Source organism: Ptychodera flava, chromosome 12 (genome assembly GCF_041260155.1).
Source record: "Ptychodera flava strain L36383 chromosome 12, AS_Pfla_20210202, whole genome shotgun sequence".
Taxonomy (NCBI): domain Eukaryota; kingdom Metazoa; phylum Hemichordata; class Enteropneusta; family Ptychoderidae; genus Ptychodera; species Ptychodera flava.
In genome coordinates, this window is record NC_091939.1 from 40,558,521 (window position 1) to 40,676,778 (window position 118,258).

At 37.2% G+C, this 118,258-nt stretch overlaps 3 protein-coding genes and 1 long non-coding RNA gene across 5 annotated transcripts; 2 read left to right on the forward strand and 2 right to left on the reverse strand.

Annotated features, from left to right (window-relative positions):
• Positions 1-13,097: 13,097 nt before the first annotated feature.
• LOC139146368 (uncharacterized) lies at positions 13,098-22,329 on the reverse strand. Its single transcript, XR_011555129.1, has 3 exons — positions 22,235-22,329; positions 21,888-22,066; positions 13,098-14,180 (listed from the first exon to the last, which is right to left on the reverse strand). It is a non-coding gene; the product is annotated as an uncharacterized lncRNA (long non-coding RNA).
• Positions 22,330-45,796: 23,467 nt separating this feature from the next.
• Positions 45,797-85,833, forward strand: LOC139145897 (ankyrin repeat domain-containing protein 13D-like). Its single transcript, XM_070717343.1, is given in 13 exon segments — positions 45,797-45,969; positions 51,725-51,866; positions 65,938-66,062; positions 68,366-68,411; positions 73,510-73,653; positions 74,183-74,369; positions 76,395-76,543; positions 78,065-78,135; positions 78,798-79,086; positions 79,637-79,813; positions 79,816-79,940; positions 81,358-81,431; positions 81,875-85,833. Coding segments are annotated over 13 exon segments (1,902 nt in total). The 5' UTR covers positions 45,797-45,873; the 3' UTR covers positions 82,152-85,833.
• A 3,961-nt stretch (positions 85,834-89,794) lies between these two features.
• LOC139145895 (uncharacterized) lies at positions 89,795-99,121 on the reverse strand. 2 transcript variants are annotated; one of them, XM_070717339.1, is made up of 7 exons: positions 98,791-99,121; positions 95,682-97,196; positions 94,502-95,261; positions 93,920-94,119; positions 92,719-93,699; positions 91,892-92,143; positions 89,795-91,228 (listed from the first exon to the last, which is right to left on the reverse strand). In XM_070717339.1, exons 2-7 carry the CDS (start codon positions 97,168-97,170, stop codon positions 90,993-90,995), a joined length of 3,918 nt encoding a protein of 1,305 aa, XP_070573440.1. In that variant the 5' UTR covers positions 97,171-97,196; positions 98,791-99,121; the 3' UTR covers positions 89,795-90,992. The 2 variants fall into 2 exon arrangements, with proteins under 2 accessions (XP_070573440.1, XP_070573441.1); XM_070717340.1 differs by having other exon boundaries at positions 98,776-98,937.
• Positions 99,122-99,219: 98 nt separating this feature from the next.
• Positions 99,220-117,660, forward strand: LOC139145906 (protein spinster homolog 1-like). Its single transcript, XM_070717355.1, has 10 exons — positions 99,220-99,589; positions 100,848-101,050; positions 101,935-102,086; positions 102,997-103,203; positions 103,902-104,024; positions 104,592-104,787; positions 109,332-109,397; positions 109,982-110,080; positions 111,299-111,567; positions 115,423-117,660. The coding sequence occupies exons 1-10, from the start codon at positions 99,304-99,306 to the stop codon at positions 115,451-115,453; spliced, it is 1,632 nt and encodes a 543-aa protein (XP_070573456.1). The 5' UTR covers positions 99,220-99,303; the 3' UTR covers positions 115,454-117,660.
• Positions 117,661-118,258: the final 598 nt, after the last annotated feature.

Below are 118,258 nucleotides of genomic sequence, written 5' to 3' on the forward strand. Positions count from 1 at the left end.
CTAAGCTTCAAACATCACGGAATCTGATACGCTGATCAAATCACATTCACAACGGTCATTTCACAACTTTTCAAAGAAAGTAGCCAAACCCAGTGTATCCCAGTACGCTGCTATGCAATCTCCCACATACCTATATAACGTCTGGAATGTAACCTAAACACCGGTCAATCCTCAGTGGTAGTCAGCTTACATATCAAAACGGTCTCATCTTACGTTACCTTTCCTCTACTTCATGTGTTGCATACACATAGAGTCACATTTTTCTCACGGTAGTGATTTAACTCATGTGTGGCCGTCTACCATCATTCAGCGTAGTTTGATGAAGACAGCCTTTTGCAGTGCAAATGAAGTAAACTCTACGTATGTGGCCAGTACTACAACTGTTCTATTTCCAGTATGATGTGTTGTAAATCAGATTACGAACCCACGCCCTGTCAGAGATGTCAAAATGCACATGTCCATTTCCTCACTGATTGTACATGGCGGTGTCACATTACGGTTCAAATCGCCAAACATACACCCAGTTCAACTACATCACACCCGCTCTACACTAGTTAATCGTAAGTGTTTTCTACAGCCATGTTTCAAAGTCAAATGACGATAACATGACTTTACAAATGATTTACGCTTACAATAGATTTCGGTTGATAAAGTCATCTACTGGTCGATACATACAGCTTGAGGCACCTAACTTAGAAGTGACGTCAGACATTACATCATGGATGCTTAAAAGGTTGGTTGAGTCGAGTCGGGCGGTCAACCAATGTTTGCGTCTGTATAACAGTCTATACGGCGTGAGTTGTAGACGACATCGGACATGACCGAAACGTCAACATGTGAATGTAAAATCTAGTATGACTGATAATTGCCATGACATTGAAAATATTCAGCATCGTACGTTGACGAAAAGTAAAGAGTATAAGTGTTGGCTGTGTAACGTTCCTCTGATGATACCAATACTAAACTGGCATCATTCGTACTTCACAAGCAAAACTAAGGAAATCTTACCTTACTTCATTGATGGTCCTACAGGGAACGTAGAGGAACATAGGAACGATACGTCTTGCTCCGAAAGGTGGGACTTTACTGTGACCCGGTAATTTACATTGACATCACAAAATGCACTGCCATCTAACAGGCTGTTGCCTACGGTCAATGACCGAAGAGTATTAACTATCGGGAGTGCGTCACCAGGCGACGTTATCGTTATCCCAGGCTGCGTTCTTTTTTTTACCTTGATGCAACTAGGCTGTGTTCAGACAAAATGGGAGGGGGGCCGGAGGAGGGTAAAGTTCCTTGTAAAATGTCATGTACCCACTTCCACATCAAGATGACTGTGGATGTTTCGAATGGTCACATATTCACACATATTGTCATGAAACAATTCTCATGAAATTAAAAGTTCCTTAGTAAATTTACTTTCTAACATATAAGCTTATGTCAAATTAATTACACGACAAAGAAAAAGGTGTATTTACATAACATAATGCGTAGATTGGTAGTTTTAAGGATCTACGATTATTCCATAACATACTTTCTTACTTTAATTTCAGCAGACCATCAAAATTAATTTGATTAAAGTTTCTAGGAAAATTAATGATGGCCCCTTCGAACCAAAGTCCATGAAAATAAAGTGAACAAAAATGACTTAAAGCCTGTAAAATTGGTGATCATGTTTTCAAAGTTAAAAAGAGGGAAATTGTATCGAGAGGTGTCAAGTGTACTTTCCAGAAGGTGTGGGTTTTTATGCTTTGAAGCTTGACATATATATAGAGGGAGAGACGCAAGCTTGTCTGGCACTGTAGTCGGAGAAACAGACGGGGACTAGTGAAGTCTAAACCACTTTTACTCGATCGCGAGAAAGATATGAACATCACACAACAAATATGGAACACGAGTGTCTTAGATGATTTGCATTGAAATAAACGATAGGAAATCTGATCATGACATTGGAAACAGGAAAGCTGAATTGGTCGGTAGGGAATTTGATTTCAAACGAATATTCAGCGACGATGTTTAATAAGTTGAAAGACCGCTTGCAACAAATCAAGATCCTTACCCCCTACAAGTACGATGTCGTTTCGATTTACAATGGACGAGATCATCCGCACGTCACTAGGGCTTGAGTGTGACTAGAAACTGACCGAGCTATTATTTACAAGAATGGTTGAACCAGACTGATTTATGCAACCTCATTTGATTAATATGTACAATATAGGTTATGAAGAGTCGGCAGGGTGCTTCATTGAGTGTGTATTAGAGAGACTCTCTTGAAGCGAATCATCAGAAATAAATATTATAAATAATAATTTGATTATATTAAAGGGAATATTTCGGGTATGTTCGATATCAGCATGAGAGAATTTGCATGTACTTTTTGGGTTTCGTAAAAAACAAAAATATGCAAATTTCTGTGGTAGATGTCAAAGATAATTTAGCTACAATTGATCGATCCTCTACATTAGAAATTCACAGAAAGTTCACAATGACCACAGGAGCTGGTCACGTGACTGCGGTTATCACTAGAAAGACTTTACTGTGAAAGTATCGAAGATATTCATTTTAATATTTAATAGCACAATCTGGAACTTTTACAATGCATAATTTCATCATAATACCCAGACATGTGCCGAGCGCCGTTCAGGTCGACAGCATTTTAGTGTTTAATTTACATTCATTCTCGCCTATACCGACTGTAGTATCGGAGTCGCCGAGAGTGAAGTTTGCTGACGTTGACATTCCAAGCACGACTATGTTGTGTGAAAAACGCTTTCCAAAGCCTGTGAAATAGCTTACCATGGTGCCTATTGGTACCATAGGCGATCAGTTAATGGATTGATTTCACACTTGACCGAACGCCTTCTCTGAACCATTGAATAGGTTAATTCATGAAGTGTAGCATCTATCAGATTTGCTGACTATTCATCTTGCAGAGTAAGCACTTCCAATGAATAAGAAATGTTATAGACATGTAGGAGGTAATTTATATACACTGTGGATACACTCCTTTACTAGAATTAACAGAACACGTGACATCATAGCCGGAATACTGAGACAACTCTGACAACGACCGTCAACAAAGTAAAGAGCCGAGATCACAAACAGTAGATCACAGTGTGCTGTCATGTTTATATCAATGAAACAACTCCAAATTGGATTCGATATAAATCAACAGGGGTTACAGTAAGGGAGTCAACATTTCGTCGGAAACATGAGATTTGTGAAAATAACACTGTCAACACTGCGTACCAAATGAAATAAATCCATCTCATATACGCCAGAAAAAACTCTGTGCAATCCACTACGAACGCACTTAATCTAGAATTCTCACTGATTCTACCTACCACTCACCGAGTTACTATTTTCCCTCCCATCGGGAAACTTTGCATGAGTAGGTTGCCAACCATGTGAAATAAGTCAATTTTTGTATGACTGTGTTACTTGGTCTGACCAAACACTGAAGATACACAACAATGTATTTTTCAAAAGCATTTAGAAAAATTGTAGAGTCAACTTTCTTTCAAATATTTTTTTTAAGAAAGAAATAATTTTGCCATTTCATATTAGGCTAAATCTAACACGTTGCCATCCCGTTTTAAATAGAAAACTACCAAGTTTTTAGCTCCCATAGCCATATGTATATATGGCAATGGAAGCTATTCTTATAGGCTAGGAAAATGTCTGTATGTCTGTATGTCTGTATGTCTGTATGTCTGTATGTCTGTCCGTCAACATCAAAAACTCCAAAACCGCTGCACATTTCATCTTGATATTTGGTGTGTACATGGATGATGGGCTGTAGATGAGATTTTGTTCAAATGAAGTTGTCATTGCCAAAAATATGCAAATTAGTGCCAAAAAAGGCGTTTTTGGTAAAAAATCTCCTTCTTCATAACCGCTGGTCAGACAGCTTTGATATTTGGTATACAGGTCCCTAGCGATAACCCAACTTGGATTTGTTCAAATTGTGATGAAATATGCAAATCTGTATTTTTAAGGAATTTTTTTGTCATTTTTGGTCAAAAATCTATTTCATCAAAACCGCTTGTCTGACAGCTTTGATATTTGGTATACAGGTCCCTAGGGATAGCCCAACTTTGATTTGTTCAAATTGTGATGAAATAAGCAAATCTGTATTTTTAAGGAATTTTTTTGTCATTTTTGGTCAAAAATCTATTTCATCAGAACCGCTCGTCTGACAGCTTTGATATTTGGTATACAGGTTCCTAGGGATAGCCCAACTTGGATTTGTTCAAATTATGATGAAATAAGCAAATCTGCATTTTTAAAGGAATTTTTTTGTCATTTTTGGTCAAAAATTTATTTCATCAAAACCGCTGGTCTGACAGCTTTGATATTTGGTATACAGGTTCCTACAGATAAACTAAATATGATATACAGAATATATGATGAAATCTGCAATTTTGTATTTTTGGTGCAATTTTTGCCATTTTTGGTCAAAAAATGTGTTTCTCAAAAACTACTTGTCTGATGCCTTTGATATTTGGTATACAGGTTCCTGGGGGTTCTCTTAGTGTGATATAGTGAAATTGATGAAATCTTCAATTTTGTATTTTTGGGTCAGTTTTTGCCGTTTTTGGTCAAAATATTTGTTTCTCAAAAGTTACTCATGTGATAGCTTTGATATTTGGTATACATTTTTATACATAATTATGATGAAATCATCAATTTTGTATTTTTGCAGCTAATTTTGCCATTTTAGGTCAGGCCGTCCTGAAATGAGCTATCAAAGATCTCAACCTTCTTCATCAATACATATGTCACAAAACGTTGCTCTCTTCATAACACAGCAGAGCTCTGTCGACCATTGGGTCGTTTGTTAGCTCCCATATAGCCATATGTATATATGTTTACAAGTTTACATTTTATTGAAAATCTCAATAGCCACTGAGCAGATTAGATGAAAAATTAGCATGTAAGTACTTTGGGCTGACCTGAAATGATTGTGCACATCTTGGGTCAGTATCTTGGACTTGCTATTTTTCATGAATTTTTTTAATTTTCTCCATTTTGGTCAAAAATCTTCTTCTCTGAAACCACAAGTCTGATTGATTTGAAACTTGGTATGGAAGTGCATAGGAGTGACCTTTCTCAAATCTGGGCAAATCGTGGTGAAATTTGCATATTTGCATTTTTTGGCTATTTTTTTTCATTTTTGATCAAAATTTTTTTTAACTCTGAAACCACACGTCCGATTGAGTTGAAACTTAGTGTAGAGGTTTTTACGGGTGACGTCAGCAAGATTTGATCAAATTCTGGTGAAATTTGTATAATTTTATTTTATTGGGGGAATTGTTTCTATTTGTGATAAAAAAATCTTTTAGCTTGATTTTAGCTTGTTTTGATAACTATATGGGAGCGACCAGTGACATTGTCACTATTTTTTTTGTGATGGTTTCGAGACACTCGTAAATATATTAAAGCCTATTACACGTTGCTTTCCTGCATTGGTATACCATTGTGTGATTTTTCGTCGGATGCTGCAACATGATTTCAAAATTGGTTAAATAATCAAAAGACCTGACTAAGTTCTCACCAAAGTCGCTTTATATTACACGCGCAAAAACCAACTTCGCAATCCAAGGGTATTTATTCGTGCATGGCCCCTCCTTTAAATACAACCATACTCCGAGCTTACAAAGCCTTAAGGACCGAGAAATGACAAAAACCGACAGACAGATAGACAGGAAGAGAGACATGCAGACATGCAGACAGACAGACAGACAGACAGACAGACAGACAGACAGACAGACAAGGAGAAACACGGGTACAACGTTAAATCCCATGTTTGAAAATGGGAGCACAAATGTGAAAGAAATACTGAATGTCACAATCTATCCAACAATTTATTTAGCGCCTAATATTCAAAAGTCAAAAAAATTCTCAGTCACACTTTGAGTGATGAGAGAAATACTCTCTGAGAGATTTGTGGACAACGCTCACGGCACTGCAAATCGTCGGAAGAGAAATCAACACTGCTAGCCGGCGGCGCTGTTCATTTTCAGTTATACCGCATGCCACTTTGCCTATACCTTGATAAGCGAGCATAGACGAGCATAGACGGCACCTCTACTAGACGTATCCTGTATGGAATAGACCATCTTTGAATACAATTCTGCTTATACATGCTTGCGTTCATAGGATAACTCGGCAATACTATGGAACTCCAAGGTAAATGGTAACCTGTGTCAGTGTTTGTTAAGACGGCCATGTGAACCATTGGATATTCCATGAGATTTTTAAAAATATTTCCTAGGTCCTCAACAAAATATTCTGGTTCAAATCGGAAAAAGAAACCACTCCTGAAGTCAACAAGGAAATATTTCGACGGCAGCAAGTCACAGTACAGGATTTTTGCAATCCCAAAAACGTGTAAAAGTTAAAGTTACATGTTTACCTATATAATTCTAATATACTTGTTGCATTTGTCTAATTTGACGTCTGACATGCTTTGTCGTTTAGGTTGGCTATCTACTTAAGAATCACATTAACCGTGCCTAGTCATTTTACGAAACCTGTCAGTGAATTATCGTTAGTTTCGATGTGACATGGATTTAATATGGTTATACCATGACCACTATCAAATTAATTAAAGTTGAAAAGATCACTCGTACTTGGACACTTTGCCGAGCACAGACATTCTGGTATCAAACATCTACGTCTATAGAGACATAGTTTTTCTTCAAAGGAACAAATTCACGACGTTTCCTAAGTTCTTTTTGGTTCAAGATGTTAGCATAAATATCGATAAACATCGTTTTAATCCGTGAATTTCATTCTATCGGCACAAAGTTTGTATTTGTTTACAAACACGACCTTGAAGAACACGCTATGTTTTTATGAATTCCCCATGTGGTTAGAACCATAGCAACAACTTGTTCAGATTTTCAGGGAAATACAAGTGGATCTTAGTTGTATCATAGTACATTCTTGCCTTCATGGTCGTTTTTGAATTATGAACAATATTTGATCCTGAAAGATACATGATTTTGTAATAAAATGCATAAACAAAAAATTACATGGCAGCGAGATATAAGTATAAGTGTCATGGTATTTAAAAACTAGTCTAACATTTACAGATTAAAACGTTTCAAAAATAAACTTACCCTAGAGTTGAACTGAGCAACGAATAATAATGTCCATAGCTGAGAGTTTAATGAGTCAATGCTTGAAGTGGTAGACTATAAATTAATTATTGTGACTCATACCTTGTTCTGTATTTCATTTATGACGTTCAGTTTCATGACAGAAATCCATTACTGAGTCGTCATCCTTGAATCCTCATATTACAGACCATCAAGACTCGCCTGTACAAATGCTTCAAATCATGTGTCAACACATCTTCTTGATCGATGTTTCATAATCTATTGATTGATTCGAAATATGTCCACGTTTCTATTTGATTTTCATTTTTGTTGTTTGATAACTTCAATGTTTGGAAATTAAATGTCTGTCTGGATTGAAGAGTACTGACCTCGGCTGAAGGTTTTTCCCAGTTTCCTGTGCTGATAACAGACCCATCTACTTCAATCAACACTTATTGCATTAGTTTAATGAGTCTAATGGCAATACGAGACAATTTTATATTATCGTGATACAATCGTGTTCGTGTTCTTATCTCCTTGAATTGTTACAACGATTCCAAATCTGTAGTATACACTATTGAGACGGGGTTCCACAATATGAAATCGAATTTCAACCGACGAGGAAATTAAGAAGATAGGTCAACGACCATGGAGTACATTTGCTCTGTCGTTATTCCATTTGAAGGATCAGATTTCTTCTTATGATGACTATGTACAACAAAATGTCACTTAAGACATGATGGTCCTTACCTTACGAATGTTTTCCACTTCCTCTATGGTGCACGAATGAAATCGCAATAATCCCTCACAACTAATCGCAAATTGGCAGCAACTTCGTCAAGTTTACAAATTAATACTCATGGCGTTTGTTTGCCACAGAAAAAGGGTTCACATACCTCAACTGATAATTACGACCAAAATATTCGACATCATTACCTCCAGCGATGTCACATCTCGGAACATAAGCAAATGCCGTCTGTATTGAGTGTCCGGCGGGGACTGTAGCGCATGCGTACATCCCGTGTAAAGCAGAACATCTCCCTTTGGCGGTTAGGAAATACTGACGAGTACATTGGAGACAACAAAATACTGCCAAGCATACCGATGACTTTTGAAGAGAACGGAAAAATAAGATCTTTAAATGTGACAAGGCAGAGGATGAAATGATTGAAAAAAGCATATTGCCATTTCGTAAGATTGATGACGTAATATGAGATGTACTACTTTCGACGGAACCGTGAAGGACATAATTTATGACCAAAGACAATCTATAGCACGTCGAACCAGTCAAAGTACGCAATACTATATCGAGACTTTGCTTGCGATCCATTAGCCAGCTAAACAAATAGTAATCGCGCATAAATTCATTCCAAGCAGCATATTTTAACATTAGTGTGTTTATTTGGGAATACCCGTCTCAGCTGTACATTTTATCATTTTTTCAATGCTATCAGCCAAATTTAACAATTAATTTATTAAATGACAGAGTCTTTCAAAGGCACGATTTAAAAATATGTGAAAAGATATTACAGAAAAGTGTTAATCAAAAAAGACGTGTTTATGACCGAGTGGCCAGATAGAAATTACGTCTTTGCTAAAACCAGGTACTGAGAAATCAAAGTGACGAAGATGAAATACAAAGTTCGGGATCGTAACACCCGGAATAGGTGGAAATCTGAAGACTAACGATACAAAGTTGCCTGTGATTGTAAAAGTCTTGGCGGGAACATTCAAGAAATACAAGTAGTACGCGGTAAACAAACTGACGACGCCAATCGTTGGTATGTGGCTATGGGTGCAGTAATTGCCCTGTGTTCTGTCTTTTGCGGTGGTGACGTCATCAGTTTGTGGCCATACATTGCACTTTTTGCCATTGACAGCTATTACTGATAGGCATGTAGAAGTGTAACATGTTAAGGCAAATATAAGACTTGCACATTTTTCATAGTTTTTGAAAATTCAACCGTGTATTGCTTTTCAGAGAAGGTAATATTTTTGTAACAGTAGCCTGTCGTTCAACACCTTTGATCACATCTATCAGACCATGATCTAGTGTCAATCACTGCTCTATCACTGTGACAGTAATCAAATCATTAAATCAATGCTGAAAAATATTTTTATTGGCGGCAAACTTCATCGAGAGAGAAACATGCACAAAACAGGTGTCGATTTTAAAACCGTGGCATCGTGGATCAACCGATCGAATTTGGTCTCGTTGGTATCATGCGATTTTGTAAATATCTCTCTATTGAAGGGCCAGGTGATGTATCTTGAGATGATTTTTTTTTCTCTATTTTTTTATGTATCAATTTGAACTTCTTGTCCAAAAAAGGCACGTTGAAACACCAACTATTTAGTCAGTCAATACAGTGTCTATATGTGTAAAATGTACTGTTTGTTATTGTCTAAGTACAGTAATTGTCTACTGTTATAGTCTAAGCCAGAATTCACATGACAACAATAACGATGCAGTGTATACATGTAGAGGTTGAGTTGATGTTTTAAACACTCTACTTCAACATGCTTTCGGGAGTAGAAAAAGAAACTGCAGTTGACATTAAAAACAAAAATAGTGAAAAATCATCAAAAGTTGCAGCTACTGGTCCGTAGAAGGTCATTAACTAAACAAACCGCTCTTCACCTCGCAAGCCAAAAACAAAGAAATTACCGCAGAATTTTTCTCTGAACACGTTCTGATCTCTTGCTGTGTCAAGTTTTCTGCCGTAGCTGATAATAATTCGCTTTCTGTCTGAAACAACATAGCGATAAGACAGCCAAAAGAGGTGATACAAATATAGGACCGACATTACGAGCTGAAGTGGGATTAACCACGCTCGGCCACCGTACTTTTCAATGATATTGAAAACTATTATTTTTCGCAATCATAAGTTGAATAACATTCCGGTATTTTGGGGAACTGTTGTGCAGGTATCAACAGTACTGACAGGACCACCACCAGGTATGATATATTTCAATTGGTGAAATCAACGAAAGAGTGGAACGTGGTTTCTTTACATAAGCATTATTGGGATGAAACTCGTTTTTATAGCCTACAAAAAAGGTGCAAAATCTGTGGTAAGTCAACGGACAAGATATTAAAACTATTGATAAAACTATACATATTATTTACAAGATTAGTTGACTATTGGTATTACTCGAATAAATCAACAATACGCGGTACAGGTCATAAAGTGTCTATCATATGTCAGTATCATGCAGAGTGTCTATCATATGTCAGTATCATTCATCAGTCCGGGTTATGTCCATAGAGAGGATATTACGATTGACCACAGGGGCTCACAAGTGGCTATATAAGTCAATATTACAGCGGTTTTCTTTCTTTTTCAATGTTAAAAATAAACTAGCTGAGCCTGAAGAGCACAACACTTGTGTAGCTGTCTTTTGTGTAGCTTGTATTGGCATGTATAGTGCGCCCTCAATAGGGAGTGTGATCATATGTAAATGCGACCTTTAGTTCCGTGACCTCTAGCCATGCCTACTTCCTGTCCTCGCTATGCTTACTGTACTAATTAACACACCGACGTCAGTAAACACAGCGACGTCTGTACGCATGGCCGGCCATATGGAGAGGGAAGTAGGCATGGCTAGAGGTCACGGAACTAAAGGTCGTATTTACATATGATCACACTCCCTATTGAGGGCGCACTATACATGCCAATACAAGCTACACAAAAGACAGCTACACAAGTGTTGTGCTCTTCAGGCTCAGCTAGTTTATTTGTAACATTGAAAAAGAAAGAAAAACGCTGTAATATTGACTTATATAGCCATTTGTGAGCCCCTGTGGATTGACCAATCAGCGAACCTGCCGCCGCCAACGTGATGAATAATTAACCATGCAATCCGTGGCTCGCAGATTGTAATGAGTTCGGAACTTTCGGCCAGATTTCACCCTTTATTTTTAGCACTAGGTAGTTTTTAGATGTAGACGTTATGCGCAATGTTCAGTATGGTCGAGATGGCGACTGACACTGGTGGTTATTATATCGAATATTACTTCTTTGGATGGTTTTCCTGGCTAGGTACCGCTCCTAGAAATCAGGATTTGACCCTTGTAAATTTACAGCAAGTTATTTGTCGCCAAATATCGCCTATTGTTGGTCAAATTTAATTTAACCTTTCCATCTGTAGCATGGAGAATGTTTCAAGCTTTGCAACGATGGGTCAACTGTTCTTGTCAATGATCGGAGCACGATGGAGCACGATTTTTTCGATCACCAAGCATTTCCCGGTACGATTGACCCTTCGCTCAGAAAAACGCGCGCAGAATCAATCGCTGAGAAGTTAACCAGAAGCTGGTAAAGAGTACGAAAAAACGTCCAATAACTCTTTGTCGAACATGGTCTAGGGTAAAGAAACTCAGAAAACTATTCCTGAAGAAATCCTTACAATTTTTAACACGGTAGAACGTCGCAAATTGACTCGACACCTCCGGGTAGCCAACATTCTCACTCGATCGGTCACCGTGGATCAGTCAGGTCATGTCGCGATCTCAGCATAACATTTCAAAGTGAACCCACTTAACCTTTAACGTCATTACATATACAGTATGTGATTGGTTCTTGCTTTAACCTCATTACATATACGGTACGCCATTGGCTTTTCCCTACTATCCTCTATATGGACATAACCAGGACTGTTCATAGAATAGGCATCCGCAGTGATTATCGATATATCAAAGTTTACATAAACATTTTCATCAAAAAGTATGATCTTTGAAACTACTTAATCTTGATCCGTGCACATAACATGAAAAACAACATGGCACATCTGTGTGACACAGTCGATATGCTTGAAGAATCCAAAGAAATGCATTTTACACGTCGGCGCCTTGGGGTGATGGAGAGCCGTGCGTATGGTCACGATCTGCAGATGTGTTACTCATTGGTCGAAACCTACAGAATATCTTTCTGAAAGCTCTTCTGAAATCCTGGTTGACGAAAACGTAGAGACAAGGGTTCAAGGCGGAATTGATGTAAGCCAGCCAATAGGAGGCGTTGTACAGGTCGATGGGCACACAGTCGCAGTAGGCGTTGACTGGGAATAAGATTACGAATAGTAGCCAGCAGGCGAGAAACACCACAATCAACATACCTAGAGTGTTTGCAGTCCGTTTATGCATTGTTAATCTACGTGAAATGTTCACATGCCGACGATGTCGCTCTAATTCTTCTCCGTATTCCAGATTTATGGTGTACACTTCGGCGGTGTTTTTGAAATTGCTTCTTTGCGCTACATCATTCTTTTCGATGGTTTCGTTAGTCTCACCATTTTCCCTTGTTTCCATGCAAACGTTCTGAAAGGAATATTCGTTGGTGATCTAACAGATTGTAAGGTTTTAGACAATCGTTGACTACCCTTACTGAAGGCGTTTTCTGCGAGGGACCTTGTGTCCAGTTTTGTGACGATGACATCTGGGTCCATCATCTCAGCGTCGATGTCAGTTGCCGAAGTGCCGCTGGTGGCGTTATTTCTGGTCGTCTTACGTGATGACAGAGTTCTTTGGAAGAGAGCAGTGTTTTTCATCAGTTTTTGCCTGACTTTAACGTAAATCATGATGATCAGTACCACCATAACAAGGATTGGAACATCGTATATTAATAAAGACGAAACCAGAACGTAAATGGGATGGGGCAGATAGAGACACTCGTAGTTTCCTGAGTCACCCGATATCATTCGCCAGACAACGATGGCGGGAATCCAACAAATCGCCGATGTTATCCACACCATAGCAATCCATTGCAGAGCTTTTCTCTTCGAACGACTTTTTAGATGTCTGAGTGGTTTACTTACCGCTATATATCTGTCATATGCAATCGCGCAAAGATTGAGCATTGATGCTGTACAACACATGAAATCCAACGATATCCACACGTCACACATCAGTCCCCCTAGTGGCCATATCCGAGAACAACATAGACGGAAAAAAAACAGGGCATGACTACAAGGCCAACAATCAGGTCGGCCAGAGCTAGACTTATTATCAGTAAATTGTTCGGTTTTCTAAGTCTCAAATCTATGCGCACTGCGACAATGATTAACACGTTACCAATTATTGTCAACAGACAAATTGTAACACAAAGTGTTAGCAATACAAGTGAAACTTCAGTCTTATCGTACTTGCTCACAATCGTTTGATTTGCCAATGACCCGTTAATAGAGATATTTCTTGCCATTGGATTCGCGTCAGTCGTTGTCGAGTCTAAAATATTTGCCAATGAAGGCATCCATTCTCCAGTAGATTTCCACAGCGTTTGTTGTGATGTTTGTTCGACAACGGAATCGTTCATATTTGGAATTATGGAGGTTGCTGACCCATTACCTTGATAGATTTTTGTCCCATACTGTATCGTAGTAACGTCTTTAACAGTAACATATTCTTCACTTGTTGCATTGATTCCGGAGTCTTGCGACACTGTTTTGTTGAAAATGTCATCGTTCATATCTGTGGGCCCTTCCATAGTGAAGGAAATCTTCTATTCACTAATGGCGGTAACGATGGTATTGTTCAATGACTGGTAATGATGATATTGTTCAAAAACCAGCACAGGTATCCAAGAAATAATATTTTCCTAACTACGTCATGTCAGAGAGCTCGTTGCGAAATAATAAAACATGACGATTTATATGCCCAATCCGCTGTTTCTCTCTTCAGCAACGTGCAAATTTCTGTTGTAAAGACTGGAAATAGTTTAATTATGGCGAAATCTACTCCGTCTACAATGCTACTCTTCTCTGTAGTCATTAACTTCTCTGCTGAAAACGTCAGAATTCAAATCAGCGATTGTTTGAAGTGACCAATGATAATGCCCCATACATCGTCGATTTTTATACGTTAGGAATCAGACGTTAAAGAAAATATAGAGAAACGTCAAAGCAAGATGCCTTCCCAAAACAGACAAAATTGCTTCAAATCCAGTCTCGACTGTGTTTGTCTCACCCGAGCTTTCAGCTGCTATCACCAATCAAGAAGACAAAACCGTCCACTTCTGCCTTCCTCAATGTACCGGTCAATCCTCTGTCTTGGTTCGTCCTAGCAAACGTCTGGTTCTTCTGTGTAGACAAGAAAATTTAAAGCAATGTAGAATGAAATTGATTATTCGAACGACTCCAGAATATAACTTGTTTTGCTGCAAATCAACCCGTTTTGAATGATATGCTAAACAATAACAATATTCAGCAAACAATGATGGTGATATATCTACAATACAAATGAGCAGCTATTCAGATAGATTCTTCAGTGATAGGTTGTCCATTGATCAAACAGAGCTAAATCATGCTTTCATTTACTGCAATATTCACTCTCAATCTAACATGCTATCATCAGTTTTCAGCTTCCTCCGTCGTTTGTAGTTTGTCAATGTCCAACCGCAAATGTAGCTAATAGTCAGGTGGCTTAACAAAAATATCGTTACACTGATGACAAAAGTGCCAAATTTGCTACAGATGTTCGCATATATGTGTAGATCAATATTAGCTATTGCTCCAAAAATTTTGGCCACCGAAAAGGCTCGATGACGTCATAAATTCAAAATGGCCACCATTATAACGCTTAAAAATGGTAAAATACGTCTAATTCAGGCAGTTTTCAATATTTTTTGAATAAACCGACACAAACATCCCAAATTACAAATACAACATAAAATTGATGCAAATCAATTATTATGATGACGTCATAAAGCCAAAATGGCTGACCAAATTCAAAATATCCCCCATATTATCGTCTGATAATGTTCAAATACTGTTAATTAAGCCTGTTTCCAGCATTCGATCACCTGTATTGAAATTAACACTCCAAACTATAGACAAAACATATAACTGATACAAATTCATTATTGTGATGACGTCATAAAAGCAAAATGGTGACCGAAAATTACAAAATGACCTATTATGAAGTTCACTGTGCTTAGTAAAATAGCCAATTTACGTGACAAAATAATACTTTAAAGGTAATCTACAAATTGTCTTGATAATCCATAAGCTCAAAATAAATGATAAATGTACTAAAACTTAGCCAATAAGCCCAACACAAATTACAAACTACTATGAAATTATTTATTTTGAACAATGACCTCTGTCTGAAAAACTGAACCAATATAAAGGAAATAAAGGTATCTTTACCCATAGGTTCTACCTTTGAAAGTGTTACGTTATAATGAGTAGATCAATAGTGATGTGATGTCATGATAACGAAAATATGGCGAGAAACCGGTGAATAAATCATGCCTTGACCCTGGTCATGTGACCTTGGTCCCTGAAAAAAGGTTTTATGTTTGTGATATTGGTCTTTTGCTTCCTTTGTTTCAGAAGCCTTTTTCGTTTGAATTTTCTTGGATTTTTATGTCTCGATGTGTGGTGACATAGTTTTGTGCTACAGTTACTGTATTTCTCTTTTTGGAGGATGTGCCGGCCTGAAAAAGATCGTTTGGTCAGGGTTTTATGAACAAAAAGAAGACTATTTTTTGCTCTTTGAATCTAGCTTAGCTTACTTTTTTGCAGCTTTCGTGAATTTTATGAAAAGCGTATTTGCCTTTCGTTGTTCACTTACTAGACTGGTTAGCAATTCAAAGATGAAGGAAACTGCAAAAAACGTGACCAGACGAGTTTTGCTGTTTGGAAACCCAAAACATAAATACATTAAAAACACCAGGAAGAAGATAAGCAGAAATGGAAGGTTAAACAAAGATAAAAACTCAGAAAGATTCTCAGATTCATCAACAATCTTGCAAATCAAACCTTAATCAAAGCATTAAGTAAAGGCTTGAAATTTATTCCCACTCCGGAGTGTCTAGAAAAATTGTTGTATGAGTTATCAACAAATTTATTCGCATCATAGGATTGTGCGATATCATGAGAAACAATCAATCAATCAATCAGGCATCTGTTCTAAGATAAGTACATGTTCAACAATAGTAACCGCGGAAAACCCAAAAATTGTAAAACTGTCTCGAAGCAACTTAGATCGATAGAGGAAATTCCATTCGCAACCCACTTCAGAAAGAATATGACTCTGGCAGAAAAGACTGCCCTGAACAATCTGTCTAAAAACAAACACATCTTAATGAAACGCATCAATAAAGGATGAGGCATAGCAATTGTGAATAAGATAAATGACATTAAAGAAAGTTATAGACAGCTGCGAATTGAAAAATGTTCACTAATACACTTGGCGACATTGACTATACAGTGGATATTGTATACGAAATCATTTATCTGCGATAAGAAAATCATTGACGAGGTGATTTACAGTTTCCCCATTTCCATAAGTAGAATAATTTGTACGCCACGATGGTATCTCATGCCAAAAATACACAAAACCAAAGCAGAAGAAACAATCATCACCCAACGTCTCAATATAGAAATGGCTGCTCGAGCCCAATAAAACAAATGTCGGAATTTCTAGACCTTGTCATAAAACCAATTGTCCTAAACGACTTATAAATGCCAGGGACACAAAAAACTTTATTCTCTAGCTAGAACCAATTGAAAAAAACAAGCAAACTCTATTCTGGTAACATTAGACGTGGTATCAATGTAGAAAAACATGCCAAAAATGAAGCCATATATGCAGCGATCGTAGCGTTGGACTCTGAAACAGTACTGCCAACTGGTATGATACAAAAACCCACCATCAATGTATATGAAAGCCTTAACTGTCGATTATTCTGAAACGCAACATATTTTAATTCAACTGAGAAAAATACAAACGAATCTATGGATGCAGTATGGGCTCACCAGAAATAGCTGATATCATATACCATGAAACGGAGAAAGTTATATTAAATCCCAAATCCGGTCAAATATTCGTATGGAAATTTAAAAGGTGACATGTCCATGGTTTACACAGGAATCGAACATCAACTTTTAAGATTCAGAACATTTGTCGAGGAGTGCAACACCCTGTACTCTACGTTCAACTTAGGAATTCATAATTGAACATTCTATCCACAAAATCCCATACCTTGACGCAATTGAGAGAGATGGCTCGATTTTAAAACCCATACAAAACCATCTGACGATATTTACCTGCCACCGACTTTCAAATGCTTCATTGAAGATGAATTACTCAGATATGTTCATGCAACAACAATATGGACTTTATAAAAAGGTCAATTTCTCAACGCAAAATCTTCAACAAAGAGATTACAAAAAGAAAGACATAGCTTGTTGTATCAAAAGAATGTAACAAAACGTCAGCCATCCTTCATCAACAAAAGTAAAAATAATGATGTAACAAAATACTAGTCAGCACAGCCTCATCAAAACCAGCCTAATCAAACAATGTGATAAGAATCTGGAAAATTATGAAGGGCGATTAAACGCTGGCCATGGTTTTCCAGAAAACCTATAATAACGTATAAAAGGAAGAAAAACATACGATATATCCTTCTTCAAGCAAAATTTAATCACAAGGAGAGTACAAATGAACGGTCTGAGCATCAATTCACGCAATTCTGACCAAAACATAATGATTTTAGCATCTCTCTTTGATGAACAATGGCTATCATTAAAATGAGCATGTGGGAATACAAAACCATTCAAGTGACTGAAGAAGGGACCCCACTTTGGCCCGAAACGCCGCTAGGAGAAATAACCAACATAAAACCTTATTTCCGGGACCAATGTCACATTACGAGGGTCAAAGCACTATCGATTCACTGGTTTCTCACCATTTTCCCTTATCACCAAACCACATTGATCTACTCACTATACGTATCACAAGCAAAGGTAGAACCAGTGTGTGAAGTTGCCTTCATTTCCTTTATATCCATTCGATTTTTCAAACACAAACCATTTTTAGTAATCAATAATCTCATAAAAGTTTTTTACTTGTGTTGAACTTATTGGCTAAGTTTTGATACATTTATCTTTTATTTTAAGTTTATGGAATATTAATACAAATTGTACATTACTTTTATGCTATCATTTTGTCAACGTCTACGTAAATGGGCTATTGTACCTAGCATAGTAAACTTCTTAATCGTCCATTTTGTAACTTTCGGTCGCCACTTTGGTTTTATGACGTCATCTCAATAATAAATTTGCATCAATTATCTGTTTTGTCTGTAATTTGGGGTGTTCATTTCAGTTTAGGTGATAAAATGCTGAAAACAGGCTTCATTAACAGTGTTTTGACATTAATTTTTTAGACAATGTTATGGCGGACATTTTGAATTAGGTCGGCCATTTTGGCTTTATGACGTCATCATAATAATTAATTTGCATCAATTCAATGTTTTATTTATAATTGAGAATGTTTGAGTCAGTTTATTTACAAGAATAGTGAAAACTGGCTGAATAAACTCTATTTTACCATTTTAAGCGTTATAATGGCGGCCATTTGAATTTATGACGTCATCGAGCCTTTCCGGTGGCCAAAATTTTTGGAGCAATAGCTAATTTTGATATACACACATATGTGAACCTCTGTAGCAAATTTGGCACTTTTGTCATCCGTGTAACGATCTCGCTGTTTTTTGTTGCTAAGCCACCTGACTATAAGAAACCATTTGTTTCCTGATGGGAAATATTGCGGCACCTTACTGAATCACTACAAGTTCGTTATATCATTATAGACAACTTGACGTGGTGTCAGCTCTTTATGGCAAGCCGGTCACAGCCTCGTTCAACAACAATGTTCAATTGGCTGATAACTGTTTCACTGCTTTCAATACTGGCACTCTTTTATCGGATCATAATTACATTGATGTCCATATTACGGGGTTTATTGTTTACGTCATTTCTTCATGTGTAACACAATAAGGCAGATATCAATATAATATACCGGTAACTCCATTTAATCGTATTTTGATTACAAATATCGAAGCGATGCTGTTTGACGGTTAAGGTTCTGTAATGTATGCATTCTCGATTGTCCCTGGCTCGATAAAGGTTATATCATCTTTTGATATGTATGCACTTTGGAAATCATTTAATTAAAACTACAGCTAATGCTTTTCTCTAACAGGTGTTGCCCTGGGAAGTTATGTAAAACCCCTGTGGATCGTTGAATGTACAAATCTTGGGATTTGATGAACAGACAAAGATACTGATATTTTGTATTCAATAACAATCGCAAATCTATTATCTTTAATATTGTGAGAGAAAACACAGAAAATTAAATTTCCTTTCAGATGTCCACACAAACCAGTTAGACAAGCCAGGAATCGACGGATTTCAGAACCTATATTGACATTTTTGAGTTTATGGATCATTAGATTTATGAACTACTTAACATCCTGGGGCGAAGATCCAAATACTGTATGCAAGGATGGTAGCTAGCATGGTTTTTGAGATGGAAGCCTTTGCTAGCCATTGTAACGATTACAACAAAGAAAAGACGTAGATACAAGCATTGTTATGAGTGTCACGCTGTTTCCATAGAAGCAGAACATATCTCTGACAAGTTGATTTTCTCGGTGAAAAAATCAAAGGAGAACATTGTAGGTATGTTCCCGCGCTAGTGTAACCTCCAAATAGATTGAAAACCTCGTTTCGTTTCCTTTGACGGTATTGATTTGTACCGATGCGCTTATTCCTCTAATCATGTATTTCTTTACTTCACTCTATCTTTGCTTCTGATCTCTCTCTATCCCTTTACCTTTTCCTGTCTCTTATTACAGCTACATTCACTATTTGCGCTTTCAGTGACATGTACAGAGAGTTTTGCTTGACGTCACAAATAAATCACTAAGCTTATAGTAACATACTTTTTTCATCTCTAGCAAAGTCGCCCCGAGTGCTGTTCTAAAAACCCCAATTCATCACCTTACTCGTCACACGGATCTGTAATGTCAGGTGTTTGCCTTCCTACTTCAAAGATATCGTTGCGATGTACCAGTTACTTTACATATTACGGCACGCTTTTCCGTCGAACAACATTTCAACATGGCGGTTCTGACACTGGTCGTCACCATGGTCAAAGTGTTCAGCATCGTGCATTTACATCCTTGTTCACGTATAGAATTCGGTGTTTTCGTCATGTCATGAAAAAGTTGACACCTGAATCAATCGCATGTAAAGCACTGCACTTCCATAGAAAAATTGAAAAAATGAGAAAAAGTTGAATATGTCTAATTTACAAGCCCGATGATACCGGTAAACTGTTGGGAACGAGACTGGTGAATGTTGAATTATGCATCACTTAAAGCACGTTATTTGTTTAATGACGTCACAGGTGCTGTGCCTCTGAGGCTTCGTTGAACGGACTTATGAACGATCATGTAAATTACTGAAATACCATCTAGTCCATTAGATGTAGTCACTTTGACTTTCCATCTTATCTCGTAGTTGATTGATCGATGGAATAATGAGTTGATTGAAACCATGTTTCCTAATACCGTGAAATCAAAAGTCGTGATACTAAGATGTTATCAGTTAGCTTGTGTAAGAAGCCATTCTTTGAAACCAAGTCCTTTGAATAGCGAGAACAGAAGCAAAAACGATGAATGTGTTGTAGCAGCTTTTGATTACTATTAAGGTGTCAAGCTCAGATTTTCGCGTATCATGCTAATAACATTTACAAAGTACAATTCCTTAAAGGAGGATTTACATTTTGTTTGAAGTTATTCTGATGCCTTGATCACCGCAAAAATAAACTGATGAATCGTCCCGTAGACGTCGCCTGTAGATGTTCAAAAATAATTTATCTCCTCCAACTTTCAGCATCGGCTATTTTCATACATCACCAGTGTCATTCAATGGTCTGTAGGCCTAAAGCTATCCATATTAATTAATTCTGAAGTGATTGTCAAGGTCACTGATTTTCGGTTCAAATTCAGGGACATATTGATATTTTGAATACCTGGACTAAAATACCAAAAGATCGTGTAATAGTAATGATTATAGCCTTACTCAGCTCATCGACAATTATATTTTGCGTCGTTAGAACTACATGACATGGTTCGCTCCAGTGTCTGTGATGCATTTTTATTAAATTTGTCAACAAGTAAATTAATGTATTAGCAACTCTAATGAAACACCAATTCAGGGTTATCGGGGGAATTACATGAATGGAACATGGTAGAAAGATGAAGAAGGTCTCAAATAAACATTTTCGCTTTTAAGTGATAAAACGTTTATGAAAAACTACAATTTTAAAGTAGATTTCGATACTTGAAATCAGATTAATGCCAGACTTTGATAATATCAATTTTGAAGATTGCAGATTTTGTTTTTTAACCCTGTATAAATATCGGTGATAAAGATTGCTATAGCTTGAACGCACGGCAATTGGTTACAGAATTGTCCCAAGCAGTCATAAGTCACACAAACACCATTGTATTTTTATGATTGACAGCGCGTTCCGTTTACAATCTCCTGCACTTGCAATGCGCTAACGAAATTCTGTATTTGTCAATTTTCTGCAGTATGACAAATAACAAAAGTTTATGTGTTATACTTTGGTAGAGTTCTGTCTCTGCAAAAAAATTAAAGATTAGTAAGTGAACAAGACGTGGAATCATTTTGCAAATAGGGTGCGTGCTTACTGTTGGGGGGGGAGGGCTGGGGGAATGCTCAATGCATTATTGCAAAGCAGTACATTATTCAAAAAAATACATGTCAAGTTCACATTTTCATGTACATTTCTTTGAGTTATCACGTTTACATACATGCATTCAATTGTTCGTGCATGCACGCATTTACGTATACATGTATGTGCAGACAGTATTGGTTTTGGTTGCAAACTTGTAGTACGTTTTAACTATACGAGGTAAAATGTAGATTTAAAAGGTAAATTTACATTTCATAATACTGTACCTTCATAAAAAATCTGCATTCGACCTCTTTATCATTCTCTTTGGTGACTTGACGGACATTTCTGGGAGGACTGGTCAGGGACTTCTAGAATTAACGCATGGAAGATGCTCACCTGCCCTTCATTCCTCCATGGAAAACAAAATAACCCTCTGCGATCCAAATCACCCAGCCACTCCGATCTAAAGACAAGTAATTTAACACGAAATAGGGCCGACAATAGTAAAACGACTTATTAGTGGTCTAACAACTAGTGTTCTTGTGAATTGCATTGACCTGTACCGCTCATTTTCAATGTTTTCTGAGAAATAAATAAATTGAAATAACAATTGCCGTTATCCGCTACATACCTCAAACGTCCAGAGTAGAGTCGTGTTATGGCAATACCTTTGAGTGACTATTGATCTCGATGACAGAGGGTATCTGCATCCCAGCCTAGCGTGTCTCTGCTTCACTAAATACCGATTAACATGATGTTGACAGGTTTCATTGAACCATCATCGTGCATAAATTATCTCTGGGTCAAACAGCATACAGCTATTCTGAATGGATGTCAGAGATTTGAATCTTGAAAGTATTAATCGACACTATAATATTTCCGCATAAGCTATTAGCACTGAGGAATTCAGCCGTATCTGGCAACACATGCTGTTTTGGAAACAACCTTGCAAAGAAAACCATCTCATGAGATTGACTCAAATTGTTAAAAGTATTGTCCATCAGTCGACATCCAATTTCTCGCCAAATTTTGAATTATTTCGAAGGCCAAGATGTATAATGTGTAGAAAGGTGTAAATGCAATCTCTTAGGACTCAAGTTCCCTAGCGATGGCCCTGTCATTAACCAAGGTGTGATTAGCTTTCCAGTGATGTACGGCCTTGGTCGCTTACAATATGAAAACACCTCATATGTACAGAATTAAAGTTCATACTCTGTACGCTATACTAGCTATACGGTTTCATGACAAGGGTACATATGTTTTCACCGACACGATAAATGCAATGATGATCACGTGATGTATTCTGGCTGACCCTTGCTTGATAGACCCTATTATACACGATGTCATCGGCCAAAATACAGCCATGGATTAGATAGTTCACTACGTAACAGCCAAGTTATTTGATCATCTTCCCACCTTTTAGCGTCAAATAATTGTTAAACAATTATTTGATGACTATAGTCGTAGAGAACACTTATTCATATAAGCTCCGTTCTCTTCTAAGGAAAATTTAGAAATACTCTACCACGTGACATTCTGTATCATACAGAGTGATTATGCCGTTTACATACCCATGATGATTTTGTTTCGGTAATTGCATTGAAAGATACCAAATATCACGTTGACAGGAGTCAATCCAAACAGAATGGTCTTTAATTGGCAAAATTGGAAATTACTTTGCAACTTAAGTGATTTGACGCGTCTGTCTAAATTCAACATTATATCACTTTAGGCCTACTTGTCATAACATCATTAGTATCAGCAATCAGCCAGCCAGGCTACAGCCTGGACATACCGTCATCATATCTGTACACAGCTATTATCTCCGTCTTAGTTACGCTTTCTAAAACTCCTTGCAAAAAAAGCCAGGGTACCTGTCACTTGGTTTTAGCGGTACAATACGTACTGAGTGGTAAGAACTGTTCAAGACACATCTAGCTAAGGGGAAAAAGAGGTTTACTTTTCATTGTCGTGCGCATTCAGATAGACAAGTCGCGTCAGCCTTTTTATCACATTCACTTTGAAAATAATAAATGTGAAAACTCATTTTCTACGGACGACAGATAGTAAACCTATCGTCGCATCTTGTTGGGTATCAGAATTTTATTACATGTAAACATTCCAAGTCCTGTGTTTCGTTATTTTCGTGTTCATGGTTGAATTTTGAACCCCAAAAATAAAAATTAAACTAAAAAAAGCGCCATCATGTCATTTTAGACCGTTGGGATGTTTCTATTTTGTGTTTATCGTACACAAATATGACATCCCCAAAACAACTGTGACCTTGTGTAATTTCTTCCCTGTCCCTGAACTCTATAAAATTAATGATCGTCTCTTCAATGATTACAAACCATCAACACATTCAAAAGTAGAAAATTGGAATTCTATATTGTCCCGTTTCTTCAAAATGATATGTACTCGTGCAATTATTACTGTACATTTTTAGAAATAGTGGGCAGGTCTGTTTTTAATTGGCTGCATATACATTTCTATGAAGCAATTCTTTATAATATAAGAAATCACTCACAGTCAGCATGTAGCGAAGGCTCAACTTTACTTAGCGTTGCTAATCGGCTTTCATTGGCTCAGTTACTGTAAATACTGATGAATTCGCTCTGCGGTGTTGAGACAGACGTTAATAACGAGAAAGAAACATCGAATGAAATGTGGAGGCCGTCTTGAAAGTGAGAAATTACTCACCTGTTGCTTTGAAAATGATGTGAGCAAGACCAAGGTTGAAACAGTAAATCTTCTGACGAAGGTGTCCCCTGATGACGTCAGAATCAAGAGGATGTTGGTAGTTGTATCGTTTTTCAGTTTTCGCCGACTCTACTCGGAGTCTATTCACTCTGGTTGATATTCTATCAGACCGCGTCACAAAGCTTTGAGAAACATCCAACAGTTTGAATGTATTAGTACTCGCTGTTAAGCCTTTAGTTGTATGTATGTATGTATGTATGTATGTATGTATGTATGTATGTATGTATGTATGTATGTATGTACGTACGTACGTACGTACGTATTTATGTATGTATGTATGTATGTATGTACGTATGTATGAATGTACGTACGTACGTTCGTACGCGTATGTGGCCGTGCAGGCGTGCGTGTGTGTATGTTTGTTTATGTATATGTCGGTCTATCTATCTATCTATCTATCTCACAGGTCTATTTGTGATGATTTTCCTATTATTATCATAAAAATGATTATTAATATTAATAAATTATTAATATGAATGTTACAGAATATTAAAACTTTTTTACAAACAATGTCATCTACTTTGTGTAAATACCGTCTGGAAACCCCATTAATAAATTACGATTATGATTAATAAAATTATATTTTACACATTGTAATCTGGTTATGTGAACAACCCTCTGGAAACCCTTATATAGTTTCACAATCTATGCCAAAATATACAAGTGACACCATTGCCCAGGTTCAGTCTACGGCGAGAGTTACTACACAGTGTATTTACAGTGTATTTACACAAAGTAGACGACATTGTTTGTAAAAAAGTTTTAATATTCTGTAACATTCATATTAATAATTTATTAATATTCATAATTATTTTTTATGATAATAATAGGAAAAATCATCACAAATAATGCCTAATCGACCTGTGTCTATCTATCTATCTATCGCTATCTCTCTATCTCTCTATCTATCTATCTATCCATCTATCTATCTATCTATCTATCTCTCTATCTATATATCTATCTATCTATCTATCTATCTATCTATCTATCTATCTATCTATCGGTATGTATGTATGCATATATTCTGACAGTATGGGTCTGTATTATGTTTCACTCTTTGGTTTGCATTTAAGTGTGCGTTGTTGTTGTTCACATTAAAGGTATATTGTCACCTGTTCCAATTTTGCCACAGTTACCATGGAAACAGAAAATCTAACCAATCACAGATTTTAAGCGGGTTGCCGCTTTTTTAAAACAGCGCCCTCACATGGGCATTTTGAATACCAAGGAACGCCCCTTTGACCATATATGGGCATATATAGATTGCAGGTGACTGTATACCTTTAATGATTGTTTGTTTCTAAGAATTCCGCGACATCGCGGTTCAAATCTCAACTTTTGAAGAAAGGCCAATAAGTTAAACGTTCTCAAAAATGCCATGCTTGTGCATGTTGAGACGTTAATTAACATTCTATTAGTGTGCACAACGTTTCATTTAATCAGCATCGTCTGTTACATTATTTAAGCTCAATTCAAAAAATTGATAACGTTTTTATGACAATATTAACTTTTCGTCAAAGTCAATAACTTTGTGTTCACACGAATCAGTCTGTGATAAATTGTTTTTTTCCACCTACTCTCTGTCAGATGACATTTTGATTCCAACATTGATAATTTTAGCTGTATGAAAGTCCCTCCATAAAAGTGCTAGCATGCTACATGTTCATGGCAATTATCTCTATTCCATTGATGCAGATATAATTGACGGCTTCCTTCAAGTCGCCATGGCACTGACAAACAACTGTGTTAATCTGCTCACCCTAGGTCTCAGGTGCAGAATCTTCGCTCTCTTCTGTCGATAGTCAAAACACCATACAGAGATCGTGTCATTATAAATACCCCATGGCTTTCACCACATATACACTCATCAAAAGAAAGATGTTGCGGACGGGTCGAGGCGACGATCTATGTCGTATGGCTGTCGACACCGCATTTACAGAAATTGCGTCTTAATCAAAGAAGTCTTGGACTGCAATATTAGTAATTCTAAAATATTGACACTACCAACGGTTTCTTTTAATCAGCTGGGCGTTTTGACAAATCATTTGTTTGTGTAACGTGTACTTGTAAAAGTCCGATCGATTTCAAGGCTTACAATTTTGTTGGCCAGAATAATGGTTTGTTGACCTGACCCAAAATCCACGTGACGGATCGATAATTAGTTGTTAATTTCCCCCTTCATCATCTCACGTACACGGGGTGTCATCATCTCACGTACACGGAGTGTCATCATCTCACGTACACGGGGTGTCATCATCTCACGTACACGGGGTGTCATCATCTCACGTACAAGGGGTGTCATCATCTCACGTACACGGGTGTCATCATCTCACGTACAAGGGGTGTCATCATCTCCCGTACACGGGGTGTCATCATCTCACGTACACGGGGTGTCATCATCTCACGTACACGGGGTGTCATCATCTCACGTACACGGCCCGGGGTGTCATCATCTCACGTACACGGGGTGTCATCAACTTCATCAAAGTACTTAACATAACTGAAACACGGTGAAGCGCGAAGCAATCTAAAAGTCAGTGACTTGCATTCAGGCGTGAAGGTTGATGCCTTAAATCTATCCATTTCCAAAGTCAAATACAATTTACTTTCCTGGAGCCGCGATTGAAAAAAAGTGATGACAATGCAATTCGTTTTGCACGTGCTATTTTTTTCCTTATAAGGTACTTTTGAATCATGTTTGAAACTGCGATTAGGGAATTATTACGACTTCATATTAATGAGACTTTTTTATTACTGTAGTTCACACATTGAATACTACTAGCCCAAGCTTTTCAATCACAGTTGTCATTACTCTTCATTGCTGAAATTTCTCCGTATTCTATAGAAAGATCATTTCCCATTAAATCCCTTTGAAATGTACAAACTGTGAGTATTGTTAGTTTTCTGAAGTCACACCTTTATATGTATGAATTGATCACGTCAGCTCACACTCCGATATGTATATAACATAACGTTTGAATTAATTACCTTTAGGGCCGTGGATAATTAAAACATGCGCACGGTAAACAAAACTAAGTGCGTTTGTCCCCAACCCCCTCCCCCTCCCCTGAATGACAACTGGAAATCAAACCAGCCTCATTCTGTATCTGCACCAACAATCGGTGATTACGTCGCTATGAATCACGCACACGCTACCGACACCCCCCCCCCCCCCCGCCGCATACCCTCTCTAAAATCAATCTCTGTTCAGTGCCAACTCAACAATCGCGCAACCAATAGAATGAAATGAAACAGTGAATCCAAAATGATTGTTACGTTATTTTACTCGTGCACTGATTCACATGTAGCGCCGGTGCCGTACTGGCCTGGTTCACGCCAAACAATGTAGCGCGATATCTTGCGATACAGAAAAACGTGTAGCGAGATGTTGCGATAGGAAAACTTGTAGTACGATTTTTGGGCACGGTAATCGAAATTCAGCTAAACCCCTCCCCCTAAATACAGAAGTTTCGTTTACCGTGCGCATCTACGGTCCCTTTCCATAGACAGTATCCCGTTTCTCTACTGTCTATGCCTTTACGAACCGTGCCCATAATCTATTCCGTAAAAAATACATCGATCTGGGAGCAGTCAATATTTGATTTTGAATACCAATATCCGGGCAAGTTGTCAGTTCGATTATCCTAGTTAACAGGCCGTTACCCATGGTTACCAGACTAACGAACCAGTGACTATAACTGCTTTTCTCTGCACGAATTTGAAATCATTATGTTCACAGCCTCGTGTTTCGTTGCAATTTATTATACATATATATTCGGCCAAGTGTTCAGTGAATTTACGATGTTACCAGTCTGACTTGACAGTTAGTCTTTGATCAGCGTTGAGTTCATTTACTTCTTTGTTAACCATAGCGTAAAATATATCGCTACGCGTTTTGCCATTCGTGGTCACAGAACACATCTCAGTGTTTTTTCGCCAAATATCTTTGACCGTATGACATGTAATGAAAATTTTTACATGTAAAAATTTGCCCGAATACATCTATTAGGTTTAGAGATCTTAGCGGCGGAAGTCCGTTTGCCAAGTCAGATGTTGCAAATGGCCACCGCTGCAAGGCCATCGCCATAACCCGCACATCCATGCAAAGTTTTTATTATTGACTGCACTCGAATGTAATTTTATGAATCAAGCATCATTTACCATATTGGAGTTTTGTCCTTATGATCAGTGTGTGGTAATTTGGAACAATGATTTGTATTCAATGATTGACGTCTAAATTAACATCATGCAACTTTTTTGTTGGGTGCAAATGTGCAATGTAAAAATTGTCAATCAATTAAACAGCTTTTCAAATATTTCAAGTGGAGAGACTTGTATGACTTTTCATCTAAAGTCTGCACCAAAACTGATGTAAATACGTATACATACATGTCATACTGTTCTATGGGATCAATGTTTGCCTTCAAGTCTGGATAAGTCTACTATCTTGTGCCGAACGCTCTTGCATCATGTCAGTGATTTTGTGATGAAGATAGCGGAATCAACCAAGTCAGTGTACCGAGGTTCGGCCTTCGGCCTCACACTTCGATCCCGACTCGGGCCTTCGATCGACTATCCAAGCAACGCTGCGCACCTGTGAAGAATGGCATCTACATTGTTGAACTTTTTACCCTATGAAAATATACTATATGCAACGTTTGACCAAGACTGTATTTTTCAGGGTATTTTTATAAGAAAGTTCTATATTTTATGAGAGGACACTTCATCATCCGCTGGTACATCTCTACCCGATGTTTGTAGTCAAAGCAATAAAGACGCGTTCGTAAATTCCCTACTCACTGTACGTACCGAGGTTCGGCCTTCGATCCTGGGCCTTCCATAGACTATCCAAGCAATGCTGCAAGCACCTCATTTCATGAATTCAATAATCGCTGTGTGGATAACAGAGCATCCAATATGGTAAATATTGTACGTGATCCAGGATAGTTAGGGATTGAATATATTACGACCATGGCTCATGTCGAGTGGCATTTCAATGAATCATAGGGTGCATTGGTTAACTACATGCTAATCAAGGAATGAACAAAGAAAACTTAAAATTTTCTTCGTCGGAACTAACATTTACGTAGAAATTCTCAAAGCTGGTCATTGACCCCTGTGTAGAAATCTAAGAATTTCAAGCAAACAAGATCACAGTCGGTTCCTTAACGCTATCTGTAGTTTTAATGTCAGGATACGGAAACATTTTGGCAACAACGGGAGTGGCTTTGCGTTTTAGAATTTTTGAATAAAATTATGACCGCAAACATAATATTGTTGTTCTACATACTTGGTGATGTAGATCTGTGTCCTGCTGTGTAGCACTGTATAAAGTGTTTGTTGATCAATTCATTGGAGAAGAGGACGGGGTCTTTTGCGAATACATCGAAACTCCAGGATCGTAGTGTAAAACTGATTTTTTTTTTAGATTTATCTTCGAAATTCAAACATTGCTCTTCTTATAAGCATGTTACTGTTACAAAACTCTACATACGACTTCAGTCTCCCACAACACATCGCGATAGTCTCTTTATGACTTCAGTCTCCCACAACACATCGTGATAGCCGCTTTTTGACTTCAGTCGTCTTGCGCAACACATCGCGATAGTCGCTTTCAATGTGAATATAATACCTAGTGTAAACATGTTCCTTGTGACTGTCACTGTGTTACGGCATATTAAGTAAATTTAATGAAATGAAACTCCAAGACTAATCAATATGCATTTGTAACATTTCTTACATGCATGAACAGACCGAAACAAATCGGGAATAAAGTGACGTACTTCTATATTGCCATGAGTTCCTGACAGGGCGTTAAACCTCAAATAAGAGTAGATCGTTTTGTATCCTTGGTGATGAAAACGATAAAGTAATATATTAATTGACCTTTGCCTTGAGAGAATGTATGAAAATATTCGAGTCCAAATTAGTATAATTGTGCTATTATGCATTTTATGGCCTGCCTTCTCAATTTGAATGATGTTAATATTGTGTCAACTATGCTTGCAACAAGTCCATTGTCAGTAATTTGCAATTAGTTGATAGAGAGAAGAATGGGTCTATGAACGTAGTAATTGGTTTTAAAATGTAGCTCTTGCTTTAATTCATATTTCCCCGGGAACAATTTAAGAAAACGGCGTATCTTAGTGATGAATAACCGAACACAATAGGGATTATTGAAGAGACATGATTCTCTCTGGGAAGACTGCATTCTTTTTGATAAATGGTCGACAAAGGAAACTTTGTCATTCGTGTATTACTATCGATTTTCTTCAGTGATGTTGACAGCATGATATACCAAAGATCAACCTAGACACGGACTTGTGAAAGATTAATAAGAATTTCCATTCCTTTGACAACGTTACATACAAAAGAACCCACCCATTATGTGAGAACATTGTCGCTCCCAAACAACAAGTTTACGTTTATATTATCCCAACTAAATTTTAACACAATACCATAAGTTGAAAATATAATTCTTCGTTTGGGAACTGGTATCCTTTGGGGACTGGTCAGTTTCTTCGGCCTCGGGGGCGATGGATGCATGGGGTCTTTCTCGTTTTGATTTTGCTAAAGGGTGTCACCATGTTTTTCAAATGCTCAATACGGGGATCAGTCTGTTTTGAATAAAGACACTGGCTCATAATTGCATAAAGTGTATATTGTATCAGCCACAAATTGCATCATTCTGTTTCAGTTTTCTGCGCGCCCTTCGGGCGCGTAACCTTAATATATCAGATCTATATCAAAGATGTCTGACTGTTTGCAAAGTGAAAGACTCTTTTGCAAAGTGTACTCATAATTATACCAGATATGAACTGAAAATGCTCACGTGTTTCATTATATATTGCATTTATGTGCAAGTTTGAACCTTTGCTACATGCTTTGCTACATTTAAAGTGTTATGATCAACACAATGAATTTCACCACAGATCAATTCTAAAGGTCATTAAGTATTCAAATATGTAATTAGCTGAAATAAAAATAATTAATTTCTTTGAGTACTGTCATTGTATCACAATATAGCATGTGTAATTACCTTTGGTCAAGTCCTTCAAGCTCTATATGCCAAACCGTGAAAGCTTGTTAGCTATTTATGCAAATTATGAATTAGCTGACATGAAAATGCAAAATGACTTTCAATACTGTTATAACCTGGTATAATGATCAATGTACACAGCATGTTTCGCCAAATTTTATCAAGTAAATGCCAGTATATATCCCTAATTTGGAAGGTTCATTAAATATGCATATTGGGAATTGGCTGAAAAAAATGTCAAATGACTTTCAATAATCTTGTATCATAGTATCTTTAATGTACATAGCAAGTTTTGCCAACTTTGGTCAAGTCAAAACAGATAAATATCGCTAATAAATGCGGGATATCGGACCGCAGGCGGGCGAAGATTGCATTATAAGCGCGCCAACCCAAACTCACTGCATGGACATCACATTTACGAAATCGAAGTCCAAAGTCAACTACGTCATTGTTAGAATAAGAGAGGTTTTCCATCACACGGGAGCATACCACCACAAATTTTGCACAGATGGCGTTGCACTGGCATTGAAAAAGGGTGCATGGGAGTATGGGAACGCGGGCAGTTTCCCTCGCTATGGGTAGGAAATGCATTGAGCAAGACACACTTCCGGGTTCGCAAAAAAAACGAGGATCCATTTACGGGGCGCTCAAATATAACTATTTGCTGTGATACATAGCAGAGGCGTATATGTTTGTGATGCTGAGAATAACATCAGTAAATAAATGACGGGTTTTAAAAGTTGACGTTTTTGCGATGAAACAGACTTCTGAAGGTAGCTCGCTCGGGGAACACGTCATCCCGGCCGCTGTCCGCTTTGACCCCAGTAATTCACACTGGTTTTGGTCGGCCCCAGGTACCCAAGTCACTTCGACCCCGTCACACTTTTGCCTACATGTCCACGGAGACGATTCAACATGTTCCACAACAAAGCCAAGACAAAAATTGAAAATATCAATAAAATGGCTTCACAAAGGCTGAAATACACGATACTCGATGAAGTATGAAGTTTATGAAATGAAATCAAATTGACAACACAAGTGTTTGTCTCGGGTAATACACTTGAAGTAGAACAATTCTACAGACTGTTTTTCCATACAGTGCAGTATTTGTCAGTGACAAATTAATCTTTGCAATACATTTTGCGATGAGCTGGAAATTTGATTAATATCGAGTTAATGTACATAAATATTCCGTTATTTACTGGGACACGTTTATTTTCTCGATCCGCTATCTGCGGACTACGTGCTGAAGTACATTGACTGTTCATGTCAACGATCGTTTCTCCCTCTGCAGAGTTTCTGTATCCCGTTCAACAACGCTGTACCTCGATCACACGATAGTGACGCTATGTAGCTGTGCAGTATTGAAACTTATCATAAAATGGCCACCTCGTCTAACAGTAACACGTATTGTCGGGATTATCGTACGGAACACGTTTCTTGGCGAAGCAAAATCAAAACAGTGCAGAAGTACATGAAGTAGGTCATGGCCTTGGACTCTGTGCACGAACCTGATTGGACACTTCAATACCTTTGACCCAAAGTTATTATTCATCAGCACTTCCATGCCATGAGGCAAGGTAGAGAACGTATGTACTCATTTCTGGCGATCGAGCAGCGAGGGAAACAATCAATTACCAAGGATAAAGCTAATTTGCTAAACGATATTTTATCTTGAATAGTGAGTTGAATGAGTAATAAAATATCATATTTTTAATGTTCAATACGAGGTTGAAACACGGAGGGACCGTGGTTGAAACCAGAGCTATCCAGCTGTTAGCCCTGCGTACGATGCTGTGTGTTCCGCTACAGCTAATAGCCCCGCTGAGCCGGGCTATTAGCTGTAGCGGAACACACAGCATCGTACGCAGGGCTATCCAGCTGTAGCCAACCTGGACAAGCACATTTCACAGCGCCCTCAAACAGTCGATTGTTTTCACTTGTCATACGCGGCGTAACAGAAAAATTAAAACTTTCATAACTTCATTAATATCCAAGCCACGCCCACCAAAACCTTTTCAGTTCTAGCCATTTGAATTCTGAAGATGTCTACCAAATTTGACTGAAATACGTTCAGCCGTTTTTGAGAAAATGGACCAACAGACAGACAGACACACAGACAGACAGACATCGCTGCGACATATGCTCACGTGTTCACACGTGAGCAAAAATCTGTAATTCATATGCAAAGTATGACAAAACCTTATCCTTGACTGTTTTCTAAGAGCTCAGTATGAGAAAGCAACATGCACTAATATTTCACAATACATTGATACAGTGACATATTTAAAAGTGGAAGAATGATAAGATATTTTTCGTTCCCATCGATACATCTGAAAGGAAAACTGTTTTCCTCCCTGTGTCGGGTTTTCAAATGAAAAGTGTGATAAATTTTGCATGAGTAAATGCTTGTTAACCAAAGGCGGTTTTTGTCATAGCTGTGTTTTTATGGTTTCAACGATAAAAGAAAAGGTCCTCTAAGACACTGTGCACATCAGCTCTCAAGGGCTTCTTGGGAGATGTAATTGGATATATAAGCTTACCAAGCAAAAATTGTCTTTACTCCTGTCGATGGTTTTGGTAAGGGCTTGATTTACCTTGTTAATACTACTGGTAGTGAAATCTTCTTTTGTAAAGTTTCTGAACCTATCATTAATTGAAAAGGTAACAGGGAAAACCAAGGTGGGAAAACTTCTCGTTCTGTATCTTCATCAATAACAGTGTCTTGTACTCTCTGAACGTTTTCACTCCTATTTTCCTCTGTAGAGGGCCACCATGATGGTGAAATGGTTAAACGTATGTTGCAATGCCCGGTGTTAGGCTGCGTTCACAACTGCTAGTGGCAGGGGAGGGGGGTGCTGGAGCAATTAAAATGGATTTGAAAATTCTATAGGGGTAGCAGAGGGAGGACTTCAAGTTTTGATCTAGGTATACAGGGAATCTAAAAATATTCCTATTTTTTTCCATTTTCAGATTCCATAGTTATTAGGTAATGCAATGAAAAACGAATAACATTTATGTCATCCAGCGGTTCCAATGTTAGTAATGATAGCGTAATGATTAAACAAATCTGGAACATATTTTATCGTATGCATATATATATTTGTTGGTTTTGTTTGATTGGTTGGTTGTTTATTTGTTTGTTTGTTTTTTGTTTGTTTGGTTGTTATTTGTTTGTATTGGTTTGTGTTTTTGTTTGTTTGTTTGTTTGTTTATTTATCCTGGCTTCCCGGTGGTCCTACTTCTCAGAAGAAATCTACGAGGTCTAGAAACTAAATGGCGAAATATACAGCTTGAGATAGATTGACAAATTTTCATCAATGAACACGATCGTTCCTTCTTCCGTCCCTGTGGTGTGGCAAAAACTGCTTACCATCAGTGTTGTATTAGTGCAGTATTCAAGAAGAGGACGGTGGAGATTGTTCAACATCGTTCCATCAGAATTTATATCATATGTCGAATCCAAGGCAGCGAAGCTAGCTTCAATATGGACCTGTCGTTTAGTTGGATGAATATCATGATACGCCGCCATCCAATATACATGTATTTACATACTTTGATCCTGTTACAGCTGATCAGGTGCTAGAATTTGTGAAAATGTCTTCCAAGTCTTGCGAACTTGATGTTTTACCATTGGAAACAATCAAGAAATCTATCAGTACCTTCACATCTTTCTTGTTGACTTGTTTATATAATTATAAATCAACTACAAGGTACAGCCATGGGAACAAAAGTCGCACCAGCCTATGCAAATATCGTCATGGGCAAACTTGAGAAAGATATCCTCACGAGCACTCCGAAGAAACCACAAAAATGGAAAAGATTCATAGATGACGTCCGTTTCCTCTGGCCGCACACACTGATGAACTCATACAATTTTACACCTTCTGCAATAACAGACATGAAACTCTAAAATTTACCATCGACCACAGCAACAGTGAATTGCCATTCCTTGACACCGTTATGATCATACGCAACAATCAGATAGAAACAAAGTCTACAGCAAACCCACTGATAAACATACATATCTGATGCCATCATCATGTCACCCAAGACACATTTTCAAATCCATCCCATATAGTCAAGCTTTAAGGTACAGACGAATATGTTCCAATGATGATCTCTACAATGCAGATGCCATCAAACTTCAAGGGCACTTTGCAGTACGAAACTACAAAACATCTACCATCAGAAACAGCCATCGCCAAGGCCCAAAGAGTTGATCGAAGAGAACTCATCAATTACCATAACAAAAGAAGTGACAACACCCAGACGTGTACCATTCATTATCACCTTTCACCCATCACTTCCCAGTATCTCCGACATTGTCAGAAACACTGGAGCATTCTACAAACAAACAGACTTGCCAAGGAAACATTCACGTCAACACCTGTAATTGCCTACCGACAACCACCAACCTTGAAAAGATGATAGTCAAATCCAAACTTCACCCCGACACCAAGGTAAACGAAGAGGACACTGTACCCCCTGCAACCAATGCCAATTTTGCAAACACATGTTTACAACAAGACAAGAAATCACTAACCAAATCACAAATAAATCCCTTAAAATAACTGGGACCATGGACTGCAACACCCGAAACTTAATTTATCTCATTACCTGTTCCAAATGCAACAAACTATACGTCGGGGAGACCAAGAGACAACTACGAACACGTATTTACGAACACATGTACAATATAAAAAACCACAAATGCACAGTAGTCGCCCAACATTTTAATCAAAATGATCACTGCATCGAGAATTTTCAATTTTCCGGTATTTGTAAATTTTTTTCAGGGAAAACCACAGTCAGAAAGCAAAGAACTCAAAATTATTAATGAGCTTGACACCCTTGCCCCGAATGGACTCAACAAAAAGGACTGGTAACTTTCCTTTATAAGCTAGGCAGTCCCTCCCATATTTGCATCTTATTTAGCACTCAGCTAGCGACTCTCTTCCCATAATTCCATTAGTTTTCGATCAAAAACTAGGACTTCAAGTGTTCAGAGCACTTTACCTGTAAGTAATTTTTATTCTCTTCAAAAGTTTTACTTTGGCTAAAGAAGCAATTTTATTTTTTCATGTACTCTTTTAACCCATTTCCATCGTCCTTTTATTCCAATGTCCTGTATTTTTTATCGTTGCCGACTGTGTTTTTATTCATTTTAGATTCCTGAAGAAGGTCCCTTTGAAGGACCGAAACGTTGAATAAATGGTTTTATCTGCCACTTGAAACCAGAGTCTTGCCTTCCTATCAACCCACTCTTATATAATTAATTAAGTAAGTAAGTAAGTAAGCAAGTAAGTAAGTAAGTTAGTTTATTATAGTAACATGAGGTAAAATGACATTCACTGTTAAATAGCTCGCTCCGAGCTGGAATCGTTCCATCCCATTGCAAATCAGCCATTATTCGGCCTCTCCTGAAAAAAACCTGACCTGCAAATAAGCATTCTGAAGAACAAGAGACCGATTTCAAACCTATACAGTTTCTCGCAAAAGTTTTCGAAAGAATCGTCGCAAAAAAACTTCATAGTCATCTCACAGGTCTAAACTGTTTTCAAAGCGCCAAAGCGCATATCGGGCTAACCGTAGCGCTGAAACCACTCCTCTGCGAGTTCATTATGATACCATGCGTGCCCTCAACGATAAAGAGAATGTCATTCCTATTATGTTGCAGTGGCGGACAGATCGAGCTGAAAATCGATATGTAGCAGACTACCCAGCTAACGGGCGCCCGTGGATTTATCAGATGCATTCGATACAATCGATCATGCTATCTTACTTCATAGACTGGAGTCTCAATTCGGCACAACCGGCACTGTTTTGTCCTGGTTCTGATCATTGTCAAATCTTAACCATTGTGTTAAAGTCGGCACAGCGCAGTTTTAAGTTAAAGGATAGTGTCCCACAGGGATCGGTACTAGGACCGATTCTTTTTACACTTTACATTGCACCATTGGCAGATATTATCGAAGGTCTTGGTTGTATGATGAATGCAGACGAAACTCAAGTCCATCCTATTTGCAGCCGGATGACGTATTCACCGGTGTTGAGGATTGTGTCGACGATGCTCGTTGTTGGATAAAGTTAAACTCACTTGTTTTAAACGATGACAAAAATTAACTCAAGTTATTAAGTTTTCGTCACATTTAAAACCCAATGCAATTTGTGACAGTAATATCATCCCTTCTAACTCTGCACAATCTGAAACAGAAACGGTGTTATGTCCGATCATATAGACCAGCTTTGAACAATGTACAGAATTGGCAAAACCTGCAAACTTCTGATAATGACACTTTACTGACAAATTAATTCATGCATTTATAACCACTCAGCTAAAGTATTGTAATAGCCTTCTGTATCAGATTCACAAGATCAGTTTAATCGTCTACAATCTCTTCAAAATGCCACCGAAAGTTTAGTTAGTCACTCTCGCCAGTTTGATCACTGATTCCAATCTAAAGGGCCTTTTCTATGTTTGTGCTCTCTCAATCTCTCTGTGGATTTGTTGCATTCCGATCCAAACTGCAAGAAATGTTGGATCTTAAAGAATGGTTTGGAAACCTATCTTTTAACCAGTACTATATTTTTTAAAGTTGCAGTTTATCGTTTTCTCGGACTGTACCGTCCTTATTTTATTGAACCGCTGTTGTTCTTTATATTGTTTTCTTCTTTTGTCGTGTATTCCTACATTGCACAGTGACGTATGTGTAGTGCACTTCATATATATGTATATATATTATATATATATATATATATATATATATATATATATATATATATATATATATATATATATATATATATATATATATATATATATATATATATATATATATATATATATATATATATATATAATATATATATATATATATACACACACAAAATGTATACAATGTGCCCTCCCGGTTATCACCATAATGGCTTTATGGCAACCTCTGAACTTGGGCACAGAGAGTACGGTTATATATATATATATTATATCTATGTATATTTATATGTATCTATGTATTTATGTATTGTCAGAATATCTTCGCATTGCTTGTGCAACACTTCTATCAGAAGACTTTCTTCCGAAAGTTGCCAGCCTGTACAACAGGATGCTGACAACATAAAATCATCAAAGAGTTTCATAAAGCTATATGTCAAGATATCCTCTACTTTTTGAAAAATTCAATACAACACCTAACGACATCATTCATAACATCAGACTCCGAATAACTTTGGGTGTGGTGGTATCTGATCAGTACTGCTTGGGGAGCCAAGGCAGTTGACTGTATTATTTTCAAATCCCTGAAACAGTCGCCTTGGTAAATAACTGATGAACACTTATTGGGCATTTAATGATGTTCATTCTTTGCTACATGATAATTGTTATGAACTAATACTGCTGATGTCATATTTTCATCATTCATCTGACACCATTTTAGAGAACACATAATGATCATAATTATATATATTTTTTTCATTGCCGTCCGTTAAAAGTGGCATGGACTTGAAAGGTGGGCCGCGGGCATGGTGGGTGACCAGGGCACGGATAAAGAGCCCCTCAACTGAGTCCAGACACTTCGCCCCTCAACCAGTTCGCCCCACACAACTTTGTCCCGAAACCATTTCGTACAAAAACCACCTCATCCCAAGTACTACCTCGTCCAAAGCCACTTCGGCCCCCAAGTACCACCTCGTTCTAAAACCACTTCGCCCAAAGTATGGTATCATCACAATACCATCATAAAACCATCAACTCGTCCCAAAATAACGATGCTACGATGTATCATAACTGTTTTTACATTCAACTTGGAAGTATTAATGTGTCAGGATATTTTGGCTACCACGAACCATTCATTCTTTCATGAAACCATGGTAATGAAAGCGCAAACTACTAAATGCTACAACTCAGGTGCCGTGCGTGGAATTTCACGATGTCATTTTCTCGAAATGTGTACACTTTCAAGATTTCAGTCCTGGGATGATAGAAAGATGATGAAAACTTCGATACGTGGCAGTGGTTGGTTATTTTCAGCTTTACCGGTTGGCGATAAGTTTTGGCAAAGTGGTGGTGTTTTAGGGGCGACAATATTCCGCATATGTAAAGTCGCTGATTTTTTGCTGAGTCATTCAAGTCAAAATATGGTTAAATACAGACAAAAATGTACGATTTTTTTCTGCGCTCATATCTGTCGCAGATTGAACAATCTACACCTGCCTAACATCAATTTACATTATTTTTCGTTTTAAAACAAACCTTACCATTCAATGAGTCAGCAAAAATTAACGGGCTGATTGCCTTAGAGATGTGTGGTACTATACTACGTGGGTTTTAATGTGCGGCCGCAGGCAGAAGTTGACAGCCTTGATGGTAGAAGTTTCAGAAAGTCTCGTACTGCTCTTGAACCATGGAAACGAGTAAACGAGATGTAAGCTTGATATATATGTGTTCGGTAATCCTAAACGTTTTGCAATGCCGTCCGTTCAAAGTGGCGTGGCCTTAAAAGTCTGGCTTCGGGAATTAAGTGACCAGTGCACCGATAAAGAGCCGACAATGCCCCGTACACAAAGTGCGTGGATTTGGAGTCAGCAAAAATTAACGGGCTGATTGCCATAGAGATTTGTAAGTGTGGTACTACCGGTATACTACGTGTGTTTTAATGTGCGGCCGCAGGCAGAAGTTGACGGCCTTGATGGTAGAAGTTTCAGAAAGTCTCGTACTGCTCTTGAACCATGGAAACGAGTAAACGAGATGTAAGCTTGATGTATATGTGTTCGGTAATCCTAAACGTTTTGCAATACCGTCCGTTCAAAGTGGCGTGGCCTTAAAAGTCTGGCTTCGGGAATTAAGTGACCAGTGCACCGATAAAGAGCCGACAATGCCCCGTACACAAAGTGCGTGGATTGGGATGGCTGCCAACCAGCAGCGGGCGACAGGTGTGCCCGATAAACAGCCGACAATACTCCGTACGCAAAGTGCGTGGAATTGGATGGCTTGCCAGCCGGCAGCAGGCAACAGGTATGCCCGATAAATAGCCGAGGACATTCCGTACGCATAGTGGGTTGATCGAGACGGCTGTCAGTCAGCAGCAGGCGACAGGTTTGCCCGATAAATAGCCCAGGACATTCTGTAGGTAAAGTACGTGGATTAGGATTGGTGCCAGCCAGCAGCAGGCGACAAGTTTGCCCGATAAACATCCGAGAACATTCCGTACGCATAGTGCGTTGATCGAGATGGCTGTCAGCCAGCAGCAGATGACAGGTGTGCCCAATAAACAGCAGAGAAAATTCCGTAGGTAAAGTACGTGGATTTGGATGGTTGCCAGCCAGCAGCGGGCAACAGGTAAATTTACCAACAATGCCCCTACGCAAAGTGCGTGGATTGTGGTTGCTGTCAGCCAGCAGCAGGCGACAGGTGTGCCCGGATTACAGTCAACTCGCACCTTTTCGAACCCTCCCTGAACCAACTCGCTCGATTCCAACTCGCCTGATACCAACTCGCCCGATTCCAACTCGCCCGATGCCAACTCGCGCGTTGTTTTACATGTAGTTGTTGATTCCATGTACGCTAACCCGATGGCCCGAGGCAAGCTATTTCCATGCCGGGCCATAACTCGTGAAATGCGCTCCTGCTGTTCCTGAAGACATGAGCCAGTAACTGCAGTAACTATCCCTATACGTAAAGAAACCGAACGAAATTTATTCTTTCAAGAGAATTGCAAAACGTGAAATTCGCAAATAAAAACTTTTCTGTATTGGCACGTACATTTCAAGCCCTATCCCGCGCCCGCACCTGTGGTTCTCAATGTTAGAAATATTTGTTGTAGGCTGTTTTAAGAAATAAAGCGTTTTTATACGTACCAGGTACTCCTAAAAATTGCAAAATAGTATCGGGCGATCCGAGTTGGAATCGGGCGAGTTGGTATCGGGCGAGTTGGAATCGGGCGAGTTGGTTCTGGGCGGGTTGGAAAAAGTGCGAGTTGACTGGTATGGTACCCGCGTGCCCGATCATGGAGGTAGTAGAAGACTACCTCCATGGCCCGATAAACAGCCAAGAACATTCCGTAGGCAAAGTGTGTGGATTGGGATGGCTGCCAGCCAGAAGCGAGCGACAGGTGTGCCCGATAAACAGCCGAGAACATTCCGTGCGCACAGTGCGTGGAAAGGATGGCTGTCAGCCGGTGCCTTGTTGCCCGATAAAAGCCGACAATATTCCTTAATGTAAAGTCTCTGATTGTTTATGCTGAGTCATCCAAGCCACCATTTTCTGCCCTATTTCTGTCGCAGATTGAAAAATCTTCACCTGCCTAACAACAGTTTACATTAGTTTTCTTTTTAAAAGGAGCTTTATCTTTCAATAAGTCAGCAAAAATTAACGGGCTGATTTCGTAAGTATATCTCATTTTCTCGAAATCGCGCAGAATGTCGTCCGTAGGCCAGAAGAGCTGTACCAAACCTTCGCTTTCCTACGCTAAATCGCTGCCATCTGTGAATAGTTGGTGTATTTATACCTGTGAGGAAATCTGACGTGCAGCTAGCATTTCTATCTACAGGAGGACGGGAGACAGAAAGTCACAATCTCAGGTCGGTCTCTATCTCGCCTTCTCAAAGCCTGGCAGTGTATTGGTCACCAAAGCCATAGACAAATATAGACTGTCTATGTTTGTCTGTGCAAAGCATCGTCCATTGAATGTATGTACACTGTGTACAGTTGTACATATGAAGGTCGATGTTTAAACAAGTTGGTATGTTGATCAACTCAGGAACATCTTTAACCCCACAACTTCGGCCCCCTCAGCTCACGAACTGTCGATAAATTTCACAGTGCACTCAATGAAGCTTACTTATCGAAATGATATTTTATCAAGCTTGCCCATTATTTGTATCATAATGTGTCGTTTTTCTCTTTACTTTACTAAAACCATACGCTTATGTGATGTAAAGTTTGAAATAAAATCATATTATGTTACAGCTCAGTCAAACCAGTGAATTTTGCGTTCTTCATTGTAGTAGGCCTACATTCGGTCATTTTGTAACAAAGAAGTGAATTCTGGAACAAAGGCATTTGGTAGATTTATTTGTAGGTAATTGTAAATGATCAAAACTACAATATTTCCAGTTGGACAAGGTTTATAACATAAATATCTGAAAATTTTATAATCCTTTGGTTTTCGACATCCTAGGCAAGGTAACTTTAACAACGAAAGTTAAAAAATGTGTTCATTCCATCGTTCTTTGTTTCTGTCATATTCAGTATAAAAGAATCGGGTGAGTGGCGGTGCATTTCTGGTAGGTTTATCGCCTGGTATGGTATACTTAAAATATGTCCGTTGTAAATTTGTGTGTGCATCATACGAGTACTATAGTAACAAAAAAGGAGAAAATCTCACAGATTCGGACCTTAACGAAATCATAATCTGGAAGCTAGATGGAGTCATGATATAGATTGCAAAGAATATAACGATATAATTTGTAGTCGTAAGTTGTTATCAGGAGTACCTCAAGGTTCAATATTGAGTCGGTGCTACTGTTGTCCGTACTTTACGTCAAGGATTTGCCGGACTTTGCTAGCTCTAAAACAAAAGTTGCCCTGCTTGATGTATCAAGCCCTTTTAACCACATCTCTGTATACAACTTTTCAAGGTGTCACCGTTGTGTAGTAAAAATAGGACATGCATCTTAACACTCAGTGTATTTGGGAGAATTGGATCTCATACTGTTCAAATTTCTCAAAAGTGTTAGGTTATCTATAGCTGAATGTTGCAATGTTACAAATTACTCATAACCACATGTGTATAACTTTAAAAGAAAAGCAGATGAGCTTGCATTACAAATGCAAAATCCAAACATTTGCAGAAAGCGTAATAACATCAAACGTTGGCCATTACGCGAGAGAAATTCAACAGTATGCCTGATCACGGTGTCGAACTATCTTCCAATCTGAAATGAGATAAGCGTGTAAATGCATTCGTCAAGACGGTTAATTGTATGATTTGTAATCTCCTGTGATTTGTAATTGTAATCTTAGAAATATTGATTTCTTGATTTTTCTTGCTCAAAATAAACGTGTGCAAAATATCTCCTGCCAATGAAACAACAATTTGGTAAAAGAGTTTCACAGTAATTTTCTTTTGCCGCCTCTTTCGCATTTTGAGCGCATAAGACATCATACCTTCAAACAATCTCTATAAAAGTCCAAAAGGATGTTACAAATCTCACTGGGCAGATTGGGAAGATCGAATAAACTGTCATTACTACTTAGCTAAAGGAAATGAGAAAACCAAAATTTTCCATGTTTTTCTTAGCCACAAAAAGTTGTCCAAAGCGTTTAAACTAAAAGGCCAGTGACAGTTCGTAAACACTGGGAAACCTAAACCTCCTCTTTCTATAAGTGACAATAAGACACTTTTAAAAAAATTATAATCAGATCAATCGATGCAGTCAAACACCAGTTGATCAACTTTTTTAACAACATCAGGAGTTACATTTAATACTGCTGCTAAATACAATAGATTAGATAACCCAAGACTCTTTGTAGATTAGATAACCCAAGACTCTTTGTAATCAAAAATTTGCCAAACGGAGCTTGGTTTCTCATTTTCTAGGCGCTTTGAGTACCTTATGGCTTGTCCACTGAGCTTTGGCTGCCAATTTAACCGATCGCATTTCCCCTTATTGTAACGCACAAACAGCCCAAGCACTTTTGATAGGTTAGGTTGTCCACTTTAATCCCCACAAACTTTCACTTTTTGAAATTGATTCAATATCCAAAATTTCGTAAATAGATTTCTCATTTCTAACAAAAACATTGGTATCATCTGCTAATTGAGCAATATGCCAGGGCGTGTTTTTCTTCTACTTGACATGGAAGTTAATCTATCTCTGTATATTGCATAATTCTACAGGCTAGTATTTCGACACAAAGAATGAACAACTGAACATCCTTGTCGCAAACTCCTTTTTAAATTTACAAAGTCTGTCAACCGACCATTATTATTAATATTACTAGAAATGCTACTGTACATCGCATTAAACCATTTAATAACATTATTACCAAAATTGAAAGCTTCTGTTCAAAATTGAAAACGTCTGTTCTAAAAGGCCTTTCAGAGCGCGTTTTAGACGATTTATACGTTTGTTTTTCCGTTGGGGGGAGGGGGGGAGGTCAGCCACCTTTTGATATCCGCAAAAAATAACTCAGTCCCCAGTCCGAAGACACTGGCCAGTCCCTTAATGCTACAGAGGCCAGGAGCTTACCCGGTGAGGGTCCATGAAGCACGGTGCAAAAAGTGACGAGCAATCCAAATGGAACTTAGCTTTGTGCGAGTCCCCCCCCCCCCCTCCCCAATGATTCAGCTCAGGCGAGTCATGGTCGCGAGCCAAATTTCTCATTTTGTAAGTTTTCTGCCGAAGTTCCAGGGCTCGTAGTCTTTCCAATAGCACGCTTTCCTATTATCACATCACCCCCACCAGATCTGAGGGCATGGACATATACCAGAAACTGTTACATAATTGTTACATAATTTCTCTTTTGTCATGCAAGGAGTTTTGAACTTGACAGTGTGGCAGTTCTAGATCAGTGACTGTTGTGGTCCCAATGAAGAAGAAGGGCTTAGTCCCTTCGAAATATCTGGGATATGCGTGCTCAGAGTGGAACATTGATATACTCTAATACCCTCAGCCCTGTGCAAGTTACGCATTAGTGCACACATACTACACATAGAAACAGGTAGATATAGAAACCTTGCACGTCATAGACAGAGCATGCCCAATTTGCCAAAACAAACAAGTAGAAGATGAGATACATTTTCTTTTTCATTGCAAAGGATACACAGACATTAGACATGATTTTTTCAGTAAGCTAAACATTTGTAAAAACGCATTCAGAGGCACACAAGACCTTGTAAGCATCTTTTCAAGGACAGATAAAGCATCACTATGTGAATTGGGAAAATACATACATACATGTTTTAAACTCAGACAAGACAAAATGAAAAAGACAAAGTAAACTATTTATGAACCTTTAATATGTTGACCTCATTATAGATATTTATATTTATATATATATTATATATACTCTTTCATTGTTGTTTTTGCATAACCTTTATTGTACCTGATGATCAAGATACGATATCAATAAAGGCTTACTTTACCTTACATTACATTATTAACGATTGAGACTATTATCACATCAATAGAAGTTTGTTTGAGGTATATTCCTTCCATTTTATGAATCCTTTCACTTTACCTATTAAACAGCTCTTCAAGCATTAACAGCCACCAAGTGAGTATGGTGCCACCACTGTCGGGTACGACAAGTTCGTCATTTTGCAAACAAAATTGAAACACCAACACAAGGCGCTAGGCGGCGTCATCTGATGCATTTGAGGAATGCGTGACAACAAACAAACAGCAATATTTGTCATGCAATTACTTCCTGTTTGAGGAAAAAATTGTACATTTCTTGCAGCAAAATAATGCCGAAAGGCAAACCATCGGAGATTTATCCACTGCATTGGCTTGTCTGGCATAATAGCTATGAAGAGCTGGAGAGACTCTTGAACAAAGATGAGGTAAAGCGTCATCTTTTTGCAGAACTCCGAGCTGTCACATCACCCTGGGTGATGCAGATTGTTAAGCCGGTGCTATGTACTACAACGTAGCCCGTGTCCATGTGATACTTTTGTAGTTTTGCGTTATGACAGATGCTTATTTAAACATACACAATCATTTTAACCATCGAATCAAGGTTTAGACGTCGCAATGTCGGCTGCAAAGCTGTTACATTTTTATTGGATTTTGTTTTCATCTACAAAACATGCATAATAATATTATATTCACGGATAGCTGAACTCAGGCTGAACCGTGAAGCTCGGGTTGTTCAGAGTGCAGTATACACTCACAGACCTAGATTGTGCGGAGCACGGCCCCTCGTGTGTTTAGTTGAACTACTGGCCTACCGATACGTCTCTTATACCGATGCGTGTCTCTACCACTGTCACTGTAACTGAAATGTAACGATGTAGGAGGGACAATTCTGTTGTGTGAATGACGAAGCATGTCTAGCATATCAACAATTTCGTCCCCGACAGACTCTCCAATTACATTATTTGATGAATAATTTTCAGCGAAAGTTTATTGACACACAGATTTTGTAACCCTTGACATTTTCAATCCAAGCCACATTTATGTTGAAATATTGGTGCAGCACAATTTTGTTTTATTTTGTCAGGTTTTGAAGTGCTCAATGAAATAGTGTGCAGGCTGTTTTTAAACCGTCATCAGTAATTTGCAACAACTATGAAACCGCTCATGTGTATCAACAGCTCTGACTTCTGCCAGATAGGATATTGTTGTATTTGGGGAATCATTTGTGTTAAAGCCCACAATACAACATCATAATATTTTCACATCAAGTTATTCCATTATTATGAATGCTAGAAATGTCACTTATAGTAATGTTAACCAGAATCAGGCTGTAAGTGTCCCTCATTCCCATAAATTATCATCTACCGTCACATCGTTTGATTTATTAAAACATGATGAAATAATTTCAGGCCTTCTTACACACAGTATTGTTACAGAAAGCTAAAACAATATGGTAATGACTAGTAAAAGCTGGGCAGCCAGCTTTTGTGAACTGCAAACATTGACGTATATCACCCCAAGGTTGTTGTTGTTGACACTTATCTTATCACACATCAGGACTACATGAATTCTTGTTTGGTTCACATACATCAATGCATTCATACTTGAAACTAAAAGTATTGATGTCTTTAAATACAAACATTATTTCCAAAATACTGTATTCAAGTATAGATAAGAAATTAGAAAATCATTAATAGTCACCATTTAGTAAAGAGAAAGCATTTACCACATACCAGTTACTATCTGTCAACAATGGTCAGGAGAAAATCTTACTTCCTTGAAAAAGAAATAACAAAGAATCAGCCAAAAGTATGAAAATAAAAGTGTCTTTTCATGGTCCTTTGACATAAGAAATTGTGTGCTCACTTACATGACTTTCAAGATTTTATAGCTGTAAATTACTTGCCTAAAGAGTTTACTTAACAGTGTGATTTTGAAAAATGGTCATTAAAATTATGTGAACACATACGATAAAACTCAGAGAGAAAAAATGATGAACATTGAAATCCCATAGGAAATAACCAGCAATGCTATTTCTGGATTATTTTATGCAAAACCAGTCAATGTCACTTTGTCAGAAATCATGTCATACCAAAGATATAACAGGTATGGCAGCATTCATGGCTTTCATTAGCAGGCTTTATTTACTTCCAATAACCATCCCTGTACCATGTACTTTGCCATTCACATTTTGATATCATACATATGAAATTCTATTATACTGGTATCAACACATCAATCAAAATAATAATATTTACCCTTTACAGACCAATAGGGGATGAAAATATAAATTTTGGGCTTCATTTCTTACAACTATACAAGTGTAAAAGATTTCAAAGGTGGGAGGTTGTGAAAGTGTCACTGTTTGATATCTTGAACTTTTCCTTTTGTTTGTTGTTATGAATGTGAAAAAATATTGAAAACATTGTGATGCTCATGGCTTGTTCTAATTCTGAGCCATCAATACAGAACATTTTAGGCAGATTTTTTCTCAAGGATTCAGACAAACATGGCAATATGCTACTACCGTTAATATTACCGTGCCAGTAACTCAGTTTCAGTAAAGGGGAATTTTCATATTGGAATGGTTGAACAGTATCCGACACCAGTGACAGTGATCGTACCAGCACACACACAAAAAACAACAACACAAAACAAAAGAAAACAGGGATGTGACATTACAGTTATGTGTGACAGGTGTGAGAGTTCTCTATGAGAGTTTTGTGTACTTGTGATGATATTCTGTACCAGATGCTGAAAATAATTCCACCATATGGTTCTGCTCTGCTTGCTTATATAATATTAATGACTTCCCGTGGGTAAAGTGTCTTGTCTACAATATGATGAACAGTTCTACTGCAGATTAAAGATTACGCACAGTGTTTTGCACATTCAGCACACCAAAGAGATCATGTGATGTCATGGATTGAAACATTCAGTCATGGATGGGTCTCCATCAACACCAAAGCCCAATCATGATTAAAGGTACAGTGTAGGTTACCATGGTGAACTCTAAGAAATCAAGTACCTCCCACAAATGACTCGGCAGGTTTTTAAAACAGCCAAAATGAAGTTTAACCTTGTTATAAATAGTTATTAAGTTGGGTTACATAATAACAAGGAGTGTCATTAATCTCTTTGGCAGCTATGTTGGCACTCTTCTCACCAAGTATGTTGTCAATAAACTAAACCTCATAGCATGATTGGTGCCAGTCATGGTTTGGGGTAGAGTTGGTGGAGACCATAAACAAAAATCTTTCAGTCTACCATAGTGATAGTGAAACAAACAAAACCAAGAGTAAAGACGCATATGGCTATCTATGCATTTCTATGCATGTTTGTTCACATGGTTTTGTTTGAACTGTAGTCCATTTGAATTCTTGGTTTAAAGGCCTGTTTTGGCACCCGATTGTATCATCGAAAAATTTACCCACCAGATTACAATATCAATTGAAAACAAAAGGCTATCACACCTCCATAATCCTTTTACAGACTAGAACAAAGGTGATCCCAGGGATCACAAACAGTGCCTTTAAGCTAAAGTAACTGCAATTTTTGTGCAATATCATATCTTATAGAAAGCAAAGCTGCAGGTTGAAAGAATAAGGTGATTGATAATACAAAGTTACCCTACATCATTTTGAGATATACGGGTATCTTATAAAATGAAACCCCAAGTGTAAGATAGAGACGTTAGATAGGGTTTTATGAAACTTCAGTTGCTATACAATATGGGATGTTGGTCAGCCATGTGACTATTGTATTAATGTGCAGTGTTTTAGTGACTTCTTGATAACAAGGTGTTTTCTCATCAACTTACATGATTTGACAATCATTCCAGAAATTGCTCCCCCGGGATTGAACATCTCCAAGGATTAGCGGTTACAAATGCTTTTCTACTTGTTATATTCTCCAGGGATTCCTTAGTACCTGTACATAGACTTTGCTGAAAATTTCTTTGAATTGGATAGTCATGGAATACAGACTAGATATAAATTTACAGATAATCATAGAATATTTGAGGAAATCTCAAGTGGCATTTCTGTTTTCCATGGTTTTGAAGCTAATACTGTATTACACACTATTACAGAATTGGATAGTATTTAGGATTAGTGATTTAGGGACTGTGGATTGCTACATGTACTTCACTTTCATGGTACAGTGGAATGGCATGACTTTCAGTTTTCCAGTCCAGTTGCTTTCAGTTTTGAATGTGTGTCCAAGGAAATGGGTTAGACAGTAGTAATGTATTTCAGAATTCATGTTCCAGTACTTTTGTCTATGTTGTGTTTCTAAGCGATGGTGAAATACATGTAGCATAATCAAGAAAGTGTCAAATTCAATGTGGCAGGTATAACACCTGACAATTCTTGAATAATGTTTTATGTATATAATATTTGTGTCAGGCGATACGCTGCGCCAATGTCCTTGTGCATCCTTTGCGGTATTTTCGTAATAACCTTATTATTATAAATCTTATATTTGTTACTTGGGCATCAAATGGACAGAGACTGAGTAATGACCGTTTTTCGTGCAGTGTCGATAATTTTTCTTCCGATTTATAGCGCAAGTGTGGAACGCTATTTTGGGCGCACTTCTGCAAGTTCTGAATAGTGTGTGTGTACTACACACGTATGTACAGAGCCTGTGCGAGACATGTTCTGACACTTCCAATGAGTCCCTTGAAACTATTCAACAGTGAACGCGCAGATATAGCTGCAGGGGATGGGGGCCTTGAAATCGTACGTGTTATGGAACGGGCATTCCATACGGCTTTTTTAGCTCACGCAAAATTCTATTGTTCTTGATCTCAGATGTTGAATAATATAAGTTACAATGAATAGATATACAAAGATGAACATTAGTTTTCACGTCAAATAGAATTAACAAATACAAGCACTGCTGTTTATGTGTTCTTTGTTGACAAATACAATTCTATCATGATGTATCCGAGGTCAAAGGACACATTGACATAGAAAAACATTTCATGAAATGAATTGAATTAGGGCCTCAGTAAGTAATATTTCCACATATCGTGATACTCCTCAGTCCTGTGCTTAGAAAATAAAAGAGTGTAAAGTACATTTGATAAAAATGATAGGAAATTATCATTCCTTATACATTTTGATGTACATTGTACAATAAACATTCTTTCATTGACATTTAGTTTACTGGCATAGTCAGACATTCAGAGTGTGAAAACAGTGAAAAAATTCTGAAAGCTTGAGAACAATTTTGACTGTACACGTGAAAGAGTGACACACAAATGTCAAAGGTCATACATAATTCCCAGAGGAAAAATAGATATTACAATGAAAAATTTAGGTTGAAACAACATTGATGGGCTTCATCAATGTGTGAAACATTTCTGTAGAAAAAAAGATTAACTGCTTTTAAAGCAAGTCAATGTTTTTGTACCTGTACATGTGATTAAGTTTAGAACATTAAGTCCACAGTGAATTGACATGACAGATCCTAGTATTGCAGGTATTGAGATATGCAAAGTTTTTGTTGCAGTTCTGCTGAAATAATCATGAGTGTTCCTTGTATAGTACTGATTCAGATGATACTGACCCAGAAGATTGTTCATTTTCTCATTCAAATTTTTATGCCAATCGTCATGGTATCTTTTTGATAAAATTTGTTGACTTTTATGACTATTTTGATTAAATTATCATTTTCATCATCATCATTCTCATCTTATGTGCCATTTTAACTCTGCAAAATACTCAGAATTCAATGTGTTATTTGTGCTGAATTTATCTGTTTTGCTATATTGGTTGATTGTAGTGTGATGCTGAGTTGTAGTGTGACGCTGAGATTGTAGTGTGATGCTGAGATTGTAGTGTGACGCTGAGATTGTAGTGTGATGCTGAGGTTGTAGTGTGATGCTGAGATTGTAGTGTGACGCTGAGATTGTAGTGTGATGCTGAGTTGTAGTGTGACGCTGAGATTGTAGTGTGATGCTGAGATTGAAATGTGATGCTGAGATTGTAGTGTGATGCTGAGTTGTAGTGTGACGCTGAGATTGTAGTGTGATGCTGAGATTGAAATGTGATGCTGAGATTGTAGTGTGATGCTGAGATTGTAGTGTGATGCTGACATTGTAGTGTGATGCTGAGTTGTAGTGTGATGCTGAGGCTAAATTTGTCTCCTCTTTGATCTCTGTTACCATTGCAGCATGACATAGCCATAGAAGCAGTAGACCCCAGAGGCAGGACACCATTACATCTCGCTGTGGCTTTGGGTCATCTTGAGAGTGTACGTGTTCTTTTACGACACAAAGCAATTGTCAATACAGAAAACAAGCAAGGATGGACAGGTGAGGCCTGGTGTCGTTTTTCAGCCATGAATTGTACTCTGGGCAGACTTTTTCATGCATAAAGAATTTGAATCTTCCAACATAACACATTTAACTGAAGTTCATATGATTTCTGAAGTGAGACATGTTATACATTCATTTTTAGCTCATATTTGGTTTTATATATAAATACCAAAAAGAGCTTATATGATGAGTCTGAGTGGCATCTGTATGTCTGTATATTTGTGGGTATGTGTGGATGTATGTCCGTCACACACAAAGGCTCCCATACCGCCAAAGCTACCGTCTCAGTATTTGGCGTACAGGTAGATGCAGGGGTTGAGATGTGACTTTGTTCAAATAAGCACATCAGTGTCAAAAATGTGCAAATGAGGTAAGAAAAAGTGAAATCCTGCAAATGTGCAGGCCTGTAAGAAACAAGCCAACTCCACTGATCTTGAATCATTTCCTGTCATTGTTTATGAACTGTTACATATTAACAGACCTGATGAAACCATAGACAGTAGAGGGAGGGAAGACCGTCTATACTCAAACTAAGAGGGGCTTGTTTCTGCTATGCATGTTGCTAAAGTTGACCTCCAGTACCTAAAGTTTCAGACCTTAATTACTTTTGTCATTCTTGTTTTTCTGGTTTAAGCCTTTCACCCCCAGTTCCCTGTATACAGGTCCAACTTAACCATAGAAAACAATGGATTTGGGACAAACCATGGTGGTGAAAGGGTTAAATATTTCTTGTTGTTTTTCTGGCCGTACTGTGCAGAAATCATTGTCATAACATCAAAATAGAATTTTCCTCCACTGAACAGATAGAAACAACATGTATCCCTTTTCCTGCCGAGCGCCCCTGTCCGTTATCCTGCCAAGTCGGTCAAAACCGGCCCCCTTTTCCGTGTCTACAGAAGATAGGCTCTCCTGCACGCTTTCCTGCCAGGCATTTGGCGGGAAAATACCGCATTTTCAGGGTACGATTACCGACCATATACGTGTTAGACTTCAAAAATTTTTGCATGCCCGTATAGAGGGGCAACCGCTGATGAGGTTGTGTCGAGAAAATGACAAGGTCTTGGGCGTTGTTTGCCCCGGGGGACGTGCACTTTTATGCCCTTTTCTAGCTTACTTTTGCGGAAGTAAAGCTCGTTCGCCGGCACGCACGTCCACACCGGGAAACATCACCTGGCTCGTGGGTTAGTAGAAGACCCAGGGGTTAGTGCTATGGGTGCGGCAGCACCCTCAAACCTGTCCTGTTCCCCCTGGGTTGTGTCACTTGGCCACGTACTTTGAATGACTTGGAAGAGTCGCACAGTGCAGTCTGCTTTGACGTAGTGTCAACGACATAGCTTCGCCATTGAAGGAAGGCGTGTACGTAGTTTGGCCAGTTCAGTGCACACTTAGCTCGTTAGTGTTACCGTTTCCTAACAGGTTAGTTGTGCAGTTGTTACTAAGGTGCAGTTTTGTACCACCTTAGCTCTGGACAGTGCAACTGCTCTATGCACTAACCCAAACGACAGATGGTTGGTACAACGTCTACGTCGCACGAGCACAGCCTCCGTTGGGCTGTGCCCCTCCCACGTGATACAACGCACGTTCATCCATTACTATAGCGTCCTTACGGATCTGCCAAAAACGAAAGTGGGGGTAAAAACAAAACAAACGAAAATATGCGATCATAGATAGTATTTTATTCAGGAATAATTTACATTATGCCGAACAATAAATCTCGGAGTCTGTCTCGACGTCCGAGTGCATGGTCCGTGTTTCAAAAATTACAATCGGGGTGGCAGATCCGTGTTACAAAAATTATAATAGGGGGAATTGTACAAAATAATCCGTCTAAACAAAACAAACGAATATATGCGATCCATAGATAGTATTTTAATCGGGGATAATTTACATTATGCCGAATAATAAATCTCAGAGTCTGTCTCGACGTCCGAGTGCATGGTCCGTGTTACAAAGATTACAATCAGGGGGATTGTACAAAATAATCCGTGTTTCAATTTACAATCAACGGGATCGTAAAGCACAAACAAACGGCACAACCGTGCTCAAAATGTGATCATGGTCCGTGTTAAGAATACAGTCAAGCCACTGTTAGGCGAAGCTGTCCCCTGTCCGTTATTTACGTCGGGTTCTCTTGCTGATGGGTGTCGTCGGGGCTGTGTGAGTAGAGGTCTGCACGCCAACGCTCCTCTTACCTCGTAGCATCATGCGATGATGAAAAGCCGCAAAACACTCGCCCTCGTGAAGATGAACCCCGCACAGACTACATCCTTTGGACGTCTCAGACAGTCGTCCGCTCGCAGTGGTCTTACCCTCTCTGCTGCATACTTTACAGCATTTCTGCCGCCCCTCCAAACGGCTGACAACGTGCATCGGCTGATTTTGTGGATTTATGTACGAGGCAAGAGAAACGGTGGCCTCGACCTCTCTCACACTGGGCTGCGATCGCCCACAATAACCACCATGAGTTGTTTCCCCTACACGCAGATGAAACATCTTATGGGTCAGCTTACTATCAGGGTGTACATGCTTGAAGCATATATATGCATTTACCAGGGCAACATCAATCAGGTAACATGCCAGATATGTCCACCATCTGTGATTCTTGCGCCCAGTGTGAAAGTACTTGCCCTTCTGGTTGGCTCGGTCGACACCTCCCATGTACCGGCGATAATTATACAGCGACAGAGGCACTTGTCGCTGCTCGTCTCCCTCCCCACTGGCACGCACTCCAAGGGTGGATAGACCGTATTCAAGATCAGCACCTGAGCGTTACTATCCTGATAAGCAGTGATGTTAAGACGAGAGTCCGTTCTGGTCGTGGCTTTCATATCCCCAACAGACAGAGGAAGGCGCTTCCTCTTACCCGGCGGAATTAATTGAGGGGGCATGGTGCGACGATTACAGCGGTTAAAACTCCCGACCATGTAGATCCCGGTCTCCATCAGCTCTCTAGCAGTAACGACCGTGCTAAACAGGCTATCACAGAATAGGCTGTGATTATATCCACAAAATGGCTGGACCAGCTCCATCGTAATTCTTTTCACCACACCTCGCTCCTGCCGTCTCCCATCAGTCCGATCCCGAAATTTCACACCTAGGTACGGTGCAAAGTTAGCGATGTATGCAGTGGTGGAGTCGCACAGCTGCCATATCTTGAAACCGTCTCGATCAGGCTTATGCGGTAATCTCTGCTTAAATTTAGAACGGCCCTTAAATCGCACCATGCCCTCGTCGATGGAGATCTCTCTACCCATCTTATAATTATTCACGCACCTGTCAACTATAGGCTCCATCCATGGATTGATTTTATAAAGGGATCCTCCTGACACCGACGTCGGCGGCGTGCCTCATCAGGATCACGACGTGGATCGTTCTCTGGGTCTGCCAGATGAAAGTATTGCATAAGCTGCTGAAAGCGACTGCAGGTAATCACAGTAGAAATACCCTGATTTCTCAGAAATGGATCGCTAGACCAATAATCCTCCACTGATGATTTACGGTCGATACCCATACAGACTAAGACGCCAATGAACGCCTGCACCTCTCGGTAGTCAGCGTTACGCCAGTATTTATCTATCTTCCTAGCGATATATCGCTGGTGGAATTTGGCGTATTTATTAGTCTCGTCCTTTGCCAATCTGATCAGTGTAGCTGGAATAAACTTAAAAAAGTAATCAATCTCACGGGAGTGGCTGGGCAAGGTGAAAGTCGGTCCTCTCTCATGGTCAAAATCGGTCTCCTCAAATATATTAGCATCGGTAGTTTCCGACATACGCCAGACAGGAGGGGTGTCGTCCTCCGCCAACACAGCAGCAACGTCATCATCGTCGTCAGAGCTTGCCTCACCTACATACTGCCTGTCATAAAAGTCATCGTCCTCTGCCGCATCCTCGTCAACCTCCGAGTCGGACTCAGCGGTGATATCACCGTCGTCTGGGCGTCTGGGCCTGAACTCGCCCGTAGCGGCATCAAGGATCATATCTGGCTCAAAATCAGGTGGGCTATCCTGATAACGAACCCTCCGCACTATCTTTTTCGGCGGGGACATCGCAGCACACGAAACTATGGCAGGAGCGGGCTGGCAGCCTCTGCTGATGACGAGGACTCAAGCTCTTTCGCACTGGGCACAGGAACCTCTCCTGACGCAGGATGAGGGCTCATGGTGCACGCAACAGGTGGTGTTCTCTCCCGGAGCAGCCGGGGGAGAACCAATGGCATCAGCCGTCTCGTTACTCACTGTCTCACTAGCAGCAGCAGACGTAGTCTGTGCAGGTGAAGTATCTCCCACAAGAGCAGATGTAGTCTCTGCAGGTGAAGTAGTCTCTCCCGGAGCAGCCGGGTGAGAACCACTGGCAACCAGTGACCCATCATCATCCTCATCGGCAGAACGATCAGTCTTACGTTTACGCTTACCACTGGGTTTTTCAGCCGGAGATAGCTTCGCCTTACGGGAGCGTTTCTTGCCCGACTTCTTAGAACGTTTACTAGGGACATCACAACGATCGCTACCACTACCGCCCGGAGACTCTGCATCTTTGAGCTTCAGTCGTCTGCTCGCCTTCAGAAAACTTTTGCGGTCCGTCAAGCTCATGTCTGGAACAGTGTCGACAGACTAGCAGGTCCCTCCCTTTTAAAGCCACAGGGAAACAAAGCCCTGGACATGATTGGACGCAGGGGTGTTTATATATGCAGCCACCTGTTATTATAATGGACCTACGGCAATCAGTCCACCAACCGGCGCTGACATTCCTACCCGTCATGTAAATTGCCTGTCCGCACCATTTGATATGCTAATATAACTCATTTGCAATGCAAATCCCTCGAGCACTTAGCATAACATAGTCAATGTCATTAGCATCTCAACTTGACATTCCGTCCAGCTGGGTACGTGGCATGCGCACCTGCCACCCAAGGACGTTGGCCCAAGCCCATGTTTAGTACGGGTGGGAAACCCGTATCTTTAACCTCATGTCCCTTCAAGGTACGCCTGCGCAGGGCGTATTGTCATCCAAGTCGGTGACAAGCCAACCCGACAGATTGCCCATTAAGCAGTAATGGACTGGCCGTCTCGTTCTTGTACGGCAACGAACAGTGCTTCAGCGGCTTGTTTAGGTCATAACCGTCGCCTGCGAGCGGCTTACCCAACCAAGGCGGTCAAAGATGAAGGATGCCAAAATTGTCAACAGCTGTCTCGGCCTCGTCCGTTGGGCAAACATGGCTCCTTCAAATAACGTGGCCAGCACGTCTACGTCATCAGCGGTGATGACGACCCGTCATTGACGCCCGAGTGCGTAAAACTCGGAATATACCGACAGGTACCTCTACCTGAGTCGGTCATACTACGGTATAAACCAAACACAGGTCTGCCAACTCCCGTTAGACTCGGCCGTTAGCCGAACTTCACAGGGACAACATAGGCGTAACAAGTCGGTGAACAACGGTTCACGCACCTAACCGCAGCCGCCAAGTCGGTGAACAATGGTATCAAATTTTGAGGCCATGTTCGTGAATGGCAAGGCTGAGGCGGTGTGTTTCGTTGCACGGCTTGAACATCTAGAGCCAAGTGCAGCCGACAACGTCCGACATCTGAGTGGGTAGTCTTTTCGAGAAGGTAACAAGTCGGTTAAAAGCGGTGGTTACCCTTCACAAATGTCGCTCAAGTCCGTTCGGATCAGTTCCATGTCAGGGACTAATCAAGCTGAGTCCGTCAAATCCGTCCGCACTTCCCGTCAATCAGGACTAAGTCCGTGATTTTCGTCTCGCACCATTGGCAAAAAATTGCACCGCCAGCTGAGGCGGTCTTAGGCGGTTGCCTTACAGATTAGCGTTGCCGAGACGGTCAATTTTGGCCGCAATCTATGTAGTGCTTCAGAGCCAAGTTAGCCCAAACTTTGCTAGAATACGTCACCGTGCTAACCTGCCAAGTACGCTACTCGTCCCCCCCCAAAAAAACCAGTCCCCCAACGGGTGGGGACTGGCTGGTAGCTTCCGCACCTTTCCCTGTCGTTGGACTCTCTGTGAACCCATTTCGAGAGCAAACGCCGTTCCTCGCCCAAAACCTGTCCTCGAACGACCCCTAGCGCGAGCAAGGGTTTGCTACACGTAGTTACGTCGACTAGGCAGGAAAGGGGTACCAAAAAGTAGCCCGATTTCCACCGCCTTGGCAGGATAATGGCCGTGGCTGCTCAGATTCTAGCTACACCGAATTTCAAGTGGATTTTCACCGACTTGGCAGGAAAAGGGGTATTGTTGATAATATTAACCCATACTCAGTGGTATTTACCAATTCTGATCAAATTTGAGCGACACCGTATAATTGCGGTATTTTTGAATTATTCAACTTATCTTGTACATTGTACAGTTAACATCCAATGCTATTTCAATGACCTTTGTATGCTATTGAATATCAGTGAAGGCTGTCATTTACATATCAATTGTAATTTGCATACTGGTTATTCTGAACAATTTTCTCCATGGTCAGTTGAAAGTATACAAATTGATTTGTATCAAAATAGATGGACCACCCACCTGAATCATTACTATGGAAAGGTTTTCAGGCAGAACAGTCTCCGTAATCTTTTCAAAGTTTAATTCTTAGAGGACACATTTTCCTACAAATGAGGTCACCTACATAAATATTAGTTTATCCAAAATATACATAAACATTTATTAAGTTTGCAAACATTACGATAATGAGTTATTATGAATATTGACTCCATGGATTTCAGATCATTTACCCTGTAGTCTGTCCTGGAGATCTTGAAGTTGTTGTGAAATTATATCCGCATACCCATTTAAAATCATTGAGCCATCAACAACACAGTTTGCTGTGAAGCTGCAAATTGCTGGTATGCTGTGTACATTTGCCAAGCTCAGGCTGCTGTTTTTAGCTCAGGCTGGTGGGAACAGAAGAACATTTTATCTTGGAACCATGGTAACATCTCTGGTGTCTGTTAATATGACATAGTTTTTATACAAAAGGAATCCCTATGAAAGTGACAGCAATGCAGGTATAACGGCAATCAGTTATTGCCTTTGACAATAACTTGGCACAGGCTGGTCTATGATCTAATTAAAGTCAGAACCTAAAAGTCGCATTGGAAAATTGTGAGCTTGTAGCTAGGTCATTGACTTATAAGGACTTTTTAAATTACGACTTTGGGTAAATATTCTTTGTATCTTTTTAAAATCAGAAGTAATTTGAATTTTGATGAAGTTCTGATGCAGTCTTTCCCATTAGAATCTATCACACAGTTTTCAAAAGGAACAGTAACTGAGTGTTTGACTTTGCTGTCTGCACATCTTATTGGAATTCTAGACACAGTTAACATTATTGTGAATTCAGTTCAGCTTTCCCCTGAGATACGGATGAACAAAATGAAAACAAATTTCTCATTTCCGTTCTGTTGGAAGCATTTCTTTTACTCTAAAGAAAGGCAATGTTGCGATGACAGTTCTACTGATATTAACACCTGTAAAGTAAATTCATTTTTCTCGGAGACAGTCAGTAAGGTAATAGATCCTTTCTGCAGGAGAGCAGAAGGACACGGGTCATACCCCTCAAGTTGTTTGCCAGTTTTGGTAATTTTCAACTAAAAATTTGCACAATTGGAAGAAAGATGGATGGGTTTGTGTGAAAATATTGAATTTTGCCTTCAGTAGAGTTTTGGCAGATTCATTAGTCTGCTTTGGGCAAAGTTACCTTTGACAAAGAGTGTTATAGTTTCATCTGTCCTACACATGCTGTGAAAATTCTGAATTCTTTGTATAGATAGTTTTGAGTGGTTAAATAGCTCCTGCTTTCACACAATATCAGCATCACTATAATATGACCCATTGTAGACTGTGAGACAGCATACCGGTAGGGTGCCTTGACAACCCAGTTCATTTTGTGCGGCGGTGTCAGGTTTTCCGTATTTATGGGATATATTGAGTTCAAAAGGTTAGAGAAACTGTGCAGGTAAAACAAGGTCATGTCTGTTAATCTCTCCAAGAGTGAATTCATGATGCATTCAAATTTCCATGATGTAGTCAGTGTGTTTTGGAAACTGGAAAACAAAAAACTGATTTAGTAAAGTACTCATCAAAATTGCAAACATCGTACTTTACATGCATTTACACTACTGGTTATCATTGATTGAAGTAGAGTAGTAGAGAGCAAGCACATTGATTTGACTTTATGATACTTACCGGTATATAGTCTAAATTATTCTTTGCTATTCTTTATTATCCTTTTAAGAACACTTTTCTTGCAATGACACAAACAATGGGTAAAGCAAGCACTGTAGCAAAAATGGCATTAGAGACAACTCAATTAAAATACGTACACCATAGGGTTAACAATATGAAGGATGACAAGATTCTGCCATTAGAAAAGTCTTAATAAATGTATGTACATGTACCCCTATCAAGCTAAGACAATTGTGCATGAATAAATGAAAAACAAGTGCTCATTAATTCATCTAATGGCAGAGGGAAATTAGCTGAAATGAGTTTGGCTGAAATCAGAATGTGTCCAATAAACCTACGACCAGATTGAAGATTCTTTAAATGGATTTGATCATTGACAATTTCTAAGGCTTCAACAAAATTTCTTTTCTCATGCATTATTTTTATATTCTTGTATTCAGTACCACAATGTGTTGAACATGTGTTAATAATCATCTGTACTTTGTTTATGTTTGAAACATTCACACCTTCCCTCAAAACCAGACTTAGTTCAGAAAGGAAACAGCTTTAATCTTTCTAGTACTGGTACATGTATATTCCAATGACTAAACAGTGATTGTACAAGTAGTGTACTCAACAGGTACATTTGTGGTCAGTACTTCTTACATGTACAATACCTGTACTACAAACTGTATCAGTGTTCTGTTGAAACGTAAGTTTCTTATCAATGATTATTCCAAGACAATTATAAATGGACAAATGGTCTGCAACGTCAGATCTGCAGGATTAGTGTGACAAGAACTGTTTAGAATTGAATACAACAAAAACAAAATATGGTTTATTGATTCAGAACATCTGAAGACAAGGTCACTGCAGTTAAAATGAACACGTACATGATATTCAAAATGTTTCCATCATTTGAATAATCTTTGAAAGATGTAACATCGGAATATTTTACCAGCGTTGCTTTTTCACTTGTTCTTTGAAGATCATTTGTGTATGATTTGAACAAAATGTTAGCGAGCTCTGCAGTGCCCTGGTAGATACAGTACTCATAACAGACATCTATGTTATATACTCTCACATATGATACTGCTGCCTCTTTGTCAGACATATGGAATATACAGGATTATTTTAGGGCTTACATTGAACATGCCAAGAGTAAGAAACCAAAATGAAACACTTTACCTTACATCTTTGTTGAACTTTGTGTGGCACATACCGGTATACTGGGTATACCGGTATTACTTGTGTCAAGATAATGTTCAATGCAATGCAATGCAAGGTACTGGTTGAAAGACCAAGTGGCCACAGAAAATGAAAACAACATGTATATCAATACTATTAAATGTCAGAAAGGGATAGCAGAATGTTAATTTATCATCAAGATGTACCGGTACTGTATAAAAAATCTCAAAACATTGCCAGAGCATATGGTATCTGTACCTTTGGATTCGTTTTAGATCATTGTCTCTGTATGAGGTTCCAGTTGTGTTATATACCGGTATATTGCAATACTGACATGAACACTCACCAGGTCAAAAAAATTGATACCATGAGAGATTCAAAACAAGATGTTGTGACTGTAACCTTACTCAATGATTTGTTGCAACTATTGTAACTGATGACCTTTTTGTAATCTCTACGTCTGACCATATATCAAACTGTAAAATATCAAATGATCATGGATACTATGTTTCATTCTTACTACTTATGAGCTTACATTACTTAATAGGTCAGCTTGCGTTCATTGGTGTTTTTCCTATGCATTCTAACAGAGTACCTTTACTCAACAGTCAAACCAAACATATGATTTCAATCATAAATATGTCAAATCCAGGGCCTCTGAAACTGTTCAAAGTGACTTCCCTGAATATTTAAGGCAGGTAATCTATCAATAATGAAAGGGTACCCTTTGATAGATATTTCTTAAATTGTAAGATGTTCTGTTTTGTCATATAGCAGTTATTATTGTGTAATTCTTCTTACAGAGACTCATCATATAAATGCAAATATCAGTTATAAATGCTTTATATTGTTGGAAATATCACAGTCTGTGAGCATTTATTCCTGTGTGATGTGTATAGGTTTTAACAGAGGACTGTGCAATATACCTAGCGTAATATTATAGTGGAAATTGTGAAGTGGTAATAAATTTGGTTTTTATGTCTGTCCATATGGGCATTTCATGTAATAGTAATGACATTGCATGCCATTGCTGTTTCTTATTGAGTGAAGATTGCATATATCAGTACATATAAGATCTAGTTGTTCATGCTGGATAGTTTTGCATGAGTCAAATAAAATATAAATGTACCACTGCACTCTGACACTCCAAGCGAACTCAGAGGTCTTGTCAAATCTAGATAAAGCATCTTCATTGAAGAGGGAAAATTAACCATGAATGTTAGGATTACCTCAGTATTCTTTCCATGAGGTAATATAAATTGGATTTCTGAAAGTCATTCGGTGCAATTGAGTACTAGCCATGGTTCTATCGTTATTTATCCTAGGTGTCCATTTCTTGATGGTGAGGTTTATAGTGCATTTAATCAGCATAGGTGTGAAATTTACATGTATAATAATGATATGAGTCAATCTGTTATTGTAATGTAACCATTCTCAGACCAAGAACACACTATAGTATTGACTGTAGGTCCTGATGGCTGAAGTGTTAGCTGACATGGTAAACATCAATTGCATGTCAGGACTACAATGCAACCAGTATTGTGAAAGCCAAGTCATCAAGAATATTAGTCCATTAATTAATTAAAATTAATCCATAATATTATGATAAAATGCTTTTAGAAATTGATGGTGTAATTACCACACATCTGTTCTCTGTTTTGCAAGCATTTAACTTCATTTAATGTCAAGATGACCTTGAAATACTCTTAGTATTCTATGACAATGCTCTTCTTGTAATTGCAAATAATTTCTCTCCTTATAATAAGGAGAGAAATAATCTGAAGCAGATGTTTCATGAATCTCTCTGATATTATAAGTTGACAAGAGAAGGAAACTTAGAGTGAATAATATTTCCTGTTTTGATAAATTCCCACTTCATATTTTGTTATCATGTCCAAACCTATCTCATCAAGTTATACAAGATGAATCACAACAAAGACTTGATGTAGATTCTGTCTAGCACAGTCAAAGTCAAATACTGACTAATGTATTTCACAACAAAGACTTGATGTAGATTACGTCTAGCACAGTCAAAGTCAAACACTGACTAATGTATTATTTCTAAAAGTAATGTAATATTCCTGTAAATGGACTTCATAGTACACTGAGATGTTCATCTATTTCTAATCTTACAGCATTCTTTACTGTTTGTTACTTTTCTATTTGAGAAGTAGGTCATGCAAGACACTGAAAGGTCCAAGAGCAAATAGAATATTTATAACATTCAGCAAAATACTGTATACAGCTGTATGTTGTATGGAACTTGTCTACAGTCTTCCATCAAACATTGATACAAGGCAGATGAGCCAATTGCGAAAAAGTAGTTAGAGATGCAGATATATCTGACCACAGAAACACTTAGACAAGATTCTGAGAAGTGACAAGTGTTGCATTCCTGTTTTCTGTATTAAGAAACAAATGAAGAAATATGAACAGTACAATTTTAAAGAATCATTGCTTTTTGCATGTCACCCGTAGGCAATCCAAAATGTCTACCCTTTTGCTGGTAGATACCGGTAGTTGGTGGTGAGGGATTTCAAATTGAAAATACTACTGTACACATTGCTATAGTAAAAATGTGTACATGTAAATCAATGGGGGTAATACAGCAACATTTAACAAATGCTGTACATGTAGTGTGTTCAGCACATAGGGTCACAGTTGAAGCATACAAGGTTACAACCATGGCAGTGTGGTCATACTCACTGAGTAATGATATGTTGTACATGTAAAGTAATGAGGTGGCAAACTTGAAGTGATAAGATGGCAAACTTAAAGTGTGAGGTGGTAAACTTGAAGTGTGAGTTGGCAAACTAAATGTACTGAGGTGGCAAACTTGAAGTGTGAGTTGTCAAACTAAATGTACTGAGGTGGCAAACTTAAAGTGTGAGGTGGCAAACTTGAAGTGTGAGTTGTCAAACTAAATGTACTGAGGTGGCAAACTTAAAGTGTGAGGTGGTAAACTTGAAGTGTGAGTTGGCAAACTAAATGTACTGAGGTGGCAAACTTAAAGTGTGAGGTGGCAAACCTTAAGTAGTGAGGTTTCAAAGCTTAAGAGCAGAGGTGACAGGTGATTGTGTGCCTGTAAACTTGGTGCAATGATGAAAAGAATTGTAGTATCAGTCATTTAGAATTATCAAAACAGAATTTCCAAATGATTTACCTGAGAAAGTATAATGTTTATTATATTACAGCTTTGTCAATACCAGTGAATTTTGTGATGTCACCCCCCCAAGATCATTACTGATAATGTATTTGATTATCCAGTTTATGGCCCCATACCCCCCAGTATGTTTTCTACATCTTCAAATTCACTGACATTGCGAAATTTTAAAACACTAGCAATAATGTACCCCCTCCCGTCACACAATTGAGCAAACTTTTCACTTCATATTGTACTCGGCTTCACCTCGTACATTATGCCATGCAAAGTTTACTTTCGTCCATTATGGTCTGGAAAGGGGTTCATTATTGCTTAGATATAACATATTGTAATTCCTTATGTATGTTGTCATCTCATCATGACGACATCTCATGAACTCTTGATTTCAAATGCCGATTGTGAAACAATTTTAATCCAGAACAAAATTTATGAGGAATGACTATATGTAGTAACTGTATATGTTAGAGCTGGGTAATATTTTTAGCATTACAGTGTAAACAAATTTATGATGAAGAGTATCTTTGAAAGAGGCAAATTATTTTAAACAGTAAATATTCATCAGTTTTTCTGCCAGCAATCTGGAGCATATCAATGTAGATGGTTGTCTGTCTGAAAGCTGTCATTATTCAGTTTTTCCATTTCCTTATTGTATTTTGAAACCATTGAAACTGCTCTGATCGTAGAGCCTTGGGAAAATGATGATGTACTGATCACAAAGGAGGTAAACAGAATTCAATAATACCCAAAAACTTATCATCATCAAATTGATATAGATTAAAAATACAGAAGATAGGATGAAACATTTACATTGGTCATAGTATCAGGTCAAATATTTAAAAATAGGCAGTTTTTCCTTTAACATGGCTTTTGGAAATATGGTTTTGGATGTAGAGAATATTTTCTGTTGCTTCAGGTTGTCAATGAGACTTTGCATGAGATGCACACTTTGGTTAAGTTGCTTCCTTTACTCAGGACTTGTAGAAAAACTCTTTAGAGTTTACAAATTTTAAATAGGCTATGAAAATGTTTGTTTTACCAGAAGAAAAACTTAGTTTGTTTCAAATGCATTTTGATGTTTTACTTCTGTTGTTATTTATGTCATTGCTTTCATTATTTTTATTTCCAACCTTAGTTTAAGCACGGTCCCTCCATAGATCTACATGGCAGGGCTGTGTGTTACCGGCATTATATGGCCTCCCCCAACATATGTGGTGGAGGTCGTATAACGCCGGCAACACACAGCCCTGCCATGCAGATCTAGGTCTCTCCACAAATTAAGCGATGTTGCAGATGCTTCAACAATGAAATTTGTTAACAGTCCTTAACCAATTAACATACTGTGTATTTGATGTGATTCTCAGATCATTTGATAGTCAAATGATTTAAATATATGGTTTTCATCTCTGACATGTTCAGCCAAACAATGATGTATTGTATCATCACTAATCAAGTACCTTGCAACTCTACCAGTATGTGTATTATTCAATGTGACCTCTGCAATGACCCTTCCCATTGTGTATTCCTGATGGAGAATTTCCCGGTGTTTAGTCTTACAGGAAGCTATCAGCACAGGAGATCCAGAGTTGGTCCAGGTGGTGCTACAACACAGAGATTATCAGAGAGCGTCTGCTAGGGTTGCTGGTATTCCTGAACTACTTGAAAAATTAAGAGCGGTAAGTTCTCTCAATGTTACTTTTGATGTAAAAGGTATCAAGATGAAAATATAGATTTCCGAAAGTTGAAATAGTATTTAGAATAGAGCAGGGGATTCAGATATTATGATTATGAGGTAGGACATAACCTTTGTGGCTAGAAACAAATGTACCAAAGCTTTTTACATTACAACAGAAAGAATTCAATAGATATCTTTAAAACGGACAATAATAAAAAATTGAAATTTCAAGATAATGACATGTCAATCTGATGTGTGTATTCTTTTAAAAGTACCGGGTACATACACAAGGAACTGCTTGCTGTGAACAGATAAATACAGAAATGTATTGGTTGTTTTCATCAGAAATGAGATACAGAGAAATTTCACACTTGAAAACAGATTTTAAAATGAATATGCATCCTTTGCGGCATCCTATTGAAATCCATGGGCAGAATCAGAGGCTGGCTTTTGTATCTGACCTTTTGAATGCTAGAGGTACACATGTACCAGTATGATACAGTCTGTGCTCATAAAGAATATTAAGGCAGTTTCATTAAAACAAGAAAATCTGTGTAGTATACTTGAAATAGTTTGTTCTGGAAAGGACTGGACTGACTGTTAGTATTTTGGGGGTAGAGAGGGAGAAATTCACGGCTGACTCGCAGCGTGTTTGCAAGGTTATATCTGATTGGTCGATTGTCACTATTCACAGCAACTTAGGGAGTTTATTTGTATTATTTCATTATAACGGTATGATTCTGCCAACCAATTGGATAACAGCTTCGAAATCGCTGCGAGTCGGCCCGAAATTCACCACTATGGATAAATTTGTGGAAATTGAATTATGTAAAATAACAATTATTTAAAAGGTCAAAAATGAAATATTTATAAAATGTTTGTTTAATAAATGTTCATGACAGCATAACCATGAATGGTAGTGACTACATTCAGTGCTGTGTCGCATGGCAGTATCTTACTTGATATATTACTTGGAAGATTAAATGTGACAATAACATGCATGGTGCTTGTTGGGAAATGTTGCAATCCTATTATCTTATTAAATTGAACTAGCTAAGGAGTTTGCATAGCTTTGTCATCTGTGCAGTTCATACAGCCAGCGTGCATTGCTCAGAAAGATCCATCATTGCATGAAGTACTGGTACATGGTACAATTTTCAACTCCACATATTTGTCTGTGAAAGAGAAATTGTTGTGAAGTGTGTAAGATGTAAATAACCAAGTTGACAAGTTGTCATTTTCACTGAACGTTGAAACAAACAGCCGTCATGGTCAGGAATAGGAAATATCATTTACCTGTGATTACTGTGTATTCATTGGCACCAGTAATTGCAAGTCAACATTTCCATAAAGTGTAATTTGAGATTATTAATGAAGTGTATATAATGAGTTCAACTATGCTGATTTGTTAATGACTTCAAGTAATGATTGATGTTTCTGAAAAAGACCAAATATTTACCAATCTCAAAGAAGTCTGTGATTATGAAACATAAATGGACAATCTAAACTGTCTTGTGTCATGATGATTATTTTCAAGCTGATTATTTGTCACAGATAATTTTATCAGAAACTTTGCTACATTTCTGTTATATATTCGCAAGTTTCATTTGAACATAGTGCAGTTTCAATGAGAAAATGGAACAACATCTATGCAGTCATGGTGTCCAGCTGATGATGACTCACCCCAGGGACAGAAATTGCAGCTTCTTTTTTTATTTGCCCACTTCAACGGAATAATTTACAACACTTGAATTTATCAAGTGACTGATATTAAAGCTGACCGTGAACCAAATTTTGCAAGTGTTGATCATATTGGCTCATTATACATGTATACTTCTAGTATACAAGAAATATGATATGCATTTTACATGTGTTCTGGTTGTACTGGATACTACAACAGCAGTCGTCCATCATGCAAACCATACATTGTATACTGTTTAGCCAAGGCTTAGATTCCTAAAAAGTTAGATAACATATACTAAAGGTGAGGTACTGTAAGCTGTCATCCTTTGTAACCAACCCCTCAGTCTCCCCTTTTGGACACTTGCATCACTTCCAACTACTAAATTACCAAATTGTAAATTCCTGATACACCCTCTCCCTCACCGCTGATGAATGGATGAATTAAAGCAAATGCAACTAGAAACTGGGTTAACTTCCCCCGAGAGGAAACGTCCATGTCAGTCTTTAATTGAAAGAAATGAGACTACCAGTGTGGATGTCTTTACACATCTAGAACTCATTACTAAATCCTGAGGTATGTTACTCATTTTTGATATGTTATTTCACCGTCTTTTCACCCAGGCACCTGATTTTTATGTTGAAATGAAATGGGAATTTACAAGCTGGGGTGAGTACCAATGATTATATTCAAGAATATACTGTAGTGTAATCCACTGTTAGTAGTGAAATGAAATAAATGACAAAATATGCTCATAAAATAAACTGAATTCATACAACAAAATAACTATTACTAATAGTCATGAAAGATGGAAATGCAGAATTTTCAAATACAAGGCATGGATTTATTGTTATTCTCCAATTTACCATACTATTTGTCTGTGAGATCAGCTGTATCAATCATTTAGGATATCTACACACAGTAAACATAGCCAGCAGCTAGTCTCAGTCAACTCCCTAATCCCACATTGGCAGAAAAGGTATTATCCTGTATTTAAGAAGTTTTGCCTTAGCATTTTGCTGTTTACATAATCCACAGTAATCATAAAATATTCTTAACTCTATACTACGGTACTCACAGCTGTGATGACTCTGTGTGCTGTTCATGTTTAGCAAGCCAAAGAACATATCAAGCGTCTGCACTGTATTTGAATGTATTAATTTGACAGAGTATTTTATCCAGATGCTCACAATTTTGATCCCAATGCTAACTCACAATTGTGGTGCCATAGCTGTACTTTACGTATTGCCGTAATATCATACAGAAGAATATGAATGACAATTTCATACCAAATACTGTATTTTCTATGATCTGAATTTATTTGAATCAATTTATCAACTCTACTTCACTTTTCTTTATCGTAAATCTCAATCTGTGTGCCATACGGGGAAAAAATTGAAATATGATAAGTTTGTGAGTGTTATACCAAGGCAAAATAGTTAAATGGTCTATTTTCTTAGAACTCTAAAATGATTTTCAGCAACCTTTTCTGTTTCATATTAAAACCAGTTGTATTTGAATTCAGTAATCTGGTTCATGCAGTTGGCTGTAAAAAAAGCATATAATACTGTCAATGTAGATACGACACCATCAAAACTTTACTGATTTAGCTTGAGTTGGAAAAGCTAAAGCTATGAGATTAGAAAGCTTAACCCTTTCACCACCATGGTTTGTCCCAAATCCATTGTTTTCTATGGTAAAGTTGGACTGTATACAGGGAACTGGGGGATTTGAAAGCTTAAATGACAGTGATTATTGGTGAAAACCTGAATTTTCACATCTCAATTCTGTTTTGTCTACATAAAATTTTCAGTCACATTTAGTGTTTCAGTGTTACTGTATTTGCTGTGTGTCTTGTAACATCATATAGATATAAAGCAACCATAGAACAACATTAGACACAACAGTATGGTCGTATAGTTACAGTGACATCAACAATGCTTCATTCTCAAATCTGGTTTATTGATAGCAATGAAAAATGTATCTGTCATGATGAGAGTGCTGGTGCTTAAAAAACAAATGGAAAAATATTGTAAATGAAAGAAATTTCTCCTTTTTGTGAATCTCTTAGATTTTGCGTATTGTACACATGACAGATCTGTATGCTGGGACAATAAAGGGAACAGGACCAAGAAAGCTTGAAAAAAAAAACGCATTGTTGTGAACAAAGAAAAGATGTTAGCCATCCATTGTAATGAGTTTAATTTTGATTTCATCACACATACCTTGTAACTTCAAATGCTTTCAATTCTTTACATGATTCAATTTTCATGACAACATCGACAGCATTGTAAATTTCAACATTGTATTTGATAAATTATGAACATGAAAAATGAAATTTAACAGGTACAGAACCTTTTATTTCTCAATGAAACCTACTTGTTCAATAACATGAGCTATTTATTGTATCTGCATAAGTGAGCCAGTTTTCTTTTCCCAGGTTCTTTGAAATGCAGTGTCTTTTGTTAGGTGCATATTTGCCCCTAGGGGTTGCCATGGAAGCACGTTTTCTGTTATGAGCTAACAATAAAGGTGTGCCAAAAATTTCAGAATGGCATTTAAACGGTGTTTTTTGATTATGATTTTTCTCAGGAATGTTTTGTTTCAACAAAGATAAAAAGTGCAAAGGTGCTTCCTTTCTAAAAATCATTGTTTTTCTGCCACTAATCACACTGATATGAATAAACATTTTAATTTGTTATTTGAAAATGGGAGACCTTGATTAAAACACGGTGTTATGACCCACATAAGGACTGCCATAATCCTCATTCTATTAAAGTAGGGCAATAAATTTAATAATATCTTGCGACTTGAATCATCCATGCTGCAATACAACAAAAAATATGGATTTTTTTTACTTTGGTTGGCGATGAGATGGAGGAAAAATAGCATGATGTATTTTGAACTTACTTGAAAAGGAATAACAAGTAATATCGGTACATTGAATTTTTTTTGTCAACATTACTCTAATTTTTCACACATAGATAATATACTGAATGATTATTGTTGGAGCATTGTTTTGAAATAGAGAGAGGAAAATATGATGATAATGATATCGTCGTAATGTACCAAGTTATTTTTGTGTAAAAGCTAGGTGAGAACTGTGCTTTTTTCACCAAACAGTTGCTATGTTTTAGTTACTACATGTAGGATGACAGCATATACCGGGTAGTATAAACCAAAATGATTGATAATAACTTGTGGAAAATAATTGTGATCAATGTTATCATCATCATCGATATCATCATCATCATCATCATCATCTTAATCAATAACATCATCATCATGGTTTTGTCATCATCGTCATTATCATCATCATAACCATCATTGGAATAATTATCATGATTATAGTTTTTGTCATCGTCGGCATTATTACTATTATCATCACTTTTATCATCATCACTTTTTCATAATGTTGATTTCTTGAAAAGGAAGGTCATTTTAAAGAAATTTTATCGTACTGAGATGATATTACTGTAATTATGGTTTATCTGTTCAATTCAGTCTAATGGTCTGTAAAGTTTGAATCATTCGTAATTCAGTATAACAGCATCAAATATAGCATCTGCCAAGACAAAAATAAAACAAGTTGAAATAAAATGATTGGTGCTCAGTGTTCAAATTCTTCAGAAAAGGAAGACATCTCAGTTGTAGCTTCAAGAAATCAGAATGAACTCAAAGATGTCAGTGAAATTAATTGCATTATGACTCATGCATGAAACATTTGCCAGCAAGCCATCCTGGTTACAGTTCTTGTTATCCTTGAGGTGAATGGAGATAAAAAAGTCATTGAGAAAAGATGACTTAGTTTTTGCAATAACTGCTATCGGCTTACAGTTCATGGATACAGCTAATTTCTTAATAATCTATGCATTGTATATGTCAGGCATAATACTTCAATATTTTGCAAATAGCCTCAGTGTTTGAAACTGAGAGACTTTGTTTTGATGTGACTCAGTGGATGTTGCACATAAATTATCTGTGGTTGGCCTTGATATGAGAGGTTTACTAAATATAGCACTATCATGGTGAGTCATAGTGATCCTTCCATTGATGATGGTTCAGAGCTGTTTTCAGTCAGATATAACTGATATTTTACACTGAGAATATGTACCATGTATCTGGTGTCATAGAAATCACTGTTAAAATGAAAACGGGAATATATTTACTTATCCTCTTATTTGTCTGTCTTCTAAACGGGAAATTAAATTTTTTGATTAAATTCAACTGAAGCATAGAGGGTAAAAGCTTCCACTGTCTATGGCTGAACATTTGAAGGGGAAGGCTGTGGATGGTGAAACCTGACAAAGAATTTAATGATGTATAGGTGTACACAGCTTGGTTCTATACCCAGAATGCATCATGGCAGAGTATGATTTGATGAGGACTCCAGGGTTCTGGAGCATAAGCATAGGCTGGGTGGTGTTGTGTGGCTTAGGAACCATGTGTATTGGAACTGAAGAGGGTTAGAATTGATTTGATAGGGACTTGGTAAAGCAATGACAGATCTCAGTCAGCAGGTTTTTGTGTTTAAACAGCTTTGGAGTAAATTTTGTTTATTCAGCAACAGTAATCATTCCTGACCATCAGTTTCTGGTTGTACAGGACTTCATTTCCCCATTACTGTATTGATGTGCTTTTAGTTTTATTTTTGAATTAATGTGATTTCAATGATAAGTTGTAATCTTGCATGACAATTTTGATACACCGCAATATTACATGACAGTTTGATACACCACAGTATCACATAACAATTTTACACACCCCTGTATCACATGATACTTTAGTAATTATTTTGACAGCTATGCAAACCATACTTCAGTAACTCATGTTACTGGCTAATTTAGCACATCTATAAATCATGGATAAGATCAGCTAATGTATACCAGTATATTGCATTGGAATTCAAGCAGAAAGATATCAGGAGAGTATATTTTGATGATATCAAGACCATATGGTAAACAGCTTACCCTTGTAACTTGTGACATGAAAATGTTTTGTGTCAAGAGGTAATTAATATGCAAAGCTAAGTTATGCTGGGATATTTTATTACAGAAAATTATCATTATTCTTAATGATTCAAATTGAAAACGGTTGCAAGGTACAATGTGCAGCAACCATGAAAATGTGGATTTATTTATGAAAGAATACAAAGTTTGTAAGTCGGTGCATACATATGCACAGTGGACTACAGACCATGTCATGTCATAGAAATGAAATATGTATAGGAAGGTATAAAAATGTTTCAGCCACTCCAAATGTTGTTGAAAACTTGTCAGATTTTCAGAGGTTGTATGTGAGCTAGCCTTTCCTATCCCTTAGTATGGAATTTGTGGTTGTTTTGATGTTATACTTCAGTTTGAAATATCCTGTTGACAGTGTTAGCAAGTGTTCACTTTGCAATTTCATGTTTTAATTTCCGCCAAATCTCAAAAAAAGATCTACCAAAACTTTTGAAGCACATAAATTTAAATACAGTAAGAGATACCAGGAAGTATATAGAGAGCAGCATAAATTCAAGGGCCTTGAAGCTTGCAAGCATGCAATGGTAGTCTTCAGAATCACTCTAAAGTAATCTGAAATTGTGCCCTGCTTCAAAATTTTGACAAATATTTCATCATCATTTCATTGTTATCTTTGTCAGGAACAGTTGCAAAGTTCAAGACTGTAAAAAGTGCCATCGAGAAGATTTGAATAAAAGAAAATCTTTTACTAGTTGCACCAGTAGGAAGCTAATGTGTTTGTTTGTTTGTTTCTGTTTCCACAGTTCCTCTTGTGTCCAGGATGTGCCCCAGTGATGTATACAGGGTTTATAAAAGTGGTGCTAATGTAAGAGTTGATACCACGCTGCTAGGTTTTGATCAGATGACATGGCAGCGTGGTAACAGGAGTTACATTTTCAAAGGGGAAGGTGAGTCATCGTAAACTTATTGTCAACTGTTCGTGTAGAATTCTGTTGAATTTGTAATTTAGAATTTCCATGGAATGTTTTCTGAGCCTCTTAAATATTACAGAATTTTTCCATCCCATGATTCATAACATCTGCAATATCATCAATGTTATTTCTTGTAGTATATTAATAATGATGAATTTTTGAAAAGGAATATACAACGAAATGGTTGAGATTTGATTTATCAATATGTAACAAATCTATAGTTTCACTGAATATTTTACATTGCTCAAGGGAAATGTACACTTATGATTTATGGTAAGCAATGCCAATCAAGAATTAGCCATCCAAAGAGGAATAGAATGAGCTGGAACGGTGTCTAACGGTAGGTAGCTGTGCATTAAGAGAAAATGTAAGTGAAAATTGCCAAGTCTGTATTTCGTATCCACCACAAATGCAAATGTGGTGTCCAGCAAAATCTTGTTTTAGTACAGTAAGTAGGTTTGACTCGGAATATTTTATTCACATTAAAATTTCATTTTGTGCTTAGATGGTGAAAACACAGCATCATTTATGGAAGTAGACCATGATAGGTGTCAAGTGTTTGTGGAGAAATTACAGCTACGTCCAGATTTTGACTTGACCCTGATGATGCCACGGGAATCCACAGTAGCTTCTAGACTGACAGCACCTGTAGTGTGCACTTACATTGATACCGGCAAAATTGCATTCACCAGGTAAGTCTTGTAGAATTATCTCTCTGTGATACAAGTGTTTCTGATCATTGGTATGTTCTCTTCATCATGTAGTTTTCACTCAGTAGCAGATTTCCCAGGTAAAATCTTTTGCTCAGAGATGATTTTCAGGTTTAGTAATTCCCAACTTTTTAATCTCCAATTTTTGTGTAATTAAACCTCTTTCAATTGCCAGGTTACAACATTCATTATTAAAAAATGGTTTAGAAGCAGTTTTGCACCCAGACTGCAATTTTATGTCTTTTGTCTGATATTTTGAGAGTTTTACTGCATTTTTGTTGCAACGGTTCACAGCTATTGCACCTAGATAACCTATGAACACATGCTGCAATAGGTGTATGTCATGTATTTGCTGTCAAGATGTTTATGTCATGCAATTTATTGAAAGCTTAAAGACAGAAATAGCTCAAACTTTATCAAAATAATAATCATAATCATCATAATCTTTATTTCTTATATAGCACATTACATACTTTAAATATTCCAATGGGCTTTACATTAAATAAAGTGAAAAATGACATCAATAAAAAATGTACAATAAAAGTAACAACGTATAAAAATCATGGAATGGTTAAATAGATCAGAATATAAAACTCATGTTTAAAATGACTTAAAAAGGTAAATTTTTAACCCAACTTTAAAAATTATTGAGTGACTTAAGTGCAGGAATGTGTGACGGTAAAGAATTGCACAAATTGAAAAGCAGCCTATCCCCATAGTAAGCTGTGTGATCAATGAACTGATGTAACTTAATTTCCCCATTAGAGTATGATCATAAGGTGTGAATGGTACAACATCTAATCAAGAGTGCACCAAGATACAATGGTACGCGACTACAGAGAACTTTGAAAATAATACAAAGAATTTTAAATTTGATTTATTGTTGAACAACAGCCAATGAAGATCATATGCAATGTTACATACAGAGTAATGGTTGGGCAAACTCTGTAGCCCCAGCAATGTTAAATTGAAAGAATTTACTCAGTTGAAGTCAGGTTACCTTCTGTAATATTATCAAGACTTTATCATGTTCATTCAGTGAGTGTTATCCCTGTCATGCTATTTTATCACTAAAAGTTTAAGCAATGTTGCAGGTATGATGAACAAGGGTATGGGCCTATGGCTGTGGTGACAGTGCTTGCACCATGCTGTGCATTTGACCTCAAAATGTTTCATTCTCAAATGTGCTGGATTAATCATCATTTTCTATAAATTGAATACATCTCACAAGCTCATTTGTTTCGAAAGTTTGTTGTTCCATGAAATTTTAGAATGATCCTAAATTGTAATGTTATAAGACACAAGTTTGTTAGCTTTTTGATGAGTATGAATCAATCAATAAGAAATGTGCAAGTCTTCACAGACTACGATATATTTACTGAATTAACCATGTCATTATCTATCAAATACGTCAAAAAGCACCTCAGAGTCATTAATTTTGGATAAAAGTTGACATGTGCATTAGATAATAGGACATCTAAATGAGTTCTTCATAAATGAACAAATAAATTGGCATTTATGTAGGATAAATATGACATTTTTATAGTTTTCAACTTTAACGAAGTATGTTCATTTAGAAATTCTGTTTGAAGATAGTCAAAGAACTCTTCATGATGCAAATGAAGTACTCTTTCAATTGCAGTAGACTTTGGTTATAGTTTCCATCTTGATGTATTTTTTCAGTAACTCTAGCTTTCTATTTCATTCATGACATGATGTCTCTGTGCTTAATATTGTATGGCATAGCAACTATTGCTTCTCTTCAAAGTGTTGTCTGTAAATTTCCAGACACATTACAACTGTCATTAGATGTACATGTACAAGAACAGCTCTTCATGTCTGAAAACTCTACCACAACCGGAAAAAAATCCTGACATCTTAGATAAAATGCAGCATTCTCAGTAATAGTAATTGTAATAGAAGTGGTAATAGTGTGAAAACAGTGCAGTGATGATTATGAACAGGTAAATTCTTTTTTTTCAATTGTTTGTAATCTTCGTTTTTCAGAAATAAAAGTGGCATCTGGGGATGGAGAAGTGACAAAGTGGAAAGTGTAAATGGGTATGAGTGTAAGGTATTCGGTGCCTCCAATGTGGAATTGGTTACTAAGCAACGACTGGAACATCTAACTGAAGAAGACAAAGAAAGAACAAAAGGTAACACTGCTGTGTGAGAAATGGAAAGTGTTTTGTGAACGAGTCAGAACTAATCTTTGTTTTTCTGTATTGATCTACAAATTCTGGATGTTTGACACAAATTTGTTTTGTCACCTGTCCCATCCAAGATTTGAATTGCAACAAAATAGTATTCAGTCATGCAAATTGTATTACTGAATATTGTTCAAGTATGCAAATTCAATCTTAATGATGAATATTCATACATCAGTCATCTAGAACTCGATAACCTTCAGAACTGACATCCATTTCTCAGAGATTTTAACTGAAAGTAGTTTTTGTCAAAGTGCCACACTGGACTTGCAGTAACTGAACAGGAATTTGAGGTCTTGATGCAGGGGCTCAACAGTGATCCATAGTAGCATTAGCTACTCAAAGTTCTACTTCAAGAAAATCAGCCGATACTGTAAATTCACAGCAGGTATATTACTTCTCACCAGTGAAAATATTGCAACATTGAATATGGACAGTTGTAGCATTTACAATGTACAGACTCTCTGGTGATTTTCAAATGCAGAAATTGTTTCTGTGTTGTCACGCAACTGTTACTAGTATATTGTACTTTGTGAGTTATCCTCAAATGAAGTGTCTGTAATGACTGCAGCTCGTACTGTTCTGCATTATTGTGTGATAGAGGTAATCCCAATTCTCCATCGGACAACATAAATTGCTGTAGCAAATCAAATAATGTTGATTGTACCGTTTTATTGATGCCAAGTTAAGCTAGTCACTGATTGAATGATGAATGGCTAGTTGATCACAAGAACCCATTTAGCAATGCATTTATCTGATGGCCGACTCAATAAAGAGACATAATCCCCAATTTGTACTACATGCCAATTTTTGCACTCTCAGGAAACAACCATACACATTTTAACTCCGTTGCTTTCCTGATGTAATGAAGGAAATGCATCATTGGATCAGGAAGGAAAATATTTGTCACTAAAACACTTCAGAATATCTGTGTCTCTCTTTAAATTCATCTCAAAACCATTGTATGATTTCACTTGATTTGTATGGAATGTAAAATACTCGGTTGAAGAGAGCAAAGACGATTGCAGGTGATGTGAACTGAGAACAAAGGATAGCTACTTGTATGTCAGATCACAAACTGAGATACCTATTGACAGCTTTGATGAATATTCATAAAGATTGGACACGTAATGACAGAATTTTGAAGAAATTGATTTATTTGTACTAACCTGCTGTCTCTTACATATTAATTTGAATTCCATGACTGTGGAAATCCATGTACATTCTCAGTACTGACCCAGTTTACTTCATGTGCCAGCAGGTTGACTCCTGTTACTATGGTTACACTCATGATTTAATGATAGTTTGAGATGATGGATGACTTGTAGATCTATCTAGTCAGTCCCAAAGAAGGCATTAGGAGGCTAGCAGAGTGAGAAAAAGCACAGAAAATGATTACTTTTTTGACCAGAGTCGTTTCTGTGCATTAAAATGGCTGACAGGGTAATCTACTGTTTTCCCAATGCACAGATACTTTCAAGAACCACAATCCACTGCAATCGTTTCTTGGTATGGCTGAGCAACACCAAGCTGCGTCTGCGGTAAGTTTTTATGTTATCACCATCAGTACTTTAACTGATGGTTGCCAATTCAATGTGGGCAACATATCAATTATTCAACTTGATTTGATTGTAGATAGCATGAGTTACAGACTTCAGTCCTGATTACAATTGTCTACATACAGCCATGCCACGGTCACTCCACAAACAATTTGTCAAAGAAGTATGTCAGATTATGTAAATGACCTGGATACGTGAGACTCATACATGGTGACTCATTTTAGCAAAGTAGTGGTATTTTTAGAACAAGGCAGAAATTAGATGCAAACTGAAAATGGAAGGTTACAGTGCTTGGCTGTTGTAATACCATTCACTGACTTCCATCAGTGTTGGGTTAAAAGTGTACCCACAGCTGTTTGCAATACTGTCTGTGCTATTGAAACAGAATTATGTAAGTGAAATTATGAATATATGAAGATTGATGAAGAATAAATTTATTATCAGAAAGCAGTAGGAATCCTGGTGATATTTGCAGTGGGTAGTTTGTTTTACACCTATAAATTAATTACCAATAATAAAATACATGATAACTACGGGTAAGCTTGTAAGCTTTATTTTCTTCAAACAGACAATGGGTTGATGTTTCAATTGGTCATCATTAGACATACACACTTCAGTCCTGACCTCTTTGCTTAACCTTGCAGGGTAACGTATCCAAAAGTTCTGACCCAACCAACCCCACTGCCATCAAACCAGAGGAGTACTTCAACCCTGATTTTGAACTTGGTGATAGAGACATAGGACGCCCCAAAGAAGTCAGTACCAAGGTACAGAAGTTCAAGGCCAATCTCTGGTTGTGTGAGGCACATCCCCTCTCTCTACAAGAACAAGTTCTACCAATTATTGACTTAATGGCTATAAGTAACGCTCACTTTGCTAAATTAAGGGACTTTATAACATTGCAATTACCGGCTGGGTTTCCGGTGAAAATAGGTAAGTATCATTTTATCCAAAATTCTTTAATGAGACAACACAGGTATCAAATAAAGATGATGACATCACTATGTAGAGCTCAGAGAGATCATTTCATGCATTAAGCTTTTGTTCTAGTTATAGAATAAACTCAAGTCCAGATCTCGATTTGTCCAGATTAAACAGCTGTTGATTCAAAGTCACCTTTTAGTCACACTTTTTTCATGCAAATAAGTTTTGCACAAGGGGTTAAAAATGGTAATACTTAAATGTTCACATCCTGGGATGGAAATTTTTCCATCTTAACTTTATTTATCAAAACTTTCCTTACAAAGCATAAAGTTTAAGTGATTAAACACAGCAAATGATGAAAAGGTGTGAAGGTTCTTGATATTTGTGCTATATTTTGAGTCAAAATGTTCACATTTCACTTTCTTATGAGATCTGACTATGCTGTAGAAAACAATAGAGTTACAATTTGTTTTCATATACAGTTGTATATCTTGTAAATTAAAAAGATTTCAAGGAGGATTTTAGTTTGATTTTTAGCATTTTCTGTCTTTATCTCCAGAAATTCCGCTGTTTCATATTCTCAATGCACGAATTACATTTGGCAACTTAAATGCAAGTAATGAGTCAGTTGTTGGAGTGATCAGCCTACATGAGAATGGTTCAGAAAGCAATGGTGAGACAACGTCAGAAGCAACACTACCACGCATTCTCTGTGCTGTGGATGCATCCTGCTTTGAACCACAGCAAGTTATGATCGTCTTGGTGACGGATATCGGGAACCAATCATGCGTGATGAGGATGATGATTTGTTGCAGTTTGCAATTCAACAGAGTCTACTTGATGCCGGTACAGAGGATGATCAGGTGATGCAGCTACTCTGTTTGTGTTAGTGTCTGTGTATTTGTATCAAATGGTTGTGTTTATGAGTGCTCGTATTGTAGCACCTGTATTTGTAAGCGTCATGCTTGTGTTTATGTTCTGATATCACATACTGGTATGCACAGCGGATGTATCCCATGAGCCATTTTCATTTGCAGTATGCATACTGGATGTATCCCATGATGCATTCTGAGGTGTACTCTTGACACTGGATATCTACACGTACTATGATCCATTTTGATCTCTGCTACACATGCCCGATAGATCCATGATTCATTCTGATTTGTACTAGGCACACTGGATATATCCCATGATCCATTCTGATTTGTATTAGGTACACTGGATATATCCCATGATTCATTCTGATTTGTACTAGGCACACTGGATATATCCCATGATCCATTCTGATATTAGTTACACTGGATATATCCCATGATTCATTCTGATTTGTACTAGGCACACTTGATATATCCCATGATCCATTCTGATTTGTACTAGGCACACTTGATATATCCCATGATCCATTCTGATTTGTATTAGGCACACTGGATATATCCCATGATCCATTCTGATTTGTATTAGGTACACTAGATATAGCCCATGCCATGATCCACCAGATTTACACTGTGCATACTGATTGCATGTATCCCATGACCCACTCTGATTTGTTTTGTCAGTAATTCCTCAATTGAGTCTAGTATGTCTTTCGTGTGTCGACAAATTTATAGATTAGTTTTGGAAATTTTGAAAACATACTTAAGCACACAATTCTTCTCAATTCCTATTTGAAGACAGGAGATAGCATTTTTGTAGCATTTGCAATATTGTTAGACCATGACTTTCATGGTTATACTCATAATTTGAAACTCCTTATGTAATATCAAAATGTTCTGATATTAGATATAATTAAATAGTTGTTAAAATGTTTCACATTTATTTTTAATATGTAGAATAGAAAAATTATTTGACTAGCAATCTTTAATGGAACAAATCAAGGAGAATTGTGGGTAATTCTTAGTATCAGATACTACTGTCTGTGTACGTGCCTTCATGGATCAAGGAGAAGATTACCAAAGTGTAGACAAGTTCTGTTGTATTCATTAGTAAAATTGGACTTCTGTAAAACATAATTTGCATCTCGTTACAAAGGACGAAGTGACCATGACCTTACCTATCCAAGAATGATGACAGAGGGTTTGCAATATCAAACCATTTGAAGCTGAATGACAGAGTCAAACAATTTTATGAGGAGAAGTAGAATCTGACCATTGGCAAGATTTTTCCAAATAGTTCAAGAGTGTTGTAGTGTTTTTGTGCTGCTAATTTATCAAGAGGTGTTTCATCAAAAATTTGATACCTTTAAACGTTAGCTAAATTTTGCCCATTATTATTTGTCAATAGGTTACAGTCTGGGAAGCCTTAAATAACAGTCGACCAGGAACTGCAAGAGCTCATGAAGACAGGATGTTACAAAGGTGAGAAAGTATTACACAATTACTGTCTGTAGAAATAGCTTTGCTTTGTCATGCATTCAGCTATGCAAGCCTGTAATTAGCAGGTTTTGATACTGACTGTGTGCAGAGCTTTGCCACTACAAGACTTGATATCTAAGACTTCTAATCTGTCTTTTAAGATGGAGAGAATTGGAATTTCAACTTATTACTTTTTTATGTGGTGTACAGACAAAGATTAAATAATTGTATCGTCCTGTTTGCTTGCCAGCACCGTACACTGAGAATGCTATAGGCAACACCTAATTGACATTTCAATAACAATGTTTGGTTTTATGAAGTATCCAGCCTTCTGTATAACGCATTGCAAAAAAATTCTGTTTGTACATACTGGTAGTCTGTGTATGATTCATAAGTTCTGTAAATACTCTGATCATGTGACATCAAGGTGTATTTTCTTTGATCAGGGCAATCCAAGAAAGCTTACGACTGTCACAGGAACCTGGTGACCGAGACGTGACTGGCAATAGTGGCGATGGTTCAGCTATTCCAGTCATGGCCCAGAGACCACTACCCACTCCACCAACACAGAGTATGGGAGCACGGACCACCAATGAGTTAGAAGACCAACTGAAACTGGCCATTGAACTGTCAGAGAAGGAACAAAAAGAGGAAGAAAAGAGAAGACAACAAGAAGAAGAAGAGCTTCAACGAATTCTACAGCTATCACTGACTGAAAAATAATGCATTCTGCTAAAAAGTAATATTACTGGCACCTGCATATCGGCATGGCAACTGATGTACATTTTCTTTTATCTAATAATGAATGTTGTCAAACTGAATCACTGTTTTCTCCAGAAGGGCATCAACGTGTTGGCATTATATAACGGTGAAACCCAAGACTTTGAGGTTTACCGTATGATTGCTGGGTTGTTGTTGTACGAACAGATGAGAAGAATCAATTTGTGTTAAATCGACAGTTCATAAATGCCACACTAGTTCCATCAGGGTTACTTCAGGTAATAATGGCTTGTTTTTGCAATGAAATAAGTGCCACTCACCTAAAGACCAAAAATACAAAAATGGTGATGTTGTCCTCATCTATTAAATGAACAACTTGTATGTGGTGTTTTCGCTGCATATGATTGGCTGTGGTTAAAAAGGAGGTCAAAAGAAATTTCTGAAGTGACTGGGGTATAATCCCTGCTGTAGCAATGTCTAGCATATGAAATGTTTCTGACATTTCAGTTGCACCAAATTTTGTTGAATTGTAAAACTTTTGGAATTTTCTCAATGTCAAATATTATGGTCAAAGTAAACATTTTAGCAGCAGACATTTTAGTTAAACGCACAACCAATTGCATCACTGCAAATTAGCAATATTAGGCATGTTTTCTACAGTTTATTGCCACTAAAAGTTGTTGGAAATCACCCAAAGTTTGGTTCTCAGATCACAATTACAAGCATTGCAAGGAGTAAATCTGACTTTCAGTTGTCGGTTACATCATCGAGTGGATAATCATTGCAGGTTACTTAAATGACAGACGTCAGTCAATGAATTATGATGTGACGTGTATAAATGAAAATAAGTCAGTCAATTGTCATTAACCAATTAAATAACAACTGTCAATTATTTATAAAATGGCAGTGGTTGATGAAAACTGATAATGAGGTTGATGAAATGATTGAGCTATTTAATAACAACTCATTCACACTCAGTCAGTCAAAGTTTCTGTCATTGAGTGATAATCTGACATATTGTCAAAGAATCTGTCAAAATTCAACCACAAAGTGCTTGTCTATCATTAGTTTTTGTGACTTGAACCTGAAAGGAGCATGTAGGAACTTATCCAATGAGTAAAAATAAGTCCATCAATTATTCAATACAGCTGTCAGATAAACAATGACAGATTTCCTGCACTTTCATTTATATTTTGGAATGACAAGACTACAAGTCACTTATTTACAAATCATCACCACTGCTGTCAAATTGTAAAATATAGTGGCTTGTAGTCACTCTTGAAGAAATTTAAAGCTTTTAAAAAAATTCAAAGTGGAAAAAATTAGCCTTCAGCAAGAGTAGATAAAAAGCAGGTGTCGATAATTAATTCAAGAAATGATAAATGCCAATGCAAATAAGATAGAGGTAATATATGTAAATCTCTGATTAATGAATTGACAGCCATTAGAAATTTTTGATGGAAGTAGCATTTCATTTGATCATGAATGACATCATGTTTTTGTCCTCTTTATCTTACCCGCACATCATCAAACATTGGTTCAATCCCAGAATTTTCTATTGTTAAATAGGCCCTTGTTATATCAAATTAAGATAATATAGTTTATCGAAAAATAGTTGAAGGTGGAAAGTCAGTGACAATTTTCATTTACCCTACGTTGATTTCAAAGACAGCATTTATTGTGAATATATTAGTGATTCTCATGCCAGTAGGTCAAGCTTTGTAAGTGCAATACTGATATTTAGTGTTTATCTTTGTCCTGTTAATATAGTGTGGATATTAGCTTAGAATTTTATGACATATTTTTAGTAAGTGTACAACATTTCAATTGTTTTATTGATTTACAGGAGTGAATTTAAGCATATGTTAGTGTGACCATTGGTATTAATTATGAAAAATTGTTCAAAATGTTATACAGCTCAGCTCAAATGTAAATTTATTGTGATTGCTTCTGAAGGCAAGTTGATTTTTGTACATTTTTAAAATAATAATCAAGTGTCATTCTGCACATCATTGGAGTGGCTATTGTTGTCTTAAATATGTTGTTCATTTTTGAATAATCTTTAGTGATATCATTGACTGCTCATAATCTTCATTATAGGTTTTGACTCGTCGCAACAACAACAGGTCAATAAATCGTTCATACTTGGCAAAGTAAAAAGGTGAATGTGGCTCGCACAGTCTCAACACCTCGACAACAATTGTATACAGCCGCCATAGTGACAGACCTCACACAGAAGATTAAATGAAAAGTTGCAATCAATTGAGTGATCATTTTACAATATCTTGGTTGATGAACTCTGTTTCAGTGTCTTGTTCTCACAGTGCCTCCGTTGAGTGAAGAAAGACCAATATTTAAGAAATGTCATCGTTCTCTTTATGTGATTTAATGTGTTTGATTTGTGGTTTTGTACTTCTCATTTTAATATGGATTGCTTTGTTGATGGCTACTTTCATCACATTTTCAGAGTAGCCTCAACAAGTTACAATCCGTTAATTGTTTCAGGTAGAGCCAATCAATGACAGTTATCAGTGAAGTATTGACTATAAGTGATGTCATTGTAGTGTCATTGAATTGCTGTATCAAATGCAAGTACCTTCTAATCAACTCACTGTTCATCAGCTGACCAGTGACACACTGCCTCTCTGCTGGCTTCTTTAAGCTCAGTAAGTAAATACTTCTATCAACACTATAGAAATCACTCCTTTCATTTAGCACTGTTGTTGAATGCAAAATGGCGGTGAAATCATTTACAGACTCAGTTTCTGTACTAATCATTATTCCAATACTTTCTTTAGTCATCAAACTTCTTTACCATTAATTTGCCTCACTACAAGTAATCACCAAAATTCAGCATTTAATTTGTTTTTGGATTATGTTCTCAGTTTAAAAGATGTTTTTCATTTATTTATTGTTAAAGTACTGTTGTCACTTACCATCAATGACTACATGGAGTACTCAATGACTGTGTACATGGAGTATTGTCACTTATCAATGACTGTGTACATGGAGTACTGTCACTTATCAATGACTGTGTACATGGAGTACTGTCACTTACTCAGTTACTGATTAGTTTTACTCATAACTACTGAGTGACTGCCTGTTGTCATGGAGTCAGCGGAAACACAGCCTGTTATCATTGATGACATTCCATTACAATCATCAATTATTGTTAATTTTTGTCTTCTTACGGCCAGGTTTTCCATAAAGAAACATTGTTTTGAGACGTAAGTAACATCACTGTTTATTAAAAAGCAATCAAAAGATCATTTCAGCCCTCTGTTGGTTTAATCCCGTCAGTGTTATGATCGGGCAAGACCATTCTACAGGGACAAGGGTAGGATGACATTACTTAAGAACGACATTACTGAGTTCTCACCACTAAATCATTTTCTGAAAAACTTTACAGCCACTTTTAATAGCGTGTAGTCTGATTTTAGTTCACATGATATTGTACCTTATTGTATTGTAATGAACTGAATTGTACAAAGTTGTGTCAAAATTCATTTACTTTTGAAATAATTATAAAATTTCCATAATGAGCATACTGTGTTTGCCAGCTGTTTATAATTCTATGTATGTATGTTGTCACACGTAATCTTTACATGAACCATTCTTTGTATGCGTATGAAAAATTGGATGTATTTGTGTATTAAAGTCTATACATTTTTAATCTGTCAGTTAATTTGAAAACCCACAATAGATGTGTCTTTTGTAACCTTTTGACAGCATTGTTCTGTTTATGCTGTTGCATGTATATTACTCAGCCCAGATGGACCTTGTCAAACCAATTACTTTGCTGTACCAGTGACGCAATTTACAGACCAGGTGTCAGTGTTGTAAGATGAGCGCTGAAAGCTTTGTGTTAGTTTCCTCTATGTAGTATGGTCCCATCTGCAGCTTGTGCGTCAATAACATTGTACATGCAAGTGTTCAAACTAGAAAGTAGCAATAGAACATTGATATTATAATAGGCAAGTGAAGTAGATAGCTATGATTTGTAGATAGAAATGTACTTCGCTCAAGAGACTGGTACGTTTAGAAACAACTTTTCATGAACTTTCCCCACCATAAAACCTAACTGCAATAAAATTCAAAGAACTCAAATATATCTATTACTATTGTTCCAAATATTTCTGATACAAGTATCACCAAGGCCCTTCATCGACATTTCCTTTTTTATAACATTTTAATGTAAGTGCTCTTTTTTGTCTTAAACTTTATTTATTGTTGTGGCTAGAGTTAATTTTGGTCCAAGACATGGTAAAATTTCAAATTGAAAGGAATATGTACGCATTATTGATGTTATTGCATTATGTCAGGGACATCAGAGCTGTGTCAGCTGATCAGTTACCATTATATCTACGTTAATGCCATCAGGTGTGTGCCAGCACAGTGGCATTTATACCAGCAGGCCTGTTCCAGTACCATTAGTACTACCGGTATGTCAACACACTTAGGTGTCTCTTAACATCATCAATCCCATCAGGTTGGTACCATTATGTCATCAGGCTGACATCTGTATCTGTATCACGCCTGAGATGGCAACATGGAGCATGTACTGATACCAACTGGCCCATGGTGGCCACCATCAGGTACACTGGTGCCAGCTGGCCCATGGTGGCCACCATCAGGTCTACACAGATGCCAAAAGACCTGTGCTCAGAGCTGATAGTTTAGTGCAAGATATTACCAACATATCTGTAACAACACCAGCAGATATGAATGTAGAAATAGTCTGATATAAAGCTGTGTGGTTGTAGTGTACCAGTGCATGGCCACTGATTGGATACTGGAAATGTGAGATGGGTTCAAGTTCATACTTGACTTGCACCGTGTCTGTTGAACATGTACTTATGTAACTCAGAGACTGGAACATCAGAAATGCAATTACTGTCTCAAGCAACTTATCAATTTAATATTAATTGAACCATATCACCTTTGTAAATTTGGATAATTCGGAAACTTTGAACATCTGTGAAAAGTTTGATTAGTATTATGCTAGCACACCTTATGACTTCTGACAATGATATATGTATATGGATCTTGTCCGACAAGGCTTCAAAGATGACAAAATATTTGCATAGTAGATTTAGAGTTATCCTTCCCCTACCGATGTCATCTACTTAATTTTATTCTTTCTCAATTAACAGCATTTTCAAAACAGTGGATATTCACTTTGACTATGCAAGGTTGAAGGAAATGACGTTGTGTGTTATCAGCTGTAGATTGACACCAGATCAGGCAGTTATATGCAAATGAGTTGTCATGTTTGAAGCTGATTGGTCAGTTCACATGTTATATTGTAAACTTAGGAAGCTAATCATCATATGAACAACTCAGAATGATCTTTTGAAAACCCTCATGTTTGGGATCAATTCTTCACAATGTGTTTTTTTAATCAGTGAGAATGTTCGATGTATTGAGTAAATATAAAATGGAAACCAAAAGACAAGTCTGAGTATTTATTTCATTAACAATGTGTTTTGATCATTTTCCAGCCATTTCTTGTGATGAAGGAAAGTTGAACATGAGAGTTTGAATGGTGTCTTTTCCTTACAGACTTGCAATGCAGAAAAATTTCAGTTAACCAAAATCTATCACCATACCATGATAAAATTAACTTCATAAGCATCTCACAAACCATCTGTCTTAGATTTCATTTTGAAAGAATGAAGATTGAGAGCTTTCTGTATGTATGACAAAGGATAGTAAAACATCTATGATATAAAAAAGTGATTGCTAAGGAAAACCTGGTAATTGACTTGAAATAGTTCAAGCAAGGAATGAAATCCCAAAGACTTCATTCAGCAGAATTTCCATGTCATATGCATTCCATAAGGAAAGGATTCTGCAAAGGTACTTGCCAATGAACAGACATTTCCACACACATTTTGTATGTTATATGGCATTACTTATCAGCCACTCTTTGAACAGTGAAGATACTTACAACCCTTTTCAGAATTAGAGCGCGAAGCCACTGCAGTGAACTGCAATAAAACTGCTCACACTAATTAGTTTCAGCTGTAGCCCGCTGGCAAAGTCCACAACATTGTATGTCCCATGCAGACAGTTTGTCTGGGGAAGTTGAAATAAAAAAGATTTGTACATGGACCAGTGCATGGTAATGTTACATTGTATCTTAATCTTGAACACAGGGTGCCAATCGTATTCTCTCATTTACAACTCGAGCCTCAGATAGAGCTAGTTTTGCCTTTGTACAAGCAGACTTTTTGGTCTTTATCAAGTAGCCTTGTTCAACACCAAAGTGGCCACGGCTACAGCTGAAACTAATTAGTGTAAGCAGTTTTATTGCAGTTCACTGCAGTAGCTTCGCGCTCTAATTCTGAAAAGGGTTGTAGTAAGCTGTTGATATCTTTTCTAATACTGATACACTCATTCAGTAAGTTTAGCCTGGAATTGGAACTCTTTGGTGATAATTCTACTGGGTTTAGACATTATTCTCAAGGTCTGAAAACTGCTACAGTGACAATGCAAAAAAGAAGGGATTAGAAGACTGGGCTGATGCACCGAACATTAACTGTGAGGGCGCTATATTAAGTTCTGCTGCACTGGCATCAGATGTACTTTGAGCATTTCTTCTACATCAGCTACCTTCAAACTTTATTTCTTTCAAAATGTACACAAAGCAAAAAACGGTTAAGCAATACTTTGCCCAGGAAACAAAGTCTTTTGTCATTGTTTAAGGTATACTGCACAGAACAGTGTTTATACATCATTTCTGGAATATGGTACACACATCACAAAATGAGTATTAAAACACACCATCACAACAGAAGCTCTTCCTACAAAAAGTAGATGTCAGAGTCAATATCATGTACAGCTACCTAAACACAACATTACAGTTTTCTATAGGAAGTACTTCTGATGACAAACAATGGGCTTGACATGAAATTTATACCGACAAAGGGCTAATGATATTTGTGTCAGGATCAATCATGTACGTATGATTTGAAGTAAATACTGGCACAAACTCTATCTGGTGGCTAGAGGAAAATATGCACATATCAGCTTTGCCCATCCATGCTCAGGGTACATCTTTTTCAAATCTTATATCAATTGTGACCTTGAAATCAAATGTTCCATAAAAATTCTCTGTATGAATGATAATCTTGTGAGCATCCTGTTTGTTATTTGTAAAATACTTGCACAGATTAAATCCACAGAGTCTGTACAACATCCCGGTACGATATCATTATAAATAGTATTTTATACAGTAACTGAATTTTGAAGGAAACTTCACTTTCTTACAGAAAACATGTTGATCATTATGTTGTTAAATCTTACAACAGAGCAAAACTGCACATAACAGAATTACAGATAATTTTCTAAGTCAATCAGATGAAGTTGGCAAGATCGCTAGTTTTTGAATTACAAAGGTACAATACTGATACGCAATTTGCTTGTATACATATAAGCATTCCCCTACATGAACTCTTATCTAAAAAATTTTTCTGACAACACATTAAATTAACATTGTCTTGCCCTCTCCAGTGACAGTCTTACCAAAGATCATAAAATGTCAATTTTACTATGTATAATTAATTTGACTGAGTTTTACTCAATTTTTGTTTTTCAATTGAGTTCCTGTTAGCATCTGTAAATCATTTCTCTTTCAAACATAAAGTCTTGTTGACAAGAATAAAATAATGATTACTGTATTGCCAAATTTCATATATTCATACCATATTTGATTGTTAGTCATTTTATCTATACCTGTATAATATTCCAATTCACTGTACTTACAGTAAATGTTGATTCTCAAAATGTTACACGTAAAACTGACCAAACCACTGTCTAGTACCGTAGTACCTGACATGTGACTTCAAGAAAAACTCTTCAGTGTTTTGCAACACTGTGATTACATAGCTATACTCAATAGTAGTTGCTACAACAACCTAACAATCCAACACACTTGTAGGAAACTGATTCAGATATTTCTCCTAATGCTCTCTGAACCAGCTATTTTGATCATAATGCAGTGCAAGGGACTACACAGATTTATCTACAGTTCAGTTGTCAGGGTTTCATTCTACTAGCCACTGGTAACAGCTGATATTCAAACAACTGTCATCCTTTCTACTTGCTTCTAGTTTAACTGCTATAACCCAAAATGATTAAATAACCTGTAAGACTTTTACAGCCAACTGGTCACACGATGAAGATAATTGTCAACACAGAGCCAACATTGCCCCTTTCCACAGATTATGGTCATTCAGACTCATCCATTACTGTGTAACCATATCCATAGATTATGGTCATTCAGACTCATCCATTACTGTGTAACCATATCCATAGATTATGGTCATTCAAACTGATCCATTACTGTGTAACCATATCCATAGATTATGGTCATTCAAACTGATCCATCGCCGTATCAACAGATTATGGTCATTCAGACTCATCCATTACTGTGTAACCATATCCATAGATTATGGTCATTCAGACTCATCCATTACTGTGTAACCATATCCATAGATTATGGTCATTCAAACTGATCCATCACCGTATCAACAGATTATGGTCATTCAGACTCATCCATTACTGTGTAACCATATCCATAGATTATGGTCATTCAAACTGATCCATCACCGTATCCACAGATTATGGTCATTCAGACTCATCCATTACTGTGTAACCATATCCATAGATTATGGTCATTCAGACTCATCCATTACTGTGTAACCATATCCATAGATTATGGTCATTCAAACTGATCCATCACCGTATCAACAGATTATGGTCATTCAGACTCATCCATTACTGTGTAACCATATCCATAGATTATGGTCATTCAAACTGATCCATCACCGTATCAACAGATTATGGTAATTCAGACTCATCCATCACCGTATCAAAAAGAACCTGAAGATTCAGTTTCTTAGCAGCTGCTTTGATCTCATTCAAACCAACTTTCTGGAAAGAAGCTGGTAGTTTTCCAGTGTACAGTAGATTGACAAAAACATTAAGGTACGGCTCTGCCAACTCATAAACTTCAATTTGACTTTCAACTTTCAATGGTGTCATTACTTCTTCAGCTGTGTCCTCATCTTCAGAAGCTGAAAGAATACAAATGGATTAAAAATACTGGGTTTATAAACTGTACAGAATGAAGCTATTAAACTGGAAGTAAAATGTATTTGAAAAGTACCAATACCTTTGGATAATTAATCCATCACAGAAATAACATAATTTTCTAAAATTATCTATGAGAATCCCACGTCCTCTATTAAGTTTACTTTGCAAACATTTTGCAGCAATACTGGTAAAAATACAATGAATGTCTGTCCTGCACCATTTATACATTTGACCATAGACCATTGTATTTTCTGGTCTATGATTTGACACAATGATTCAATACTTCCTTCCTGCATTAGCATTGACCTCAGCTACCCAACATTGTGTTTCTTTTAGCTTCAACGACTTAATTTTTTTTCAAATCAATTTATCTAAAACCAGCCACTCTTATTTCAACATACATGCCGTCTAAGAGAGTGCCTTCTGTGTACTACAGACATGGAGAGATATGACTCTAGCAATCTAAGTGGCACTGAATATAAACAAGGAGCAGATTTGATTTGTTTTGAATCTACAAAACTTGATTCACACCTCAAAACAAATATAAAGTAATCTGTTTTCTTCGAATTCATAGACTATCTATCTCTTGATACATAATGTTGCCAACAGACAAGCAAACATTCAAATTTGATGTATTTTGTTACCCTTTTGGAATTGATCCAAGCTTTGCACATTGCTTAGGAGAGTCAACAGTATATTGTGAACGGGTATGCTTGTTGATGCAGTTGCCATGGTGACATCACACAGAAGACCATCAGAATGGAGTCCATGCAGACCTTCCAAAAGTTGCATTGCATGATGGGTATTGACTAATCTTCTGTCTGTATCAACCCCATGATCAGCTTCACAAATGTTCTCTGAATTTTCCTGCAGGTCTGTCTCTGATCTATCTGAAACTGAAATTTATATGGAGTATATTTGATTCATTGTCAATGATGGTTCTGAGCTTTGCAAATGCATGATACTTTGTTTTTGAACTTTGCAAGGCAAATGGCATGAGTGTGAATTGACTTTGTTTGCATAATGTTTTAAAGGGCATATATAGCGTAGTACTGAACACCGAGAGGGAGAGTGATACTGTAAATGCGTGCTGGCATCATTAACAATGTTTTGAATATGAACTGTTATAAGGAATATCTCATGACTGTGATATGATCATAAATATTTGATCATCATTGACTCCATTTGGACTTTTGTGACAATTGTAACAAATGTGTGTAATGATCATGTTTAAATGACCATCATTATTGACCATATTTTGAAAATGATCATAACATGATTGACAACGTTTGGACTATCATTATACAAGCAGGGGTTGTACAGTCTATCATCTGAAAATATTGTCTCTACTAATGTTTAGAAAGCTTCAATTCAGAATGATGCTAAACTATTGGGGATCTAGTACAACATCAGTGAGTCAGAGATACTCAAGATGTTTGTGTGTGCCACAGAATATCAAAACAATTCTGACCTGACAACATCTGCATTTCTTCTCTCTTCTTCTTCAACATGTAACTTGGCAACCGTACTGTGACTAAAGACTGATATCCATCTTGTGGCATTTCAGGCCCTTCTTCCCAAACGTCCCTTTCACTGTCATAACATTTCACTTGTCTTCTGACGATGAATGTTTCTTCAGTGAGCACACCATGGATGCAGTAGATTTTCCCATCTTTGGAAACACTCCTGTAACCTGCTATGACTGCTGTAGGGTCATCTCCTTCTTCTGTTGGAATGGCCTTGCATTTTGTCCAGCGGTCAGTCTTTGGGTCGTAACATTTCAGTTCATAGGAGCACATGCTTTCATATGTCTCAAGTGGCAATTGCTGGCCACCAACCACGTAAATCTTGTCATTCATGGCCACCATGCTATGCCAAGATACAGGACATACTGGTGACATAGCACATGCCTCAGTCCAAAGGTCAGCTTTGGGGTCATAGCTGAGAAGGGCATTAGAGTACATGAGATCTTGATGAAAATAACATCCACCACTGACATAGAGTTTTCCTCTGAATGTAGTTCCAGCCATTGCGAATAGTGATGATGGCAAGGAAGACACATATGACCAAGAATTAGTTTGTGGGTTGTAACATTCCACAGAGTTAATACCGGCCATGAATCTACTGTTCCTACCACCAACCGCATACAATCGTCTGTCCAAGGCTGCAAAGAAGAAATCAGTCCTTGGATCTTGCATGGAAGCCATGATGTGCCAACAGTCAAGTCTGACATCATAACGATAGACCGTTGACGTGGTAAACTGACATCCACTAGGGTCCATGTCTGAGTCATTATGGTTCTCTCCACCGGCAATGTAAACAAAGTTGTCAAGCACAGTCACTCCATATGCCAATCTCTCAATGGGCATCTCGCAGAGATTGTGCCATTTACCAGTAACTCTGTCAAAATAACTCATGTACTGTATATTGGTATCTTTCCCCTGCATTCCTCCTGAGAAATAAAGAGAAGCAAAATTATACTTCCAGTGTTATCAGACTGGTAAAACTTAGACCTGAAAATGCACAGCAGTGCTACATGAAATATTAACGCAGCTATGTGGCAGGCTGAGTGTGGCAGGTTATCAGTGACAAGGAAAACTTTTCATTTGTATACATATTCTTGAATGTCATTACTTTTGTGATTAACTCAAAAATACCTAATTTTCTGTTACCTGTTGTAAGAAGGACCTCTTCTGTATGTAACTTATCTTGACACTCTGACTGCAATGCATGTTGGTAATAAGGCACGGCATGGTACCGGATAGCTGATAGTAGTAGTTTCTGAGCATGCTCAGTGTCCTTCATCATAAAGTCAGATGACTGGACATGTTGTAATAGCTCTTCACAGCTGAGCAAACTGAAAGGTACACAACTGTAGGAAGAAAAAATGGCCATGAAAAGTGAATAATGTGGTAACCTAGTGTGACAAGTATTTGATTCCCTGAGCCGTCAAAACACAGCATTACTCGGGGATATTGTTTGAAATTGATTCATCTTGAGGTTACAACTGTATGCCACTTACAATATTAAAAGGAGGCTGTCATCAAAACTACAACCACACAACTTTCTTGTTTACAAACAATGTATTTTCACGCATGATATCTAGATGTATAACATCAACATAGCTGCACTTTTATGGCCAGAGCTTCCAAATTTTTCCACCAGACAACTGCAGCAACTTAAGATACATGTAAATTATACTCTATACAAAACAAGTAATCTTGATCTTATTGATGCTTTCATTTGATACATACTTGAGAAGTCTTCTTACATCTTCTGTTTTGACATCTTGGTTGTGTTCAACCCAATCCCTGACAGTTTGGAACACATCCAATGCTTTGTAACTCATCAAAAACTTGCTCTGCAAGAAAAGGAGCAACTGTTCAACAGTCAGTGAATGCACTCTTGAACATTTCTCACTTTCTGTTGCCATGTGAAAGAAGAGGTCGATGACCTTTTCATAACTGGTGAACCTTTCAAGTAAGCCGTAGGTGGTTGTCATAGTGACCAGTTCTAGAAAGTTATCTTCATGGAGTTCATCTTTCAGGAATTCGATACAGAAGTCAAGCAGGGCTGTCGCTTGGAGGTAGCTTGCAGCAGTAAGAATACTCCCAAAGTTATTATGATTCAAAGTCATTTCAGCTGAGTAAATGAACTGCAGCACAGCTTTCAGTCCCTCTACATCAATGCCTTGCAGCTCTACTTCCTGTTTCTTGTTTGTGCTTTCCAACATTCCTCCTGTGAACATGGCTCTGAAGTAGTCACTGAATGCTGCAAGAACTGCTCGGTGCGCAGGAAGCCTTTCTTTGCCAACTACAATCACAACATCACTGTCAACACTTGATCTGAACAGTTTCCTCAAACTGACCATGATGTTTTCACAAAACTTTTTCATTGAAGGGTTCTCCTCAGTAAGTTGGCCAGATGGTGGTGGTTGATGACAGATGGAGGTGGACACTGGTGGCCATTGTACTATGGAATCCAATCTCTGGTGTGTGTCTGATGTATTGATTCCTGACATCGGTAAAGAAGAACAACACTATAACGTCAACTCAAACATCCAATGGCAACCACAGAAGCTAGATCATATGGTCTGTTGTATCATGTGTGACTAGCTTGAAAATGATCAATCTTAGCGAAAAGATAAATGTTGAAAGAATATATGTACAGCACTATATCATTGTGAATAATCACTATCTTCTAAGGATATTAATTACTACATCACACAGTCTTGCATTTGTGTTTTTAACTAAGGCACATCAAGTATGAGCTGGTACACTACTGCCAATTTTTTCATTTTTTTTAGTTTCTTTCAGAGCATTGATATACCAACTTTCCTGAACAGTTTTTCACACACACACAAAACCAGAAACACACAGAGACACACACAGACACACACATATATACAACTTGCTGGGAATACATTTACTGTACCTGTGTGAAAGACTGACTGGGGCACTTTCAGGAAACATCCACTTGGAGTTAGAAGACTGTCTATTTGGACTAAATCTTCCCACATATTTTGTGATGGGCTGTAACATCTCACATTTGAATTGCTTGTAAAGATAGGCTCACCATGTCCTTCTGGTGTTGTCATCTTTAATCCACCAAATACATAGATTTTATCATTATTGACAGCAGTACCATTCAAGGTTATTTTAGTTGGTATATCTGTTACTGGTGACATCCAGGTATCTGTGTCAGGCTTGTAACATTCAACTTTTGTGATGAAATTTCGATCACTGTCAGAACCCCCGATAACATAAATTGAATCTCCAAAAGTACACATGGCATGTCCTGATCTTTCCCCATGTGGCATTGGTGTCAAAGTTTCCCATGTCTTGGTTCCAGGATTGTAGCAGCTCATGTCAGAAATTCCCAGTACTTGTTGCCTTAGGAAGAAGACTGGAATTCTATTCCTGCCGGCTTCTTCAGCTCCTCCAGATATGAAAAGTTTGTTTCCATAAACTGCACTGGCATGTAGCATTAGAGGTGTATTTGCTGGTGTAACATAGCTCCATTGATTTGTCTCAGGGTTGTAACATTCAACAGTATTTGACAGAATATCGGAGGGTGTTTGTTGTTGCCAATGCCAAGCTCTAGGACTCCTCCCACCAACAGCATACAACCTCCCATCAATAGCATCTAATGTGAAGAGACACCTTTTCTCAAGCAAAGGTGAAGCAAACAGCCATTTGCCGGTCATGACATCATAACGATGTACTTCCCTGACAATTTGAGGCTGGTCCACTGTTTGGTAGTTACAACCTCCTGCTATGTACAGGAAGTTATTAAGAACAGTCATACCATGGCCAAAGGATGGCTCAGGGACGTCAGTCAGTTTGGTGAATCTTTTTGTAGTGGTATTGAAACAGCTGACATCACTTTGAAAGCTACGATCTGTCAAAACCATGCCACCAACAATCACAAACCTTTCTTGTAGATGGGACTGCACTTGCCTGTGTGCATGTGCAAGTGGCTGGTTGTGTTTGGAAGCATGGTATACCATCACATCCAACATCAACTTGATAGAATTTCCATCAGTACACAGATCCATCAACGCTTGGAAGCCCTTGACTACAACATCGGCTGGTACACAGGTGAAGTCAATCAGTTCTAACAAGCTAGACACTTGACTCATCTCATCTGACTGGGAATGGACTTTAATCCACTCAATTACAGTCACAAAACAGTGACTCATCTGGTAATGGAAGAAAGTCTCATCACTTCTGACACGACTTAAAAATTCTTTCATCTCTTGCAAACTGCTCTTCTCAACATCAGTCACTAGCCACGGATATGGAGCAGAGCTGGCAGTATCAGGTTGATCTGGGTCAAGTTCAAGGTCACTTGCCATCTTAGCATCTTCTTCATCAGTTGATGAATCACCTCTTCCATTTGATGAATCCATTTCATCTGACATGATGTTACGCTGTCATACGACTTGACCTGAGAGAAAAGAAATAACATAGATAGTTATATGATACATTCTCTCAGAATTTTATATATACATACAACCGCGGCAAAGCAAGTGCATAGGTAACTGATTGTAATACAACACTAATAGTAATTAATATGTAGTCTAACTTCGCCTTGTTTATCGTCAGCTTTGTCTCTGTCAGTAAGAAATCTCAGCAGGGTGGCGTTAAATGGTACTGTCTTCAGGAAGTCCATGCCAAGTTGATTTCTTATATTTACGTTCAGCAAGGAGACTTCTCATATCTAAACCAAGCACCCCGTGGTTTATTAGCTCTTTATCAGTAAAATAAAGATGCCGCTTCTATACTTTAAGGTTTTCCAGTACTTGTTGCTATTGTAGTTTCTGTTTGTATTACAATCAGTTATCTATGCACTTGCTTTGCCGCGGTTGTATAATAGATAGATGATAACACAAATTGCCTCAAGTACAAAAGTACAAAGTAATAATATGTGTCACTTGACAAACCAAACCATAAACCAAACATGCACTTTTTTGTTTATTGATAAAACTTATGTTTTCTCATTTCTGGTTTATTAACTTAAGAAGGAAATGTCAAAACTATAACCAAGTTTTATCTGCTACCGAGAGGTGTATCTCTGTACCTCTGTGACTCTTGTCTGCTACCAAACTTGTCTGCTACCAAAGGATGTCTCTGTGACTCTGGTCTGCTACCATAGGATGTATCCCTATATCTCTGTGACTCTAATCTGCTACCAAGGGATGTGTCTCTGACTCAACAAAACTCACAGTTGTTATACAGTGACCCTTATAATTCTGATGAAAAATCTTTATTCCTCAGTAACATACATTTCTTAGCCTTTCATTAGATATCAGAAAGACCGCGCCAGTTAATGAAATCAATCAACTTTGTTCTCATTTCAGTATCTTAAGAATGGGAGAACAGATGTAATATTGCAAATGGAAGATTTTAATTTTTTAGTTTGAGTGTATGTGTATGTGAAGAAAACTTACTTTGTGATATTGCCTTTCCTACTTCATTGTGTGCGAACAAGAATACACAAAGGTATGAAATGTTAACACTGTGACTAAGTATGAAACTTGAACTTGCACACAGTATACTGTCAATGTTCACATTGTATCACCACTTTCATTTTCTTTTGATATTTATTATCTGATGTATGTATACCAGTCTGTATTATATCACAGTCCCTCTATCCTCTATAGAGGGACTGTGATTATATGGTCTGTTTTATGGCACGCACAAGTATTGTTCTCCCACTATGCTACCTGGTATGTTATACGCCCACTACACATAATCCACAGGTATTCGACTCAATGCTAGCAAACCGTAAGTTTTCTTACAATACTGGTTGTCTCAGTGACGTTTTGCATTGCTTGCATTGAGTCGAATGCCTGTGTGTACACATATCTGCAGCTATACCTGCAGTATATCGGGAGTATATCATGTACATGATATCGGATCACAGTCCCTCTGATCACAGTGGATACTGGATAGAGGGACTGTGATCGCATATATACCCCGAGACGATTGGCATCACAAGAAATCTGAATCAAACGATCGTATACCTTAGCCCAACTTACGCAAACAGATGACGATGAGCTGTGTGAGAGCGACAAAACAAGTGACAGAATTGTTCTGATATAGGAAAATTCATCGGATGGACTGTGCTGTGTATGCGTAGAAAGGTATTTCCTGGATGCCGTTGAGAAAGTGCGCCTTGGTCATGCGTGAAGTTATCAAATACGGGACTGTTTGGCCAACGTTGGGTCACTCACGGAGCAGATTTTGCGGCGGTTACATTGTTTTGATTCAGAATAAATATTACATATAAAACGGTTCAACGTTAAGTATGTCCACTGAAACCTGCTACATGCTGATGGGCCAGGTAACATAATATTGTCACATTAAAGTGAAGCATTCACTCACCATCCCATAACACTAAAGTCTCTCCCTCTCAGAAAAGTAGAATATCCCCAGGTCATGTGAGTTGCAGTCAAAGGTTATGGAAATCAACATGGCGACCATCGTTGGGTAGTAGACGACTTTTGCTTCCTCCCTGTCAATTACCCAAAGCTCGGGTACCAGTTGGCTAGATGAGTATCCACTTTGATCGAAGTACCGACCAAGTTAACGTTGACAGCATGTCCGGAACTATTACGGACGAATCACCCACGGATCCCTACGGGAGCGAAACGGAGGTGCTCTTGAACCGCGACGATGCACTGCCCAAGCCCACAGAACTTGAAACCCCGACTGAAGAGGGATCATCCCTTGCTGCAAACAGTGGGCCCGAAGAACCCGGCAAAAGAGGATATATCACTGTCGGTATTCTATTTTATGTAAATCTATTAAATTACATGGACAGATTTACTGTAGCAGGTGAGTCAATGAAGCTCTCTAAAATACCAAACATGAGGCGATAGGAAAGTAATACAGTTGTAAAATAATCATGTGACTATGTCAGGTTTTGAAATTACGTCATATATCGCATGACAATATACATGGACGTTATCGCATGACACAGTGCAAGGACGTTACGTCGGTGCACTGTACTACAGGGAACTCTTACAATAAAGCAAAAAACTGAAGAGATGAGCGATATCATATGATTTTCCTTCACATCCGATAAAACCTTTTGCATTAATAATATGTTTTAATTTTTTAATCGTTGTATTTACTTGAGTTCAATGATAGACAGTTTGTGTAGATGCATGCCCACTAACATTATGATAATGTACATATGAGCCTACGTCTTCTTATACACCCTCTCGAATATATTTAGAATAATTTTTATTTGATGTCAACATTTTAGTTCATGCCCTAGATGTAAACTAAAATTACAAATGGTCTTTAAAGCCCCCCACTCAGTTATCAGATATTTTCTAATATAAATATTATTTACTTGATGAAATATTCAATTGGAAACAAAAGAATGACAAACTGTTAATGGGCTGTTGATACATTTGCTAATATGAGAACCTGGGATTGAGAAGGGTGCCTTTAAGTTATGGCATGTAACCGCAATAACATAATTTAAATATTTATTTTACCAATCAGCTTTAAATATCGCATGGCAACAAAAGATAATATGTCAGTTAGTTTTGTTTTCCATTTCTGAACACAAAAATACACCACAGTGCCACCTGGGTTCCGTTAGAGGTCAAAAATGTTTATGTTGCAGTAGAAAGCTCAGAGAAATATCTCAGGGATTCTTACTGTAACCATTTGAGGAAGCCTCAATCACAGTCATGTAAAATTGATGGATCATCATCGCAACCTACATGGTATATTTTCTGAAACTTCAAAGTATTCAGAGAAGAGAAAGCATACTGCATTGTTTAATAGCTGTTTCTTTCCAGAGAAAAAGTTATCCCAGGTGGGTTAACAGTCCATGCATGACATACTTGAAAAACATGGGACTGCATCTTTCTTATAGTACAAAGTGGGGCTTGTCTGAGGGTGCCATAAATGGTGTGCTCTTACAAACATACCCCTCTAATTGATGTCAGTTATCATGGGTGCAATATTCTTCAAGTCTTGCCTACTTCCTTTGTAGAATACTCCAAAAGCTCTGAAACCAGGAGCAGAAACCAACCACTTCTCATTTCATGTCAAATTCAATTTCCATTTCTTACAGGGAATCTGAAAAAAATTCAACAATACTACTCACTGAATGATGCAGAAGGCGGTCTTTTACAAACTGTTTTCATTATCATGTATATGATAGCAGCACCTCTATTTGGTTACCTAGGGGATAGGTATAACAGAAAAATAATTATGAGTGTCGGTATATTTTTGTGGTCCTGTTTCACTGTCCTTGGGTCTTTGGTACCAGCACATGTAAGTACAGCCTTGTAATTTTACATTTTTTCCAAGAATTTGGCTCCCAATAACAGAAACTTTTTGTCAGTTTTGTACCTTTATTTTAAGAATTTATTTGTTGCTATATCTTGTACATAGAACTGATCCCTGGCATGTGATGTTCTGGTCATCATCATGTTAAGGCCAAGGAAGCCTCACCCAAAAAACAGTTGACCCAATATAATTTTCAAAGCAACTACTTTTTCTTAGAGAGGTGTATTCCATAGCCTTCTGAAGTAATGGCACCCCTGCTATCATATTGATTTGTTAACTTATTCATTGTGGCCTACTGTTCTTCCGTTTCTCCATTCGCTGTAATCATCTCACACATGAATTCAAGACCTGTGTTCATTGTATTCCCTTCATAGTGAATGTATATTCACAACATTTGCAGCATAGCTTGACACGTAGGCCATCCCATTCATGATATGATATACCTAAATTTATTAGATTGATCATTCAATGTGCAGCTGCTTCATTTGCCTGCAATTCTTAAGAGGAATATAAAGCATTTATCTGTCTGTCAAGGAAAAGAGTTGTTTTGGTATAGTTTCAAAACCAAACATGTGGCGTTGAAGGACAAAAAATGAAAAATCACGTTAAAATCACATGAAATTATCATGTTTACCAGCTGTCAAGGACCAGAGGCTAATGTGCATTTTTTGAATGAACATTGATGCTATGGTTGTACATTTGTCATCATTCTTGAACGTATAGTTTTTGAAAGTTAGTCTCTTCAAAACTTTCAGTATTAGACAATTCCTTGTTTTCACACATTAATGATAGAATTTAAATGTTATCTGGAATGAGTTATGTTGAGTGCTTTATGATATTCTCGTCTCGTCTGTTGCATTTTCACACAGTGGGCACCAGCATTTTTTGTTTTACGTGGACTTGTAGGTGTAGGAGAAGCTAGTTATTCTACCATAGCACCAACGATAATTGCTGATTTATTCAGTAAAGGAATGAGAACCAGAATGTTAGCAGTGTTTTACTTTGCCATACCAGTGGGAAGGTAAGACCTTAAAAGTAAATGTAATTTCTTAAAATCATTTGAACTCAGTAACCGATCTACACAGGACATCTATTGCTTTTTGTGTCATGCAAATGTCTTAACTCTTCCCCTGTTCTCCGGTGTGCAGGGCGATGTTGATCATTTAGAACCAAGGGAATTGGGCTAAATCACTGTGGTTAAACATTTAGAAACCTAATCCTGTATTTTGCAGTATATCTCCTCTGATAGTGAAATATTTTATGCAATTCTCAGTTTGTTAATTTTCATATGGATGTATCTTTTCTGAGCTGAAAGTGTTCTTTGATTAATCAGCTAGTCAAGGAGTATTGTCGACCTGGTACAGTGGAATATATTCTTATGATGTGGTTCTATGGACTGCGGAGACTTTTGAAGAAGTAACTTAAACTGAAACGTTTATTGTCTCACGAGCACACACTAAAAATTATACCAGCCCAAGGAATAACCCACTTTTACTGTTCACTCAATCTTGCACTCAAGCTGTAAAAATTTACACGTAGTAATGGTGATGTTTCCACCTTTGTTTGTTTCTTTGGAAGAGCCAATCAGGTTGTATTTTTAAATACAATGCACAATCCGTAACAATTATTCTGATTGGTGGGCTGTTCTGGCAGGTGTGTGAGATATGAACATGATCTCCTATGGCAGTGGGTCAGATGTAATGAGTTGACTGGCAGCTAACAAAAACATTAAAGAACAAGCAAAGGCGGAAACATAGCCATCTCTATTGTACATAAATGAAAATAAGGCTGTGTATACATTTGGTTTTCTGTTGATCAAGTACCTTAGAGGAAACTCTCACTTCAAATTCACACAATGTCTACTTTTGTCATCAAATCCAGTGTTGAATGCTAACATGGTATTTTTTTCTGTTTATTTGTTTATTTAACAGTGGGTTAGGATATATCATAGGTACCTATGTTGGACAAGCTTTAGGGGCATGGCAATGGGGACTGCGAGTCACACCAGTATTCGGTGTCATTGCAATATTCCTCATCTTAATACTTGTAAAAGAACCAAAGAGAGGTGCATCTGATGATCACAGTCGAGTAAGGGCGACAAGTTATGGTGAAGATTTGCGTGCCCTGTTAAAACGTAAGTAAACTTCATTGTTTTGCAAGTTGGGCCCTCATCGGCTTTTCTCAATAAATGGTCAGTTGAGGTTGCTTTAATACATAAAGAAATCATAATGGGAGTTTGATACAATGTCTTTTTTTCTGAGTCCAATCTTTTCTTGTTTTGTTAATTTGTTCCTGTCAAATGTTTATCAGTGAATAAGATTGAAAAACCGACCAGTCTAAGACAGTCTGTAAGCTTCAGATAGCCTTCAGTTTTGAGAGGAAAGTGTTATACCAGTTTGAGTATTCCACCTCATAGTTTACCCACTTCCTGCCTGGGTCATCTGCAGTTACCAGATTAAAATAATAAAGTGTAACATGTCTTTACAACATGTGTGAACAGACTTGGCAATTTGAAGACCATAAAATGATATAGAAATATGATTTTCAGAGATTTGATTTGCTAAAACTTACATAAACAGAGTGTCTGTTACTGACATGAAGAGACTGTGATAGTGTCTGTCACAGCAATGTGTGTTTAGATTTTTCCTCTAAGCACTGTGATTTTTTGCTGATTTTAAATGACCTGAAGTGAAAAGAGTTAACATTTGTGTATGCTCAGTCTGTAAAGTCAGTAAAAAATATGATTTTTGTCTTGTATTTCAACAAACTGCCAATGAATACTGTATTGCCTGGTACACTGTGAATATTTACAAAAACTGACGATTTTGTTTTTCAGTCCAAGCTACATTTGGTCAACATTTGGCTTTGTTGGTGTGGCTTGGGTGGCAGGATGTCTATCATGGTGGGCACCAACCTACATTGAAGATGCTTATACATTGAGTGGTAGAGACGGATCAAGGTCAGTAGAAATACTAGTTCTTATGAATTCAAGACATGGATCTCTATATGCATAATTTTCATAGTTATATGTGGAAAACTCTTAACAAATTAAAATTTCATTGCATTATCACAAGTAATTATTTTAATATCAACAAAATTATCAATTTGATTCACACAGTCTTTACTTTTTCATCATTAATATGTCAAATTGTTACTATAGCAATGTTCAATATCTAAAGAATGAGGATGTGTCAGAATACTGTATGAATATAAAAAGACCAAGCAGAAAGAATCCTGAAGAGTATCATCTGTGAATATTCATGGAAGGTTAAATGAAATAACTTTTATTCAATGCAGTATCATCATGACCAGGTGATAGTAATATTTAGAAGGAGTTGTTCAACATTTTGACAAATGGTTGAGTTAAAAAAGGAAGTGTATTAAAACTTGTAAAAGAAAACTTGATTGGATCTCAGGTCTAACCAATACTTTGGACCTCTTTTATCCTATTTGTTAATATAAACTGTAATTTTGATTGATAAAGATTAGTTGTGAGTTTCTAAGTTTCCACTTTTTACTTTACTAGTACCGCATTGATCTTTGGAGGTATCACTGTGGTAACTGGTATTCTGGGAGTTGCACTTGGAGCAGAGATTGCCAGACGCTGGAAGAAGTACAATCCAAGGGCAGACCCTCTAGTCTGTGGCATTGGTCTCATCGGATGTTCACCATTTCTTTATTTTGTAATTACTCTGGCCCATAAACACCATATCATTTCATGGGTAAGTAAGACTATACCTTTTTCTGCACAGATTTGATGTAGCATATAACTTACCATCATGTAGTCATGACAATGAGAGCTGACAGTGAAATCAAATATATATGTATCCATTGGTGTGAAAAAACTGCTGTTGGTTCAGTGTGCATATTGCCATACACTGTGAACTTGCTGTTGAGATGATTGTCTGGCCAGTTGGTTCTAGCAATAAGTGAGCACAGATGCCGTACTATTGTCATAGTTTCTATAGAAAGGACAATTATATTCATCTTCCACTTATCCTAAGTTACAGAGTGTATTAACTCTATTTATTAAATCAATATTGTTAGTCTGCCTTCTTCTATTGCTAATGGCGATGTAGATTATCAAAACAGAGCAAAGGCTTGAAAGTATGTTCTGGTTCCAATAATCTGTTGAAACATAAATAATTGTGCAGTTTTGGTTGTTGTGTAATACTGAATTGCCATGGTTGTTTACATGCATCTGACACTCAAGTGAAAAACTCGACATAAATAAAGTATCTCTTCTTGAAATAACCAATCATATCCAAAACCATATGGAAATATATGTTTATCAAAGACATTGCCATGGTATATCTACTCAAATTACTGAGCTTAATCAATATGAGATACATGCTTGTTTCAGCAGACAGTCCCTAAGTATTTCAAATAACATTCTACATGTAATGTTGTAGCGAATGTAATTAACCATATTCCCCAATTACAGTTTCACAACCAGGTAGTTGCATTGCTTGGTATGCAAATAACTGAAAAAAAAAACAATTTCTCCTTATACCAATTCAAGAACATAAAAAAAACAAAATGCCCAGATTTCAGCATCCTGGCATAAAATAGCAAGAACCATAGAATCAAACAGTTTAAAATGACAGTTCAATAGGAAATTACCAACTCTATATGAAGCTACAGAAATAATTTTCATAGCTTTGCTACCCTGATCTGCAAAGTTTACCACCGCTTTTGATCAGGTATTTCTTGAAAATAATAACAAATTAATGTATTTACAATATGTTACAACGTTTCAATCACTGAGGTACCATTTATCTGGACTAGACTTACTACTTCCTTCATGAAAAATAACATTTTCGGTTTTGCTTAAATTCACTTTTCATGTGCCACATTTTTTACAACATTGAGCAAAAACACCTATTAGGTTTTATAAGTTTCCGACTGAATCTGCAAACAGAATAATATCATCTGCATAAAATTGACAAAATATATCATACATTTCTTGTGTTAACTTTATACCCATCTGACCTGCATTCCTCAACTTACCATTCAATTCTTCAATGAAGAAGGAAAATAAAGCACAGCCTTGGCAAATGCCACTGGGTAAACAAAGTATGATTTATCTAATCAAATGCTTTAGAAAAGTTGAAATATAGCAGTAAAATTTCCCCAGCTGACACTCAATATTTTTGGATTATGGCATATAATACAAATATGTTGTCAACAGTACTATGTCCCTTATGGAATCTGCCCTGACAATCAGATATAATATCCATTAATTCCAACCATTAAGTAAGTCTTTCATTTAGGACGGAAGTGAAAATTTGGCCAACAAAGAGATACCCCTATAGTTATGCAAATAATCCCTAGAGCCTTTCTTTCAAAGAGGAATGACAATAGCTCTGGACCATCCAGTGGAGAAATTTCAAATTCAAAGATGTAATTGAAAAGCTCACCCAGAAGTGGTAAAATTCAATTTGCGGAATATTGATAAAATTTACCTGGTATCCTATTTGGACCAGATGCTTACCCATGTTTTAAACTACACAGATTTCTAATAATTTTTATCTTCTGTGATTGGTTAATTAATTTCTCTAAGGTAATCTATCTGCATTAGTTTCTGCGGGTGAAACATAATTGTCAACTATCCTTAATAGACTGAAAACAATCCATGTCATTCTAATATCCATCTTCACGATTACATTGGAATTATCTATGCAAACCTCAAAATAAGTGTATTACAAATCTATATCTGGATCATGTTGTCAGTACCTTTCCGACAGACAATTATTTTCAATGCACTCAAAAACTTCTCGGATCCCTTTGACAAGGCTTCTTGCTTCTACTGTCTGTGCTTTTATAGACCATTGATAATTGTGTTTGCTATCATGACAAGTCTGTTTGAAAGTCCTCATAGCCAATTTGTCATTGCTGAAGTTCAAACTGGTTTTTTTGGTCTAAAATATGTTAGCTTTTCATACATGGTAGATGTGGTCTCACAAATCTTTCCAAACCAAGATGGATGTTTCTGTGATGTCCAAGTGTTATTTTCAGCAATACTGAAATAGCATTGACTAACAGCTGTCTTGACTTCTTTGTAGTTTTCAAATAGCAGGGTTTATGTGTGATAGTTAAAATGTAGCTTTTTCCAATGTTTTTGGACATTGTGTGAAGCAGGAGTACTTAATTAAATTTAAGAATGTTCATGAACATGGATACACTTTTCAGTAGTTTGAAACATTGGCATCTCTCAGTTTGAACAAGATGCCTTGAAGTTTTCATAAATATTTCTTGAACTAATCCAGTACATGGTGTGGGAGTACAAAAATTGTCAACGTTTTGATCAATGTCCTTTCCAGGCCATGAGGAACCAAGCTACATGTCAAAGTGATAGAAGTGAAGTAGTTACCAATGCAATGCTTTTCATGGGTTGTTAGTTGCTTATCCACAAAATCCTGCAGTCAACGCAGGAGATTAAAAAGACACGAATTCACTGCACTTTGTGATAGCATTATTCTATAGCATGGCAGTAAATCTTTGAAAATAAATGTGCATAGTAGATATGCTTTATGGACACATCACTCCCTGACCTAATCTTTAAAAAAGATCATAAAAATCATAGACCCTAAACATTTTATGTGTCAGGGCTCGAAATTAACTTTTTTCCCTGGTAGTCCAATTGGGCTACCATTTTCTAAAGTTGGTAGCCCAGTGACAAGGTTTGGTAGCCCATGCATGAATGAAGGTTTTTTGTAAAGGATATTTTTATTTATCTCTAGACAATGAAATATTCATTTTGCATGATTCTATCCAGGAAGTGAATTTTCTAGTCTTTCGACATCAATACCTGCAGATCATAACCTTAGGAGAACGGTATAGCATGTGCAGTGGACAAGGGTGACGCCTCAAAGTTTGAGGACCAATTCACACTTACGCAGAGCTTCAATGCAAATTTTGATGTTCGTCATGACAACGACTTTTCACTTAGCACGTGTAAACATAGCATGGCTTAAAATAGATTGGCTATGAATTTCAGGATGAGACTTGGTACAGTCATGTTCCCAATACTTTCGTGGCAATTTTGGCTATATTTCTCCACCATAGTACACTTTCATGGGATGATCTCGTACATTTCGGAAAGCGTAATTTGTGGATGGCCCGACAGCTTTTTCTTTAGTTTGAATAATTTTGTGTTTAATTGTGATTGATACCTTTTGATTAAATAACTATGAAAATGAATTTTCATAGGCCATTATTTCCAAAGCCTGTCATCCAAGTACATCAGTTCAGATAATGATATTTTCTTGAAAGTTTGTCTCAACAAATTAGACTGCACTATCGCCTTTTAACTTGCATAACAAAGTCATAGTTTGGCTTTTCTGTGTCAAGCTTAGTAGACTGTATGAGCGTCGGTCATCTCACAGCGATCAACATCATGTCGCCCGCTAAGCAATTTCATGTCCCAGGCTTTGGTAGTCCGTGTGGGCTACCATTTCATGGGTTTTGGTAGCCCCAGGGAAAAGTTGGTAGTCTGTGGACGCGGGACTACCGCTAATTTCGAGCCCTGTGTGTTGTGAAGTTGGTCAGGTATTGTTTATGTTGGTGTTGATGGAACTATCCTAGCCGACTAATGTTTTAGTTTTGTACAAAACGTGGCAGTTGAGTAATTTTTTTTGTTACGTACTGCTTGTACTTGCAAAAGATTTTTAGAGTATCGTCAGAGTTATCTACAAAACCAGAGAAAACTTTGCACAGTATAAGCACGCATGATAAAGATATCAGCATTTCAACATACTGACTTGTTAGGCTTGGTCCTAGTCTGACATACACATGTAGCAGATCAAGCCAGCCAAGGTGATAAGATAATTCCATTATTTGATTAACATAACCCAGATGATGTATCGGTAAAAAAAGACCACAGTTGCCATCCCTCTATTTTAGGGTCTATTTAAAAATAGAGAACTGAAACCACTGAATAAAAAATGTCATTTTCCCAGGCACTAGATCATTAAGCTTTATTTGACACAGTCTGTTCACAATTTGTTGTTAGCTTGCATATTTTCAATGAAAGACAGAAGAAATAATTATGAATACCATATGATGTCATGGTAATCAAACCTGTTTGTATGACACGATAGATGATAATACACAGATATTTTAAATTCTCTTCCCTGACTGCTCTCTAATTGCAGATAAGATCTTTAAATCTCGCCTCAAACCCCCAACTTCAACCAGTATACCAACTATGTAAAAGACCTCCGAGAATAATTGTTCAATTGTCCTGTGTACCGTTGTTTTTCAGATTCTTATATTTTTTGGAGAGACGTTTCTCAGCTTGAATTGGGCTGTTACTGCAGATATACTCCTGGTAAGAACTGTGTTTCCGATGTAACCTTTGGAGAATGTGAATGGGTGTGTGTATTCTATTTCTCAGGTGACCTTTGACCTATTCAAGTATCGCCATTCATAATTTATGAGCATTTCCATGAAACACATACAGTAACTGTCACACACCTGCCAATATGAGAAGGCGTTATCTACTTGTTGGATATTGGGTCAGCAGTCTTCAATTGACAAATTAAATGTCTTGTAAACACTTTTCATAAACATAGTGTGCTCTTTGAAATGCCATCAATGTTGTATTTTTTTCTTATTTGGATATTCTTGACGAGTCAAAACAAAGGCAATCCACTGACAGTCAAAAGATTTGGATGGAGAATTTTTAGTAATTTAGAAATACCAATCACAATGAGGCGATAGCTGCTCCACTTCACTGCAATCTCAGGGTACTGAAATTATGTTTTAGAATTAATCTCACTAAACCATAAAGTCATATGCTGTTCATTATTGATGCAAGAAGGTATTGAAATGGTAAAGAGTCAGCATGTTTGTAATTCTTTGAAACATGTGAAAACGTGATATCTAAAAAATGGCATGTCTTATACATTACAGTATGTTGTGATACCAACACGACGGTCCACAGCAAATGCATTTCAGATGTTACTTTCACACACACTAGGCGATGCTACTAGTCCCTATATTGTAGGTCAGGTAAGACAAAGAACTACCTTCCCTGTCTGACTTCAATATTTCACCTTTTTTGTTTGTTTCTCAGTGGAGATACCAGCTAATGAAGCTTTTTATACTGTATCCAGTTGTTGTAACGTCCGTAAAGCTAACGATTCAGGAAGTGAAACCTCAGTGTTTGAGTAGTGGAACTATATAGTGTTTGAGTATCGTTCAAATGATAAACATAGTGTCACAATAGAAAACCATAGTCTGTGTCATATTGGTGAAATATGAGCAGTTATTAAACGGGAAGTTACAGGACCGTGGGCACACAATAGGGGATTACTGATGATGCAGCCATTTGCATACACTGGGCGGGAGTTTTTGAATTGTCACAGCATTGCATTGACCGCAAGATAAATTTAAATAATCATGATGGGCACTTTCTTGACATATGCAAAGAGGGGTTGAATGGTTGTACAGGGAACACATTTTGAAACATACGTGTTTTCTGACAGAAAAAAGGAACGCTTTTCAGTTTTCTTTCAACTCAAGTTTAGTCGCTATATTTTCACAGACATCATATGCAAGGTTCAATGACAATGAAAGCCTGAAACATTGCAAAATTATGTGATTCTTGGACCAAACACGGCATGTCCGATCAGAGCGTTGTTTTCTTTTACATTTGCATAGGTTTATGATAATCGGCTTTTATAGGTGAAGTTCTGTTGAAATTGAATATTGAATTTCAGATTAACTGTACTTACAAGAATTTTACAAGTTCCAATTGCTGCTCATTCATGTACATACATCTCCACATGAGGACTTGTTGTCTCTGAAAAACAAAATCTAGATGGAAAACATAGGATTCACATTGTCAGTAATTTTCCAGACCTCTATTTTCCAGGTTTGTTTGAGTTTTAGGCTCATGTTTGGTTCATCAGTTCTGTCATGTTGCCATTGGGAGTTGTCAACCATGACATGATCAACTCATAATGTCAGTTATCTGTGAAGTGATAGGAAATATATCACTGGTATGAGGATTGTGTTGAATGCAATGCAATGAGCATTGCAAAGTAACCTGAAGTAGTGATTATTAGAAGTTAACAACATAGAAAGGGCCATTTTAAAGTATTTGTGTGAACCCTTACATGTGCTACTGTCTCATTGACATTGTAAATAAAACAAATATTCATACTTTGTCATTTTTTTCCATATCAGTCTCACATTTTAAATCTTTCCCTTGATATCATTTCACAGATTGCTGATGGTATACGTGGCGACAAAACCAACATCTTTGCTCAATTTACATCTTTACAATATGCACTCTACTTGAACTGTTTTGTAGCCATCCTTGGAGGTGCTTCTTACCTTATTGTTTCGTTCTACGTGGAGGAAGACAAGAAGAAAGCTGAGAATGAAGCTAAAGGTAGAGAAATCAATGAGATGTTTGTAGAGTATTCTGACACTGAAGATGCTTCTCTCTTGTTCAGTAATTCGCCATCCTACGCTGATGATTTTAAGAAAAGGTTTGTACTACTTTGTGACATTGTGATGCCAGATATGTTGATTGAGGTCTGCATTTATCACGTCTGTAATGTCAAACATAAGCTACCTTTATGCGAATGTGCCTGGTCATTGGACATTGATTTGTAAACCCAGTGTCATCAGCTTCATTGCCTGGGTAAAGCGCGATTGTCAGCTTTTGCATCAAATTCCAATCCATCCATTGGAAGCGTTGGTGTTAATTCATGCAAAACTCATGCAGATCTCTTTGCTGTTGCTGAAAAATGGTGGTGCCTGCAACTGTTTGGTTCATCAGTTCTGTCATGTTACCATGGAGATAAAAACATCAGTTTCTTGAATTGTCATCATTGAATTAATATTGCAATGTTTGTCCCATGAAAATGATGTTTTTTTGAAAATTTGATGGTCTGTTCTATTCTTTATCAACTGTAATTGATTTGTATAAAGCGCATTCAGTGTTGGTACTTAGTATGTGAATTTCAATCAGAAAGTTTCACAACAGAATCCCTGCATGAACTCATATACAGATTGTTTGCCAGTTCCATGGCAGATCATTGCAGAGCTTATATAAGTAAATTCAATAAAAAAATTTCCATACTTTCCATAATGTATCATGCACCGGTATGTTTTGGGATGTTTCATACCGGTATTTGGATCACATTCACTATGAATTCCTTCATCTCAATCATCAGCTGGCTGACATATTTGAAACAAGCAACATTCACAAAGTAGTAGATCATCAGTGTAGTGATTGCATTTCACTGAACAAGCTTGCACTATGTCTTGAAGAATACAACAGGTATCTGTATCTTTCTACTCTCTCCTGTCTTCTTTTCTTAATCTTGTAAGTCCTATTTCTTCCATCCTTACCTATTACGTCTGCTTCTTTGGTATCATCCATTGTTATCAGCTGTAGGGTTTGACCATTGTACAGGAAATGGGGGTGAAAATATAACATATGTATATTATTGTATGGAATGTGTAATTTGAAACAGACTACTAGAATGCTTGAAGTATGACACCAAAATGCTGGTATAGATATCTTCACTTTCACTGCTGCATTGGATACAGTAGAAATTACGAATGAAATTTCAAAAGTGGCATCTTACATGAAAGTGGAAATGTCTGTCCCCAATATCTTCATTCTGCACTACTCTGTCATCATCATATCTGTTTGTCAATAGAATCTGATCGTAGCCTGACATTGTTAATAAAATTAGTGAATAAGTACTTGATTGAACATCACAGGAAGAAAGTAGTAATGATACTCTTAGTGTACAGGGTATCTGTGAATGTTGTACACATATTAATGTAGTTGCAATGAAAGTAATGTTTTTATCAAGGATGATAAGCTGGTAAAAGCCTACTAGTATCTCTTCATTTTGATTCTCTTTAGAACATCAAGATAAGTGTTTGAGGAAAGATCAGCAATGTTTCTGATATTCATAAATCACTAATACCACTATTACACAACCTGAGCAAGAATGCTTAAGAGTTGAAAGCATGAACAATTTTAATTGCATCCCGCAGTCGTTTCAACAAATGGATGTATACATATATGTAAAAATTTGCAATCTGCATACACTGCTCCATATGGCTGCTATTTGGCAAATGTTAGCCATGCATTTTTCATACCAGAATTTTTTACGCTATGACATCTTGGTCTACAAACTTGAACATCATGTATCCAGTTATATTGTTTGTGCTTATCCACAGACAATGGCTGTCTATGGCTTATAACATGCTGATGAACATAAATCCACTCACACCCTGCTTTCACACTCTGGTCCAACCAAACAATTGATAACAGTGGAGTTTAAACCAAGCAACGGCAATAAATAAGGTTGATGTAGTAAACCTCTCTTAGTGTTTTTTTGTCATGATGAATGTTTTCATTGAACTACACCATTCACGGCACAGTGACCAACCAAGGGTCATATAAAGTGGGCGATTTTGGTAGCACCTATCATTACAATGATGTGTGGTGATGGGTTTTGTGGATGGGCTAATCTAATGGTATTTGAAAACTAAAAATTTGGTCATTCCAATTTCACACACTCCATATTTCTTATCATTTTTCAGGCTAGAAATACCTTCCAATAAAGGTTAGCTGCTCAGAAATGCATCACAGAATTTTATGACTTTCATAGTGTTTTATGTCATATGCCATAGTTGTTTCATTGACCCATTCATAGTTGTTGTCGTCGTAGCATTCTTGTATCAACCCATTCTATGCTTTTAATATCCCAGTCCTGACATTTGCCTCCAGAGTTCCTGTTACAAACTATCATTGTCATGAGTTGTGCTACAGAAAAATATCTTATTTAGAAGTCTTTCATAGGCACATGGTTTTTATCTATCTCTCGTCAACTGAATACTAGAAAACTCACTTGTAATTTCTGTAATACTGTTGAAATATTTATTGATACATTATTAACAATGAAATTGAGAAACCATTTGTCACTTACACATGCAACTAACAGGCTAAGAGTCATTTTGCCAGACAAAAAGTAATTTTGGACTTGGTCTTTTGACAGTACAGTGGTTTAAATAGGGAAATGTAAATTTTTTTCCTATCAAATTTACAAACATGAATTGATTGCTGAATTACATTACTAAAAGTCTGACAGTGTCAGTCATAATCTTGTAATAAATTGAAATGCTCTGTCTTTCCCTGCAACATGTCATGATCACTTTGTTTTGCAATTCTGCTAAAATTAGAGAAGATGCAAAATTTTATTTCTTTTGTTGGTATAACATTGTGACAGGAAAAGGAAAAGATAAACACCCCTGAACTTTGAAGTTTTCATTTTGAAGAAAATAATTTGTTCTGAAAATAAACTATCGCTACATTTTTTGTTTTCAATGAGTGCAAAACTTGAATTGATATTTCACAAATTCCCAAATTGCAAATGTGGTCAGTCTGTATTACACTGTATCACCTGCTAAGCTACTGAATGACCCATAGCTCTCCTATATCTGATAGACAGCCACTGTGTTATCAATGTGATAAATTGCCAAGTGATGTTTGATCTGCCAAATCGACTTCCTGTTTTGTACTCTTTCACCATTAACTAAACTAACTAAAATAAAAGTCATGAGCTTTGTGAAACCATGCTGACTAACTGTGAATAAAAGGAAAGAGCGCCCTCACACAGGAATTGTTCTGTCAGCCTATTTGCTGATGATGTAAAGGATTTAGTTATCACATGACATATTAATGATTAAATTTGGGAACCATAGTGTAATGTCACCTTGATCATCATTTTTCTCTAACTTTCTTTCGGTACATTTTCAAGATTTGTGATTTATAACATTTGTTTAATCATATCTTCCAACCACAATAATTTAAAAGTAGCATTGACCTAAACCCTAATTATAACTTTACTAACTTTATTTCTCATGTAACGGGGGTAAATATGTTCCAGATTTTGAAAGAGAGAATTTCTGCTACAGCTTGCTATTTTCTTCATCCCATGTTTCTTCATAAATGAGTCAATGAGTCCTAATATGGAACTGTTTGATAAACAGAAAGCTACAATGAAACTGAGAAAGTTGCTATACTTTCCCTCTGTTGTATAAGGACTTCTCAAGAAGATAAATACTTTTAGAAAATTATGACATAACATTAAATCTTTTGAAATTTGTCACTTTCAAATTTAGGAACAATTTGTATTGTTAATCACTGTTGTAAGTTTCCTTTAACGCTGAATTACAGAGTAACAAAATATGTAAGCACACATATATGAACAGAAATAGTGGACAAAATCATAAAACTTATAGTTATCTAGTATTTTCAAAACAAATTTATTGACTTGTAGACTGGAAGGTAAGTGAGTAACCTTTGTTTCTTCCAGGACTGGAAGTAGAAGACGCAAGAGTCGTTAATCACGATCCGCATATTATTGATGCAGTTGAAACAGACAGTACAACAGGGAACATCAATATCTGAAACAAAGTACGACAGGGAATATCAATATCTGAAACAAAGTACGACAGGGAACATTAACATCTGAAACAAACTCGAGACTTTTCCTTCAACTCATTTCCTACTTGTACACTGGGTGCATTTTGTCCACCTTGTCACAGTTCAGTGGCCAATGATGTTAATACTGTGAACAACACCTCTGCAACTACAAGTATATATCTATTTGCATATAGAGCTGATCAGTCATCTGCCAAGATATCTATCCAGAGTCTAAAGAGGTACCTATGTTTTGTTTTGAACATTACTTACAGCTTTCTTTTCAACTGATGTCACTTTCCAGTTAAGGGAGGATAAAGTAGAAACATGTGACCATAATTCCCAAACACTTGCATTATGGGAAAGAAAGATTTCTTACAAATAGCCACATTGTCTGTAACAATTGTAGTACTGTCAACCATTGCATGGACAGTTACAGGCCGGACAGGGTCTATAATGTACAGGGGTTAAGGCTGTCCATTTACATGGTTAAGGAATTAATCTATGTCTGTTGATGAAGTCAAAGATTTATCAAGCTTTTGCTTGAGTTATAAGTTCTCAGAATTGAAAATCATGGCTTTTTGACTGAGAATTGTTAAAAGATATAAGCCCTCAATTCTTCTGTTGTTGTGAATTATGTTGTTTTAGAATGAAATGTTTTTGCTGAAAGCAAGATAGATTTGTCATCCCAGTTACTTTGTCTTCCATTTTCATATCTTTGCCTTGTTTTACAACTTTGATCATTTACAATAGTTGTAGTACCCTTTCTATGCCATAGTGTTTTAACAAACTATTAGTTGTAGCCCTCTTCTCTGTTTGGCTGTTATTTTTATTTTGCTTGGTCTTACTTTTTTTGTAATAAAATTTTCAAAGTTGCAATATTCAATGAATGCATCAGAGTGGTAGATGGTACCATAGACTACTGTTAAAATATTTTATCCTCTTTTATACACATATACAAGATGAGCAATGTTTATTGTATTTGGCAGCTGAAAATATTTTCCTGAAAATTGTTTTGATCATTTTTACCTTAAGTTTGAGATCAAGATGACAGAATTTTTCAACAAAATATGTAGCTTTTCAGTTTTTCTTACATCAAAGCATGGCACTTCTGCATAAGATCATACAATAAGTATTACATATGGTGATGCACATTGTACTACAAATTTTTCTCTGTAGATATCACAGAGGTTTGTGAAATAATGCAAGACTGACAATCTTCTGATTTGATGTTGTGTTCGATTTCTTACTAAATGTATGATGGTGTAACCCAGGCTTTTTCATTGCCTTTATCTGATGATGTTGTCTGTCTTTGTGATGATCTGGTTTAAAAACAAAGTCATTGTCTGAAAACCTGTATTCTCCTTTGCTTTGTTACTTCTTTGCTGTCAAGTTTTTTGACAGAAAACAGTTTCATAAGTCACCAGACATACAGGAACATTTTACAAAATACATCAGATCTGATAACTTATAAAGATCCATCCACTGGCAGGTTTCTGCTATCAGTAATTATGTCCTGTGTTCTTTCATTGTTACAACTAGCTGGATAAAAAAACCCAGCTTTCTTCAGGCTGATTATAACAGAAACACACTTTGACTTCATTTAAACCCTTACGTGAGCATGTAAAGGCTGTATATCTTCTTGTCCATTCCTCAGAATCATCTATTCCATAGAATTATAATCCAGTTTAAAACCAGTTTGCCAACAAACAAAAACAGAATGGCCCTTGAGATCATGCATAATAATTAGAATTTAGGGTTTTCAGAAATATTCAATATGTGAAAAATAAGTGCAGTTTATTTTCTTTCAAGATGTCGCTGATAATGTATTTTGCTTCATTGAGGTTTTGTTGCTATATCCTGAGATATCCTATGTTTTTCTTCAGCAACAGCCCATCCTACAAAAATGGTAGAATTGTCTTTGCTGAGAATGGAACACTATATTACACCTAGACAATATCCTTACATCAAGATGTGATATTTTTTAAAAACTTTTGAAGTGTTGAATTGTTTAATATCTCAGGAATCAGAAATATTTTAAAGAAAATGCAATGAAGTTTGTAGTAAATGTAAATTTGTCTATTTGGTTTGTATAATTGTATGTCACTTATATTAAAAAACAGGTCCTCAAGATGGACGGAGTTTCATGGAAGGGATTAATTTTTGCAAGAGGTCAGCGATTTGTGAGTTTAGCTCATCAAAGGTGTGAAACAAGAAAAAAGTATCTCTCAAACATCTCAGCTGAATACAAATTAAACAGTATGATATATGCAAACCTTGAGACTGGGAAACCGATGTGCATATATTGATTATAGGTATATTGGTTATGCAAGCATTGTGTTACAGCAAACACTGAGCACTAATGGTAGTAGATTCGCACGTAACAAGTTAAAGCCCATATGATCCACCAAGTCAAACCAATACATTTTTCAAAGTGTCAGTTATACTGGGTCTACATAATGACAACAAATTTATGCAGGTCCATGTAAAACCATAGGATAACTACCATATTTTTTTCTGTTCCTGACAGAAAAATTAATATTGTTTCAGCAATACTGTTTTGCTTCCTGTCTAGTGCTTTCTGAATGAAGTCACTCTGGTTTTATATAATAAGACCATAAGACTATTGACTTTATTTTCTGTAAGCAATCTGTGCTTCAGTTGTGTTTTTACTGAGAGAAACAGAAATGGTCAAGAAAGAATACCTACCATAGAGCCATGCTGTACAG

Excerpts from the sequence above, each read along its gene's own strand:
- LOC139145895 (XM_070717339.1), bottom strand. The coding sequence starts at position 97,170 with ATGTCAGATGAAATGGATTCATCAAATGGAAGAGGTGATTCATCAACT. Across the intron at positions 94,120-94,501 it reads GATGTAAGAAGACTTCTCAA|TTGTGTACCTTTCAGTTTGC; the intron begins GTATGTATCAAA and ends TTCTTCCTACAG. Across the intron at positions 92,144-92,718 it reads AGAAATGCAGATGTTGTCAG|TTTCAGATAGATCAGAGACA; the intron begins GTCAGAATTGTT and ends TATAAATTTCAG.
- LOC139145906 (XM_070717355.1), top strand. The coding sequence starts at position 99,304 with ATGAGTATCCACTTTGATCGAAGTACCGACCAAGTTAACGTTGACAGC. Across the intron at positions 110,081-111,298 it reads GTCCCTATATTGTAGGTCAG|ATTGCTGATGGTATACGTGG; the intron begins GTAAGACAAAGA and ends ATCATTTCACAG. Across the intron at positions 111,568-115,422 it reads GCTGATGATTTTAAGAAAAG|GACTGGAAGTAGAAGACGCA; the intron begins GTTTGTACTACT and ends TGTTTCTTCCAG.